This window comes from Lutra lutra, chromosome 3 (genome assembly GCF_902655055.1).
Source record: "Lutra lutra chromosome 3, mLutLut1.2, whole genome shotgun sequence".
Taxonomy (NCBI): Eukaryota; Metazoa; Chordata; class Mammalia; order Carnivora; family Mustelidae; genus Lutra; species Lutra lutra.
In genome coordinates this window covers 146,445,952-146,590,130 of record NC_062280.1, presented here as the reverse complement: position 1 = coordinate 146,590,130, position 144,179 = coordinate 146,445,952, and the positions used below count along the sequence as shown (strand labels likewise).

The 144,179-nt window shown below is 39.0% G+C and overlaps 1 protein-coding gene across 2 annotated transcripts; it reads right to left on the bottom strand.

Annotated features, from left to right (window-relative positions):
• Positions 1 to 54,689: 54,689 nt before the first annotated feature.
• On the bottom strand, positions 54,690 to 142,533 carry EPSTI1 (epithelial stromal interaction 1). Of its 2 annotated transcripts, XM_047723531.1 has the most exons (11): positions 142,230 to 142,532; positions 124,629 to 124,687; positions 122,808 to 122,891; positions 119,542 to 119,615; positions 118,346 to 118,429; positions 107,926 to 107,999; positions 92,027 to 92,117; positions 81,485 to 81,568; positions 67,762 to 67,835; positions 63,414 to 63,513; positions 54,691 to 56,625 (listed from the first exon to the last, which is right to left on the bottom strand). In XM_047723531.1, exons 1-11 carry the CDS (start codon positions 142,406 to 142,408, stop codon positions 56,617 to 56,619), a joined length of 912 nt encoding a protein of 303 aa, XP_047579487.1. In that variant the 5' UTR covers positions 142,409 to 142,532; the 3' UTR covers positions 54,691 to 56,616. The 2 variants fall into 2 exon arrangements, with proteins under 2 accessions (XP_047579489.1, XP_047579487.1); XM_047723533.1 differs by lacking the exon at positions 118,346 to 118,429 and having other exon boundaries at positions 54,690 to 56,625; positions 142,230 to 142,533.
• Positions 142,534 to 144,179: the final 1,646 nt, after the last annotated feature.

The window sequence follows — 144,179 nt, the reverse complement described above, 5'->3', positions numbered from 1 at the left end:
AGACTGAGTCCCGCATTGGGCTCCCAGCTCCACAGGGAGTCTGCTTCTCCCTCTGAACTTCTCTCTCACTGTCTCTCTTTCAAATAAACAAATAAAATCTTTAAAAAACAATCTGAAGCAATAAAAAAAATTACATAGCAAAATTCGAGGAATGCAGTTCAAAGGTAACTGAAGTTAAAACAAATAATCCTTAAACTTGTATGGAACCACATAAACCTCAAATAGTAAAGCAGTCTTGAAAAGGAAGAACAAAACTGGAATTACTGTAATCCCACATTTCAAGATAGTGATCAAAACAGTAGGGTACTGACACAAAAATAGACACGTAGATCAACATAGTAGAGAGCCCATAAATAAACCGACAATTATATAATCAATTAATCGTCAGCAAAAAGAGGCAAGAATATGCAATGGGAAAAAGATAGTCTCTTCAACAAATGATGTTGGGAAAACCGGACAGCTACATGTGAAAGAATGAAAATGGACACCCGACTTACAACATACACAAAATAAACAGTATGGAGCTTCCTCAGAAAATTAAAAATAGGAAAAAAATTAAAAATAGAATTACCATATGATCCAGTAATTCTGCTAATGGGTATTTACCCGAAGAATACAAAAACATTAATTTGAAAAGATACATCCCTGTATGTTTACAGCATCATTATTTTCAATAGCTAAATTATGGAAGCAGACTTGGTGCCCAGACAGATGAATGTATGAGGAAGAGCTGCTATAAATATACAATGAAATATTACTTAGCCATAAAAAGAATGAAGTCTTACAACAAATGGATGGGGCTAGAGAGTACAATGTTAAGTAAAATAATTCAGTCAGAGAAAGACAAATACCATATAATTTCACTCATGTGTGGACTTTAAGAAACAAAACGAGGGAATAAAGAAAAAGACAAACCAAAAAACAGACTCTTAATGATAGAGAACAAAACTGATCATTGCCAGAAAGAGGAGGGTGGGGAGATGAGTGAAATAGATAATGGGGATTAAAGAGTACACTCATCATGATGAGCACTGACTAATATATAGAATTGTTGAATCACTGTATTGTACACCTGAAACCAATATAACACTGTATGTTAATTATACTGGAATTAAACAAAACAAGAACAAAGAAAAAAAAGTAATTTAAGTAACACTTATAGCCATACATGGTTGTTTTTAAAGATTTTATTTATTTGAGAGAGAGAGCACAAACAGGGGGAGCGGCAAAGGGAGAGGGAGAAGCAGGCTCCCCACTGAGCAGGGAGGACACTCAGGACCCTGTGATCATAACCTGAGCCAAAGGCAGACTCTTAACCAACTAAGCCAGCCAAATGCCCACCATAAATGTTTTTATTAGAGAAAAGGGGTGAATATAAATAAGAGTCCAACCTAAGAATTTTTTTTTAAATCAATCTATTAAAAATGGAAAAAAATTTAATAGTAAAGATAAAATGAAAGAGGAATAAAATAGAAAATGAAGATTTTTTTTTTGAAAATGAAGATATTAATAAAGAGGATCAACTGAACAAAATAATTTCTAGTGGAGTAGTAAATTTGACCAATTTCAGCAAGGTTGATCAAGAAAAAATAGAAAAGGCATATTATTAGGAATAGAAGTGGGTCACAATTATTAAGATTATAGTTTTTTGTCAATAAATTTGAAAATTTAGGGAAAAATCAAAAAATTCCCTGAGACAGTTAAATTATCAAAACTTACCCAAGAAAAAAATCAAGAACTTGAATATACCATACCCATTAAAGAAACTGAATTCGTTTTAACTTTTTTCATAAAAAAAAAAACCCAAGACTAGAGTGCTTCATGTCCAAGTTCTACCAAATATTTAGTAAGCAACTAATTCCTAAGTCAGTTTCTTCCTGTTATGTTTTGTTGAAGATTTTCAACTAAACGTAAAAACCTATTCTGTATTTCCTCAGAAAGGAAACTTCCTTTCCAAGTCTGGCCTATCATATGTAAATGCTTATTACATTTAGAAGTTGATTTGTCTATCTTATCATGTAGGAAATCCAATTTTCTATTTTTTCATATCCACTGCCATTTCTGCCATGTATCAGATTTCCACATATATGTCTGTTTTTGAGCTGTTGCACGTTTCGTTGATAATTTCTCAATATGTACCCACTAATGTAATTACCATAGTGTTTAATGTTCGTAAATCATCTGCTCTCCTCCCCCAGTCCCCTCCAGTCCCCACCCTCTGCTTCTTCCAGAGAATCTGAGCATCTGGGCTATTTTTTACCTCTGTTCTTTCTTACAATTTTTAAAATATACTCGGGAAAGTTCCATAAAAAATCTTGTTGGGATTTTTAATGGAATTTTTTTTAAAATGTAGATCAATTTGGTGAGAACTAACATCCTTATAATATTGAACCTTCTTATGCTAAAATGTGGTATGTAATAGTTTGAATTATTTCACTCTTCAGGGGTTTTCAATAAAATGGTCATAAATTTCTCCTGAATGATCTTTATTTTCCTTATTCCTACACATTGTGTTAATTGTGTTTTTAAAGGGTATGTTGCTGGTGTTCAGAAAGGAATTTCATTTTAAAGATTTTATTTATTTATTTGACAGACAGAGATCACAAGTAGGCAGAGAGGCAGGCAGAGAGAGAAGGAAGCAGGCTCCCCACTGAGCAGAGAGCCCGATGCGGGGCTCGATCCCAGGACCCTGGGATCATGACCTGAGCCGAAGGCAGAGGCTTTAACCCACTGAGCCACCCATGCGCCCCAAAAGGAATTTCACTTTATACACTGAGCTTAATCCAACAACCTTGTTGAACTCTCACAAATTCTAATATTTGTCTCTACATTTCATGGGTTTTTCTATGATAATTTCAACCACAAGTAACAAAAATTTTGTTCCTGCTTTAATAATATTTACATCTATTATTTCTTTTTCCTTATGAGTACTATTCCTGAAATTTTTACTGCAACATTGCACCTAAATTGTCATAGTGGGTGTCCTTGTCCTACTACTCTTTTTGAAGGAAAGGCTTTGTGCTTGACATTGAATTAGCTGTTGGTTTACTGTCTGATGTTTGGTATTTTAGATATCCTTTATCAGGTTAAGGAAATTCATGCCTATTTCTACTTCCCTAACAGCATTTTACCAAATGCTTTTTATATATTTAATATTAAATCTGTTAATGTGGTAAAATAAATTTAACTATTTTTCTAATGCTGAACTTTCCTTTTCTGATACAAACCCAACTTGATCATATATTAGCTTTTTGATGGATTCTTGAATTCAATTGCTAATATTTTAGTTGCTACTTTTTCATCTTTGCTCATAAATATACTTAGCCTATAGAGTTTCTTTCTCATACTCTCCTGGTCATGTTTTCATGCCAAGACTTTGCTAGAATAACAATGAGGTTCTGCTGCAAATAAAAGAAACCACTCTAATTATTTTAAGCAGAAAGAGGATTAGGTCCTTATAAATTTGTTAGAAGAGCTGTCAAAACAGGTTTTAGGCTGAGGCTCTAAGACAGACTTCTAGAGAAAGACTTTCTAGAGAAATCTTGCACAGGTGGTAAAAGTTAATTGTTATTTCTGCTACAATAAAAATAACCCACAACAATAGATGTGATAGTTAAATTTTATGTGTCAACTTGGCAAGGGTTTGGTGCCCAGGTGATTGGTCAAAACTAGTCTAGATGTTGCTGTGAAGTTGTTTTGTAGACATAACAACTACAATCAGCTGACTTTAAGACTACCCTCAGTAATATGGGTGAGCCTGACTCAATCAGTTAAATGCCTGAAGAAGAAACTGAAGCTTTCTAGACAAGAATTCCGTCTCAACACTGTACCATACATGTCCTGCCCTAGTTTCCAACACACCAAGTCTGCCCTACAGACTTCAGACACAAGAATACAATATTAACCTCTGTCTGAGTTTCCAGCCTGCTGTCCTGATGTCCTACAAATTTTGGATTTGACAGCCCCAGATACTCACATGAGCCAATTTCTACTAAAAAAAAAAAGTATCTAATATATATGTAATAAATACTTACATATATCTTTATCATATATGTGTATAAATATTATATATCATACTTTGCACATATAATACACATATATTACCTTTTACATGTATGCATGCATACATATGTGTGTATATATGGGAATGCAAATGGTATAGTCACTTTGGAAGACATTAGGCAGTTTCTTATAAAACTAAATATACTCTTAGCATACAACACAGCAATTGCATTTCTTGGTATTTATCCAAAGGAGTTGAAAACTTATGTCCACATAAAATCCTACACACAGATGTATATGGCAGCTTTATTCATAGTTGCCCAAACTTGGAATCAACCAAGATGTTCTTCAGTGGATAAAGAAACTGTGGTACATCCAAACAATGGAATATTATTCAGCACTAAAAAGAAATGAATTATCAGTAAAAGTAAAAGATATGGAAGATTTTTGTATTCTTTGGGTAAGCATCTAGTAGTACAACTGCTGGATCATAAGGTAGTTCTATTTTTAACTTTTTGAGGAATCTCCTGCACCCCAATCTTGTAGCAGGATTATCTACAATAGCCAGATTATGGAAACAGCCCGAGTGTCTATCAATTGATGAATGGATAAAGAAGAGTTGGTAGCCTCTGGAAAACAGCATGGAGGTTCCTCAAAAAGTTGAAAATAGAGCTACCCTATGACCCAGCAATTGCACTACTGGGTATTTACCCTAAAGATGCAAATGTAGTGATCCGAAGGGGCACATGCACCTGAATGTTTATAGCAGCAATGTCCACAATAGCAAAAGTATGGAAAGAACCTAGATGTCCATCAACAGATGAATGGATAAAGAAGATGTGGTATATATATACAATGGAGTACTATGCAGCCATCCAAAGAAATGAAATCTTGCCATTTGTGACGACGTGGATGGGACTAGAGGGTATTATGCTTAGCAAAATAAGTCAATCAGAGAAAGACAATTATCATATGATCTCCCTGATATGAGGAAGTTGAGAGGCAACATGGGGGGTTTGAGGGGCAGGGAAAGAATAAATGAAACAAGATGGGATTGGGGGGAAGACAAACTATAAAAGACTCAATCTCACAAAACAAACTGAGAGTTGCTGGGGGTAGGGGGGTAGGAAGAGGGTGGTGGGGTTATGGACATTGGGGAAGGTATGTGCTATAGAGAATGCTGTGAAGTGTGTTAACCTGGCGATTCACAGACCTGTACCCCTGGGGTTTATAATACATTATATGTTAATTAAAAAATTTAAAAATTAAAAAAAAGAAGAATTGGTAGACACACACACACACACACACACTGGAGTATTACTAAGCTATAAAAAATAAAATCTTGCCATTTGCAATGACATGGATGGAGCTAGAAAGTATAATACTAAGTGAAATAAGTCAGTCAAAGAAAGACAAATACCATATGATTTTACTCATATGTGGAATTTAAGAAACAAAAACAAATAAGCAAACGGGGGGAAAAAAGAGAAAGGTAAACCGAGAAATGACACTTTACTATAAAGAATAAACTGATGATTGCCAGAGGGAGGTGGGTAGGGGGATGTATGAAAGTGTTGAATAGCTACTGAAACCAGTATCAGACTATATGTTAACTGGAATTTAAATAAAAACTTAAAGAAAGAAAAAGAAAAAGCAATTTAGCTTCCACCAGACTCTCCTTTTGGGATACTCACACTTGAAACATTCATGGAATTTAATATTATATGAACTGTATTTTGAATTGTATATGAATATTATATGATTGTATTTTTTCTCTTTTCTTTATTTAAATTGTAGTTAACATATATAGTAAAATTGGTTTCAGGTGTAGAATTTAGTGATTCATCACTTGCATACAACACCCAGTGCTCATCACAAGTGCCTTCCTTAATGCCCATCACCCACTTAGCCCATCCCCCACCCACCTCCTTCCATCAATGCCCAGTTTGTTCTCTATAGTTAAGAGTCTCTTATGGGGGAGGAGTCAAGATGGCGGAGAAGTAGCAAGCTGAGACTACTTCGGGTAGCGGGAGATCAGCTAAATAGCTTATCTAAAGATTGCAAACACCTACAAATCCAACGGGAGATTGAAGAGAAGAAGAACAGCAATTCTAGAAACAGAAAATCAACCACTATCTGAAAGGCAGGACTGGCGGAGAAGTGAATCCAAAGCGACTAGAAGATAGACCGCGGGGGGAGGGGCCGGCTCCCGGCGAGTGGTGGAGCAACAGAGCACAAAATCAGGACATTTAAAAGTCTGTTCCGCTGAGGGACATTGCTCCAGAGGCTTAACTGGGGTGAAGCCCGGGCGGGGTCAGTGCGGCCTCAGGTCCCGCAGGGTCGCAGAAGGATCGGGGGTGTCCGAGTGTCGCAGAGCTTACCGGTATTAGAACGGGGAAGCCGGCTACAGAGACAGAGCTGAGGAGTGACTCTCAGCTCGAGGTTGCCTTGAACCGGTCACAGGCTCGGTCAGCTCGGAGTGCGGCCCGAGGCCAGGGTGACGGGAGTCATTGGGCGCTATTCTCTGAGGGCGCACTGAGGAGTGGGGCCCCAGGTTCTCGGCTCCTCCGGGCCGGAGACCAGGAGGCCGCCATCTTCATTCCCGTCTTCCGGAACTCTACGGAAAGCACTCAGGGAACAAAAGCTCCCAAAGCAAACCCAGCAAACCCTAGCGGATTACTCAGCCCGCCCCTGGTAAGGGCGGTGCAACTCTGCCTGGGGCAAAGACGCTTGAGAATCACTACAACAGGCCCCTCCCCCAGAAGATCAATGGGAAACCCAGCCAGGACCAAGTTCACCTACCAAGGAGTGCAGTTTCAATACCAAGGAGAGCGGCAGAATTCCAAGGAGAAGAAAGCAAAGTACGGAACTCATGGCTTTCTCCCCATGATTTTTTAGCCTTGCAGTTAATTTAATTTTTTTTTCTTTTCAATTTTTTTTTCTTTTTCTCTTCTTCTGCTAAATTTTTTTTAACTTTTACCATTTTTTAAATAGTTTATCTAATATATATATATATATATTCCTTTTTATATTTTTTATCAGCTTTCTTTTTTTAATAGTTTTTTTTTTTCTTTCTGAACCCCTTTTTATCCCCTTTCTCCCCCCTCACGATTTGGGATCTCTTCTGATTTGGCTAAAGCATATTTTCCTGGGGTTGTTGCCACCCTTTTAGTATTTTACTTGCTCCTTCATATACTCTTATCTGGACAAAATGACAAGGCAGAAAAATTCACAACATAAAAAAGAACAAGAAGCAGTACCAAAGGCTAGGGACCTAATCAATACAGACATTGGTAATATGTCAGATATAGAGTTCAGAATGATGATTCTCAAGGTTCTAGCCGGGCTTGAAAAAGGCATGGAAGATATTAAAGCAACCCTCTCGGGAGATATAAAAGCCCTTTCTGGAGAAATAAAAGAACTAAAATCTAACCAAGTTGAAATCAAAAAAGCTATTAAGGAGGTGCAATCAAAAATGGAGGCTCTCACTGCTAGGATAAATGAGGCAGAAGAAAGAATTAGCGATATAGAAGACCAAATGACAGAGAATAAAGAAGCTGAGCAAAAGAGGGACAAACAGCTACTGGACCACGAGGGGAGAATTCGAGAGATAAGTGACACCATAAGACGAAACAACATTAGAATAATTGGGATTCCAGAAGAAGAGGAAACAGAGAGGGGAGCAGAAGGTATGTTGGAGAGAATTATTGGAGAGAATTTCCCCAATATGGCAAAGGGAACAAGCATCAAAATCCAGGAGGTTCAGAGAACCCCCCTCAAAATCAATAAGAATAGGTCCACACCCCGTCACCTAATAGTAAAATTGACAAGTCTTAGTGACAAAGAAAAGATCCTGAAAGCAGCCCGGGAAAAGAAGTCTGTAACGTACAATGGTAAAAATATTAGATTGGCAGCAGACTTATCCACAGAGACCTGGCAGTACATTAAAAGGATTATTCACCATGACCAAGTGGGATTTATTCCAGGGCTGCAAGTTTGGTTCAACATCCACAAATCAATCAATGTGATACAACACATTAATAAAAGAAAGAACAAGAACCATATGATACTCTCCATAGATGCTGAAAAAGCATTTGACAAAGTACAGCATCCCTTCCTGATCAAAACTCTTCAAAGTGTAGGGATAGAGGGCACATACCTCAATATTATCAAAGCCATCTATGAAAAAGCCACCGCAAATATCATTCTCAATGGAGAAAAACTGAAAGCTTTTCCGCTAAGGTCAGGAACACGACAGGGATGTCCGTTATCACCACTGCTATTCAACATAGTACTAGAAGTCCTAGCCTCAGCAATCAGACAACAAAAAGAAATTAAAGGCATCCAAATCGGCAAAGAAGAAGTCAAACTATCACTCTTCGCAGATGATATGATACTATATGTGGAAAACCCAAAAGACTCCACTCCAAAACTGCTAGAACTTGTACAGGAATTCAGTAAAGTGTCAGGATATAAAATCAATGCCCTGAAATCAGTTGCATTTCTCTACACCAACAACAAGACAGAAGAAAGAGAAATTAAGGAGTCCATCCCATTTACAATTGCACCCAAAACTATAAGATACCTAGGAATAAACCTAACCAAAGAGACTAAGAATCTATACACAGAAAACTATAAAGTACTCATGAAAGAAATTGAGGAAGACACCAAGAAATGGAAAAATGTTCCATGCTCCTGGATTGGAAGAATAAATATTGTGAAAATGTCTATGCTACCTAAAGCAATCTACACATTTAATGCAATTCCTATCAAAGTACCATCCATTTTTTTCAAAGAAATGGAACAAATAATCCTAAAATTCATATGGAACCAGAAAAGACCTCGAATAGCCAAAGGAATATTGAAAAAGAAAGCCAAAGTTGGTGGCATCACAATTCCGGACTTCAAGCTCTATTACAAAGCTGTCATCATCAAGACAGCATGGTACTGGCACAAAAACAGACACATAGATCAATGGAACAGAATAGAGAGCCCAGAAATAGACCCTCAACTCTATGGTCAACTAATCTTTGACAAAGCAGGAAAGAATGTCCAATGGAAAAAAGACAGCCTCTTCAATAAATGGTGTTGGGAAAATTGGACAGCCACATGCAGAAAAATGAAATTGGATCATTTCCTTACACCACACACGAAAATAGACTCAAAATGGATGAAGGATCTCAATGTGTGAAAGGAATCCATCAAAATCCTCGAGGAGAACACAGGCAGCAACCTCTTCGACCTCAGCCGCAGCAACATCTTCTTAGGAACATCACCAAAGGCAAGGGAAGCAAGGGCAAAAATGAACTTTTGGGATTTTATCAAGATCAAAAGCTTTTGCACAGCAAAGGAAACAGTTAACAAGACCAAAAGACAACTGACAGAATGGGAGAAGATATTTGCAAATGACATATCAGATAAAGGGCTAGTGTCCAAAATCTATAAAGAGCTTAGCAAACTCAACACCCAAAGAACAAATAATCCAATCAAGAAATGGGCAGAGGACATGAACAGATATTTCTGCAAAGAAGACATCCAGATGGCCAACAGACACATGAAAAAGTGCTCTATATCACTCAGCATCAGGGAAATACAAATCAAAACCACAATGAGATATCACCTCACACCAGTCAGAATGGCTAAAAATTAACAAGTCAGGAAATGACAGATGCTGGCGAGGATGCGGAGAAAGGGGAACCCTCCTACACTGTTGGTGGGAATGCAAGCTGGTGCAACCACTCTGGAAAACAGCATGGAGGTTCCTCAAAATGTTGAAAATAGAACTACCCTATGACCCAGCAATTGCATTGCTGGGTATTTACCCTAAAGATACAAACGTAGTGATCCGAAGGGGCACGTGCACCCGAATGTTTATAGCAGCAGTGTCTACAATAGCCAAACTATGGAAAGAACCTAGATGTCCATCAACAGACGAATGGATAAAGAAGATGTGGTATATATACACAATGGAATACTATGCAGCCATCAAAAGAAATGAAATCTTGCCATTTGCGACGACGTGGATGGAACTAGAGGGTATCATGTTTAGCGAAATAAGTCAATCGGAGAAAGACAACTATCATATGATCTCCCTGATATGAGGGAGAGGAGATGCAACATGGGGGGTTGAGGGGGTAGGAGAAGAATAAATGAAACAAGATGGGATTGGGAGGGAGACAAACCATAAGTGACTCTTAATCTCACAAAACAAACTGAGGGTTGATGGGGGGAGGGGGACTAGGAGAGGGGGGTGGGGTTATGGATATTGGGGAGGGTATGTGCTATGGTGAGTGCTGTGAAGTGTGTAAACCTGGCGATTCGCAGACCTGTACCCCTGGGGATAAAAATATATGTTTATAAAAGAAAAAAAAAAAAAGAGTCTCTTATGGGGTCTCCCAGGTGGTTCAGTCAGTTGGGGGTCTGCCTTTAGCTCACGTCATGATCCCAGTATCCTGGGATCCCTGCTTGTTTAACAGCCTGCTTCTCCCTCTCACTCTGCTGCTCCCCTTGCTTGGGCATGCTCACTCTCTTTCTGTCAAATAATTAAATAAAATCTTTTTTTTTTTAAAGTCTCTTGGGGCACCTGGGTGGCTCGGTGAGTTAAAGCCTCTGCCTTTGGCTCAGGTCATGATCCCAGGGTCCTGATCGAGCCCCGCATCGGGCTCTCTGCTCAGTGGGGAGCCTGCTTCCTCCTCTCTCTCTCTGCCTACTTGTGATCTCTGTCTGTCAAATAAATAAATAAAATCTTTTTTAAAAAGTCTCTTATGGTTTGCTTCCTTCTCTTTCTTTTTTTTTCTTTTTCTGATATTGCATTAATTTTTAATTAATAAATATATTTGTTCATTGCCACCCCCCCCAAAAAAAAAGAAGACACGGAGGAGTCTTAAACCCATATTACTAAGCAAATGTAGCCAGTTTGAAAAGGCTACATACTATGCAATTTCAACTATATGACATTCTGGAAAACTTTTCCACAGAGACAGTAAAAAGATCAGTGGTGCCAGGGGTGGGAGGAGACAGAGATTAATGGGCAGAGCTTAGAGGACTTTTAAGGCAATATTCTGTATGAAATATACTCTATATGATACCATAATGATGGACAAATATCATCATACATTTGTCCAAACCCACAGAATGTATACCACCAAGAGCGAACTCTAAAGTAAACTCAGAACTTTGAATGATTATGTATCAGTGTAACTGTAACAAATGTACCCTTCTGGAGGTGGGTGTTAAGAGTGGAGGAGACCATGCATGTGAGTGGGGATATACATGGGAAATCTCTGTACTTTCCTCACGGTTCTGCTGTGAACTTGAAAGTGTTCTGAAAAAATTAAGTCTTTAAAAAGAAAAAGAAGTCACAGACTCACTAATCAGGGCAAGAGACTGAATTTTTGTCATAGAAAGGAAAGCCATCTCTCTCATCAGAATGAAGATACGTGATGAGATGAACCAGTAGTATGAACTTGGATAAGACACTTATTCTCTCTAATCCTCGGTTTCTTACTATTTAAAATGAGGACAATTGTATCTAAATCATAAGAATTAATTATGTTCAAGCCTCTTGCATTGAACTAATAAAGTGAACTGAACTCAATTAAGTAAGGTGAAGCTATTCTCAGCAGATAGAGGACCACAGAATCATCCTAGTTGGCATGTTATGTTCTCCTTGTTATTCCTGTACAGGGTCATGAGGCAAGGCTGCTTATACTTCTATGGGACATGCTGCATACATACTACCTCTGGTTAGATTCATTCGATGTCAAGATCAGCCACTGTCAGATGCTTCACACAACTGCTGAATGATCAGAAAAGGTAGTTTTAAATATACACACCCTTACAGTCTTGTCATCCACTCAGTGATACTCCGTCCTCCAAAGCAGAGTGCAAACCCTACCACTTCCTCCACTGGGCCAGCTGACATCTGGAGCATCCAGACAAAATCAGATTCTAGGCTATTAAATATTTTCCAAGACAAAAAGCCTTAGGGGCTAGATAAAAACAAAACACAACAAAAAAGGGGAAAAAACAGAACCTAGAAAAAAATACATGAGAAACTGGTTTGTACACACACACACACACACACACACACACACACCCCTTTAAGCCTTTGGGATTTGGTCACCTTCTCAGCTGTACTGAATTGAGCACTTTCTCCAATGCTGATCAGAGGCAAATAGCATGCCTTATATCCTGCATATGCCAAGGGCAATGTCAGCACTCAACAAATAAGAAAAATAATGATAAAAACGAGAGGCTAAAACCCTATGCAACCTTTTGCCAACTCCTGCTTTTGAAATTCTAAATTGCATGCTGAACCATATGGTTCCACATACTAGTGGCTTCTCTGGGGAAATGACTCAAGCATACATTTGTCTTTCTGGGGATGGCTGAGTTTTCTACAAGCCCTCTGTCTTCACAAGCCTACACACTTTTTGTTGAAGGAAAATCTTGTGAAAAGCAGAACATTCAAGAGTCATTAGTAGTCACACTCATAAGCTTTCATACTTACCCACAACCCTCCAAACAGGCCTCCCCGTGGTTACTAAATTTTTCCTCTTGCTGAGATCTCCCAGCATGCCCTAGGTTTATCAAGTAAAGCCAAATATTAAGAGGAAAATCTTGAAAATCCTTCAGTGCCTGGGGTGGAATCAAATCAGACAAGCTCTCCACTCTGGCACCAGCCAGCTGAGCTACAAACACTGACCCAGCCCACGCTGAGAAGACTCATCTATGAGTAGAAACCCATAATGTTGCCAGAATACGTTGTAGACTCACAAATGGGGGAAATGAAGTATATAAAACAGTGGGAAAGTTTGCAGAAATAACAGTTAATATTTATTTCAGGCATTCATCTGTACACAGCAAGGTTGAAATGTGTTTTCCCCCCAGCATTTCTTTCTACCCTCAAGGCCCAATACTGGATAAAGATTCCGAAATCCTTAATCATGGCAGCTACACACCATGTCTCAATTTGTAACTAAATGTGCTTTTGCCAAAGTGAGCACTGGACCCAAAAAAACAGTTGACATTAAAAATGAAAAGAAAAAAAGTACTGAGCTAGAGACAAAAATATGGAAGCCCATATTCCTGGTCAAACGAATTTTATTATGCCACGTTTTAGTGTCTTCTTTATGTATTCTACTTGGTTGCTCAGATTGTGAAGATTACAAAATAAAAATTAAGTGGCTGTGTAATGTCTGACTTGTCAGTTTTTCCACCTGGCATTTCTTTCTTTTGGAGCATTAACCCTGTCTCACAGAGAGGATGCATGAAATATGGAAAGCCACCTGTCTCATTTAGCTGAATGGGAAGGGTAGAGGGCGGGAAGTTAAGGCGGCCTGATTTCTAAGCCCACACCTGCTATTTTATGCTATGTGTCAAGTAAATTGCTATATGATTCCCTGAACCTTACCTGTGTTTAGGCTTTTACAGAAAATGTCATTCTCAATTAAAAAGATTATCTCTGCGACTGTTGTCTCTGAAGGAGGATCTCTGGACATGTCTGCCGAATACCCAAGTCTGAATAAAATGAATGACCACGAGTCTGCCAAATAAAAATGGTGTTCTTGGGAAATGCTGCTAGTTCAGCTCAGAACTCAACCACACAAGTGGGGGTTCGTTTTGTTTTGGTAGTTTTGTATGTGACAGAAGGATTTATTTGCACTCCCAAGTCATCACAGTAAATGCTAAAACAAGACATGTTGTCAAGAATTAAGATTTAATAAGATAAATAAGTTGGCTTCTTCACCAAAGGTCATTCTTTTCCTTAAAAAATCAATTAGTTAGTATATAGCATATTATAGGTACAGTTTAGTGATTCATTAGTTGCATGTAATACCATCAAGTGCCCTCCTTAATGCCCATCATCCACTTACCGCATCCCCCATCCAACTCCCCTCCAGCAACCCTCAATTTGTTTCCCCATAGTTGAGCTTCTTACAGTTTGTCTCCCTCTCTGATTTTATCTTATTTTATTTTTCCCTCCCTTCCCCTATGTTCACCTGTTTTGTTCCTTAAATTCCATGATGAGTCTTTCTCTGACTGACTTACCTAACTTAGCATAATACTCTCTAGTTCCATTCACATCATTGCAAATAGCAAGATTTCATATTTTTGATGGCCGAGTAATATTCCATTATTTATATTTAAACACATGCACAACACATACAGACACACATATACCCACACGCACCACATCTTTATGCATTCATCTGTGGATGGACATCTGGGCTTTTTCCATAGTTTGGCTATTGTGGACATTGCTGCCATAAACATTGGGGTGTAGGTGCCCCTTCAGATCACTACATTTTTATCTTTGGGGTAAATACCTAGTAGTGCAATTGCTGGGTCATAGTAACTCTATTTTAAACTTCTTAAGGAACCTCCAAACTATTTTCCAGAATGCTACATGAGCTTACCAACGGTGTAAAAGGATTCCTCTTTCTCCATATCCTTGCCAAAATCTGTTCTTTCCTGACTTATAATTTTGGCCATTCTGACTGATTTGAGGTAGTATCTCATTGTGGTTTTGATTTGTATTTCCCTGATGCCAAGTGATGTGAAGCTTTTTTTATGTTTCTTGGTTATTTGTAGGGCTTCTTTGGAGAAATATCTGATCTTGTCTTCTGCCTATTTCTTGACTAAATTACTTATTTTTGGGGTGTTGAGTTTGATAAGTTCTTAAAGATCTTGGATACCAGTTCTTTATCTAATAAGCCCATTTGCAAATATCTTCTCCCATTCTGTAGGTTATCTTAGTTTTGTTGACTGTTTCCTTTGCAGTGCTGAAACTTTTTATCTCAATGAAGTCCCTATAGTTTGTTTTTGCTTTTGTTTCACTTGCCTTTGGAGGCAGATTCCTGACTCACATTTAGGTCTTTCATCCATTTGAGTTTATCTTTGTGTATGTGTAAGAAAATGGTCCAGTTTCATTCTTCTGCATGTGGCTGTCCAGTTTTCCCAGCACCATTTGTTGAAGAGACTGTCTTTTTTCCACCGGACAGTCTCTCCTGCTTTGTCCAAGATGAATTGACCATAGAGTTGGGCATCCATTTCTGGGTTCTTTGTTCTGTTCCATTGACCCACGTGTCTGTTTTTGTGCCAGTACCATACTGTCTTGATGATTACAGCTTTGTAATAGAGCTTGAAGTCCAGAACTGTCATGCCACCTGCTTTGATTTTCTTTTTTCAACATTCCTCAGGGTCTTTTCTGGTTCCATACACATTTTAGGATGATTTGTTCCAGCTCTGTAAAAAATGTCAATGGTATTTTGATGAGGATTGCTTTGAATGTGTAGATTGCTCTGGGTAGTATAGCCATTTTAACAATATTTGTTCTTCCAATTCATGAGCATGGATTTCTTTCCCTCAATTTCTTTCATAAGTGTTTTGTAGTGTTCAGAACATAGCTCCTTTACCTCCTTGGTTAGGTTTATTCTTAGGTATCTTATGGTTTTTGGTGCAATTGTAAATGGGGTCAATTCCTTGAAATCTCTTTCTTCTGTCTCATTGTTAGTGTATAGAAATGCAATGGACTTCTGTGCATTCATTTTATATCCTGCCACATTGCTGAATTCCTATATGAGTACTAGCAATTTGGGAGTAGAATTTTTTTTTAAGATTTTATTTATTTAATAGACAGAGAGAGACCACAAGTGGCAGAGCAGCAGGCAGAGGGAGAGAGAGAAGCAGGCTCTCCGCTGAGCAGGGAGCCCAATGCAGGATTCAACTCCAGGACCCTGGGATCAGAAACCGAACTGAAGGCAGATGCTCAACTAACTGAGCCACCCAGATGCCCTTGGGAGTGGAAACTTTTGGGTTTTCCACATAGAGTATCATGTCACCTGTGAAGAGTGAAAGTTTGACATCTTCTTTGCCAATCTGGATGCCTTTTATTTCTTTTTGCTGTCTGATTGCTGAGGTTAGGACTTCTAGTACTATGTTGAGCAATAGTTCAGTTCACCAAGGTCATTCTTAAATGAAATTCTTTTTTTTTTTTTTTCCTGCTAGTGCATGCGGATAAAGAATACAATTTGTCCTAGTGCATCTGATGGTACCCCCTTAATCCACCCTAAATTGTCTGCAGTTTCAACAACCACCACTGCTTCTGTAGTATCACTGCAAATGTCAACACAGTGAAAGAAGCAAAACTGAAAGTAGTCTGATCTCAGAGATCCCCTGGGAGTGTCTCCAGATTACGAAGCATCCATGGATAATACTTCGATGTACACTGTGGTCACATATTAATATAAAGACATGACAACAGCATACTTGGTTTCAGGACAGAGCAGAGAGAAACAAGGAAAGAACAAAAGGGTAGGGATCCATTTTTTAAAACACAAAGTTTCATTCCAGGCCCTAGCATTCAGACATCTGGTTCTATAATATATATACCTGTATTTTTCCCTTGTTCTTAACAACTTTTTAAAAAAATTAGAGTATACTAACTAATGAAAACATATTACTATATGTCAGTTTCCAAGGGCTGATGTAACAAATAACACTACTGGTATTTCAAAACAACAGACTTTTATTCTCTAACAGTTCTACAGATCAGACCTCTGAAGTCAAGGTGTCAGCAAGACCTTGTACCCTCTGAAAGCTCTCGGGAAGAATCCTTTCTTGCCTCTTTCTAGCTTCTGGTAGCTCCCCCAAATCCTTGGTGGTACTTGGCTTGTAACTATATCACTCTAAGCTCTGCCTCCATCTACACATGGCATTCTCTTCTGTGTATTGGTCTGTGCATCCTTTCTTATAAAAACACAATCATTATATTTAAAACCTACCCTAATCCAGTAGGGCCTCATCTGAACTCAGTCACATCTGCAAAGTCCCTATTTCCAAATAACATCACATTCACAGGTACTGGGGGGTTAGGACTGAATATATTTTTTAGGGGGGCAAAATGAGCTGTGTGAATCACTATGTGGTATAATACGTTTGTGTCCCTTAAACCCACTATACTGCATAATAATAATAATGAATAATAATAATAATAATAATGAATTAACAGTAATTAATGCTTCTCATTTGCTTTTGATCTTCAAAAAGAAATATTGGGCAACAGGGCGCCTGGGTGGCTCAGTGGGTTAAAGCCTCTGCCTTTGGCTCAGGTCATGATCTCAGTGTCCTGGGATCGAGTCCCGCATCGGGCTCTCTGCTCAGCAGCAAGCCTGCTTCCTCCTCTCTCTCTCTGCCTGCTGCTCTGCCTACTTGTGATCTCTGCCTGTCAGGTAAATAAATAAAATCTTTTAAAAAATATATTGGGCAAGAAATTTTACCTTTTGAAACCATTTAACTGAGGTATAACTGATATGCAATAAACCACATTTTACAGCGTATAAATTTAGTAAGTTTTGACATATGTATATCCCCAGGAAACTATAACCAGTCAAGATAGTATACATATCCTCACCCTCAAAAGTTCCTATGTGCTCCTCTGTAATTCTTCCTTCTTATCCCTCCCCACCCCTCATGTCCCCAGGCAACAACTGATCCACTTTTTGTCACTATTGCTACTTTGCATTTGTAGAGTTTATATAACAGGAACATGGAGTATGTACTCTTTTTTATCTGGCTTCTTTCACTTAGCATAATTATTTTGTGATTTGTCCATGTTGCCACATGTATCAGTGGTTCCTTCCTTTTAAAGGCTAAATGGTATTCCATTGTTGGATGTACCACAATTTATTTGTCTGTTGACCTACTAATAAAAATCTGGGTTGCTTCTTGATTTTGCTATTACAAATAAAACTAAGAAAAGAACTTTCAAATCTCTGAAATTCAGGATTTTTTTTTTACAATATGCTATGTTTTTTATTTATTATGGGTCTAACAAAATATTTGTTGCTCTAAGTAAAACTAAGCCTGTGTGGTTTCCAAGAAGCTTGGGTTTTCCTCTGGTATGGACTGGTAAGGCTTCTGTAAAGGAAGAGCATGATAAATTAAGAGCCAAAAAAAGCTAATTTTCTCTTTAATAATCCTACTGTTAAGAACTTAGGCTAAAGAATCTATTTAAAGAAGAGAGAAAAAGAAAAGGTAAGCTGGTGAAGATATGTTCTTCAGACCTCTCTAGAACAATAAAACTCAGCAATGATCTAAACATATAATAAGGAAATATTGAAAAAACATGAGAGAGTGCTTCAAATATAACAGCTATTCAAAAAAGCATAATATAAAATTATGTCTGGATTATGATTATAACCATATAAAATTCATATATGTTTGTGGATGAAGGAACTTAAATTATTAACATGTTATAGTTACATAATTGTGAATAATTTTTTACAGTATTTTTGTTATAAAACTTGTATAATAATAAACATCAGGAGGAAACAGTTGGCTGCTCTTAAATCACTAAACCTATAAGCTTCTTCTCCTTGGTGGTATGCAAAGCTGGGTGTATCCATCTGACCCATTCTCTATCATCAGTGAAATAAAGCAGGATATTGTCAGAGACCCAGTCTAATCTACCTCATATGTATCGCTACACTCAGACAGAACCAGGAGGCTTGTGTTAGAAAGTCTTCTCTAGGGGCGCCTGGGTGGCTCAGTCCTTAAGCATCTGCCTTCAGCTCAGATCATGATCCCAGGGTCCTGGGATCGAGCCCCACGTCAAGCCCCATGTTGGGCTCCCTGCTCGGCGGGAGGCCTGCTTCTCCCTCTCCCACTCCTCCTGCTTGTGTTCTCTCTCGCACTGTGTCTCTCTCTGTCAAATAAATAAATAAATTCTTTAAAAAAAAGAAAAAAAGAAAGTCTACTCTGGCAATCTTCTTTCAACTGAAAAGCATATACATATAAATGAAAAAGATGGAAAATACCAAGTTGTGATGAGGTCTCACCTACCTGCTGGTGAGTGTATGATTTGGTTCAACTGCTTTGGAAAATTGTTTTGCATTTTCTAATAAAGAACCTACTGCATACATTATGGCCATAAATCCCCCTTCTAGGTCTATACCCAACAGAAGTGCATATATATGTTCAGCAAAGATATGTACTAGTATGTTGACAGCAACATTATTTGTAATAGCACCAAACTGGAAATTATTCCAGTGCTCATCAACAGAGAGTAGATGAAAAAAATTATGGTAGAGACACACATAAGACACATAAGAATCCCTAATGACAATGAGAATGAACAATTTACAATTACATATATTCATATAACTGAATGTCACAAATGTTGAGAAATAAGCCAGATGCAAAAGTATAAATACTATACAATTCCGTTTAATAAGTACAAAGCCAGGCAAAATTAATTTATGCTTTTAGGAATTAGGATAATAGTTGTCCTTAGAGGTAGAAGGGGAGATACTGATAGGAGCATAAAGAGACTTCTGGGGTGCTTAGCAAGTATTATTCATTGATCCAAATGCTGGTGACATCAAGTGTGTTCAGTTTGTAGAAATTCATCAGCTATATACTTATATGTACTTCTCTGCAATGTATATTATACTATAATAAAAGTTCTTCTGTAAAGTCAATAAGTATTATCAAAAGCTTTGAGAGTGTTACCAGGAGCTTTCTTTCTTATGTAGATACTGAAAAGAGGCCAATTGGCAGAGTTAGGATAGTGTTGTGAATTTACAATGAACTAGAATATCAGGGTTATATAGCACAGTGCATCTGGGGAACTTTGTAACCAGCCAGGAATGGTTATTGCTAGTCACAGAGCTGAAAGCTCTCAATAAATTTTGTTTCCTCTATTGTACACTGTCTGATGATTGGCAAAGAAATAAAATATAGAATCAAGGAGGCCAGAATGCCCTCTGTGAGAATAAAATCTATTGCCAATATGGCACACAGCTGCACCTCCATCTAAAGTTGTACGGAGCTGATGAGAGGTCCAAGCTGCTATATGACTTGGAAAGCTAGTGTACTTCCCTTTGCCAGAAGCACAGTTAGAAAAAGCAAACAGAAAACATGCTTTCACTAAGATTCCCAAAAGAAGGAAGGAAAACTCTTCTCCAACCAAGAGAGGAGAGGAGGGAGGAAGGGTATCAGCTTCTCATCTGGCTAAAGATCAGCTCCAGGAAGCACAGGAGAAATTGTCTATCTGCTTGAAGAAGTGTTATTTTTCCTTAGTCCTCACTGAATGTCCAAGAACTACTGGGACTTGGAAGTTTATATAGGGGAAGTAATGTTGACCACACCTTAAGTTACTGATCAATTTCAGCATCACTTAAAGTAAGCTGACCAACGTTCTATTCTTCTTAATGTGCTGCAGCAAGAAGCAGCCCACCACCAGCTGTTTGGTATCCTTACTCCAAGAAATGAACCTGAATCTAGTCAATTCTTTATATTCAAGCAACTGAAGGAAACACAGGGTAGAAAAAGGATGTTAAATGACATTATAAGAATACAGTAAGCCAAATCTAGAAGGTGGGAAATTCTACAAGGAAATCAATCTGGTTTTTTCAGTAAATAGAGGCATTAAAGGGGAAGGGAAAACTTGCAAATTTAAAAGAGATTTATAAGCCATATCAGGAAAATGCAAGGCTTGGCATTTGAATCCTCATTCAAACAAGTCAACCATAAAAAAGACATCTTTGAGGAAATCATGGGGATTGACCATAAGCTGAATATAAGGTGAATTTCATGAACTATTATAAATTTTAAGTGATAATTATTATAATGGTTATGTTTTTTAAACATCTCTATTAGTGACTCATACTAAAGTGTTTATGTGATAAAAATAACACAAAGTGTAACTTTCCTTAAAAATATTCCAGCAAGGGGCACCTGGGTGACTCAGTGGGTTAAAGCCTCTGCCTTCGGCTCAGGTCATGATCCCAGGATCCTGGGATTGAACTCCACATTGGGCTCTCTGCTCAGTGGGGAGCCTGCTTTCTCCTCTCTCTCTCTGCCTACTTGTGATCTCTGTCAAATACAAAGAAAAAATTTTTTAAAATATTTCAGCAAAAAATAAATGAAACTACTTTAAAGTCAGGCAGAATATATGAAATAAAATAAAGTGGCAATAATTGTTGAAGCCAGGTGATGGGCAGTGGAGAGTCATTATATTATTTTCTCCATCTTTGTGTATGTCTTAAATTTCCCATTTTTAATTTAAAAAACAATAAAGGAATAAATTAGAGTTCTGACAATTGGCCTGGAGCAATTTTCATGATTTCTTATTGAGTGAAAAGAGCACTGCATTTAGCAATATAATAAACAACCCATTTCTGGAAGATGATGACTTGTTTTGTAATATATACACATATGTATTTTACATACATGTTATATAAATACACACATAAACACATATGTATATATAAACATATATGTATATATGAAAACACATATATGTATGTTTACATGTGACTTTATAAGATGAGCACTGAGAATTACTTGCAAGGGCACAAGCTAGATTATAAACATGGAGTAGCTGGGGGTAGAGGCTATTATGGGTTGGGAAAGACTAGAGAAAGCCAGATGAAGAAAAATACTTCACTTTTTAAAAAAGGCATTATGGGGGCACCTGAGTGGCTCAGTCATTACGTGTCTGCCTTCGGCTCAGGTCATGATTCCAGCATCCTGGAACTGAGCCCCATATTGGGCTCCGTGCTCAGCAGGGAGCCTGTTTCTCCCCTGTAGCTCCCTCATGCTTGTGTTCCCACTCTCGTTATCTCTATCACAAATAAATAAAATCTTAAAAAAAAAGTCATTATGCAGCATTGCCTTGATCCCCAAACCAGACAAAGACCCCACCCAAAAGGAGAATTACAAACCCATATCCCTGATGAACATGGACGCAAAAATTCTCACCAAGATACTAGCCAATAGGATCCAACAGTCATTCAAAGGGATTATTCACCACAATCACCTGGGATTTATTCCTGGGCTTCAAGGGTGGTTCAATATCTGCAGATCAATCAATATGACACATCACATTCATAAAAGAAAGGACAAGAACCATATGATCCTCTCAATTGATGCAGAAAACCATTTGATAAAATGGTTTTTATATAACAATTATAACATCCTTTCTTGATTAAAACTCTCTATAGTGTAGGGAGAGAGGGCATATACCTCAATATCATAAAAGCCATCTATGAAAAGCCCATAGTGAATATCATTCCCAATGGGGAAAAACTGAGAGCTTTTCCCCTAAGGTCAGGAGCATGACAGGGATGTCCACTCTCACTGCTGTTTGTTCAACATAGTACTAGAAGTCCTAGCCTCAGCAATCAGACAGCAGAAAGAAATAAAGGCATCCAAACTAGCAAAGAAGAAGTCAACTCTGGCTCTTCACAGATGACATGACACTCTATGTGCAAAACCCAAAGGATTCCACCCCTAAATTGCTAGAACTCATACAGGAATTCAGCAATGTGACAGGATATAAAATCAATGCCCAGAAGTCAGTTGCATTTCTCTACACTAACAATGAGACAGAGGAAAGAGAATTCAAAGAATTGACCCCATTTATAATTGCACCAAAAACCTTAAGATACCTAAGAATAAACCTAACCAAGGAGGTAAAGGATCTATGCTCTGAAAACTACAAAACACTTATGAAAGAAATTGAGGAAGACACAAAGAAATGGAAAAACATTCCATGCTCATGGATTGGAAGAACAAATATTGTTAAAATGGCTATGCTACCCAGAGCAATCTACACATTCAAAGCAATCCCCATCAAAATATCATTGACATTTTTTACAGAGCTGGAACAAATTATCCTAAAATGTGTATGGAACCAGAAAAGACCCTGAGGAATGTTGAAAAAAGAAAATCAAAGCAGGTGGCATGACAGTTCTGGACTTCAAGCCCTATTACAAAGCTGTAATCATCAAGACAGTATGGTACTGGCACAAAAACAGACATGTGGGTCAATGGAACAGAACAAAGAACCCAGAAATGGATGCCCAACTCTATGGTCAACTCATCTTGGACAAAGCAGGAAAGAATATCCAGTGAAAAAAAGACAGTCTCTTCAACAAATGGTGCTGGGAAAACTGGACAGCCACATGTAGAAGAATGAAACTGGACCATATTTTCTTACACATACACAAAGATAAACTCAAATGGATGAAAGACTTAAATATGAAACTGGAATCCATCAAAATCCTAGAGGAGAACACAGACAACAACGTCTTTGACTTCAGCTGCAGCAACTTCTGGCTAGACACGTATCCAAAGGCAAGCAAAACAATAGCAAAAAAAGACTTCGTCAAGATAAAAACCTTCTGCAGAGCAAAGGAAACAGTCAACAAAACTAAAAGACAACCTGCAGAATAGGAGAAGATATATGCAAATGGGCTTATCAGATAAAGGGCTAGTATCCAAGATCTAAAAAGAACATATCAAACTCAACACCCGAAAAATAAATAATCCAGTCAAGAACTGGAGAGAAGAAAGGAAAAGACTTTTTCTCCAAAGAACACATGCAAATGGCCAATAGATACTTGAAAAGAATGCTCCACATCACTTGGCATCAAGGAACTACAAATCAAATCCAGAATGAGATACAACCTCACACCAGGTCAGAATGGCTAAAATGAACAAGTCAGGGAACAACAGATGTTTGTTTGTGTGTGTGTGTGTGTCTGTGTGTGCGTCTCTGTGTGTATATGTATAAAAACACAATGGAGTACTGCTCAACCATTAAAAAGGATGAAATCTTACCATTTACAACAATGTGGATGGAACTGGAGGGCATTATACTGAGCGAAATAATCAGAGAAAGACAATTACCACATGGTTTCACTCATATGTGGAATATGAGAAACAGCACAGGGATCATAGGGGAAGGGAGGGAAAACAGAATGGGAAGAAATCAGGGAGGGAGACAAACCATGAAAGACTCTTAACTACAGGAAACAAACTGAGGGCTTCTGGAGGGGAGGGGTGAGGGGCGCTGGGGTAACTGGGTGATGGGCATTAAGGAGGGCATGTGATATAATGAGCACTGGGTGTTTTATGCAACTGATGATTAACTGAACTCTACAGCTGAAACTAACAATGTACTATATGTTGGCTAACTGAATTTAAATTTTAAAAAGGCATTATGCTATGACTCAATGCATGGATTTATATGAACTAATATAAATGAATGTACTTCTACATGTACAAAGAAAGTTTTTAACTTAAAAAAATAGCAAAATCTGCTCACATTTCTGGAATTCAGTTCTGGCACTGGAGCCTAGTGGCTCTAGTGAAACTCTGCAAGTCTGCATGTAAACTAGGCGAGAACAAACCACGAGCTCTCACGGCGATGTGCAGTGAGCTGAAGAGAAGCAAATAGAAATGGGTGTGTGGTAGGGTGCTTGGGATGAGGGCTGACTGGAAATCAATACTTCAAAAATACACCGAAACACTCACCACTGTGGTGTAGTCATGGATGGCAAGGAAACAAAATGAAATGTCAGTTGAGCATACAAGAGAGAAGGAATATCTTTTTCAGAGCTCAAGTGTCAGGCAAAATGGGCACTAGCATGAGGCAGTATTAGGGCAGAGGGAAAGCACTGCCCTAGGAATCAGAGGCCCATTATTTACACTTCATCTTGGTTCATACACATACCAACTACATGACCTTGGAAAAGAAACTTGACTTATTGGCCTCAATTTCTACACATGTAAAAATAAGAATAAAAAGAACACCTCACCTGTGATGATCAGATGACAGAATATGCATCTAATTTACTTTAAAAAGGGCTGTACATTTGGAAGTGCCAAAAAGATTACTTGCTGCCCCCACACACATATGTACACACCTCACCATTCATACATACATTCCCATAAATATACACAACTGACATATATAAATGCTGTATATACATAAGTGTGACAGCAACAAAATGTTCCTCCCCACTTACAGATGGGAAGGCCATGGCTTAAAGGCCTCAAAAAGCTAAAGGTCATATAGTAACTAATTATAATGCTATTGGGATCTAACATGAGATAATCATACTTTTTAAGTAGTCTCTTTCATAGTTGTTAAATATTATTTCTGATCTGGAGAGGGGTCTGTAATCCTTGACCTAAAAAACTTCTAAACCCAGCTGCTGTGGACTAAATTATGTCCACCCCTAAAATTCCTATGTTGAAGCCCTAACCGACAACATGATGGTATCTGGAGATAAAGCCTTTGGGAGGTAACTAGGTTCAGATGAGGTCATGAGGAGGGGGCCCTCATGAGGACTAGTGTCCCCATAAGAAGACAGCCCAGGGAGCTTGCTCTTTCACTCTCTGCTATGTGAGGACACAATGAGAAGGCAGCCATTTGCAAGCCAGAAAGAAAGCCCTCATGGGGAATGGGAACCCAAAAACCTTGATCTTGGACTTGCCAGCCTCCAGAACTCTGAGAAAATAGGGGTCTGTTGTTTAAGCCACGCAGGCTGTGCCATTTTGTTACAGCAGCCCAAGAAGTCTAAGACACCAGGTCAGGGGTCTCTAAATGAGCCTTTTGCAATATTCTGAACGTCCCACATCACGACTCTGTCACATTGTATGGTTAGTGCCACTTCTAGCTGTGTGGCCTTGGGCAAGTGACTTAAAGCTTCCTTGTGCATCTGTTTCCTTTTCCATGGGATAATAACGGAAGCGAGCTCAGAGGACCTTCCCTCGTTGTGTTGTCATGATTCTGTGATATAATACATGACCTCACCTAGAAAAGTATCTGGCAAATAGTCAACCCTGAGAAAACATGAGAAGCTGTCATTGTTACTGTTATTTTTTATTGTTGCCTGTCTACTTGGCTGAATTAGAAACTTCATAAGGGTCTAGGGACCTTAATTATCTTGCTCTCAATTGTCACCCTAAGAACAAAGATGGTAACTCAGCCATAAATAAAAATTTGCTAAATGAACAACTAAAGGATGAGAAAGAAGAGAATGAGTCAGTGCGAGGGAAAATACTTCCAGGAAGTACATACTGCACCTATAAATAGAAACAAAAGCTATTTTCTCAGAGATTTTAAGCAGAAATTTATAAGTTGCAATTTAATTGATTCAACGCACAGCCAAAAAGATGAGGAAAGAACAGTATAATATTCTTATGCATAACAAAATACCCACCACAGAATGGTTGGGGGTGTGCTCCATCCCAAAGTCCATTAAAGCTGCTTGAACAACTGCCGTGTGGATTTTGGTTTTTCATTTAATTTTAATAAAATATTTTACTGGAGGAAGTTTGGGGTATAAGAGCAATGAAGTGTGTCTACTGCTTTAGGTGACATTTCATTTCATTTCTGGACACCTGTGGAGATGAATGTACTAATCTTAATGCCTGGGAATTTGGGCTGCTGGTTATCCAAAAGTGAAATGTCATGTACAAAAACTTATTTTTTATTGTTTAATATCCAACCGTCTGCCCAGCAAATCAGAATGACAAAAACAATAGCGATTTCAGGACAGAGCCCCCACATGCATTATACAAAATGCATCTCATTTGGAACTTCGGTCCTATTCTTGATGAAAGATCAATGAACCTGTGAACTTTAAAATATTCCTCATTGCTTCCTGAACAAGGGTGATTATGAGCCTTTAATTTTGTTTTGACTGAAATCATAAAGCAAAGGCAGGAATATACTGCAGAGCTGAAGCCACACCATCTGCATAAACAAGCCATATCTCTAGGCAAACCTTTTATAGCCTAAATAAGTCTAGAAGACAATGAGAGCAGTAAGTAAGTTAGATTTAAAAGCAAGATGGTGATCTGTGGCTCAAGGAAGTCGGAGCAGACAGAGAGCCTGTTCGTTCTATTACCAGGACCATAGTTGACAATTTTTCAACCTTATCACATATCTCAAAACCTCAGAGCATAATTCCCACCCTGGACTAAATTGCTTAAAGAAATTTAGCAACATCACTCTGCTCCTTTGAAGGACAAATAAGTTGCTCAAATGCATAACTTAGTCTCCTCAAAATAAGGAGGGAAGAAAATGCTCTTCTGGCCCATTTTCGATAGCCTTCGAGGAGACAGCCAAGATGAAGCTCCCCAGAGATTTCTAACAAGACTGTTTATTTTGGACAATACCCACCTGTCATCTCTGTCAGACCCCCCCCACCCTGCCCACACCAATCCTTATGGAAAAGGATAAAAGAACACATTCATGAAATCTTCATGCACATGTGCTTGGGGAGGTCAAGTCACGTTGGAGGGACTCCTCCTCTGAAAATCCACAGTGGCTATTCCCTGGTGGTTCCAGTATCAAACTTCTGAGCTAAGCTAATTAGATAACATTTTGATCATTCTGCTTAATTTCCTTATGAAAAGGCACTCCTGCATTTTGCATATATTTGTTCAACAGTATTACCCTGAAGCTCTGGCCATGCCACATTGGGGATCATTTCAAAAGATATATTACCTTCTCTCTTCTAGTGACACTTCAGGTCTCCCCTTGGTACCACCATTTAGACACATGGCTTTAAATAATATCTATATGCTGATGACACCCAAATGCATATCTCTCCCCATCCCTGACTTCTGCTTCAGTTCCAGACTTTTATACCAAATTTCCCATTTGATGTCTCCATTAGGATGAAGACCAGGAATTGCAAACATAAGGAATCACAAACATAAAAACAGCACTCTTGATTTCCATCCTACACTTGTTTCTCTTACAGAAGTCTGCTCACTTGCATTTAGGATTCATCCTTGATTATGCCTTTCTTTCTCCATTAGCAATCCCTGATAGCTGGTCTCTCCAAAATAAATAGTAAACAAGCAAAACATAAATCAATGTGAATTAACCAAGTGGTAAGTGTCATGAAAGACTAAGAAATAGACTGATATGAGCGGAAGGAGTGAGGTCCTACTTTTGGTAGGCAGCAAGGAATACCTTTTAAGGAAGGTGACAATTCTGTCATCTGGATTTCTGGTTGCAGATGTGCATGGAAAGATCTCAGGACCAGCCATTCCAGCAGAAGGAAGAGTGATACTAAGGCAAGAAGGAAGGCTGGTTTGACTAAGGGGAGATGGGGAAAGTACCATGAGCTCTGGCTGCAAAGGGAGATAGGAATCAATTTATATAGGTATTTTAAGCCAAAATCAGAAGTCTGGAGTTATCTAAATCTGGTATCAAGTCATCAGCAGGCTTTAACTTGGAAGGTGACTTGATTTATTTCATTTTTAAAAGATCACCCATGATCCTTGGGCAACATGAACTGAGTTCTTCCTCACCCCTCCACTTCCATTTCCACCACACTCAGGCACTATTGATCCTGTTGAAAACATAAGAATGCCAAGTAAAGGACAGAGCAATAGTACAGAATACATACTCAACTCAGAAGAAGGAAGGAAGGAAGGGAAGTGGGGGAAAGAAGGAAGGAAGAGAGCAAAGATGAGAGGAAAACCTTAAGAAAGCAGGATGAAAAGAAAACCCAAAAGCAGAGTAGTAATTGTGACCACTGATGAGAGAAGAGTCCACAGGAGGCTGGGTCTGCAGAGCCCGCCAAGAAGCTATGGGTAGAGGCTTTACCTTGCACGGGGAAAAGGAGATAATGTGTCCTAGGGCAGGGAGAGGCAGGAAGTTAAAGAAAATAAGAATTCTGCATAAAGCAAAGTCCTAGGAAGGACTTCCTTCTCTGGAGAGAGAGGACTAGAAAAATTCTACCCATCAGCTCAGTAAAGGGAAAAAAAGCTTACAAATTGCTGGGAATCTGGGTGGAAAACAAACAAAATCTTCCATGAAATTGAAACCCAACACCAGATATGGTATCAGAAGTTATAATGCCCAAGGAATAGAATAAATTCAAAAAGGAGAATATTATAAAAACCACTCTAGTACTAGGGATCCCCTGAAGCCCAAGCAAAAGTAAATGCAAAATTGAGCCACAAGGGAGTACGTGACTTACATGGGAAAAGCAATCCCAGTTTAAAAGGAGCTTGCAGTAAAAATTTACAAAACCCCCAAGAAACGAAATTATTTGAAGGAGAACAGCAGACACAACCATTAGTAGATTTAACACCACATGTTCTACAGTAGCTGACAAAATACTCTGAAAGAGATCAAAAGAACCAAAACTAAACTGGAAGAGCTGAGAACTAGGAAAAAAGAGACTAGTCAAAAACAAACAAAACACATATTACCTTTAAACTTAAAAAAAAAAAAAATAGCTTTCCCAAAACAATCCACAAAACAATGCTAGAGGCCTCAGACTTCCTGACTTCAAAAACATCTTACAAAGCCAGTAATTGAAATAGTGTGGTAGTGGCACAGAGATGACATACAGACCAACGGAACAGAACGGTCCCTAAACAAACCCACACACACAAAATGCCAACTGATCTTTGACAAGGGTGCCATGACTGTATGATGGAGAATGGACAGTCTCTTCAACAAATGGTGCTAGGAAAACTGGATATCCACAAGCAAAAGAATAAAACTGGATTCTTATCCTATACCATACACAATAATCAACTCAAAATGGATTAAAGATTTACATGTAAGGGCCTGAAACTATAAATAAAATTCCTAGAATAAAATATAGGGGAAAGCTTTGTAACATTGGTCTTGCCGATGATTTCTTGGATATGACAACAAAAGAACAAATAAACAAGTGGGACTACACAAAGGAAATCACCAACAAAGTAAAAAGGCAACAGCCCACAGAATGGAAGAAAATATGTGTAAACCACATATATGATAAGGCGCTAATATTAAAAATATATAAGGGACTCCTACAACTCTAGCAAAAAAGACATTAACTCGATTATAAAAATGGACAAAGGACCTGAATAGGCATTTTTCAAAGATGGCCAACAGGTATATGAAAAGATTTTCAACATCACTAACCATCAGGAAAAGGCATTCAGAAATCACAATGAGAGTACCTCACATCTGTTAAGATGGCCATTCTCAAAAATCAAAACAGAATAACAAAAAATAACAAGCATTGGTGAGATTATGGAGAAATTGGAACTTCTGTGTGCTATTAGAAGAAATGTAAAACAGTACAGCTGCTGTAGAAAACAGTATGGAGGGTCCCCCAAACATTAAAGACAGACCTACTATATGCCCCAGCAATCCTATTCCAGGGTATTTATCCAAAGAATTGAAATCAGGATCTCAAAGAGATTATCTGCACTCCCATGTTCATAGCAGCATTATTCACGACATACAAGAGGTGGAAACAACCTAGTGGCTGGGAACAGACGAATGGATAAAGAAAATGTGGTATATACAAAAAAAAAAAAAAGGAGAATTATTCAGCTTTTCAAGAGAAAGAAATCCTGTCATATGCTTCAAACGGATGAACTCTGAGGACAAAATGCTCAGTGAGATAAGCCAGGCACAGAAGGACAAATACTGCATAGTTCTACTTCTAGGAGGTACCTAAAACAGTCAAACTCACAGAAGCAGAGAATAGAATGGTGGTTGCCAGTGGCTGGGGGAGGGAGGAATGGGGAGTTACCGTTCAGTGGTTAGAGCGTTTCAATCATGCAAGATGACAAAGTTCTTGGACGTTTTCCATACAACACTGTGCCCATAACAGACAATACAGTGCTAGGCACTTAAAATTTTGCTAGGAGGGTAGATTTCATGTTACATGTTTTTTAACCACAATAAAAGGTATCAGAGACAAGTTTATATTTTAATAAGCTGTTGTATTTCAAAAAAATTATTTGTTACAATTAAAAAACTCTATGAACAGATTATAGCAGATGAGAACCAGCTCAAGAGAAAATCAGGAAACCCCAAATATATGAGGAAATGACACAAACTGCAGTACAAATACATAGGAATATAAAATATGCAGGAGGGATTAAGAAACATAGAACATGGATATATATCTAGTAAAATAACAAGAGAAAAAGCAGTATTTCGATCTGACTAATCACAGAATTCTATTCTCCTGGACATAAAGTGTGCTCCAAGGGTGAGCATACACTGACAATTCCAAATATTGATAGCGTAGATAGATGAGGTTGAGAGACATCTTTTCAGTGGGCTGCAAGATACAATGTCAGGAGCAGGTACTGTGTGCCGTGGGTGGGGGTAGAAGAATGTGCAGCAAAAGATGGCAATCTTTTATTAACTCCTTAGCTTTTTTCCACACCTATCTTTCTTTATTCAAGCAATATGCAGGGGTGGGGAGCTCTAAAACCAAAAGCACACACATAGGAGCACCCACCGTGACTGTGAGGCTTTCCTAGGCAGTGGGAATAGAGTAAGACCCAATTCATAGAGAATCAGAATGTCAGCGCCTGAGAAGGGCTGGGACCCACGCCTCCTGATGTCTAGTCCAGACCTCCTTCTGCTCTGTCTTGCTCCCTCATATTTCTACAGCACTGTGTGCCAGCCATGACAATGATTGAGAGCTAAATAAAGGTATTTTAACCTCCTCTCGACCCTGGTTTGAGTTCCTAATGAAACGAAATACACCAGCCTCCCTCCGGTAGGGAGGGCTGCGCTCACCGCATTCTTTTGGCAGGAGCTTCTTGTTTGGAAAGGCTTGGGGGTCCCTGGACTCTTTGAAAGGATTGGTGGGGATGAGTGTCTGTGTTTTATGATTGTTGTGAAAAATCCTCTGCTCACAGCCTAAGGGGAAGTAAGACTGTGTGCAGAGTGGGGGCCAAACAGTGCAGGCACCTGGGCGTGCTGGACCCTGCTGTCAGGCAGCCCTGGACGGTGGCAAGGCAGCAGATGCAAAGATCACAAAGGGGGCAGCAGAAAATGGAAGGAAACACTGCAAAATAATACCCTCCATCCTCGACAAAAGGCAGAAATAATCTATTTAAACCCTTCTGCATTTAAGGGAAACGTGAATGAAAATTCAAGCAAATCAGCTCAAAAGATTTCTGATCAGGCAGCTCCCCTTCCAAGGCTGTGAAAAGGAAGTCCTCCTTTCTCCTGGCAGCCATGCCTTGAGCTCCACTAGAGCCAGGGTAGGTGACTCCCCATGGGCGGAGGGACAGCCTTCATTTAGAGCTGCGGTCTGGGATGCTCCCTCTTGCAGCATTTGTGCAGCATCTTGCAAGTGAGTGGTAGTGCTGGTAGCAACAGCAAGAATCGTGGTGGCATAAGCTAGCCAGAACAGGCTCGGTACACTTCCAGGGGGATGACCCACAGAGGGGGGTACCCCTCAGAGGCCTTGTCAGGACTGCAGGACTATCCCTGCAGCTGCCCCAGCTGTCAGCCCAAATCAGAATTGCTTCAGATGAAAAGTGGCATCTCAACATGACCACATCCTCTTCCCAGGGCACCCATGTCCAGTGACTTGTTTTTGTGGAGAAGCAGAAAGGCCTGGGCCAGCTTCAGAGCTCCCCATGGGGTTGGTCTGCGTCGAGGCTGCCTTCTCCTTCCACCTGCCGCCTCCCCTCCTTGCTCTCCCAGAGCTCGTGGTCTCAAGAGCACTCCCTACAAAGTCTTGCACATCAATCTCCATCTCAGATATGGCTTTCCGAGCAGCTCACGGCCTCCATCCGGTGCCATTTGGTGCTTTCACTTTTGACATTAATACATCTAGTGATCCAAGAGACACATAGGTAGTGAATGACGTTCTTACTCTCTGGTTAGATCAGAGGGTGCCCAGAGGTAATCTAACTTGCTTCGCCCAGTCTCATCTAGACACCATGTGTGCCAGACTCTGTGATGCTCCGATGTCTCTTTGAGGGAGGACTTGCTGCCCACATGTGGGCAGCACAAGGAACAGCCAGCCTCTACCTGTCAGCTCCTTCAGGGTCTGCTCAGCTGCAGAGAACGGCCCCCACTGAAGGTCATGCACCTTCCAGGACAGCCCACACTGAATAAGAAGTGGGTGTGAAAGCCCAGCTACTTGGCCCAACACAAGACACCTCTGAGGGGCCATCCTTGTTCCCGAACTCCCAGCCAGGTTAGCCAAGGTTTTGTCAAACCTGAATCACAGTTGGGCATCTTCTTCTTCCCAGTCCTGCTCTTGCCCCTTCTTTTCCTCTTGATCCCCCAAAAAACCATCACAGACCCCAAACTTCTTCTCAGTGTCTTCTTCTGGATAATTCGACCTGCAGTACCACATAACACCTCCCTTTTGAGGACAGCTTGTGAGGTGCTCACTTGACAAAGAAAGTACCAGAACACGAGCAGCTGGGCAGAGCTCTCATCCATCTGGGATGATGATGAGAGAAGATTTGGTGCTGCTGCCTCTGCTGGCCTCTTGATATACCAGCCAGTTGTAGGGTGACCCTTGTCTTAATTTGAGAGATGCCTAAAGTCAGCAGGCCATCATTTCAGGGAAGTCAGTGGAAAACCAGGGAAATTTTAGTCTAGATGTACATGAAATACGGGTAACAGACACAGAGCAGTCCTATCCCATAGTGTATGGAAACAAATCTAAATGCTCTTGCTACAGTGGTTTTAACATTAATGGTATGTTGTATGCATCTACAATATTAAATTTTGTTATTATTTGGTAACACTTTAAAAAATGGCAACAAATATTTTGGCATTAATTTGCTCAAAAAATCAAAGGGATTGTATAATGGAAATTTAAATACTCTATTTGTGAGAAAGTCGATGACAAACCTATCAATTCCAAATGCTGATTGACACTTTTCATCTACTATGGGGGCCATATATCACTGATCCCACAAAAACCAGAAGATGAAAATCTGCTTAAGTATCTGTATTAGCTCCCAAGACTATGCTGGAACACAGTGCAGTTGTGGAAAATAAGAGGGAAAGAGAGATTTTCATTTAGATCAAATAACTGCTGTTCTAAATCAACTTTATTCTATTAATTACTATCATTAATTTATTGGTTTCTATTTACTCTATTTATTAATCAATTTAATAAATTAATTTCATTCTATTTTTCTTGTGCACACACAAAAAGTATAGACAGATATTAACGTGCTGGCTCCACTGGCAGAAAATCATTTTAAGTAATTAAATGATGCCATTTTTATATAAATGTAATCAAATGCCACCAACTGAAAAACAGTTATTTTCAATAATTATTCCTTTTTTCCCATTTTAATTCATGGTACCAAAGTAAAGTGCTTGGGATTTTATTCTGTTGAAGGTAAACAGCTGACATTACTAAAAGTGAGATGCCCTTATAAATTCAGTTAAATGGGGTGTCTGGGTGGCTCAGTTGGTTAAGTGTCTGACTTCGGCTCACATCATGACCCCAGAACCTGGTATCAAGCCCCACGTCAGGCTCCCCACTTAGAGGGAGCCTGCTTCTCCCTCTGTACTGTCCCCTGCTCATGCTCTCTCTCTCAAATAATAAAATCCTTAATATAAGTAAAATAAACTCAGTTAAATGAATCCCTGCTACTGTAAATTTAGTTCTTAGTCCAAACTAAAGATAATCTCCCCTTGCATAATAATTCAAGCACATTTTTTCTTTTAAGAGAGAGCATACACGCATGCATACACAGGGGTAGGAGCAGAAGGAGAGGGAGAGAGAGAATGCTCAAGCAGACTCCCTCTTGCAGAGCATGGAGCCCATCATGGGGCTGGACCCCACATCCCATGAGATCATGACCTGAGCCTAAACCAAGAGCCTGATGCTTAACCAAAAGAGCCACCCAGGCACCTGATGGAACACAGGAAAACTACATGGTTAAACTACATTTTCTCTTAAAAAAAAAAACAAAAAACAAAAAACAAAAAACAAAAAAAACCTTATGGAGTAGAAATGTGCTCGGAATTGGGTATAATACAATGTAATCTACACTTGCACTCATTTCAAAAGAGTAGCACTGGCTACAAGAGTCTATAAATATTAGTGTGTGTGTCTACTTAGAATAACTTAACTATACTTTTTTTTGTGAAAAGTCTGCTTCTGAATACAAAGCAGTATGTATTTTCTCTTTTTGCTGGCTGCCATAGTAGGATTTTTGAAAAATTTGAGGCTTTGTGTATCTGATGATTGTGTTGAACTCTTATAACTCTCATAACTGATGATGGTATTGAACTCTTTATAAACGAGCCTTCTAAATTTGGGCTACGTTTATCCAAATCAGTTTTGGAAAATTTGTTATCAACATTTTCAGTGAATGGAAGATCGAACTTCAGTTTCTCAGAATCTCAGCAAACTGGCATTATTGGTAACAAGGTTTAATAACAGCAAGACACTAAAATTAGTTCCCACAAAAGCAAGAAAAGAGTTGAACAAATTAAATAATGACAACTCAAATGATGTGTAAGATTCAATTATTAAATTCCATAATTACATTTGGAATATCCCAATTTGTAGAAAGAATTTTTTTTATTGAGTTCCTATCTTTCATTGTACCAGACTAGGATAAAATCAAGAATTAAATTTTTGCAAAATATAAACTTGGCAAAATAGCGACAGCTAACTTGACAAGCTCTGCCTTGCAAAAATACTTTTTGAAGAAAGGTACTCTTAATGAAAGCAAAAGTACCCTTGAAACTACAATAGAATTGAGAATATCACCCACGTAAAATTTATTTTGATCTTATTAAGTATGCTAGAGAAAGTAGTCTCCAACATAATATAGTCTACAGAAAGGTTAATTGAAAGTTCACCTCAAATTTGTTAGCCATAAAATGCAAATTTAAAGAAAAATTCAGGTAATTTTTTTTTGTAGTTTGAATAGCAAGATCATATGGGAGGACAAAAGCCCACATCTTCAGAAAAATACAGTGCCATGGTATGTGAGATAAATGTGTTTTAAGGAACTAATTTAAAGGGGTGAATAATGATTCTTATTTTTTTATGTTTACTTTTCAATATAAAGCAGTTTTAAAGTTTATTCTAATGTACATACATAGAGGTTATATATTTCAGGAAAAATTAGGTTTAAGTAGTTCTCGAATATAACTTTTACGGTTCCATCAACATAATGAAACCACTTTATCAGTCATTAAATAAACATTTCAAAAATATGCAGTTATTTTTAGTACCTCCTTTCACCCTCAAGAGAGTGTTCTGGTTTGAATGGTAAGTTCTACCATCACCCTAATTACGGAGACATCAGCCCCTTCACACTTCAAAGAAAATGAGTGTTCTCTGGCTCCCCTTTCTAAGGTCTTCTTCTAAGATCAAAGGTTCCCAAGATGTGAAGTCCTCTCAAAGAAAAGATTAACTCTCTTCCCTAAAGTCTTCAATGTACATAAGGATTTCTTTGGAAACCTATTATAAAGCAGATGCCTGCCCCTGCTCACAAAGTCCAGGATGGGACCCTGGAGTATTTTACCCAAGACCTCCCCATCTCCCCAACAGATTCCTGGAGATCCAAACCACACTTTGAAAAATGTACCTGGCCAGTTCTCAAATCAACTTCTAGAAGCTTTTCTTGGCTTGGAGTTTAAATCTACATCTCTGAAGCCCCCCCCCCCCCCAATAGTAAAAATAGCCACAAAGAAGAAAAATGGAGCTCTCTTCCCTGTGATGGACCTTCAGATATGGGGAGACAACTGTCATGCATTTCTGGACATATCTCTTCTCCAGCCTAATTACTTTAGTTATTTCAACTCTTCTTCAAAACATAAAACCCACACAACATAAACTCATATAATGTCATTGAGAATACAAGCTATTCCAACAAATAAAGATAAGGGTGATATGGCTCAAAAATAAAGTGAGTGGACACAAAGATTTTAGCTAATGATAAACTCAACAGGAGGCCACTGTATTAATCATTACAAGAAGAAGAAAGAGTTGAAAATTAAATAGGGCGGAAGAAGGAGAAGGAGAAAGAGGAAAAGGAAAAAAAATATCCCTCCCTCTAGCTGTTGGTATCAAATGAAATGATGCTGATTACTCAGACATTCCCCTAACACATTCCACTGTTTCTATTTATACTTCTTTGATCAAGTATCTCCCACTTCCTGGAATATGAGCTGTATTCCTCCCCCAAAGCAACTATTTTCAAAACCATTCATCTTTCAAGATTCAGCTCATGGATTAGCTCCTCAAGCACCCAAGGAGAATTTACTCCTCCTCCCTCTACGCACCCACTGTCCCCAAAGAGGGGACATCACCATACCCATCTGTTGACACATCTCTTATGGCATGTATACCTTCGAGTATGCTATATAACTAAGATATTATGTTCATTGCTAGTCATCTGTCTATACTCTACTATAAGCTTCTACTATAAGCTTCATGAGGGCATGGCTTTGGTTTTATTTAAAACCCTATTTCCAGTACCTGAAAGAGTGCCAAGCAGACATCAGGCCACCTAATATTTGTTGAATAAACAAAGAACTAAATTCATGTTTTTCCCTCTACCTGTAAGAACTATAGGGCAAGAACTATGTCATGTTTATCTCCCTAAATAATATAACATAGTATGCACTCAACACATTTTTATGGAAAGAGAAAAGAAAGGAAAAAAAGAATAGATTATTTGACAAATGTAAAATAATGTCCACATTAAGGACTTGTGGTGCTAAAGAAGGGGATCACATACTAGACAGATAAGCTGGGTCTATCAAAGGCATCCTTGAATGTTCATAAAATACCTACTTGTACATGTAATAATGCATTGGATATGGATTAAACTAGGTATCTAGGCCCTTTCTAAATCTGGATTCCATAGTTCCCAGGTGTTAGAATTAATCTATCTCCAGCCAGCCTGCTTTTCTCCCTTTTTACACCCTCAAAGCTCCCCCTCCTTAGGTGGGTAAACTCACTAGCATGTTTTCTCCAAGCTCTGCACTGTAATTCATTCAGAGCCAGAAACCTGGGCTCATTTACACCCAATGCATGCTTTTGCAGAATCTCGTCACCCATCTTGGGTTTTAATTCTTCTCTTAACACTGTTCATTCTACCCTGTTTAGTCCAAAGACAGCTCTCCTTAACAGAGAAGACAAGAGAAATGGGAGGAAAGGAGTTCTGCTTTCTTCACATTATCCATCAACATCACACTATTGGCCTGAAGCAACCAGCCTCTTCCTTCTTGTTCTTACTCCAAAGTTAAAAGCCCTCCATTATCTGCCCTTCACCTTTTTTTCCTCAAAGGCCTCAGAATACTCTGGCCTTTGTTCCTTCTGTTCTCTGTTACTGGTTCTTGCCTTTCTTTCACATAATCTTTGGCAACAGGCCTCTCTTTCCACTTTTTTCACGCATGCCCTTTCTAAATGTGAGTTTCTCAGAAGAGAGTGCTACCATGTTAGCTCTAGATGACTTCTCTTTTCATCCTCAATATGAACAACATGTGTAATTGCAAGGATAGACTATAATTCTGACAGCTTACTCACCCCTTTGAATCCCCCCTTCAATAGAATTATAATAATCTTTTCCCGAATTCATTGAAATCTGCTTTCTCTAAGAGGTGAGTACTTGTCTTAGCATTCCAAGCCTTCTTTCTGCTCGGCTAGCAGAAATCCTAAAATGACAGATACTTCCTCACAAGATTCCCATCGCTTCCATACTACGACGGGAGGGAGGTACAGGGGGCCAGAAAACCAGGTACTTCTATCTAAAAGTGGTCTCTTTACAATATACCAAGGGACCAAAGTAGATGGCAGTAAATAAAGTGGACTGCGGTAAACTGAAAGAAAGAGGACAACTGCTAAGATACTGTGAAAATTTGACAAGTCCTACCAGTAAGTTCTGTGTGGACGAGCAAAGACTATTGAGTCATGCAAGAGCTGATGGTATTCTATAGTCAGAGGTGTTCTATAAAATGATGATAAAGTAGGGAGGAGGAAGAGTCAACGTTTTCAAGGAAAGAAGACCAAGAGCTAAGAGAGCATTCCAACTGTTTTAGTGAATGGTAGAGCCCAGTAACCTAGTGGTTCTCCTTTCTTTACAAGATGCTACAGCTGAAGGCATTGTTGGTGATCAGCAGGCATTAAAAGACAGGTTTGACAACATCCTTTTTTTTTTTTTTAAGATTTTTTATTTATTTATTTGTCAGAGAGAGAGAGAGGGAGAGAGAGCAAGCACAAGCAGACAGAATGGCAGGCAGAGGCAGAGGGAGAAGCAGGCTCCCTGATGAGCAAGGAGCCCGATGTGGGACTTGATCCCAGAACGCCGGGATCATGACCTGAGCTGAAGGCAGCTGCTCAACCAACTGAGCCACCCAGGCGTCCCTGACAACATCCTTTTTGCCAGCCATTTGGTTTGTGCCAGCAGCAAGTTTACCTGGTCTATCCTGACTGCTCCATTCCCTGAGGACAGAAACTATACCACTTATCTTTATGTCTCCACAGACTAGAATATAAATACTGTATCTAAATTGATTTCTGATTTTTCCTAATTCATAATGACTAATTTCAAATATTCCTCTTCTCTGTCTCTGCTGTCTCAACACTAAAGTACAATTTCTGCTCCATTTTGGCACCATTATGGTTTCTAAAGTATAAAAATTAAAATGTCTAATCAGTTCATAATACAGTGTTGATCACTCATGTAGCATTTTATAGAAAATGAAACAGTCCTCTCACAATTTCAAATATTCCTCTTCTCTGTCTCTGCTGTCTCAATACTAAAGCACAATTTCTGCTCCATTTTGGCACCATTATGGTTTCTAAAATATAAAAATTAAAATGTCTAACCAGTTCATAATACAGCGTTGACCACTCGTGTAGCATTTTGTAGAGAACAAAACAGTCCTCCCTCTGAGGACTGACTGAAAAATTCCTACAGGTTGGCTGTAGCAGTGTTCTTTGGGGAACAAAAGAAGGGCAGCCCTGAGCACATGCACACAATTCTGAGTGGCAAAGCAAAGGGGTGGTAAGCAGCTTGCTGGGGGATGTGAGCGTTGCAGCACCAGTACCTCTGTATCCTCTGCTCCAGAAATTGGCACAATGACTTGGCAATCAATGTAATGAAAATGGTCCTCCATTTGCCCTTATTCGCCTTTAAAAACCCTCACTGTGGAGCATATAATTCCGTGAGGAAAAAAAATACCTTTTTTTTTTTTAGTCCCTTTTAAGCTCCACTGTTAAAGGGTGGACTATTCAAAAAGGAAAGGATTCCAACACAGAGCTTCCCCTGAAAGAAATGCCTAACATGTACTTATTCTCCCTGTAATCCTTCTGGTAACTTGAAAGACATAATTTTTCTTCCTTATGTCAATGTACCAGACAGCATCCCAATCTTATTTCATGCACATCTGTACAAAGCTAGCTTCTATATGCACTAGTTCACAGGGTTAAAAACAAAAAATCCATAACCTCTTTCTGATTTCCTTCTACCTGTTACGGTTCTAACACAAGGCCTGCTACCGCCTTTGGCAACCTCTTCCGTAGGTCCAGCTAATCATCTGTTTAATATCCTGAAAGTTAAAATTAAGCCTCTAGGTGCTATCAATATGATTATGGGTTTAACTAAAATCAATACAAATTTTCAGTTAGTTCCCAAAACTTTGAATTTTAACTTAAGGTCTTCGTTGTCTTATAAATGCCAAGAATTTTACTTTGGAGGAATGTTATGTCCACATTTATTATACATACAATGTAATTTCCCCCAAGATGTTTTCTGAAAGACAACCAAACCTTCAAGTTAAAAATAAGCTGACCGAAAAAAAATAAAAATAAAAATAAAAAATAAAAATAAGCTGACCCAATTTTGATAACTTCTAACAAAATCAACGTGAAGAAAAAAGTGTTGTTTGGTTTTCTACTTAAAGTGTTCAGGGAACATAGGAAAATTTCTCTACTGGGAAAGTCCATAAAACAAATGTGGGTGTTCGGGTCTATGCTAGGAATGTAATAAATCACCTGCCCCATACCGTCGGTAACCACTCCCAGCAGTTTTCCATTTTCTTAGGATGAGTCACCGGGTGGGCTGCAGCTTTGCGCGTTTTCAAATTTATCCTCACAAAACCTGCTTCTCGGTTCCGGTTCAAGATGGCGGCGAGGAAGAGTCGGCACTCGCCTCCTCCGCGGAACACACCACACTACACCCGCGCAGAGAACAACCGGTCCTGAAGTGGAACTGAGAGCACACGGAACGCTATGGAACAACCGCAGAGAGAACAGCCTGAGAGATGGAGACAAGGTAAGGAAGGGAACCTCCATTCCCACTCTGCCAGCGGCAGTGGGGAGGGAAAGTACGGGGGGTGCGCAGAGAATCGGGAAAAGAAAAAGCTGGGGTTTAAAAGAACTAGCAGAGAAAAGAGAAAAGCCACATCTCTGCCAAGCGGTGGAGGAGCAATAGGAAAGCTCACCGGGTCAGAGGGACCGGAGAAGGACACCATTTACATTGCCAACCTACCTTACAAGCCCAGGCTGGAGCAGGTCGGGGACATAGCGAGCAGCCGGTCGGACTTCCCTGCACCCAGTGTAGGAAGCCCACCCCGGCCTGGTCATGCCGCAGCACAGATGAAGAAGGCGGGGTTTAAAAGGGCTCAGAAGCTGTTGGAAAGTTCCCTCGCCCTCCACTTTAAAAGCCCGCACCCAAGCAGCATCTGGGTGCTGTAAGGGGTGCTCTCAGACACCATAATTAATGGGTCTCCGTGCCATAACTGGCGGGTCAGATCTCTAAAAAAGCTTGCAGCCTTTGGCAAGCCCAGGGTGTGCAGGCCCACACCTGCCCCGGTTGCCCTGTGGCACAGAAAAAAGGCCAGTGTTTAAAAGGGCCAAGGAGGGGCGCCTGGGTGGCTCAGTGGGTTAAGCTGCTGCCTTCGGCTCAGGTCATGATCTCAGGGTCCTGGGATCGAGCCCCGCATCGGGCTCTCTGCTCAGCAGGGAGCCTGCTTCCTCCTCTCTCTCTGCAGGCCTCTCTGCCTGCTTGTGATCTCTCTCTGTCAAATAAATAAATAAAATTTTTAAAAAATAAATAAATAAATAAAAGGGCCAAGGAAGTATGGCAGTGCTCCCCTCTCCCCACCAGAAGAGCTCAGACTGGAGCTGGGTGTTGACCACCATAAAGGGTGGGCCATTATTAGAGGGTCTAGTAGTCCCAGGGACCTTGGCAACTTCAGCAAGTTCAGGGCCCTCAAGCCCATACCAGCTCCCTTGCACTGGAACTTGGGAAAAAAGGCTACAGTTTAAAAGGGCTGAAGAACTGTGAAAATATCCTCTCTCCTTCCAACTTAGAGGCCCAGAGCAGAGCAGGATTCAGCTCATTGTGAGCTTGGGACCTCAGTGTGCCCAGGGCCCACAAGCCCACACCAGCTTCCCTATGATGCTAGGGCACAAAAAAGCAAGCAGTGATTTTGGGGCCGGGGGGGGGGGGGTAAATTTTACCTTATTTTATTTTACTTTTTAAAGTTTGTCTTATTGTTTGGGTATGGGGGGTTTGGTTTGTTCTGGTTTTCTTTTTCTTCTTTTTTTTTCTGTTACTATTTTTTCTTTATTCTTTCTGTTAAAAAGCCACAGTTTAAAGGAGTAAGTAGTGTATACAGCCACAGGTGCAGCCAGGCAGCAAAAATCACAAAGCACACACAGTCTATAGGGGGACATCATACACAACACCATTTCTTCACCCGTAGAAGAAGTAGCCATTTTGCCTAGTCCATAGAACGAAATACAGAAAGTGGAGCAAAATAAGAGGCAGGGTAATATACTCCAGATGGAAGAATAAGGGGGGGGGGAAACCTCAGAAAAGGAACTAAATGAAACAGATAGGCAATATGCCTGATAAAAAATTTAAAATGATAATCATAAAGATACTCATTGGGTTGGAGAAAAGAGTGGAAGAACTCCATGAGGCCTTCAGTAAAGAGGTAAAAAATATTTAAAATAACCAATCAGAATCGAATAAAAATTAAGAAACAAACAAAAAACACTAGAAAGAACCAGCAGTAGATTAGAGAATGCAGAATGTGTCAGTGATCTGGAAGATAGGGAATTGTAAAGCACACAAGCTGAACAGCAAAAAGAGGAACACTAAAATTTGAGGACCGATTTAAAAATCTCTTGGACACCATGAAGTGAACAAACATTCACATTACAGGGGTCCCAGAAAAAGAAGAGAGAGAATGGTGTAGAAAAGTCATCTGAAGAAATAATAGCTGAAAACTTCCCAACCTAGGGAAGGAAATAGACACCCAAGTCCAAAAATCACATAGTTCCAAACAAGATGTACCCAAGGAAGTCTGCACCATGGCACATCATAATTAAAATGTCAAAGGTTAAAGATAAAAAGAAAATCTCAAAAGCAGCAAGAGAAAAAAAGTTACCTACAGGGAAAAATCTATAAGACTATTAGCTGTTTTTTCAGCAGAAACTTTGCAAACCAGAACACAGTGGTGTGATATCACACCATATATTCAAAGTGCTAAAGGAAAAAAACCTACAACCAAGAATACCTGGCAAGATTATCATTCTGATTTGAGGGAGAGAAGAGTTTCCCAGACAAACAAAAGATATAGGAGTTTATCACCACTAAACCAGCCTTACAAGAAACGTTAAAGGGACTTCTTTAAGTGGAAAAAGAATTGGCCATAATTATAAGAAAAAAAGGATGTAAAATATGATAACATATGCATAAAATGTGGAGAAGGGAGTAAAAAGGGAAGAGAAGGGAAAAAAATTTTTTAACTTTATTTTCTTTTTTTAATGTGTTTGAATTTAAATGACCATCAAACTAATATGGACTGCTATTTTCTTAGGCTGTTATATATAAATCTCATGGTAACCACAAACCCAAAACCTGTGATAGATACACACACACACACATATAAGAAAGCAAAACAAAACACTGTAGATACTCATCTGTCACAAAGACAGAAAGAAAATAAGAAAGGGACAAAGAAGAATCATAGAAATAGAAAACAAATTTTTTAAATGGCAATAAGTATATACCTATCAGTAATTACTTTAAATGTATATGGACTAAAAGCACCAATCAAAAGACACAGAGTGGCAGAATTGGTTAAAAAAAAAAAAAAGACCCATCTAAATGGTGCCTGCAAGAGACTTACCTCAGACCTAAAAATGCATATATCCTGATAGTGAAGGGATAGAAAAACATTTACCATGTAAGCAGATGTGAGGGGGGAAAAGGCAGGGTAGCAATACTTATGTTAGACAAAATAGACTTTAAAACAAAGACTGTAATAAAAGTCAAAGGGATTACAATGATAAAGAGATCAATCCAACAAGAAATTCTGGAGCACCTAAATACAAACCACATAAAGCAAATATTAACAAACATAGAGAAATTGATGATAATACAATAATGGTAGGGAACTTTAACACTCCTCTTACATCAATAAATAGATCATCCAGACAGAAAATCAGTAAGGAAACAATGTCTTTGACACAATAGCCCAGATGGACATAACAGATATATGTAGAACTTTCCATCCAAAAATGATCAAATATAGATTCAAGTGCACATGAAACATTTTCCAGAATAGATCACATATTATGCCATAAAACACACCTCAATAAATTTTTTTTTACACCTCAATAAATTTAAGACTGAGATCATACCATGCATCTTTTCCAAAAACAACAGTATGAAACTAGAAATAAATCACAAGGAAAAAAAAAAACTAGAAAAAACACAAACGTGGAGACAAAACAACATGATACTAAACAACCAGTGGGTCATTGAAACAATCAAAGAAGAAAAAAAATACATGGAGACAAATGAGAATGAAAATACAATGGTTCAGAATCTCTGGAATAGAGCAAAAGCCATCCTAAGATATATTACTATATACCTCCCATCCTAAGAGGAAGGTATATAGTAATACAGACCTCCCCCAAGAAACAAGAAAAACTTAATCTAATCTTACTCCTAAAGGAACTACAAAAAGAAGAACAAATCCCAAGATAAGTAGAAGAAATAATAAAAATCAGAGCAGATATAAATGATGTAGAGACTAAAAACACAATAGGAAAAAAAAAATCAATGAAACCAAGAACTGGTTTTTTGAAAAGATAAAAATGACAAAGCCTGAGCCAGACAAATCAAGAAAAAAAAAAGGATCCAAGTAAATAAAATCTGAAATGAGAGAGGAGAAGTAACAACTGCTACCACAGAAATACGAAGACTTATGATAATACTACAAAAAATTATATGCCAACCAACTGGACAACCTAGAAGAAATGAGTAAATTCCTAGAAACATACCATCTTCTTCCAAAACTGAACCAAGAAGAAATATAAAATCTGAACAGACTGATTACATGTAACAAAATTGAACTGGTAATTAACTACCAAAAAATAAAAGTCCAGGAGTAGAGGGATTTACAAGTGAATTCTACCAGGCATTTAAACAAAAATTAATACCTGTTCTTCCTGGACTATTCTAGAAAGAAGGAATTCTTCCAAATACATTCTGTGAGGCTAGCTTTACACTGATACCAAAATCAAAGACACCACATACACAAACAAAAACCACAGACTAATATCCTTTATGAACATAGATGAAAAATCCTCAACAAAATATTAGTAAACCTCATACAACAATACACTAAAAAGATCATTGACCATGATCAGGTGGAATTTATTCCTAGGGTGCAAGGATGGTTCCATGTTCACATATCAACATGATATATCACATTAACAAAACAAATTATAAAAAGTATATGATCATCTCAATAGATGCAGAAAAAGCATTTGACAAAATTCAACATCCATTCATGATAAATACTGTCAACAAAATGGGGTTAGAGGGAACATACCTCAACATAGTGAAGGCCATATATAAAAACTACGAGTTGGGACTCCTGGGTGGCTCAGTGGGTTAAAGCCTCTGCCTTCAGCTCAGGTCATGATCTCAGGGTCCTGGGATCAAGCCCTGCATCGGGCTCTCTGCTCAGCAGGGAGCCTGCTTCCCTTCCTCTCTCTCTGCCTGCCTCTCTGCCTACTTGTGATCTCTGTCAAATGAATAAATTAAAAAATCTTTAAAAAAAAAAAAAACCACAACTAATGTCATCCTAAATGGTGAAAAACTGATAGCTTTCCCTCTAAGATCAGGAACAAGGCAAAAATAAACACTCTTCCCACTTTTATTCAACACAGTACTAGAAGTCCTAACCACAGCAATCAGACAAGAAAAAGAAGAGGCACCCATATTGCTAAAGAAGTTAAATTCTTACCATTTGCAGACAACATAATACTATACATAGAATCCTAAAGATTCCACCAAAAAACTACTAGAGTAATAAATTCAGTAGAATGACAGGATACAAAATTAATAACTCGAATTCATAGCATGTCTATACATTAACAACAAAGTTGCAGAAAGAGAAATTTTTTTAAAAACTACTTACAATTGCACCAAAAAGAATAAAATACCTAGGAATAAACTTAACCAAAGAGGTGAAAGAGCTGTTCTCTGAAAACTATAAAACACTGATGAAAGAAATTGAAGGTGACAAAAGTGGGAAGATATTCCATGCTCAGACTAGAATTAATATTATCAAAATATCCATATTACTCAAATCAACCTCTGTACTCAGTGCAATCCCTATCAAATACCAATAGCATTTCTTCACAAAACTAGAATAATACATTTTAGTATTAAATTTTATTGTATGAAACCACAGAAGACCTTGAATAGCCAAAACAATCTTGCAAAACAAGAACAAAGCTGGAGGTATCATAATTCCACATTTCAAGATATACTACAAAGCTATAGTAATCAAAACAGCATGATACTGGCACAAAAATAAACATAGGATTAATAGAACAGAATGGAGAGCCCAGAAATAAACCCATATTTATATGGCCAATTAATCTCTGACAAAGGAGGCAAGAATACATAATGGGGAAGAGACAGTCTTTATTTTTTTTTAATATGGCAGAAGATTTAATTTATTTTTTTATTTTTTATAAACATATAATGTATTTTTATCCCCAGGGGTACAGGTCTGTGAATCGCCAGGTTTACACACTTCACAGCACTCACCATAGCACATACCCTCCCCAATGTCCATAACCCCACCCCACTCTCCCAATCCCCCTCCCTCCAGCAACCCTCAGTTTGTTTTGTGAGATTAAGAGTCACTTATGGTTTGTCTCCCTCCCAATCCCATCTTGTTTCATTTACTCTTCTCCTACCCTCCTAACCCCCCCCATGCTGCATCTCCACTTCCTCATATCAGGGAGATCATATGATAGTTGTCTTTCTCTGATTGACTTATTTCGCGAAGCATGATACCCTCCAGTTCCATCCACGTCTTCGCAAATGGCAAGATTTCATTTCTTTTGATGGCTGCATAGTATTTCATTGTGTATATATACCACATCTTCTTTATCCATTCGTCTGTTGATGGACATCTAGGTTCTTTCCATAGTTTGGCTATTGTAGACATTGCTGCTATAAACATTCGGGTGCATGTGCCCCTTTGGATCACTATTTTGTATCTTTAGGGTAAATACCCAGTAGTGCAATTGCTGGGTCATAGGGTAGTTCTATTTTCAACATTTTGAGGAACCTCCATGCTGTTTTCCAGAGTGGTTGCACCAGCCTGCATTCCCACCAACAGTGTAGGAGGGTTCCCCTTTCTCCGCATCCTCGCCAGCATCTGTCATTTCCTGACTTGTTAATTTTAGCCATTCTGACTGGTGTGAGGTGGTATCTCATTGTGGTTTTGATTTGTATTTCCCTGATGCCGAGTGATATGGAGCATTTTTTCATGTGCCTGTTGGCCATCTGGATGTCTTCTTTGCAGAAATGTCTGTTCATGTCTTCTGCCCATTTCCTGATTAGATTATTTGTTCTTTGGGTGTTGAGTTTGCTAAGTTCTTTATAGATTTTGGACACTAGCCCTTTATCTGATATGTCGTTTGCAAATATCTTCTCCCATTCAATCAGTTGTCTTTTGGTTTTGTTAATTGTTTCCTTTGCTGTGCAAAAGCTTTTGATCTTGACGAAATCCCAATAGTTCATCTTTGCCCTTGCTTCCTTTGTCTTTGGTGATGTTCCTAGGAAGAAGTTGCTGCAGCTGAGGTCGAAGAGGTTGCTGCCTGTGTTCTCCTCAAAGATTTTGATGGATTCCTTTCTCAGATTGAGGTCCTTCATCCATTTTGAATCTATTTTTGTGTGTGGTGTAAGGAAATGGTCCAATTTCATTTTTCTGCATGTGGCTGTCCAATTTTCCCAACAGTCTTTTTAAGAAATGATGCTGCAAAAACTGGACTACCTTTTAATACCATACACAAAAATACACTCAAAATGGATTAAAGACCTAACCATGAGACCTGAAACCATAAGAATTCTAGAAGAAAACACAGACAATAATTTCTCTGACATTAGCCATAGCAACATTTTTCTAGATTTTTCTCCCAAGGCAAGGGAAACAAAAGCAAAAATAAACTATTGGGACTACATCAAAATAAAAAGCTTTTGCATAGTAAGGGAAATTACCAGCAAAAGAAAAAGACACCTTACTGAATGAGAGAAGATATGTACAGATGACATATCTACTAAGAGGTTAGTATCCAAAACATAAAAAGAGCTTATACAATTCAACACCAAAAAAGCAAAACCAGACCAAAACAAAACCAAGCAATCCAATTTAAGAAATGGGCAGAGGACCTGAGGAGATATTTTTCCAAAGCAGATATATAGATGGCCAACAGATACATGAAAAGATGCTAAACATTACTCATTATCCAGGAAATGCAAATCAAAAACTAGTCAGATACCACCTCACACTTGTTAGAGTGGCTAAAATCAAAACATGGGGCACCTGGGTGGCTCAGTCAGTTAAGCATCTGCCTTCAGCTCAGGTCATGATCCTGGGGCTCTGAGATCGAGCCCTGTGTCAGTCTCCCTGCTTGGGGGGAAGCCTGCTTCTCCCTCTCCCGCTCCCCCTGCTTGTGTTCCCCCTCTCACGTTCTCTCAGTCTCTGTCACATACATACATACATACATACATGTTCCCCCTCTCACGCTTTCTCAGTCTCTGTCACATACATACATACATACATAAATTCTTAAATAAAATAAAAATATAAGAAACAACAAGTCTTGACGAGGATGTAGAGAGAAAGAAATCCTCAAGCAGTGTTGGTGAGAATGTAAATGCAGCAGTCACTGTGGAAAACAGTATCAAGTTTCTTAAGAAAATTAAAAATAGAAATACCATATAATCCAATAATTCCATTATTGGGTATTTACCCAGGGAAAACAGAAACACTAACTTTGAAAGGTATATGTATGTCTATGTTCACTGCAGCATTATTTACAATAGCCAAGACACTGAAGCTAACTAAGTATCCATCAATAGACAAATGGATGAGGAAAATGTGATGTGTGTGTGTGTACACACACTATACACATATATGTACATATACATACACATACTATACAAGACACATGTACACATACTGTGGGATGTTACACAGCTATAAAAAAGGATGAGATTATGCCATTTGAGAGCAATGATAGACCTAGAGGGTATTATGTTAAGTGAAGGAAGTCAGACTGAGAAAGACAAATACCATATAATTCTACTCATAAATGGAATCTTAAAAAGTGAGGGGGGTGCCTAGGTAGCTTGGTTGGTTGGGTGTCTGGCTCTTGATTTCAGCTCAGGTCATGACCTCGGGGTCATGGGATCAGACCCCTTGTATGGCTTCATGCTCAGTGGGGAGTCTGCTTCCCTCTGCCTCTGCCCCTTCCCCTTCTCACTCTCTCTCTTTCTCACTCAATAAATAAATAAAATCTTGTTTAAAAAGTGAATAAACAAAAAGCAGCATCAGAACTATAAATACAGAGAACTGATGGTTGCCAAAGGATAGGGGTATGGAGTTGGGCAAATGGGTGAAGAGGAGAAGGAGATGCAGGCCTCCAGGAAGGAAACTGAGTAAATCACTTAAGTTACATTTTTAAAAATAAAAAAATCTGTCAACATAATACCAAAAGGAGACCACAAAGGACAAAGATTGTTAGATCCAAATACATAAATATTTAAAACTCAATACTAAGTTAAATAATGCTGTATTAAAAGGTATATAAAAATTAGAGTATTTACAACATAATATCTTTACATAGACCTTTTACAAATCAACTGTACACACACAAGAAGATAAAGGATGACCAATAAATCTATGAAAAAAAAGGATTAAGCTCAAATGACATTTTTCACTTAGCATATAAGCAGTGATTTACAAAGCATGGACAGTATTAAGTATAGGGAATGCTTTTGGTGGTAATATTTGTGCCACCTTTTGGGAAAGTAATTCAACTATATATATATTAAAACCTCTATAAATTCTAATTCAAGGTGTTTGTCCTTATCCAATCATTAGACAAGTAACTATAAGGATTTTTATTACAGGGATTTTGATATACATACAGATAGAAAAATATCTAGAATGGGTGCCTGGGTGGCTCAGTGGGTTAAATCCTCTGCCTTCAGCTTGGGTCCTGGTCCCAGGGTCCTGGGATCGAGCCCCATGTCGGGCGCTCTGCTCAGCGGAGAGCCTGCTTCCTCCTCTCTCTCTCTCTGCCTGCCTCTGCCTCCTTGTGATCTCTGTCTATCAAATAAATAAAATCTTTTAAATATCTGGAAGGGTGCATACCAAAGTAATAACTGTGGTTGTCTATAAATAACACCTGAAAAATCGCTGGTTTTGCCTTTTTATTACTCATCTGTATGTCTAAAGTTTCTATAACACCTATTTTGTAAGAATTTGTCTCATGTATATTCTCTTTTTCAGAAGAAGAAAGCACTTCAAAAGCATAGAAATTGTGATGGAAACTTTGAGATTCCTATCCAAAGTTATCTACAAGTCAAAATTTTATTACAGTTGATTCAACAGGACAGATTAAATGTGAAAAGCAAACAGTAGGTTCCCTTACACAGCAACTCTTGCTTCTTTTCTGCTTCCTTTCACCTACATAGAGAATTGTTCAAGAAAGAAGTTTACAACACCATACATATTCTAGATAATTTTGATAAAATCACAATTTTCCATACCTGTACAATGATTTTTTCCTTTTTTAAAGAGACCAGACACCTAAACAAAATCTTTGGGGGCACGTGGGTGGCTCAGTGGGTTAAACCTCTGCCTTCGGCTCAGGTCATGATCTCAGGGTCCTGGGATCGAGTACCACATCGGGCTCTCTGCTCAGCAGGGAGTCTGCTTCCCCCTCTCTGCTTGCCTCTCTTCCTACTTGTGATCTCTCTCTCTCTCTCTCTCTCTCTGTCAAATCTTTTTAAAAAATCTCTTTTGAGGGGAAGCAGGATACAGTAGGCAGTGGAAGGGAAATTAATGCCAATTGTCCTGAGATCCACCAATGTAAAAAGACATCCCTTTACCCTGTATCAGCTCCTGATTACACACTGGGAAATAGCAGCAAGTGAGGAATGCTGGGCCTAAACACAAAAAAACAGAACATGACTGGCCTCTGAGGTAGCCAGGCTGGCAGGTGTAAGGCTGAAATGGCTGCATGCCACAGCAGTAAAATGCCCACAACATTCACACATTTATGATCATTTTGGTGATGCTTCCAATCCAGGCTGAGGGTTTGGAACGAAGATTTCAACAACAAAGATTTCAAATGGACCAAACATATTAGTGTCAACAGTGCTAACGCAGCTTCAGCTGGCAGGAGAGAGGAAAACCAAGCGTATCTGCATTATTTACTCCAGAGAAGCTAGCTGAGTGCCATCTGTTCTCAGCCACCCACCCCCACCCAGTGCAGCCCTATCTGTCCTACACTTTTGTCCTGCTTCTGTGAGACCCCTCAGTCTCGGCCCCAGAACCTAAAGTCCCAAGGCTTCCCTGAATACACATTTGGGAAGTTCACTTTCAACAATGACTGGTAACACAGAAGATCCCTTAATGCTGCAAAGTATTGAGTTTGGAGGAGAGTTCCACAAGATGGTGGCATAGCAAGGTCCTGAGCCCACTTCCTCCCAAGGGCCCACCAAATATACAGCTACATATGGATTGTTTTTCTCAAAAAGATGAGAACTAGATGAACTGCCTCGCTACAACAAGAGATTAGAAGACCAACACTGAGATGGGTAGAAGTAGAGGCACAATCTCACTGAAAACTCCACCCCCAGCCTGAAACACAACATGGATCTCATCAGTCTGGCACTTCTGCTGGAAAAAGGTTGGTGCTCATGTCAGTCACCCCAACCCCTGGGACCTGCACCAGAGTGATGAGCTCCCCACCCCGCCCCCCCCCGCCAACATCTGACTTAGAAAGTCAACAGGGCTGACATCCAAGGGACCCAAAGTGCTGTAGGAAATGGAGACTCTCCTTTCAAAGGACTTGATATGGTCTCATCTGTCCCAAGACCCAGCAGAAAAGCAGCAGTTTGATAAGCACCTAAACTATATGTAAAGGAGATTCATTTACTAATCTAAAAGCATCCGCTAGAGGGGTAGGGGACAGCTGAAACTACCCCCTGGAGATGGAGGTACTAGCAGATGCCATTTTTGCACACTTCATCTATCCTGCTAGCAGAGTGGGTGAGCCTGGACACAGAGCCCTCCCACCACTTTGCTGTGACAGGGGCCAGGGTAGCAGCACTATTTTGCAGCCTTGCTGAAGCCAGCAGCACAGGTGGCTGTAGCATTCCCCTACTCCCTGAATGAGGCAGGCAAACTTGAACAGTGGCACCTTCCTGCTCCCTAGCTTAAGCCTGTGAAGTGTGGAAAGTTGCAACACTTTCCCCATTCCCTGGCTAGGGCTAGCAAGTGTAGCAGTCATGGCATTCTCCATCTCCCAAAATAAAGCTGGTACACTCTGTTGCTGCATTTCTGAAGCTCCTGGGCACTTCCAGTTAAGATATTTTCCTGCTGCTTTACTGAAGCCAGAGAGTATGCCCCACCCCCTATACTTTCTGCCTAGCTAAAGCCAATGGGGCACCCCAGAATGCCCCTCAATGACCTGGCCTTGGTGTCCAAGGAGGCTAGCATTTGTGAGCTTCACAGGAATGTAACAGTCAGTTCTTGGAAGGCCACCAAGCCCAGGGCACTGTATGGACAGAAGACTAAAACACGACTATAATCTTCCTGTGAAAAGGTTTATTTACTTAACCTGGTGCTTCAGCCTGAGGGACAGGCTTCCAAAATAATTTGAGAGAATGCTTCTAAACTCATTTTATGAGGTCAGTATTACCCTGATACCCAAACCAGACAAGGACACCACAAAAAAGCAAAATTACAGACCAACATCCCTGATAAACACAGATGCAAAACTTATCAACAAAGTATTAACAAACCAAATCCAATGATACATTAAAAGGATCATACGTCATGATTAACTGGGATTTATTGCAGCATGCAAGGATGGCACAACATCCACAAATAAATTGCAATATACCACATTAATATAAGATTAAAATATGACCATTTCAGTAGATGCAGAAAAAACATTTGATGTAAATCAACATCCATTCATGATAAAAACTGATTAAAGTGGGGACAGAGGGAATATATATAACTGATAGCTAATATCAGAGGACAGAGGGAATATATATAACCCATAAACTCAATGGGGAAATACTTAAAAGCTTTTCCTCTAAGACCCAAGACAGGAAAAGGATGTGCACTCTCCCAACTTTCAGTACTAAAATAGTAACTAAAGTCCTGTCCAGAGCAACTAGGCAAGAAAAAGAAAAGGCATCCAAATTGCAAAGGAAAAAGTAAAACTGTTACTATTTACAGATGATTTAATACTATAAATGGAAAACCCTAAAGATGTTACCAAAAAAACCTCTAATAAATGAATTCAGTAAAGTTGCAGGATACAAAATTAATACATAAAAATATGTTGCATTTCTGTACACTAATGATGAACTATAAGAGTAATCAAAAAAGCAGTTCTGTTTACAATCACATCAAAAAGAATAAAATGCCTAAAAATAAATTTAACCGAGGTGAAAGACCTATACATCGAAAACTATAAGATACTAATGAAAGAAATTGAAGGTAATACAAATAATTGGAAAGATACTCTGTGCTCTCAGCTGAGAAGAATTAATATTATTAAAATGTCATACTACCCAAAGCAATCTACAGATTCAGTGCAATCCCTGTAAAAATCCCAATGGCATTTTTTCACAGAAAATAAATAATTCTAAAATTTATATGGAGCCACAAAAGACTCCAAATAGTTGAAACAATCTTGAGAAAGAACAAGCCAAGAATATCATGCTCCCTGATTTCAATTTATATTACAAAGCTATACTAATCAAAACAGTATGGTATCAGCATTAAAAACAGACACATAGGTCAATGGAACAGAATAGAGAACCCAGAAATAAACCCACATGTATGTGACCAATTAATTTATGACAGAGGAGGTAAAAATACACAATGGGTAAAAGACTGTCTGTTCAATAAATGGTTCTGGGAAAACTGGGGAGCTACATGCAAAAAAAAAAAAAAAAAAAGTGAAACCACTATCTTATAGCATACACAAAAATTAACCCAAAATCAATTAAAGGCTTGAATATAAAACCTGAAACCACAAAACTCTGAGAAGAAACTTCTTTACAGTAAACTCCTTAACATCAGTCTTAGGGATTTTTTTTTTTTTTAATCTGACTCCAAAGATAAGGGAAACAAAAGCAAAAATAAACAAATGGGACTGCATCACACTAAAAATCTTCTGAACAGTAAAGGAAACTAATGGAATAAAAATGCAATCTAGTGAATAGAAGATATTTGCAAATCATGTATCCAATAAGGGGTTAATATCAATATATATGTAAAGAACTACAAGTCAAAAAAATAGTCAAGTTAAGAAACTAGCAAAAGGGGGCACCTGGGTGGCTCAGTTGGGTAAGCGACTGCTTCAGCTCAGATCATGATCCCAGAGTCCCAGGATCAAGTCCCTCACTGGGTTCCCAGCTCAGCCAGGAGTCTGCTTCTCCCTCTGACCCTCTCCCCTCTCATGCTGTCTCTTACACTTTCTCTCTTTCAAATAAATAAATAAAATCTTTAACAGAAAAAAAAAGGAAAAAGCGGGCAAAAGATCTGAAGAGACATTTTTTTTCAATGAAGACATACAGATGGCTGACAGGCACATGAAAAGATGCTCAATATCACTAATCATCAGGGACATGCTAATCAAAACAGCAGGAGATAATCACATTACACCCATCAGGCCATTACCAAAAGAACAGAAATTAGTGTTGGCAAGGATGTGAGGAAAAGGGAACCTTCGTTGGTGGTAGTGATGTAAATTAGCTTATGCACTATGGAGAACAATATGGAGTTTCCTCAAAATTTTAAAAATAAAACCACCATATGACCAATTACACTACTGGGTATCTAACTGAAGAAAACAAAAACACTAATTTGGAAAGATATAGGTACCCCTCTGTTCATTGCAATGTTATTCACCATTGTCAAGATACGAAAACAATGCCTAAATGTCCATCAGTGAATGAATGGCTAAAGACAATGTGGTAGATATGTATAATGGAATAGTATTCAGCCATAAAAAGAATGAAACCTTGCCATTTGTGATAACATGAATGGAACTTGATGGTAGTATTCTAAGAGGAATAAGTCAGACAGAGGAAGACAAATACTGCATGGTTTCACTTATATGTGGAATCTAAAAACAAACAAAACCCAAGCACACAGATACAGAAAACAGAATAGTAGTTGCCAGAGAGGTTTTAGAGAAGTAGGGGGGTGAAGGGGATGAAGAAACACAAACTTTCAATTATAAAATGAGTAAGTTATGGGGATATAATGCACAGCATGGGGAATATACCAAATATTATTATTTTAACTTGCAAGGTAATAGATGGTAACTAGGCTTACATTGTGATCTGTTTGCAATGTATACAAATGTCGAATCACTATGTTATACACCTGAAACTAATATAACATTGCATGTCAGTTAAATGCCATTTAAAAAAATAGTATTAGTTTCTCAGCTGCAAAACTATTTGCTCTTCCCACCTTCATTCTAAGACTAAATGTAATGCTCTTCTATATAACATGGAGTTGGGACTAGAACATAAAGCATGGAAAACCAACACTCTTGCACTCTCAGGTCTATAACCAGGTAAGGGCATAAAAGTAGAACAGAAAGCCTGCTGAATTAGCTATAGGACATAGGGTGCATAGAGAAAAGACAAATTTCCAGAACACCTAAAAACCACATTGTATCTATATTTCCATTTAGTTGATTTTTATATAAACCATGTCCTTTCAGGCGATTAGCTGGCCCACTATGAAAAACCAGAGGAATAGTATTAGTAAGTAAATCAATACCAAAGGCAGATCCAATAGTGATTGCAGTCTTACATTTGATCTACATAGACTATAAAGAATATAAAAATGAGACCCATCAAAAGAGAACAACTCAAGAGCTTTTCATTAAAAATAAAAACCATTTATACAGAAGTATTTCAAAATTTATTTATGAATGTGTTTAAAAGAGTATAAAAGATTTATTTTTTTCTTTTGCTCAAGTTTGTACCCTGGATTAAGTAGAGGTTAATCTAAAAAATGCCAAAGCTTCCCCCAGCATTATCTGAGAATTACATAAGAATTAGCTGCTTTGAGAGATAAGCATGTAGCACCCATAACTCTTGCAAACCCAAAAGTATCGAATTATTCCCTCCTTTTTTTATCTTACTAACATTGCTGTAATTAGGTTTCCAATAAGATGTGAAACCAGTGAGAGAGTGTAACATTTCACTGGCAGTAGAAATTAAATCTGAGCTCAGCAATCAGATTCTACAAACATGCATCAATAATAACAGGGGAAAACTGGTCATCCCCAATGTTCATTCAGCTGAGTGGATGGGCAACTGAAGTCAAGGTAAAAACAGTGAAGATAAATAAAGGAGTTTTAAGGAAAATCATCAAGTGAGGTTCTTCAAGGTCAGGTGACAAAGGACAGATGAAGTAAATATTTCTCATACATCCTGGAAAAAAAAAGAACAAAAATGAGTATAAGCAGCAAAACAAATTCAGAGCCTCTCTAAGTACAAAATGAAGTTTCCTCAGAGAACACCCTTTACTACACTGGGCTTAAATGTCTATTTCGTATTTAATGATTTGTCCCAGTGACATGATTTAATTTTCAAGTCCCATTGCATTTGATTCACAAAATAGTCTCTGTCAACAATGTAATGGCTTGTTGAGTGACAGCTCATCAGCTGTGTTCTTAGAGGTTAACGTAGGTTACAAACAATAGTATTCACAAATACTGTCACCTACCTCCATAGTTACAGCAAGGACAGGACAACACAGTGTGAAGCAGTGCAATTTAAATGGAAATGTGTGGCGTAGAATGGCACTGTATTATGCAGCAGAATGGTGACTTTTAAGGGGACCTCCAGGAAGGGAACTAGACTAAATGAGTCCCCTCCACCCCCCACCCTGTGCAAAGGGTCAAGAAGTCTCCATCAAACCTCCCAGAATGCTGTGCAACATTACACTTGGGATTCAGACTATTGCTGCTCTAATATTCCAGGACACTAAAATCTCAGGTTGCCTCATAGGTCATGTTCAAAGTGCAAATGCCCTTGAAGACACAGGATTTAGAGTTTCCACAGCATTTAAGGAGTCTCACCTACCGGTATCAGAGAAAACAGAACTTCAAGTGATTCTTTCAAAGTCCTACCCTAGTTATATCATAAAGAGTAGCAGAGGAGGCTAGAAAACCAAAAAAATTTTAATGTAAAAATAATTTTTAATTATATATAAAGGAATATGCAATTAATGATTTAATTTTTAAAAGATTGAAAGATAAAGAATAGTCTGTCTATCCAAATACACTTATCAAAGACCTACTACTTAAGTGTTCATATGATGTTCCAAGAAACAAGTTTTTTTTTCTCTTTGTTTTTCATCATTGTTGTATTTTCTGCCTTCCTCCTTTTCTGCTTCCTCAGCTTTTTACTGATTTCTAGTAGTTCCTCCAAGCCGCATCTGTGAACTCTCTCATTCCTGGAGAAGCTCAGGTGTCATCTGTCAACTTCTAAATAAATGACACAGTCTAAATACATTCTGTGTATTAAACTTTCATCTACTTGTTCTTTACAAAACATGTCCAGGGTAAAAATCTTCATATATGGCTTCTCTTCTTTCTTTTGTATGGTGTCCTTCAATGAATAGATATTTCATTTTAATGTATATTTATCATTTCCTTTTGGTTTATACTTTGGATCTTACAAAATCCGCCCTAGCTCAATTTTATAAATAGTCTATTTTCTTCTAAAGTTTGAGAAGTCTTCTTTTCTACTTATAAGGCTTAATCCACCTGGAGTTGATTGGTTATGATTTCATGTGGGTATTCAACTGTCCCAGTAATATTTGTTGAAGAGTATACTTTCCCCACTGATGTGCTTTGCCTTCTGTCATATGTCAGAATTCCAAAAATGGTTGGGTCTGCTTGTGCCAGTTCCAGACTATATTAAATGTTTAAACAAGTCTCTATACATACTTCTTTATTTTTAGTAGTGAATTGGTTATTCTTGGTTCTTTGATCATAATTTAATGAAATCTATAGATTATTTGAGAGCTCATTCCTATTCCTATCCATTAATAAGGTATAACTTCATTCATTTATTCCTTAAGATCTTTCTATAAAACTTTATTTTTTAAAGGGCATGGCATTTTTGGTTTTATCTTTTTATTAATTTTTTGTTTATTTGCAATTTATAGAAGTTTTTATATATTGATCCTAAATCTACCAAATTTGTAGTCTTCTTATTTATTCTGATAACTTAAATATCAATTCTTTTTGATTTTCTGAGTAGGTAATTGTATCATCTGTGATTTATAAATGTTTCTTTTCCTTTCAACCTTCACATATGATTTAAAGGAAATGCCTTTAATATATTTCTATTATAAATTTTTGCTCCCTTTATTAGCTAAAGAAATGTCCTATTTCTCCTTTCCAAGGAGCTTTTATCACAAATGAGTACTGAAATTTTTCAAATGTTTTCTCTGTATCTACCGAGATGATCATATGGTATTTCTCCTATAATTTAGGAGGTAAATCATCTCAGTTTTTTGGTCTTGTTTTGTTTATTCATTTGTGATCAATCAAGCTTCCATCTGAGATAAATCCAATTTGACAAGGATATATTATGCATTTTAAAGAAATTTATTATTGAATCTGTCAAAATTTTGTGATTTTTCTTAAGTCTGTATTTATGAATGAGCCTATATTCATAAATTTTTTTTCTGTGATCGTGATTCAGGTTATAGTCACTTGTTTAATTCTTTGGAAATTATTTTCTCTTTTTTCATTTATCTGGAGAACTTTCTAGACTTCTAGAATAATCTGTTTTTCAAATATTTAGTAGAGCTTTTCTCCAATACGTCTAGACCCGGTTTTATTTTATGCAAGGAAGATGACAAATTAAATTAGATAGTTTTTGTATCCTTTTGAATTCCCACCAATAATACGTGAATGAACTCTTCTCCCCACAGCCTTCCCAAAAGAGTATATTGCCAATCTTTTCTTCTTTTGCCAAAATAATAGATGAGAAATGGTATTTTGATTTAGTTCTTAATTTATGTTCCTTTTATTGTGATGAATTCATTGAGTGCTTTAATTCCAGAGATTATGTTTTTTTCTGCTTTGAAGTTCGATTTTGTTCTTTTTCAAATCTTCTTGGTTGTCTTTGTCACTTGTTTTTGCTCATTGTTTCAAATCCAAAATTTATTACATCATGGGGCATCTGGGTGGCTCAGTGGGTTAAAGCCTCTGCTTTCAGCTCAGGTCGTGATCCCAGGGTCCTGGGATAGGGCCCCACATCGGGCTCTCTGCTCAACAGGGAGCCTGCTTCCACCTCTCTCTCTATCTGCCTGCCTCTCTGCCTACTTGTGATCTCTGTCAAATAAATAAATAAAATCTTTTTTAAAAAAAAGAAAGAAAGAAAATTTATTACATCATATGTTTTATACATAGCTATTTTAAATTTAGTATCAAAGCATTTCAGTATATCAAATCATTTGGTTCTAAATCTTTGTTGTTTTGCCATCCCTCAGTCATAGCCACCTGTTTCCTTGTGCCTGTGCTAAGTTCCAACCACTATCGTATGCTTGGGATAGATCAATGAATAAAACAATCAAAGGGCCCTGACTGATGCAATATGGAATGTGTATTACACCTTAGGGAGAGATTAAGAGTAAACAGAAAATAATATATATAAGCAAATAATGTTAGAAAGCTATGTTAGAAGTTGTGGAATGCCACAGAAAAAAGAAGTGAAGCCCAGAAAAAAGACTGCTAGAGCCAGGGATAAGGGCACAAGTGGCAGCATTAAATAGATTGCCAGGGAAACCTCACTGAGGTGAGATTCAAGAAAAATCTTCTAGAAAAAATCATATGGAGAAGTATAGAGGGAGCAACCAGTGCAAAGGCCATAAGGTGAAAGTAGCCAGTTCCTTAAGTTTTCAAAGAGCAGCAAGAAAGCTGATGTGGCTGGGAGGAATGAGGAAGAAGGAAGGGCAGTGTGGTAAGAGAACACCAAAGGGATAAAGTGGCATCTAGATCAAGGAAGCACCTGGTAGGCTACAGTATGGACTTTGGTTTTTACTCCATGTGATTTGAGAGTCACGGGAGTCACTGGAAGACTTTAAGCAAGGAAGTGACAGGATCTGGCTTCTGTTTCAAAGGGATCATTCATATTGAGAATAGGCTGTAGGTGGGTAAGTGTAGAAGCAAGGAAACCATCTAGAAGACTATTTCAAGAATCTAGATGAGCACTAACGGAGATTGGAAGTAGAATAATAGTGGTGGAGGTAGTGAGAAGCTGCTAGTTTGTACATATTTGGAGGAGAAGTCAAGTAGATTTGCTGATGGATGGGTGCCTGGGTGGCTCAGTTGGTTAAGTGACTGTCTTCAGCTCAGATCATGATCCTGGAGTCCCAGGATCGAGTCCCACATTAGGCTCCCTGCTTAGCAGGGAGCCTGCTTCTCCCTCTGACCCTCCCTCCTCTCATGCTGTCTGTCTCTCTTTCCCTCTCTCTCAAATAAATAAATGGATACATAAATTTTAAAAAAGAAGAAGATTTGCGGGACGCCTGGGTGGCTCAGTTGGTTAAGCAGCTGCCTTCGGCTCAGGTCATGATCCCAGCGTCCTGGGATCGAGTCCCACATCGGGCTCCTTGCTCGGCGGGGAGCCTGCTTCTCCCTCTGCCTCTGCCTGCCATTCTGTCTGCCTGTGCTCGCTCGCTCTCCTCTCTCTCTCTCTGACAAATAAATAAAATCTTTAAAAAAAAAAAAAAAAGAAGATTTGCTGATGGATCAATTGTGAGTGATATGGGCTGTACCAATATATAAAAGGATAAAGTGCAGATGGAGCACTCAGGTAGAAGGAATCAAAGGTCAACTTTTAGACATGTTAAGATTGAGATGTCCATTAGACATGCAAGTAGAGCTGTTGAGTGGATAAATGGATATGCAAGTCTAGAGTCAAGGAAGAGGTCAAGGTTGGAATTAGAAATGTATGAGTAATAAACATATAAGTGGAATTTAAATTCATGAGAATGAATGAGGCCATCAAGGTGTTAAGTGAACATAAAGTTCAGAAGGTGATCCAAGGTGGATCTCTGAGGTGCTCCAATGCTGAGAGGACAGCAAGATGCAGGGGATTCAGCAAAGGAGAATGAAAAGGAGTAGCCACTGGGATTGGTGGAAACCCAAGAAAGTATAATGCCCCAGAAGCCAAGTAAACAGTTTCAGAGAGGAGGAAGTGATTCACCATGACAAATGATGCCGATGGATCAAAAGAGGAAGACTGAAAAATAACCACTGGACTTTGTAATATGGACATCATTAGTGACCATGACAAGAGCATTATGGTTGGACTGATAAAATCTAGATCACGATTTAAATGAGTTTAAGAGAAATGGGAAGAAAGAAATTACAGAACAGCCAAAGGATAGAAACTTCTTAAGTTTTGCTTGAAAGGGGAACAAAGAAACAGGACAGTAGCAAGAGGGAAGGGGTATCAATATAATTTATATTTATATATTATGCTGATGGGAATTTTCTAGTTCAGGTGAACATTTGACAATTCAGGAGAGAGAAGACTATCATTAGAACAAAGTCCCCCAGTAGGTGGATAAGAGAGAATCTGGTCCCCAAGGAGAAGCAGACATAGAAGTAAGGATGTCCATAGGGATGTAGAGGTGGGGGCCTGAGGACCTTTATGTCACTGCTTCTTTCAAATAAGGGAAGAGCTGATAACCACTTTGGACTTGGCCAAGACTCTCCTACTAAGGCAACTTTAGTAACCTTCACTCATATCCACAAGAAAATGATACTCCTTTCTTTTTATCCATGAAGAGTCTAAGCAGAGATTTACAGCTCACTCCCATAAGGCCTATCAATAGTCAGGGGTGAACCAGATTTCCAAACCCTCATTCCCTTAACAGCAGCCCATGTGGTATTCATTTACTCTCTCCCATCATCTTCCCCTCAATCCCAGGTATTTTTCTAAGTACTTTCTAAATTTTGAGAGTTGGTAAGTAGAGGAGAAAATGTGCAGTTTCTAAGTCCTGCCCAAAATCCAAGTTTCAATCATGTCTCACAACTTATAAATTCCATGAACATGAATAATGTCTTCAAGTCATAATGCCCCATTTTCCACAGGACTCCTACTCATATATTCTTATGAATAAGTCAATAATTTATAAATTGTAACTCCTGATACAAAATCCTGTGTTTTGATTCTTTTCTCTCTCTTCCATGTTGTCCCTATTCTGAATGTCATAGTGATACACAAGAGCATACATTATGGATACACATCCAGTAAAATTCTTTGCAAACTTGCCTACATTCAATTATCTTCAGTATATATACATTTGTGAGATCTATTCATCAATTTTAACTACTAAATGCCTTTCAAGAAAACATGCATAAGATTTCCAACAGACTTTCTCAAAATTTATCTTTTGCCCATGAAGTATTTATTAAAGGGTGATCTCTAGAGTTTCCAGCAAGCACTTGATTATTTTGTTGTATTTTACCAGTTTAAAGATTTCTATCTGCTCCATTTTTTTAGTAGGTACGTATGCACTTGGGTCTCAATTAAATTATGAAACCCAGTGTAGTTTTGAGTCTGTACACATTGCAAAGCCTGCAATTATATACATTCCGAAGATTCAGTGCTGGTTCAATGATATATTGTGCACACAAAACACATTAAACACATATTACGACACAGTTGCAAGGTTTTCCTCACAGAAATCCATAAGGACATTTCATTTCCAAAAAGTGCCTTTTGCTGTAGGGTTTTTTAAAAATCATTTTGTAGTGAAAAATTAAATACTGGTTTCTTTGATGTGCTAGTTTCACTGAAAGAATATATTACTAGAGAATGCTTACTATTTTTATAACCGTATTGCACTTAAAATCCTCTTGAAAAAATTTTTTTCATTTGTTTTTGTTGTAGTTCTGGGCAAGGGGTGATAAAAAATCTTTACAGTCCAGGCAATCATATTGAGAACAAAGGGCAGGTGTCATTTTTTATTGTGATTGGCCAGCGCTGAAACCAGGACTTTTTCCCTCTCTCTAGAAACTATCGTGGAATTTACAGTAATCACCCTGGCTGACTGCCCATCATAGAGCTGAACAGCACAACAAAAAAATAATACCTTGGGAGAAAGCCATGACATATTTTTAAAATTCTCATTGTTTTTACTGTTCAACTTTGAAAGATCTTTTTTTAAGAGAAAAGAAAAAACTCACCCAGCTGTTACCACTATTCGTATTCCAATGGCCTCCAAAGTGCTCAAAGCCACCTGGTTGACTTTTGCCTTGGAGCCGGTCCAAGAAAACATTATTTACCCTTTAAACAATGAAAAATATGTGTAAGTGGAAAGCTTGCTACAGGGTTGAGAGATTTTTGAGAACCTAACATGCTGTATGAACTGTGAGGATTGCTTCCCCCACCCCCACTCAGCTTAGAAGTAATCTGTAGAGACTTCTTTTCACATTAGCCATATGAAATGCTGTTAACAGCCCTTCGCCAGTTGTGACTCCAGCAAGAGGGGACACAATTCTGAACTCAGAACTTCATTCCTTCATCTTCTACCAGTTCTGCAAGAGCCTTATTCCCTAGCTACCATACCCCTCCAAGACCAGCCAGGTGCAAAATCTAGAGGCTGAGAAGAGATGGAAGCTTTGGAAAGACCTGAAACATGAAGGGGAACTAAAAATAGCTCTGTGGTACTATTGTTGCAATGGAGATGTCCCTCCCAAATGACCTGTACCCCACTTCCAGTCTTGCTAAAGTAAATCCCATAAGTGCAAATTAGAAGGAAAATGGGAAGAAATTCATATTAGAAATGGGAAATATCAAAAGAGGGAAACTCAAGTTTTCAAAAGAAAGAATGGGTATATCCTTCCCTGATGTTTGGTTATACTTCCAGTAACCAATTTCAGAAATTAAGGTTAACACGTAGAAGGTAAAACCTTAAGGAAAGGCAAGAAAATGATTATCATAGAGGTCAGAATAAGGGTTAACAGTAGAGTGGTGGTTATATTCTATATCTGGAGCTGGCTACTTGAATGTTCACTCTCTAATTATTCTAAATATTTATTTCATGGACTTCCCTGTGTATTATAAAATATAAAAAAATTAAAACTTTCCATGGCCACCATTCTAGTCCAAATCACTATCCTCTCTCATCTTGCTTTGGCTTCCACTCCCACCCTCTGTAATTCATTCTCCACACAACTACCTTACTAAATTATAAAAGGGATCATGCCTTCCTTTTGCTTAAAACCCTCCTATGATCTTCCATTGGTCTTTTTAATTTTTTATTTTAAATTCACTTTAATTAACATATAGCATATTATTAATTTCAGAGCAGAATTTAGTGATTCATCAGTTGTATATAACCACAAGTGCTCATTCTATAAAGTGCCCTCCTTAAATCCCATCATCCAGTTCTCCCATCCCCCCAAACACCTCCCCTCCAACAACTGTCAGTTTATTTCCTATAGTTAAGAGTCTCTTATGATTTCCCATTAGTCTTAGAACAAAATACTGGCTTGTAAAATCTTGTATTTTCTGGTTCCTGCCAATCTCATTTTATCTTATTCTCTTCCTCACCATCTATAATCCAGCCACTTGAGACTCAAGTCCAAACTCATTCCCACTTGAGGGCCTTTGCATTTTTTCCTATACCTAATAATAGGGGATATCTACAATGTGACTGGCTCTTGTCCTTTGATGTTAACTCTTCATGGAGGAACTACCATCTTCAATCTCTCTCCTCACAGTACATATCATTGTCTGAAATACTCTTGCTGTTAACTTGTTGACTTCTATTTCTTTTCTCCAGATTGTAATTTCCATGCAGTTAGGGATGTTCTCTGCTATTTTATGCCTATTACCAATGCCTAGAACAAAACCTTCACAGAGCCTTGTCCTGATAGGTAAGAAGAGAATGAATGAATCATCCAGGTGTGTGGTCCCCATATCTGCTTGCTTCTGTGACTACAGCTGCATCAAGAAACCACCAATGGTGGTGAGTATAGGCTGCAAAATGGCCCAATATCCACAGCTCTCAGTTCGTTCACACACTGTCAAAACTGATGTCTTATCATGGATGCAGGTGGTACAATTCACTTTTGGCCATCAGTTACTAGGAGGACAGCACAGTGGGTCAACAAGAGCCCATAGGTGGTAAAGAGATTGTGTTTTTTCTCAATTCCTATTGAGAATTCAAAGAGAAGGAAAAAGTACCAACTTACAGATTTGTTTACTAGTGTTAGAAAGAACATACATTTTATTGCTGTCAAACCACTGCTCTGGCTTTTCTTCTAAGGGTTAATATGGATAAAAACTACTATTTAAGGCTGGTTCAAGTTTCAGTAAATCAGTTCAGTTCATTCCACTTTTCAACTCATAGCTCAGATCTTTTCAAGTCCTTGACCCCCATGCTTTGTCTTTTCTCTCTGAGGTTTCAACTTTCTTCTCTCACTTAGAAAGTTACCATGGGTCAGGTTCCAGTGCAGCCAGGCTCAATCAATATAGGATGCATTGAAAAGCTTGTGAGGAATTCCACAAGCTTTCTGTTATAAAACTCAGAGTTGAGTTTTCTGCTATGTCAACTTCTAAATGGTAGAAAGCATGTTGTCTTTTTGACTCTAATAAAATTATATCCCTGGAGAAAATCTAACTTATGGCCCTTACACACACACACATGTGCACACACACACATGTGCATGTGTGCATACATACACATCCACACAGAGCTAGTGCTGTTGCCCTCAGCAGGAATAGTCAGGGATTTTATTCGTTCAGAGGCTATTGAATGAGTATTTTCATTTAACATGCAAGAGCTTACTTTAAACTCTAAAGGGCAATATAAACATATGCTCTCCTCAAAAACTGACTGAGAACATAAAATATGTGTTCAAAAACTTGATCAGTTACCTCAAAACTGGTTACTGAGGTTATTACCCGGAGAGATTTCCTCTTAGATTAAATTTGCATCTATATTTAACTAGAATCAATAAAAAGAAAAAATAATGTGTAGAAAATAAATAACCCCACCAAAATTTAGGTATCCAGTATTATGGAAATAAAGAATGAGGGTCAAGTTTCCCACAACAAGAAATTAATCCTTTCTACCTCTTACTAAATAACTTGCGTTTTTATTGGATGCCCACTGAACATGAATTTCTTAGCCAAGAGGGCCTATTAATGTAACATATCACACTATCTTTAAGATGCTTAAAGCTTTACAATCTAATCAATCCTCAGAAATCCAGAGAAATAACTGGCTACTACTAACAACCAGTGTTAAAAAAAATGCACTATAGGTTTTTTAGTAAAAAGAATTTTAAAGAGAAAATGAGAAGAACCAGGGGCACTTGAGTGGCTCAGTTGGTTAAATGTCTGCCTTTGGCTCAGGTCATGATCCCAGGATCCTGGGATCAAGTCTCACATTGGGCTCCCTGCTCAGTGAGGAGCCTGCTTCTCCCTTTCCCTCTGCCTGCTGTCCCCCTGCTTCTGCTCTGTCAAATAAATAAAATCTTAAAAAAAAAAAAAGTTTTTAGAAAATGAGAAAAACCATAAGGAAAAAAAATAGGTAGCAGTAATTGCTACCCCTCACCCCCCAAAATAGCCTAACCAATGCATCAGAATTCTGACGTTTTCTTTTAGTCAGAGAAAACCACCTAAATTCACAGTTGACATTTTAAAACTATTTTGATAGACTATGTAAGTAAAATAATCAGGTCAAAAAAATATGAGTACCCATCCATAGTTCACAGCTCCAGCAGAATTGGGAGCTTCCATTAACACTCTGTAAATTCTCAATTAAAAAATGAAACCACCACAACTAAAAAATGCAAATTAGCAACAGTGGGAAGGTTAAACATATAAGTGACACCACTCAGTTTCAAAAGAACTTGCTCTCTTATATCATGAAACCCTTTAAATTCTTCTGAGATTCTCAAGCACATTGCAATAAACTCAGATAAACCAAGCGCCCCCCAGGAAAATCCTAGAATAATGATAGATATGGAGGTTATTAGCAATGGCCCAACATCAACATGATATTTTACTGGGTGCTCTTAATGTCTGATATTAGGAATAAGAGAGTACTTACAATGTTAAAAATTGTTTAATGGTTTCTATTTTAAGATATTTTTCCTAATATGTTAATGAATATAAAATAGTTCTTGTCTGACCTTTCATATTCAAGTATGAGTATCTCACCCTCTAGACAAGTTCAGTTATTCTAAAGTTGTGGGAGACAAATTAAGTATCACCTAAATAAACAAATAGCTTGACAGCATGATTCGGTTTTCTAGTATGAATTTTTGCCACCTCCCCAGAAAAGCTGGATATTTTCTGTCTATGTATGAAAAATCAGATCGTGTATGTGTATGTATATGTATACATATGTAGCAGTTGACATCCTCACATACATAACATGCCCCAATAATATAAAGTTAAAAAGGTAATATAGATTCCAAAACCATATTCAATATGATTATAGTACTTTCTTAAAACATTGCAAAAACTTTATAGGTAGTTATTTTAATCAAGGATGCTTATTTTATTAGCCATTTATACCTCCTGTGTTCAGCTTGGTGAGTTTTGGTCCTTTCTTCCTCCTGTTGTTGTCGCTTAAATTCCAGTAATTCACTCTAAGAACAATAAAAATTTTAAAATATGTCTTTCAATTAACGTTGTACAGAAGATACCCAAATCAATTACATATTTAACCTGAGCTGGTATACTATTTCATTTTTGAAACTTTTACTTAAGTACCATTTCCATGTGAAATTATGTTCTTATGTAATTAGGTAGCAAAAATAATTGTACCTTAGTCAAACAATAGCTTTGAGAGTATAAAATTGTAAGATTAAAACGCCAATGTGCATGCTCAAGATATTAGACTAATAGGTACAACATACACAGAAGAAAATACAACATGAGTCAAACTCACCTATGTCTTACAAAGAAAAATCAAATCAGTTCTTCAAGAAATGTCACACAATACTATTTCCTGGTATTTCTCTAGCATTTCTTTCCCAACAAATTTATAGCAGCTTACAAATAAATGGTGAACTCAATTCTGTAGTGCAATTCCATTAGTAAAATATCCTCCCTCCTGGAGAATAATCAACTTACCTATTATTGACTAGTTACTTCTAATATCAGCAGAACTTTGGACTCCCTAGAGGGGATACTTTGTTTCAGGTAGGAGATCATGTTACTACAACTAAATCTCTGCTTCTGACATTCTGATTATCTTCCTAGAAGACGCAATCTTCAACTTACTCTGTTTATGGTGTTAAGCCAAAGAACTAGGTGCCAGCATTTCTCTAGTATTCAATTGCCTTCCTTGAAGCAGACTGGTTTTTTAACCTCTTTTCAAAGACAGGAAAAGGCAGAGGGATGAGAATTACCAGAACCATGTCATAAATTAGGGCCTGAGTCAGAGAATTTTCTAGTAGAGAAAATACTGACACATCTTGATAAACACATGCCAACACATGTATTTTTTAAGCACAAAATGTCCTTGATAAAAAGTATAAAATAGGGGTTCCTGGGTGGCTCAGTGGGTTAGGCCTCTGCCTTTGGCTCAGGTCATGGTCTCGGGGTCCTCGGATCAAGCCCTGCATCAGGCTCTCTGGTTGGCAGGGAGCCTGCTTCCTTCTCTCCCTCTGCCTGTCTCTCTGCCTACTTGTGATCTCTCTCTCTGTCAAATAAATAAATAAAATATTTTTAAAAAATAAAATAAAATTATAAAATAAATTCAAAGTTCAGATTGACATTTTATTTTTTAACTTTATTTAAAGGCCTTCTAACATTCCACCATCCCCAAAACAAAGAGACTGGTTTCATATACTGTGATATTCCAAATATATTACTCATCAATCCCTAAAGCACATATTTAATTCCAGTTACTATCTAGCACCACCACCAAAGGAAAAAAAATCAGGTTTTCTAAATAAATAATATTCACTCAACCATTGTATGGGCATTTATGCAGTAGATGCCAAGCCTTGTGCTAGAGACTCAAACTTTCCTACAATGGCATAAAATCATTTTATTTTATTTTTTGCCACTATAATATATGAACATAGTTTTTAAAAGGCTACCAAGTAAGAGAGCTACTTATTAGTACTACCAAACCTTACACAAAAATAAAAGAAGTTCCTATCCTCCCCCATTGACACCAAAATCACTTTTAGTTCCTGTGTGTGGTTTCATCTATCAATTACCTCTTTCTTAATAGTATGTATATTCTATTTCTTAACTTTGAAAAAAGATACTATCTTTTGCCTTCCTACTGTGGAAGATTTTGGGCTCTATTACACCCCCCATCCCAACCTCAACCTCCCTTCTCACTATATCACCATCCTCAGCCCTTATCCTTACAGTGTTTTCCAAAGTTCAGTGGCAAGGGAGGTGCTCCAGGGGTCCTACGGCTTCTCTTTAGACTTCCAAGTCATCCTTATCTCTTCAACCAGCCCTCAAAGTAGCTGGCACCCCAGTTACAGAACTGCATTGGGACTGCTTCAACTCACACCTTACCACTTCTTGCAAATAAGTTTGGGCTTTCCTTAGCTCTGTGGTTTAGCTTCTGAAATTTTGCTGGTTCCTTTTCTTTGCTGTAGTCTCCAACCTGTTATTTTGCTCTTGCTGGGTTATGGCTTTAAAAGAATTTTGGTGTGTGTGGGGTGGGGGGGTGGTGTTGCTCCTGGGTGGTGCAGTCTGTTAAGCATCCAGCACTTGGTTTTAGTTCAGGTTGTGATCTCAGGGTTCTGAAATCGAGCCCTATTTGGGAGTCCAGGCTTAGTGTGGAGTCTGCCTGAGATTCTGTCTCCCTCTCCCTTCCCGCTCCTGCTCGTGTGCTCTCTCTCTCTCCCTCTAAAATAAATAAATAAATCTTAAAAAAAATTTAATATAAAAATAAATTTTATAGCGATCTGAGTTTTTTCTAAGATTTTATTTATTTATTTGACAGAAAGAGAGACAGCAAGAGAGGGAATACAAGCAGGGGTAGAGGGAGAAGCAGGCTTCCCACTGAGCAGGGAGTCCCATGCAGGGCTCGATCCCAAGACCCTGAGATCATGGCATGAGCTGAAGGCAGATGTTTAACGACTAAACCACCCAGGTGCTCCAAGGTCTAAGATTTTAACTTAAAAGATGGAGCCACAGGAGTTTTCAAAGGAGGCATGAGTATATTTATTTATAGGTGTAGAGCAAGAAAAGTTCAGAAATCATAAAGGAAAATGATTGATAAATTTGGCTGCATGAAAATTCAAAGCTTCCATTGGGAAAAATAGCTTAATAGCTTAAACAAAATTAGAAAACAAATTTAAAACTTTTTTTTAACACATATAGATGAATTCAATTATTATTTCACTCATTCAACAACTTCTGACTGCTTATTATGAGCCAGGCTTGGATCTATATGACAGGGATATAATAATGAACAAGATAGAGGAGAACCTTTCTCCTTAAGAGTTTCTACTCTAGAAAAGAGGAAACCCAAAAACAAGTGAAAAATATATCCAGTTGTAATCCTATGTGGAGGATTAAACACACTGATGTGAGACTCAGTTACTATTTTAGATCAAGATTCTGGGGAGGCCTGAGGAGGTGGTTAAGACCTCATATAAACTAGTGAGAAAAAAACAGCAACCAAACAGAAAGGACCAAAGAAGAGGAAGGAAAAATTCACAAAGTACAGATTGCTTATAACTTCAAAATGGTCATGATATATTCACACACAATCAAAGAAATAAAAACCAGAACAATGAGATAAAATTTTTCAGTCATAGTGGAAAAAAACTAGAAAAGATCAACAGAAAAACAAGTATAGTCAAGCACTTTTGTGGCATACCTAAATTAGTGAAAACTGATTTAGTTTTTGGAGGACAATTTGGCAACAACCAGCAACATGTAAAACGTACACTTCTTTTGTAGAACTGTTCAGAGATACACATATAGGGATAGTTACAGTTGGATCTATTATTATTATTGAATTATGTAAGTTCATTATTGAACTTACATAATTTTTGAAAAATGTAAGTTCAAGAGTAAGTTTTAGTATCCATTAATAAGGAACTGTACCAGTAAGTTAAAGCATTTACACAATGGAATACTATGCAAGAGATACAAAGAATAAGGCAGATGAGAGAGAAGGGGAGGCACCAGTAGAGGGATCACTAAGATACATTAAGTAATAAAAGGTTCAGAGAACAAACTGAGCATTTACCAGAGGGGAGGAGGGTGGTGGGTTGGGCAAAATGGGAGAAAGCTTCCAGTAATGGAATAATAAGTCACGGGAATAAAAAACAAAGCATAAGGAATTCAGTCAATGATATTGTGATAGTGATGTATCAGGACAGATGGTAGCCATGCCTATGGTGAACCTAGCATGGGTATAAATTTGTTAATTCACTAAGTTGTACACTTGAGACTGATGTAACATTTTGTGTCAAATACACAAAAAACTTCTCGTGAGACAAATAGAGGAGGAAAAAGATAGTTTCAGAGCAGTTTTCTTGGGACTATTCCATATAAATAGAAAAGATACATGCACATTGATTTCAACTTTTATATACAGATGTGTATCATATTTAAAATAATTTTATAAAAAACATACACCAAAATGTTAACTGTAATTATCACTGGGGCAAGAAGCATGGAAGGTGGATAGGCAGGGCAAGCAGCTTTAACACCGCATGTATTTCTTGCTTTCTAACTTTGGATCCTTGTGCTCACATTACTTCCTCATACCATCAACAGAGGTTTCTCCACATGGGAGACCATTTCTCGTTCTTTATATTTTCCTCTTTTTAAAAATCTTAATGAATACATAGTTTTTCATATGTAAAGATGTTAAAAAGCAAAACACTCCATCAGGAAGCCAAGAACTGCCCAGGGGGAAGAAAAGAGGACAGGGAGAGAATGACACACATTATCCTATGACAGAGCAAGGACAGGGAGAGGAGAAAACCCAGAGCAGGAGGGAAACCGGGACAGAGCTGATGAGGCATCACCATGCAGGAACATCGCTCCAGATGGCAGAGGGGAGGCTCTGGCAATGCCGCACTCAGGATTATTATTCTATATCTAGCAAAGCATATTTACTAGAGAGAGGCTGGTTTTCCTTTGGTAGCACGAAGGATAATTTCGACTAATTAATTTGTTCTGCTGAATTGACAGCCATTGCAGATGTGTCCGCATGCCTTATAAGCATATCCTTGGTTCATTTACTGGTTTTTCATCCAGAAGTGCAATATTTAGTTGGACAGATACAAATAAGTTGTTCTGGTTCCAAGGACTGAGCTTTGGACATTAAGGAAATCAAAACACTTTAAGCAGGAAGAACAGGACGCACAGCGTCTGAGAAACCATCAAGCCTGTCCCACTCAACACTCATTTGTTAAGCACCGACTGTTTTCTAGACACCTGGATTCATGCTGAAGGTACAGATGGAAATAGACATAGCTCCACTCTGACGGAAACCATAGTGTAATGAGGGAGACTGACCCAGGCACAACTGCAAGACACAGCACAAAGAAATGTACTGCTGAACACCAGTTCAAGCAACAGGACCTGGGGCTACGGTAGAAAGGGTGCAGAGAACCCGGGAGCAAATTGTTGTGCAACAGTATGCCTGGGTCGTGAAGGCTCTCAGGGGACAGAGAGCATGTCTTCTCGCTGCTTTCCACATCTCGCTCCGTTAAGACAGAGCTGCCTTCAAAGAGGGCACTGGGTAATAGGATAAATAAGATAACATCCTGGAGATGCTAAGAGCAGAATCTGCTGTAAATACTGCCCAAAATGGGATCAGTAAATGCAGACAACACCGCAAACCGTGCCTCTGCCTTGGCTCACCCCTCTGGTGGAGTTGCTCTCACTAGGGGACAAGCTGCTTGGCCGGGGAGCTACAGGAGGTACCAAAGATCAGCGCTGGGGCCCAAGATAACAGCAACAAGTAAAGAGCTCACCATTTCCTGCCCGAGGTTGTAGAAGTCACTTCTCTGTGGTACAGTGTGCCAAAGGGTCAACCACATGACAGCCAGGTCTGTGCAAGCAGGACACTGGAGAAACCTGATGCCCCAGAGCAAGGCTGTCGTGCAGTCATTGAAGAGTAAGAGAGGGTCATTTTGAAATCATGTCTGAATCCCAGCGAGAGGTGTTCCCACATGGTTCAGCTTGACCGCTTCACGTAAACATTAAAGTGTCATCGCCTGGCCAGGATAAGCTTCTCCCAGGGGAGGATGGTCTCCCAACTCAAGAGGAAAAGCATAGTGGAAGGAGAGTTGATGCCACAGATGTTAAATGACCCCTTTCTTTGAATGCTTTTTAATACAAGAGGGCAGCTTTATGGGAGGGGACAGTTTAGAGAAGTCCTGATTTGGGGGCTCCTCACAGCAATATCTTTGCCCAGAAGGACAAAGATGGATTCACTAACGAAAAAAGTGGAAACCACTTCAAAAAATTAAGAGGAGACAACCAAATCAAAAGAAGGAAATATTAATGGGTGAAGTAGGGGAGTAAAAAATAGCATTATTAATGTGTGTTCTCCTTTCATTAATTATTGTTAGTTCTACCATTTTAATATAGAGAGAAATGGACTTCCAGCTATAATAATCATTGAATCCCCAACTCTCTAGCTCCCAACCCAGAAATACATCCTATCAACTTTCTTCTTTTATCTTTTAAAGATTTTATTTATTTATTTGACAGAGAGAGATCACAAGTAGGCAGAGAGGCAGGCAGAGAGAGAGAGAGAGGGGGAAGAAGGCTCCCCGCTGAGCAGAGAGCCCAATGCAGGGCTTGATCCCAGGACCCTGAGATTATGACCTGAGCCAAAGACAGAGTATTAACCCACTGAGCCACTCAGGCACCCCAACTCTATTCTTTTAAAAAAGATTTCTCCTAAAAGTTACTTATTCATTGTGGGAAGTGTAAAAAGTACAGAAACTATAAAGGAAGACATGGAGGCACCTGGGTGGCTCAGTTGGTTAAGCATCTACCTTTGGCTCAGGTCATGACCCAAGGGTCCTGGGATTGAGCCGCAAGGCAGAATCCCTGCTTCTCCATCTCCTTCTCCCTCTCTGCCCTTTCCTCTGCTCATGCTCTCATTTTCTCTCTCTCAAATAAATAAAATCTCTTTAAAAAATAAAAAAGTAAAGGAAGACATAATAATCACACATAAAATCTCTCTACCCAGGAATAACATGTCAATTTCTTCATTTCTTGATTTTATACACACAGATTATAACTTCTTATCAGCAGCTCAGGTCACATTTGTAGGCTTACCACATGCCAGGCATTAAGATAGACTTTCCAGAAGCTTTTCTCTCATTTGGTCCTAGAATCAGTATCATGAGGTAAATAACTATCATACACAATACGGCTTAGAGGGATGAAGTAATTTCCACAGAGCACAATAAGAAGGGGCATGTTTCAAAACTTGCCTGGAGTCTATTTTATAAATTTTTTCATTGTTATATAGGTGATCATATGCCCGTATCATTCAGACACAGTAGCAGTTGCTGCATGGTATTCCAAACTTCAAAATCCTCAATCCTCTATCCTTGAACAAACTGTTTCAAACCTTCCAGTAATATTTTTTAAAAACCACAATGTTATATGTACATCTTGTGTAACATTTCTGATTTCTGATTATTTCTGCAGAACAAACTTAGACCTTTTATATCTAATACTTTCACATTTTGGAAACTCTAATTTGATGTTGTCAAAGAGCCCTTTTCAGTTCACTTCTTACAAACGGCAGTATGAGGGAGTTTGAGGTATTTTTTAATAGCTAATTCTGTATACTCTCCTTGCCCCAGCAAACACACAAATTATTATCCATATTTTTGTAAAGCTTCTTATTTAATTTTGTGATTATTCTCATGGTTGAAATGTAGAAATAGTTTTTCAAACCACCTCATTCCCCTGAAAATCTTATTGGAATTGCACACATCTCACAAATTAATATGGATAGAACTACAGTTATTACAATATCGAATTTTACCACTCAGGAGCAACATCCATCTCTACATTATTCAAACTGACACTTACAGATAATAGGAGAGTTTGGGAGTTTTTTGGCTTGTTTACTTTTTTTAAAATTGAACAGTGTGTTTACATAGTTGCAAGTTATATATGCAAGTTACATATCTTTTTGATAAGGCCTTTTTATTCCATTTTATTTTTTAATTGATATTTGCTAATATTTGAGAAAGCTCTTGATTCCTGCTGTATTTTGTAACTTTTAAATTTAATTCCATTTGTTCTAATCATTTTTCAGTTGATTCCCTCAGGTTGTGTAGGCAAATTGTTCTCACCCAAAAATAATTTTACTTATTTTCAGTAATTAGAAAAGCTCCGTTTTTTTGTCTTACCAAGTTGGTTAAGATAATTCCCAAACCTTGTTCCAAACTGTATTAAGAGTTTTAAGTTAAAAAAAAAAAAGTCTTCCATCAAATAACTTTACAAACGAGGTTAGAATTTCCAGGTCCAGATACTGGTTGGTAGTAGGAGTTGAAGATGTTCTAATATCGTTCACTGCTATAGTATTTCACCATTGAGTTAATGTCGGTTATTGGTTTGGAAGACTGCATGTATGTTAACACAACCTTTTAAATTTCTAGTTCACCATATTTGTTTTTGTTATTTTTAAATTAGTAATAGAGATTAAAATTTATCAATGCCTTTTTTTTTAATAGCTAAAGAGGTGGTCCATTGGATTTTCTTTCATGACCTATCCTGTTGTGAAAATATATAAAAAGTTATAATATATAGTCAGTCACATTCACATTCCTAGAATAAATCTTACATTGCCTTGGTAAATTAGTTAAGAGGAAAAAATACCATTAACTAGAATTTTCTTTCAAATTTAACCTCAATAAGTTTCTACATGTGTGTATTCTCTTTATTAGGCAGTGACATCTTGGAGAGTACAGTTCAATATTAATTCTAAATTACTTCATCTTTTCCTTGTTCTGAAACAACCTTAAAGCAAGTTGTTCCTAAAGCACAGGAAAAAATATTGTTCCTTGGAAATTCCAATGAATTTTCTGTAAAATTTCCCAAGTTTAGCTTGTTAAGGGAGAATAATTCTCAGAAAACTTTAGAAATCACTTGCATTTTCATTTGTCTTTATTTGTTTTAACTCTGAATCATTTTAGAGTTTTATATTTCCCTGTAAAATCATTCACTTAATCCCCATATTTGATTTATTAGCATAGCACTATCTACAATAATATAAGCTTAATCTTTTCCAAATCTATGGTTCTGGCTCCTCATTTCTAATGTTGTGTATTTGCATTTTTACTGATCTCTTCTTGATTAGACTTGCCATAGATTTGTTCATTTTGTTGACCTTATCAAAAAACAAGCTGTTGGATTTTTATAACAGCTGTTTTTTGGAGTTATTATTAATTTCTGTTCTTATCTTAATTACTACCTTCAGTATCCTTTATAGTTCATGTTCTAAGTTCTTAGATTGGATGCTTAATTCATTTCTTTTTTAGTACTGATTGGATTTAAAAGTTATGATTCTTCTTTTCTGAGTACAATGTCTCAGAATACAATTTTGCATGCATTCCCCATAAAATGCTCTCATAATTTTTTATGTATTCTATAATAATTTTCTTTGTCACCCAATTATTTCAGTATTTTCTTATTTTTTGGCTTGTCTTTACTTTCCAAATGACTATAAAGAGTGAATAAACATGCAAAAAGTGCAACTGGCCTATTGGAAATCTATTTAAGTTTCTGAATGATAGAAAGGAAACAGGATAAATTATACAGGGAAACAAATGTGCAGGATAAGCTGAGCTGAGTTAGCTGTGCCTCTGAAAGAGCTCTGAGAGGTAATACTGAGGCAGTCATTAAGAGGGTGAGTTGGAGATATTCATTGAGAGCAGCTTGGACGTGGACCCTTTTCCCTCCCACACTTGCACTACACAGCAGACAGCACAGACATGGGCCACTGGGTAACCAGTGAATGGAGGAGGGGTATCTGGGCTCAGAGAAACAGGACGGTGTCCCAGGTACCGACTGACTAGAGGAGAAAAAGAGGCTACTACTCCCAGATGACAAGCTCCTAAATACCACATTTGCCAGCATGCCCAAAGAAACAAGATGACCAAGAATCATACAGTTGAGAAAGAAAATCACAGGAGATAAAACTTTAAATGGAAAGGAAAAAAACAGTTACAATGGTAAACAGAAAACTTTAACATTTGTGTAATTACCATCAATGAAGAGATCAGAAAGAATATGGTGCTTATAAAGCATAATATTGCTGTGAAAAAGTCAGCAGTCTTGGTATATAAATTCAATACAAGTGCCAAATAAGCAGAATGGAAACTTATGAAATAAATTAGTAAGCAGGGTAATCTAATTAGAGATTTCTCCCAGAATGCAACGAAAAAGGCCAAACAGATAGAAGTATAAGGAAAACAATATAAGAGATTTAAACAGTTCTCAGGCTCCAAAATCCGTTTGAAACATATCCAGAAATAAAGAACAGAGACAATATAGGAGAAGAAATAGAAAAGAATTAGAAATTTCCCTAAAGTGAAACACATATTTTGAGATTAAATAGACCAAAGGTCATACAAGGTCAAAAACAAAACACTTAAATTTCTTACCACTAGGGAGGGGAGGAGAGAGGGAAAGACAGGAGAGAAAAGAAGGGAGGAAAGGAAAAAAAAAAAATTGAACAGAAAAAATTCAGAGAATCAAAAAAAAAAACAGAGAACAGAAAACAAGAAAGAAAATACAGCTAAAAAGCAAATTAAGCAGTGAGAATTTGTGCAAATGCACTAGTCATCACAATAAGTGAGAATATATTAAATTAAAAGGAACCATGAAACTGGGTAAAAGGTAAAACAGCTACTTTTGTCACTAGAAATATAATTTAAACCAAATGACACAGAGAGGTTAAAATTAAATGATGGAAAAAGAAATTGCTGTATAAATTCAGACAAAAAAGCTAAGAGAAAATATTAGAATCAGACAAAATAAAAAGGCAAAAGAAAAAAAAACGAAATCAAGCTGAAAATCATTAAATGGGAAGACTAGTATATTTCATATTGGCAAAAATCTGTACTGAAAGACAGACTTCCCATAAGTCTCATTGGTTGGAACAATTTCCCATGTCCATAGCTAAGTCAGCCACAGTTGAGGAGAATGGAATGCCCATGAGCAGTTAGACCCTTTGGGATTAGATCCCTGGGACTTGGATATGCCTACCTTCTCTGAAACATGGGCTATGCTAAGTAGGATGTATACATGAGGGAAAAAAAAAAATCAGGGTTTTAGGAGAAAGGTAGGTAATCAACAGTATTCAATAAGCCACCCTGAAGTTATCACAATGCACAATTTCCTTCTTTGCAGCATTAATTACTACAAAGTGATTGATTGCCATAAATTAAAAATGCAGTTGTTTATTTCTTTGTCTCCTTTTAATTGTCTGTCTCCTCCATTAAGAAGCATACTTTGGGAAGATCCCTGACTCCTGTTCTTCATTGAACCTCTAGCATCTTGCAAAAGGCTGCAAATATAATAGGAGTTCAATACATGTTTGTTGATAGGATGAATGGATGGATACTGGGACGGGACAGATTACTCTGAGATAGATCTGCCAGGGGGAAAAAAAAAAAGCTAGAAAAGGAAAACTTCAAAGTGATATTAAATATTGTTACAGAGTTACAGGGAGATCAGGATTGCAAAATGACCACTGAATTGAATGATCAGAAGGAATTTACCTTTGGAGAGGTTTCAGTACGAGCACTTCTAAATATAAATCAGAACATAAGGAACAAAAGGCAAAATTAATAATAAAGATGTGATTATAGTAAAATTACCTTTGTCTTTTTTTTTTTTCCAGTAGAAACAGAAAAGATAGTATCTCTAAGGATAGCAGAATCAAGGAGGGGGTTATTTTAGAAAAGCAAGAGTGAGTATATTTGTTTGCCCCCGCAAAAAAGTAGTCAAATAAGAAGAACATATTGAGTATATAGGAGAAAAGGGGAATTATAAATAAATTTCTGTAAGAAGAGAAAACTGAATTAAATGTAAAATATATATAGGCTAACCTTAAGGAAGAACCTACTGTGTCCAGAGATCAGAGTAATGAAAGAATGTGAAAGAGATACACAAAGCAAAATAAATGTGCTATCACCTCAACTTAACCTGGATTATCTGCTTATGAATTACTTCATCGTGGGTATTCATTAAGTATTTGTTGAATGAATGAAATAAATAAACACATGAATAGATGTGATGTTATACGTCTGGGTTTGTTTGTTTTTTTCTGAATCTTCTTAGCATAAACCTGATGCTTGTTTTCTTAAGCTAAATCTTCAAAGTGATACAGAATGAGAGACTCTACCAATCAGGAAATGCCTTCAGGGACATGTAAACAACAGACTGAACAAAAAGGAAGAGAAATAAAAATAAGGTAACTACATTTCTCTATTCTACTGTTATTGAAAACTCTAATGATGGGATTATGTATATGCCAAAATTATTCATTTTACTGAAAGCTACAGTAAGTAAAGGGAAATAATTTATGCAAAAAAATATGCTCAATCAATAACCAGAAAATATGTATCAATATTTGTCTAACTCTAGAAGAAAAACAAGATTAAGAAATAAAAAGCTTAATTTTCACTGTTTAAAATAACTGCTCAACCTGAAAATTAAATCCCAGATCTGATTTTCTAATCTGTTGAGCGTTCTCTTTGTGAAATGTTCTACTTTTAATGGTTTTCACGTTGTAAATATTCCACCAAACTTTATAAAGTACTATTTAAAATTCACTACAAGTTATTTTTATATAAGTATATCTTATACCAACTTTACAACATTCTCCTCAGTATCTAAGTACCTCAGGACTTGATATTAAGTTAAAAGGTCATAAAAATAGACTAACATTTACATGTCACTTCACACTTCTTGAAAATACAACATGAGTGTTTATTGCACTTAGCTTCTACATGCTAATTACTTTAGAATCTTACTATATTAATTATTAAATTGTGGATTTCAATATGAGGCCTTTGGCAAAACAAAAAGATGTTTTAAAAAAACCACAAAGGAATAAAAATGTTTCTTGGTTTCTTCATTGTTTACATAGTTGCTCAGTAACTAAATGAACAACTTAAATTATTTCTTCCAGTGATTTAATTATTATTTACTATGCACAAAGCAGTTGAGTGACACAAGTCCTCTATACGATATACTGATGGAAACAATGAGTAAGGGCTTGACCATCGCTGGAAGGAGGATAGCACTCAAAAGGGTCAAATTATAGCATCGCCAATTAGTACATACAGTCTATTTCATAAAGTGATTTTACACACAATTGCTATAATAAGTTATGTTGTACAGCAAAGACATAAGGAAAAAATTTAAATCAAAAGGAAATCAAATGAGAGTTAGAATTCAAGTTAATTGTATAATAAAGAAATAAATTGAGAGATATTCTAGAAGAAATGACAGGATTTATCAACCATCAATATGGCAAGAGAAGAAGTTGGAAAATGAGAATGATGGGGAAGATAATGGTGTCCAACTAGCTAAATAATTTATTTTGTTCTTCAAAAGATCTGGAATGAAGTGGAACCGTAGAGCTAAGCACTGGTCTTCATTCTCATCCCATGCTGAGGAGCTTCTGGCCCCATCTGAGCAATGTATAAAAGGCAGGTGTGACCATCAAGTCACAACATTGAATGTTTTCAGTTCTCACGCCAGAAATTTTATATTCTAATGAGAATTACCCTTTAAGCACTGTTCTTTGGAGGTTCTGCATTCATTTCACTCAATTCTATTCTTAAAACATTTAGAATACCTCATCTATTTGTAATACATGTATAGAGTATCCTTGTTTTATGGGTATTTTTAGGTGAATATTTAAGCTGGTTTCATCACTTTTTATGGCTATTTGTTATGCATTATAGTATTCTCTGAACACTATAGTTTCATATGTCTTTGGGTTGAAAAATGACAGCAACATTGATATATTCTGTAGATCAGAAGTTCATGAGTGTTCGGTTATCTCCTGAATTACTGGCCCACCTATAGCAGATACACTCCAGCCCCCTTAGGAAGCTAAGTACCATGAGAGTTTTGACCACACCCCATCATACTTTAAAACACACCCAAATCTCACTTTTTATTTTTTAATGCTTTTTTTTTCATAATTTTCATGTATGTAAATTTTTTTGTTCAGAAATACCTTCAAAATTATCTGGTACTACAAGCAGATAATTAGCAATGACTAAAAGGGTCTTGTGAATACCTTCTGATGTTGTTCCTCCTTCATCTTTTGCAATTTTTTGTTTTCTTCTTCCTTTAGAGAATCCTTATAAGCCCGGCTTCTGGCCTGTAAATGTATAGGAAAAAAAAATAATAATCACAGGGAAAAGCATTGCCACAATATACTAGTCTGCCTACCACAGGACTGGTTCTAATAACTCAACCTCTACACCAAGCATACAGTAAGCTCTCCATACACACTTGCTTATGGAGTGATTTATGCATATGTCTGAAGATGTCCCTGGGATATATAAAAACAAGGCTAGTATATGCATAATCATCCAGCACATTTTAAAGGATGATCTAAATGTTTGTTTAATTAAGCTTAGAAAATACCCCTCAGAGATAATCAACATAGTTTATTCTTCTAGTGATAAGGATTTGAAAAACATATTTAACTTTCCTCTATTTCAAGTATATTCCAACTAACAGCAATTCTAACTAGACTCTGGTAAGCAGAGAGCATGGGGATGAAACTGACTTAGAATAAACCCATCAAGGAGGAGGAAAATCTATAGTTTTTACCTCATTTACAACAGCGCCAATGCATTAAATCGCCAGGCATTTATTTCTATTACTTTATTTAACCCTTAAATTCTATGAAGTAGATTTTATCCTCATTTTGTGAATAAGGAAATGGACTTGGGTATGTGAAATAATTTGACTGGACCACAAGGCCACAGTGGAGTTCCAGTTGCAGCTTGTCAGACTCAGAAGCCCTGAATCTGCCATTCTCCTCCTTGCCTGGAATGTCCCTCCGTCAGCCTTTCCTACTCCTTTGCTGCTCAGCTAAAATGCTGTTGTATTCAACATATAGGGAACTCAACTAATGCCTTACACATGTAAATTCTGGAAAGTGGGCCCTGCCTAGGAAAAATATTGCTCTCAAATAAAGCTATATTCTTCTGTAAATTATATAGAGTCCAAGTAGCTGATCAGTTAATCTCAGAGACAAGCAATAAAGACAGCGACTTTTGAAGCACTGACATACCTACTGCTCATTAATGGTAGCCTATTAAATAGCCTGTCAGCTGGTGATTGATACCATAGCATTCCAGAGATGCATTTCTTTCTAAGTCTTTGCATCCTTCATCGGTACCTGAAGCTCATTTTTATTTCTGAGAAAGAAAACAAAGGCTGTTCAGGAGCACAAGGGTCATTACTTCTGGCTGAATTAGAGCCTCAAGGGGCAGTGTTAGGAGAAGCAGCACACACAGTAGGATGCCCTCTAGTCCCACTGACCCAGCACAACAGGGTTTCACACACTGGCATAGTGACCATGCCTTCTGGAATTTATGAGATTTCAAGTATATTGTCTGTTCATTTGTCGTATACTTTCTCAGCTCACAGTGATTTGTAGCCCACCCTCTGTAAGGCAGAGAGGGCAGCCTGATAAGCTAATATGTAGGAAATGCCATTGTTCCCATAAAACTACCAGCAGCATCATGGCAGCACACTACGTATTTCAGGCCTTGTTCTTTGGACTAATAACCCATAAAGCTTATGAAGGCTGCCCCCACTTCCTTACTATAATTTTTCTCAAGCACTTCTTAATTTATTCCCCCATTTTCTGTCACTATAAAAACCTACATTCCATCAAATAATAAGCACTTGCCAGGAAGGGAGAGAGGCCTTCTACAGCAGTACTACTACATCTGGAGTGGAACTCCAGATGTGTTCAGGAAGCCCTCACACATTCAAACCCTGCTTCATTAGACAAGAAAAAATATCCTAGGATTTTCTCTTATCTAAATCCTAAGCACAAGAGAACTGTGATAAGACACTGAAGGTGGAGAGTTGTTCTCTAATGAGTGGTTCTCTTCTTTTTACTTAGAGAAAGCTAGCCTTTATCACAGATATTCCATATAAGACCGGAAAGAGGAAAATGGACCAGGGACACACATCTTCTACTCAAGAGATTAAAAGGAGTAATAAAATATTTAGTTAAAGCAGATATGATGGTTGAGTGAGAAACCTAAATTCTATTTGTATAATTTCCTTTTAACATAACCACTTTATTGGTCTTTTATCAGAATAGGGGTCCTAGTTTTTCACTCAGAAAAAAAAAGGGATTAGACACAAAGTGTCATTTAAAAGGCCACAGAAACTGGCAAGTCACATGGCTCCTCAACTATGAAGAGTTCAAAGTTACTTGCAATCCTAATTCTTGCTTACCCAGCTATGATTCCCAGGCAGGACAGGAAGTTTCTGTTCAAAAATAATGGGGGGGGGGACTTGTGATCACAATTTTTCTTAGTTCTAAATCCTGCAACTTCTGTCATTGTATTCACATGATTTTTCTATCACTAAGTATTAATATAATATTAATACTAAATTTTTGTTATTCACCAAAATATACATTTTTAACTCACCCTGCCCCAAAAGCTATGCTTATAATACATATGTTCAATAAATAATATGTAAGCCACTATGTGTAATCACTTCATAAGACATGATATCAGACCTTAAGTGCCTCAGAGCCTGGTGTGGAAGTCAGACAAGATAACTGATGATTACAGTACAGCATGATGGGTATTATGACAGAAGAAGCTAAAAGGACATTTAATTAAACTGGATCAGAACATCTTCTTGGGGCATCTGGGTGGTGTTCAGTAGCTTAAGTGTCTGCCTTCAGCTCAGGTCATGATTCCAGGGTTCTGGGATGGAGCTCCAAATAAGGCTTCCTGCTCAGCAGGGAGCCTGCTTCACTCCCTGCCTCCTGCTCCCCCTGCTGGTGCTTTTTCTCTGTCAAATAAATCAATAAATGAAATCTTAAAAGAAAAGAAAGAAAGAAAGAAAGAACAAACACCTTCTCAAAATGGGTTGACACTAAGTTGTGTTTTAAAGAGTGAGTAGGGGAGCACCTGGGTGGCTCAGTCAGTTAAGCGTCTGCCTTTGGCTCAGGTCATGACCCCAGGGTCCTGGGATTGAGCCCCACCTCAGGCTCCCTTCTCAGCATGGGAGTCTGCTTCTCCCTCTCCCTGCTTGTGTTCTCTTTCTCTCTCTCAAATAAATAAATAAAATCTTAAAAAAAAAAAAAAGCGAGTAGGAATCAGACTAAGCAGGGGGAAGTTTACCATGTGAACAAATGAAAAATAGCATGGTATTAGTTTGTTAGGGCTGCCATAACAAGTACACAGTCTGGGTGGCTTAAATACACAGAAATTTATTGTCTCACAGTTCTAGAGACTGGAAGTTCAAAAATTAAGATATCTTTAATGTTGGTTCCTTCTGAAGTCTGGGAGGGAAGGAACTAGGCCTCCCTCCTTGGCTTGTAGATAGCCATCTTCTCCCTGTCTTGTCACATCATCTTCCTGGAATACATATTTGTCTCTGTGTCCAGATTTCCCCTTTTATAAGGACACATCTCCTGTTAGATTACAGCCCACCCTAATGACCTCATTTTATTTTGATTATTTCTATAAAGACTCAATCTCAAATACAGTCACATTGTGAGGTACAGAGGGTCAGGGCTTTAACAAATGAATTCTGGGGTGGGCAAGAAGACCACAGTTCAACCTGTGACAAGCATTGGGTTCCCATTTCAAGATGGTGGAATAAAAATGTTTCTGCACCATCCTTCTCTCAAAAATTACCCCAAACAGAGGAAAAGATGAGTCAAACTCTACATTCAGAAACCAAGATACATCTGTATTCCCAGACAAAAATCTAGGAAGATGAAGAAACAATAAGCAAAAAGAGGAAAAGAGCGAAACAAAGGACATGCTGGCTGGGATGGAGGATACCCACAAGAAGCTGCTTTTCTCCACGGAGCAACACGAGGGCCCAAAAAGGATGCAACAGCTGGTGAGGACGACGGATGAAAGATAGGAAAGTGCCTATGTCTGCTCCCACCCTGGAAATTCAGCCAGTAATTCTCCCAATTCTGACAGTAAATCAGAAGGGTATTCTCTGGATAAACTAAACCAGGCACACCTAGCATGGAAGCTCATGGTGGTCAAACCCCAGGTGCAGAGTGAAAGGACTGTATAAAGTCCGGCATACTGAGTAGTGAGCTTCCAGACCCCCTTCTTCGAAGTTTTCCTCTGCTCCCTGCTCTGGGTCCTCTGAGAGCCAGAAGGTGATATTTTGTCCATGAATCAAGAACAGGCTGCTATTTTTAAAAAGCAACAAAGAAGAGAGAAGCTCCTGGAAAATAAAAATATCTTCCCTCTCCCCACAAAAGGCGGCCAGTAAACTATTTAGAAGATAATTAAGAAAATGTGTGAGATAACAGAAAAAATAAATGTGTACACACACACACACACATGCACGCATACATCTCTGCCCCCGTTCCTGGCACAGATATCAACAAAGGCTTTAACCTTTGTAACTTCCTAAGTGGTAAGAGCATTAGGAGCATCTCTTGGGTTCATATTTGTCTTTGACCCCAACCCTTACAGAGGGCTCCTAAACCCATATAAATTCCTAAGTGTTAAGAGCATTACAGTATCTTTTTTTTTTTTTTAAAGATTTTATTTATTTGTCAGAGAGAGAGAGAGGAGAGCGAGCGAGCACAGGCAGACAGAATGGCAGGCAGAGGCAGAGGGAGAAGCAGGCTCCCCGCCGAGCAAGGAGCCCAATGTGGGACTCGATCCCAGGACGCTGGGATCATGACCTGAGCCGAAGGCAGCTGCTTAACCAACTGAGCCACCCAGGCGTCCTGCATTACAGCATCTTTTGTTCCAGTGAGGCTTGCTGGATGACTCCTGGATGGGAAATGGTCACTAGAAAGACCAAGCCATGATTAGACACTTGGAATTTCCAGACCTGCCCCCTCCAAACCTCCAGAGAGGGAAGAGGGGGTGAATATGGAGTTAATTATTGATCATGCCTATGTGACAAAGCCGTCACAAAATCCCAAAAATATGAGGGTTCTGGGAATTTCCAGGTAGATGAACACATCCACACTGGGAGGGTGACCATATCCCAACCCACAGGGACAAAAGCACCTGCAACTCAGAACACTCCCAGACCTCACTCTATACATCTCTTCATCTGGCTGTTCATCTGTATCCTTTATCATATCCTTTAATAAACTGGTAAATGTATGTAAGTGTTTCCCTTAGTTCTGTGAGCCATTCTACAAAATTAAGAGAACCCAGGAAGGGGGCCATGGGAACCCCCAATTTGTAGCCATGCTGGACAGAAGTTATGGGTAACCTGGGACCTACTACTTGCAGTTTGGCATCTGAAGGAGAGGGCAGTGTTGTGGGACTGAGCCCTTAACCTGTGGGAACCTCCAGGTAGATAGTGTCCGAACTGAGTTAAACTATAGGACCCCCGACTGTTGTCACAGAATTGGTTGGTGTGAGGTGTGTGGTCTGTTGTCAGGTGTGTGTGTGTGTGGCAGTCATATGACAGGAAAGGAGACACTCAGGAGGGAAAGGACTGGGGATTTGTCTAACCCAATATGCCAAGGAGGAGAAAAAAAAAGTCAAATTAAAGGAAAAAAATTTTTTTTTTCCACAAAGAAGAAAATAAATCCAAGAGGCCTAGGATTTCAATAATAAGAATTCCTTAAAGAAAATGAAGGGAAATGAATCAAAGAAATAACACAAGAAAATCACCTAGAACTAGAAATGAGTTTCCAGAAAAATGAATATAAATGACCCTCATACTAGGACACATCATTACAAAATTACAGAATACCAGGGGGGAAAAAAAGGAGATATTAAAATATTTCCAGGAGAAGCAGGGTAGAGCCCTTATATATAAGGATTGAAATTCAAATGTCCTTGGATTTCTCAGGAACCAATACTCAAACGTAGAATAGCAATGCCTTCAGAATTCTGAAGGAAAATTATTTCTAATTTGGAATACTTACCAGAAAATTACAAGCTAAGTGTGAGGGCTGAATAAAGATAGTTTCAGAAATGCAATGACCTGAGCATGCTTCTTCTCTTGGGAGGCCACTAAATAATATGCTCCATCAAAACAAAGAAATAAAACAGGAAAATAGAAGATAGGAGACCCAGAAATCAGGGGACCCAACATAGGAAAGCAAATAAGAGCAATTCCCCGGATGACCTTAAAACAACAAGCCTTATCCTAGGCTGCATGTTAGAATTACCTGGAGAGCTTTAAATGCCCTGAAGCCCAGGCCATAATACAAGAGGATCTCTGAGGTTATGACCCAGGCATCAGTGAATTTTAAAGCCCCCTAAGTGATTCCCATGTATAGATGAGGTTGAGGACCATTCTGTGAAAGGAAAGTCCCAGAACAACAGCTGTGTAGGAGGCCAAATGAACAACCGGTCCAGGTTAAGGCAGAAGAGTGCTGCAAAAGGGCTGGTTCCAGGAGGGAAAGAAACCCGAAATTGACAGGTTATCTCACAGGAACAAATGGAAAATTGTGTGGAAATTTGCATCAGAGACACTTGTTGGAACAGTCAAAAAAATCTGAAGGAGGGCAGTCAAATGTTCAGAGGAAACTAAGCAAATGTTAAAAACACAATTTTTGAGAAGTCGTAAAAGAAAGAAAATGCAAAGTATACTAACTGGTTTAGCAGTGAGAAAATAATTATGTAGCCATAGCAAGAGAAAGCATGAAGTACTGAATTTTAGGAGAATGGAGGGGAAGGAATAAATTAACAAAATCTAAACTTAATTAGTCAAGCAATAGCAATCTATACATTACGAGATACCTAAATCCAAATAACAAACAGCTAGGAGAGTGTGGTAGAATGAATAATGGCGCCCCAAAGATGTCCACATCCCAATGCCTAGAAGCTGTGAATGTCACCTTATAGCAAAAGGGACTTTGCAGAAATGGAGGATTCTGAGATAGAAGAGGATCCTGGATGATACGGGTGAGCCCAGTGTAATCACAAGGGTCCTTACAGGAGGAAGACAAGAAAGTCAAAGGGAACTGACATAAGATGAAAGCAGAGAGTAGATGCAGCCACATGCTGAGCAGCCAGAGTGTCAGTAGCCAAAGGGAAGCTAGAAGAAGCAAGGAACGGATTCCTTGAGCCTGCCTCGAGCCTCCAGGAAAAGCTATATTAGCCCCTTCATACTCATTGCTGACTTCTGATGTCCAGATCTGTAATGGAATAAATCTGTGCTGCCTTAAGCCACTAAGTTTGCAGTCATTTATTACAGGAGCAATGGGAAAAAAATTTTTTGAGCCACAACTGACATTACATTATATTAGTTTCAGGTGTATAACATAATGATTCAATGTTTGTGTATACTGCAAAATGATCACAATAAGTCTAGTTAATATCTGTCACCATACATAGTTACAAAGTGTTTTCCTTGTGACACAAACTTTTAAGATCTACTCTCTTAGCAACTTTCAAATACACACTCCAGTGTTGTTAACTAGAATTACATACATGGAGTTTAAAATATTGGGAGTGGGCATGCGATGGAAAAGGTGGAAGGGACACATGTCGTTCTTTAACTGTTGACTTTTTAAAAACATGTGGCACATGGATAAAGGTTTAACCAAACTGCACTAGGACTTCCAAGGAGCGGAAGTGAGAGGAAATGGCTGGAAAGGCATGAGCTATGTAGCAGTGCCCCCAAACATTAATGTGTACACAAGCCACCACAGACTGTTAAAATGCAGCTTCCTATTCAGGTCTGGAGTGGGGCCTGAGATTCAAGGCCTCCATAGGCTCCCAGGTAATGCCCATGCTCCTGGTCCACACCCCACACTTGGGAGTAGCAGAGACCTAGATTCTGTGCAGACAAAGGTATCAGGCAGGGAGGGAGGGGAGCAGAGGGCAGAAAAGGCTTTGTGTTTAAGCTAAAGAATTTTGACTTTATCTTTAAAGATACAGGGAGCCACTGGGTAGTGGAACAACAAAATGAGACTTTTTACATTATTATTCTCTGTGGAGGAGGAGGCATGAGACAACAAAGTGGACTGGAAACCATTTCTGGTATAAATGGAAATATTCAATGTTAATGTTTAGGGAAGGCATGATGATGCTGGGACTTCTGACTACACAAACACACACACACACACACACACACACACAGAATAGAGAGAACTGTATCAATCCATGTGTAAGTAAACACTGCATCTTTTGTCTGAAGTTCTCTTGTGTATCAAAGGAATTTTCTTGTGTGTTGATGGAATTATATAGTATTTATTAGATTCCTACCTGCCCATGGAAGATCCACATTTAAGGAAGTGTGATAAGAAAAATTTCCTCAGGAAAGCTGCATTATGTTAAAAAAATTTTTTTTTAACTTGAAACCTTGCCGCTCATCACACCCCACATAAATGGGTACACACAGTGCTCACATTCCATACACTGACCATAGGTGAGGCAAACTGCTGGTGTCTTCTCCCCATGTCACAAAAGTGCCCTGTGTACGTGCGGCATTCCTAAGGTGTTAGAAAAGGTTCTGCAGAGCGTTCTCAGAGGCATTCTATGCATATGGATTAGACAGAATGAGAAGAGTACAATATGGGTAAAAATAAAATCACTTAAAAATAAATTGAACACCAACAAATTATTAATAGTTTGGTGTTGAAAGGGGAGCAGTTATTGAATGCAGCTCATAAAGAACCATCCCGGGTCCAGTGCTGCCCTGTATTGTCTATTAATAGCTCTGAGGATCGTGTGACTAAGGCACTAATCAATCCACAGAAAACACAGCTCTGGGAGACATGAGTCATGTTTTGGACAACAATATTAAAATTCAGGATGATCTTGTTAAATTGAAGAAACAAGCCAAAAAGCAATTGAGCAGGCACACACAGTTTTGCCAGGTGTTTCAAACCATAGGATTCAGGAAGCCCTCAAACAAAATCAAGACCATCCTGGCAGCCAAGCACCTAGTTGATAAAGCTATCCAGTTCCTGACTTCCCTTCCCTCCCTCACAGCCACAGGGTATCTGGATAGACATCAAGGACTGTCCCTACACAGGATTTAACTCTACTACCTACAGCTACTCGAGTCTCTCCTCTAGGGCCCTGCAGTGAGGGAAGGAATGACAGGATCCGTGGCAAGTCTAGATTTGGAACACCATATTAGAAGTGGACCAAAAAAATAAGGAACATTTAAACTTTTGTAAGAGCATAATGAATTTTCCCAACAAGTGTCATAATGTGTTCTTGACATTTTTTTTTAAAGTTTTTTTTTTTAATTTATTTGTCAGAGAGAGAGGGAGAGAGAGCGAGCACAGGCGGACAGAATGGCAGGCAGAGGCAGAGGGAGAAGCAGGCTCCCCGCCAAGCAAGGAGCCTGATGTGGGACTCGATCCCAGGACGCTGGGATCATGACCTGAGCCGAAGGCAGCTGCTTAACCAACTGAGCCACCCAGGCATCCCTGTTCTTGACATTTTAAAACATGATCACTAAAGGAGGATGGAGAAGATGAAGATCAGGTTTCTCTAACACCTTATTTACGTATCCAAACCCTGGAAAAGTGAACACTCTAGAAAACTTAAATCCATCTTTTCTTTCAACTATAACCCTTTCCCAGAGGCATCCTTAATTACATTTACTTTCTTGTCCCCAGTTAGCTAGTCAATAACCAAGGCCCTGCCAACTTGACCTTATAAGTGGTTTTCTGACCTATGCTCTATTATCTCCATCCTCCCACCCACTGACCTACTTCATGTCTTCATTATTCCTCACCTAGACTAATACAGAGCCTCTTAGAGGTCTCTCTGCCTCTCTATTCCTTTAGAGCCATCCTTCACATGGTTACCAGTGTGATTCTGCCAAAATACAAATCTGACCTTGAACCTTCCCTGAAAATTTTTAGTACCTTCAGCACTCAAAGAATGAGATCCAAGTTTTCCAAAGCATCATACAAACGTTTCACTGGGAGCACCACAAGATTCCCATGTGAGGCATTTCTGTATGGTCTTGATGTCTGGAGGATGCTACTAGCATTTTGTGCACAGGGGTAAGGGATGCCACACATCCTGCAGTACCCAAGACACCCTACAGAATGAACTACCCCCACCCAAACTGCCACCTGACTCCTCTCATTATTCCTGCATCCTTCTTCAGCCTTCTCTAGAAGAGTGAGCTACACAACTCTTGTTCCCTAACACAAGCTGTGCATTTTCTTGCCATTATACCTTAATTCTTGCTTTTATGTTCTACTTCCTGACACCCAGAATGACTCTTCATGTTACTGACTCATCCTTTAAGCTCTAACTTTCTAACTGTTATATGCTCTACACTCACCTGTCCACTTTATAACTATGGTTTTCTCCTTCAATTAACTAAAGTCCTTCCAGGCAGAAACTGTATGCACTTGGTAGACCCTATGTAAACATAAAAATCTGAAGGACAGAAAAATAGATGGATGACTAGGTGAGCTCAAAGGCTTTTCAGAGGCTGAAAGGTGCCCATAATGTAGATAACAAGTACGGCATTGTTTTATAGTTTGAAGGAAGCAACAGTTGAAGTCAAAGTTTTAGATCAGGTCATCTGCCTTTAGTCCCAACAATCTATGATATAAGGATACTCTATGCCCTTAGTCTTCATTCACTAAATGCCTCTTTACAAAGTACCAGATGGCAACCCTGCATGGCATCCCACTTACCCAAGTTGAAGACTGTGGGTCATGAGCAATTTGATGGGTACTTCTGTCTGGCAACTCTGCAGCCAGTCTGCTCAGGAACTCAGCAGTTTTGCTAGAAGGAACACAAATAGGTGTTAGTGCTTTCATGAAAATAGAAGTGTTATTTACTGTGCCTTTGGATACTAGCATAGACTTTTATTGGGTGATGACTGAAAATCTCCTGAGTAGAACAAAAGGTGAGTTTGAGTACAAGGTAGTACAGAAAACCAAAACAAAATGCTATTGCAAGACTACATTATTGAACAACATTAGTCTGAAAAAATATAAAATTAGGTTTGTGGAATATGAACCCATGATTTCATATTTTCTATTTCAAGTACCCTCACGGAGATAAATGCTCTCTCAGATTCCACAGTGTGGGGTTCTAATTTCCCTTCTGAGCATTAAAGCTTGACCCTCAGACTTCACAATAGAGCTGTGGTACAATGGGTCCCCTGTGACTCTCATTCCACACTGGTTTTACATGGCCCTTGATTCACTGTCTCCTCTCATTTCCCTCATGGCTTTGACTGCTCTCAGGACATATAGTCCCTCCAATTCAGTAACTCTTAACCACATATGGATCATGGACCACCTCCCTTTGGGATTCTGAAAGCAACAATGAATGCTCTCTCTTCATACACACACATACACACGCGTGCGTGTGCGTGCATGCACACACACATACACACACCCCTCACATTGATTTGTACCTCCCGTGGAACTTAAGAAGTGCTGCTGGTCTGGCCTGCATTTATGATATCTCTTTTTAGCTCAGCAAGATTGGCCTAGAAATAATATCATCAGTTTTAATAAGAAGTTCCTTGATTTTCCCCGAAAAATCCCAAACCATTGGAGGCACCTGGGTGGCTCAGTCAGTTAAGCATCTGACTCTTGCTTTGGCTCAGGTCATGATCTCAAGGTCATGAGATCGAGCCCCAGCTCAGGCTCTACACTCAGCGGGGAGTCTGCTTGAGATTCTCCCTCCCTCTCCTGCTCTTTTTTTCTCTCTCTCAAAAAATAAATAAATCTTTTAAAAAAGAAAAAACCCATCACCCCAATTTCTCTACTCCCCTATGTCAAGCAAAGCACACTAGAATTATTTCCTAGCCCTTACTTCAATGACTTCCCTATGCTGCCTACCATTGATCTCTATTCCTTTGTCCTTTCCTCTTGTAATTTGTGGGATTTTTGCCACCATATTTCACATTCACATCCAGATACCTCATAGAGGCCTAATTTATATTGCACCAGCCCCTTGCAGCCTGCTCTCTGCCTTCCTCCTTCTCTCAGTTATCCCTCTTCTTCCCCCTAATATTTTAGTCCTACTGCTAAGATCCAGTTCATCAAGCCCTTAAAATGTGGTCATCAAAGGAAACACAACTGGTCTGGTAAAAATAAATGGCATCCAGTGGAGGGAAAAATCAAAACAAGGAATTCAAAAGTAAACAGAAATGCCCACCTCACTTCAAATAATTACTTAGATAGAACATGGCATTTGAACAAGGTCAGAGGCTTAAGCTAGGAAAGGAAAAGCATAAAGTTAAGTGACGTACATAACCCTGAGGAACATAAGGCTTCGGCAGTTGAGACAAACAGCCTCTCCATTTGTCTAGGATTGCTTATCTTGCCCAGAATAGACAAGGAGACTAATGAAGTCGCAGAATCTGGAAGCTGCCCCACTGTCTGGGGCTTTATGAAGTCATCAGTCAAAAGTGTTAAAAGAAGAGAGTTGCCAGAAGTTTGGATGAGATTTCTGAATATCCTTAGCTGAATTCAGACATAGGAAAAGCAGTAAAAAAGAAACACCGTGATAAACAACGAAGGAACTTCAGGCCAACTTGACCGGCAGCCCTGCATTGTGTACTAATGGTTGCCTCTTAACTGCTAGTGCCAAGTACTTAACTGCAGAGCCAATCACTAGCCATGGCCTTTCTGCCAATTATGACTGCCCCACTTATGCCACAGGATTAAATCATAATGACAGGGCCACAGGACTGTCACAGGAATGCAAGTTGGGGTCTGTGCAGAATGCAGATTATTCCCAAAGATTAACTGTATAAACAAGCCAAGTTCCAAGCTACTAAAATAACTGGTATTTCTCTACTATTAGTACCATGCCTACATATATAATCTAATTTCCATATATTGGCCAAAACTGAATTGGGATCCTTGTAGGCAATCGTGGTCATATTTAATAAAAATAAAATATACAACCTCCTTGAAGGCAAAAGTAGGAGACTCTCCTGGTGGGAAGTCTAACAAGACTAAGAACCCCGGACTGCAGCACTGAGTTACATTTCCCTTGGTGTTTCTTGCCCTTTGTCATCCGTGTGACTCTGCTACCTATCAAGGGCAATGACCCTCTTTTGCTTTATTACTCTAACCCAAGCATAAATAGATCACTCCTTTCCTTTATTCTCTACAGAACTGATGAAAGGATTACCAATAACTCAGACTTGACTTAGAAGATTTTGTCCACTCATTTCCAACTTAAGATCTTCAAGGGTCGTTTCTGCTTATTTTTCGGGTGATTCCTATGGCTTATCCTAAAAGGTATCTTCAGGATAACCTCACTTCAACATAACCCAGTTGCAGTAGAGATTGCTAAATGTCCAAACTCATGTTCTCCTCTTCTAGTCACTCCACTTGACTACATTTCCTGGTCTCCCTTGCAGTTAAGTTTGGGCACAGGGTTGAGTCTTAACCAATAGAACATGAAAGGGAGTGATGCATACCCATTCTAGGGCTAACTAATTATAAACTTCCCACACATGCCCCTCCACACATTTCTCTCCTTCTGGCTGGCTGGAGTAAACATAAACCCCAGCACAAACTTGAAAATTGTATGTTGAAGGCAGGAAAGCCTATATTGGCTTAGTGCCTGACTATATGAGTAAAGAGGGCCTCCACTCAAACTTGTTCACCCATGCCTTAAATGAGCAAGAAAAAAACTCTATATTACTCAATCTATATATATTTTAAAGTCTATTACAGCCCCAGCATACCCTTATAACACAACATAAAAAAATGTATACAAGAGAATCATTTCTTAATTCAGGTGATCAATTCCAAAAGTTAGTATAAGAGCTGAGGAAAAAGAGGGAAAAAAAAGATTTTGAAGGATTCAGCTAGGCAGCTTAGGTATTTCAGAACCTTAGTCGGGAGAGGGGAAGGTGGAAAAGGGGAAGACTCTATTCATCCTTGAGCTTTGTCTTCTTGTCAGTTCTAGAAGCTACCTAGGCCCAGAATATATAAAAGTATGATAACCTTCCAGATGCTGGGGAGGGTGTCTTGCAAAACTCATCCCTTTATAAATTGTTAATGGAAGGGAAAATCAGTGTTACCACTTCAGAGAGTAATTTGACAATACTTAGTAGAGTTGAGTATATGTGTCATGTCTAAATGCTTACTCTAGAGAAACTCTTATATAGGTATTTAAAGACACCTGAACAGCATCATTTGTAAAAGTCTGAGAGAGAGAAGGAAGATAGATTGAGCCAGGTGTGGGATGGGGTGGGAGAGATGAGAATGGAAAGGAAAAGGGAAATGAACTAGATCTACATCAAGAATCAATATGGTTCAGTTCCAAAAAACAGTATCCAGTGGGGGAGATGGGGAATTGTGAAAGTATGATACAGTGATCAAAATATCTGAAGGATGAAAAACAAGATTCTGAATATATGAGTGGAGGGGGCTCTGTGTTTTCATATATATGTAATAAAATTGGAAAAATACACATGATGAGAAAAAGAAAAGCAGCTCAAAACATCTGGGAACTGTTCTAACACATCTACAACTCAATGTTATTACAAACTAATCTGACTAAATTATGTTGTTCTACTAATGGACAAAAATGGCCCCACAGAGCATCCACTTCACAAATTACCAAATATATCTGTATATATTTGTATATCTCACAAATTACCAAATATCCCCCATCTTGCTAAATGAATGGCAACTTCCTCACCAGTTACAGCTTTATACTCATCTAGGCTGTCCTTCCTATAGGTAAGATTTACTGAAACACCCAATCATAGAATCGTCCCCACGTGCTGACAACACATAACCCAGAGCAATCCCCTGCTTCTTTTTTTTTTTTTTTTAAGATTTATTTGTTTGACAAAGAGAGACACAGTGAAGAAGGAACACAAGCAGGAGGAGTGGGAGAGGAAGAAGCATGCTTCCCCCTGAGCATGGAGCCCAATGTGGGGCTCGATCCCCAGACCGAGGCAAATCTTAATGACTGAGCCAAAGGCAGATCTTAATGACTAAGCCATCCAGGCGCCTCTATCCCATGCTTCTTTAGACCCTTCCCAAAATTACCCAACCAAAACCTAAATCCTAATCAGTTATTCCTAGCAGCCTTACTGAGATATCTCACCATTTCTTATGGTGTGTGTTTTCTTTATCTGCAACAAGTAATAAGCCCAGCATGTTCAACTACAGGTGTATCCCTGGTGGTCTTTGGCTGAAGGGCACTGAAAAATGTTACATACCAGAACAGCTGTTAATGCTACCAGAATGATGGAGGGATGGGTGGAACAGTGAAAGGGTTCATCAATCTCTATGCCATTTAAATTTCTTTTTTAAAACGAACCACATGGGGCACCTGGGTGGCTCAGTGGGTTAAGCCTCTGCCTTTGGCTCGGGTCATGGTCTCGGGGTCCTGGGATTGAGCCCTTCATCAGCTCTCTGCTCAGCAGGAAGCCTGGTTCCCTGCCCCCCCACCTGCCTGCCTGCCTGTCTGTGATCTCTGTCAAATATATAAATAAAATCTCTGTCAAATATATAAATAAAATCTTTTTAAAAAAATGAACCACATGTAAGCAAAATCTTAGGTATGACTTTAGTGGTTAATACTTATTCTCTGTGATTTTGAAATGTTTCTCAAAAAGAGAAAAAGCATACATACCATTGTGGTGCTTATTGGGGAGAAGCTTTACACGTGCCATTCTAGGTTCCTCAGAACAATAATTTCCAAAATGCCAATAGGAAGACCTGTGTGAGACTAGCATCGTGAGAATCACCTGTGGTGCTTCTTGGAATTTACTGGATGCAAGACTTGGACTTTCTAATTCAGCATGCCTGGAGCAGGATCTGAGTGTGTTTCTCAAAAGCACCCCTGGTGATCTTGAGAACTACTATAGCCATACAGATGGATATTTAATATGCATAATTCTGTTAGGTCCATGTGACTCTGACTTAAAATTAAATCATGCTATAACACTCATTTGAAAACAAAAAAACCTCAGTGTGTCTTAGAAGCCATTCTATAGGAGTACTATCTAATAATACATTCTTCCTATCTTTCACAATAGCTTCACAAACCTGAACTTCCCCACCATGAGGTTTAGGTGAGCAAGTAATCATTGTTACATTCACATTGCCTGCATTTGTGCAGGCAACAGATATTTCTTTAGTCCCTGCTTTGTGCTTAGTAATATGGGTTATCAGATAAACTAAACAGATACTGTTTTGCCTAAGTCAGTTTCATGTAAGTGGGTGTGAACAAAAAGCATTCATATAAGCACTCAGAGCTAAATCAGTGGGGAAAAATTTGAGGATAACAGGATATTAGAATAGTCCTAAAGTATCTCCCCCAGTTACAAAGGGAAAAAATAACTTTACAGTGGAGATTACCACAACCAAGTAATGAGAGTTAATATCACCAATAATGAGGACATCAACAGCACATACCCTCTGGTATGATGCTCTGAGGACACGGCATCACTTCTTAGTTTTCTGAAAATTAAAACCTCAATCTGATCATTAAAAAAATTAGATAAGCCCAAATTTGAGGTACATTCTACAAAGTATCTAACCAATACTGACTGAAAGTGTCAAGGTCTTGAAACGTAAGGCAAAAATGAGGCACTGTCACAGATTGGAGGAAACTAAATAGTCATGACCGATAATTATATTATGTGATCCTGAATCAGATCCTAAAATAGAAAAAGAACACTGGAGAGAAATTGGTGAAATTCTGATAAAGCCTGGAGTTTGTAGTGCTATATCAATGTTAATTTCCTAGTTTGATCATTGTACTATGGTTTTATAAGATATTAACATTAGGGGAAGCTAGAAGAAGATCTTACTCAAAACGCCATATTATTTTTGTAACTTTCTCTACACTGAAAATTATTTCTTTTTAAAGATTTCATTTATTTATTTGACAGATAGAGATCACAAATAGGCAGAGAGGCAGGCAGAGAGAGAGAGGAGGAGGCAGGCTCCCTGCTGAGCAGAGAGCCCGACGGGGCTGGATCCCAGGACCCTTTCCTTTACAAATGCCTTTAATTCTCTCCCTCCTCTTTCTCAAATAAAGTCAACCATCTGCTTTCTCTGCATGTGTACCAGAGCAAGTGAATCAAACTTGAGGAAAAATAACATATCAGGTGTTTGGGGATGGTAGGCATGGAGGAGGATGGAAGAGCGGTGGGACAGATTGGCTTCACTTGAAATTCACAAACACTGACGTCACTCTAAACTGAGCCCACACCAGCTCCTGCCTAGACTCCAGCAGTAATGTTGTCTCTAGCTTCTCCATCTCTATTCTTGCCTCCTCACATCTATTCTGGACACAGCAAATGATAATCACCTCTTAAAAAGAATAAAAAAGCTTCTGAAGGTTTGACCCCAATAGCTTAAATAAAACCCAGACTGTATGCCATGATGTGCATGATCTGTCTGGCTCCTGCCATCTTGGCAACTTCAGGATCTGTTGTTCCCTATTTCAACCCCAATATACCTGCTTCCTTTCAGGTTATGGTATACACTGTGTGCTTTTCCCTCAGCCTTGGGCCTTCTTCCCTGGCTTTCAGCAGAGCTCATTCTTTCTCATGCTTCCATCTTCAATTCAAATGTCATTTTCTCAGAGATTCAGGCCTTCCTGATCATGCTAAGGAGACTCTCCCCTCCCAGTCCCAGTATTCTTGATCACTTCACCACTGTGTTCTGTCATAGGAATTTTAGTCTGTTATCCTGTATATTTCTTGGCCAGCTTGTTTATCATCTGAATTTCCACATTTGATCATGAGGCTTTATTTGTTTTTTTCATAATACATACCTAAAACCTAGTAACCTGGTATAGAGCTTTGCCAATTTTTCTAGAGTTGTCCTTTTCTTATTACTTTGTAGAGTTCTTTGTGAAATTAATCCTTTGTCCATTACTCTTGAGGCAAATATTTTCTCCTAGACTCACTTGTAATGTTCTTCACTATGTCTCCTACCATAAATACTTTCTGTAGTTAAATCTGTACTTTTCCTTATAGCTTCTGAGTTATGTGCTTGACTTAAAATTTCTAAAAACATTCTTCATTACATTCTAATTTTGTTGGTTCAATACAATTTGTCAAAAATTGTCTTTTTGACACTGATTTGAAAGAATACTTTTATCAATCGCTGAAGTCCTAAATAATAAATGCCCACATATTCATGGGCCTACTTGTAAATTCTTTCATTGAATAGATTTATTTATTACAATGCCAATAACACTATTACTACCATACTTTTTTATTACATATATGATACCTGGTACAATAAGCCTCCCAAGTCCCTTCAATTTTTCATTTTTAAGTTTATCTACTTTTTTAGTATTTTCTCTTTATTTTTTTTTAAAGATTTTATTTATTTATTTGACAGAGAGAGATCACAAGTAGACAGAGAGGCAGGCAGAGAGAGAGAGAGAGAGAGGGAAGCAGGCTCCCTGCTGAGCAGAGAGCCCGATGTGGGCCTCGATCCCAGGACCCTGAGATCATGACCTGAGCTGAAGGCAGCGGCTTAACCCACTGAGCCACCCAGGCGCCCAGTATTTTCTCTTTAAACTTGGTCTATCAAATTCCATAAAAGCCCTGTTCAGGAGAAATATTATCTTTATAATATTGATTTTTTTCCTTTTATCGTAAATGGTCTATATTTATTTTCATCTTCCTTTAGGTATTTCATTTATATAGGGTCTATTTATTAGACTTATAACTACCTGTTTTACAGTGTAGATGATTATTTTAAGTGGGGCTTTTCTTTCAATTATATTTTATAATGAGCTTTTGATGGTGTATAAGAAGACAAATACTGGGGCACCTGGGTGGCTCAGTGGGTTAAGCTGCTGCCTTCAGCTCAGGTCGTGATCTCAGGGTCCTGGGATCGAGCCCCACATTGGGCTCTCTCCTCAGCCTGCTTCCCTCTCTCTGTCTCTCTCTGCCTGCCTCTCTGCCTACTTGTGATCTTTGTCTGTCAAATAAATAAATAAAATCTTAAAAAAAAAAAAAGACAAATACTTGCCTATTGGCTTTAGAGCCATTCGTGTTAGTTGAACTATTTGTACCAGTTCTAGTAATTTTTTAGTTGATCCGTCTGGGATGTTTTAGACAATCAGAGACACCCCTTTCTAAAGAGCCAACATTTAGGCTCTTTATTTCTTTGTTAGAAATAGAAAAGGTCTCTACTTGCAGGTCAGTAATAAACAAGGACTCTCATCATCCTGTTCCAGACTTCACTAGGGGAAGCTGGCTTTCTTCCTAGAATTTCAAACGAAATCTAACAACTTCTTTGAAGGTTTAGTAGAACTCACTGGAAAAAACCCAACTGGGTCTAGGGTCTTTTGTAGGTGAAAGTCAAACTACCTTTCCTCTTCCATTTATAGTTTTTATTCTATTCAGGCTTTAAGCCTAGTTGTACATATTTGCCCAGGAAAGACTTTTTTTCACCCAGATTTCCTCATTTAACAATTAGAAGTAGGACATAGTATTTTGCTCTTCCAGAATTTTGGTTATACTTCCTTTCTTTTCCTTGTAGTTCTTTTTTTTCTTTTAAAATCAGACAAGTTCAAAATTTGTATGAAATTTTAAAAACCCTAGTGTTTGAGTTAATTTAATAAATTAACCCAACCCAGATGATAAATTCCTCTTCTACCTTATTAAAAATCTTTTTCCATATTATCCTTCCATCTCTTCTATCACTTTGTATTTATTTATTTTATGGTTATAATACTATCTTAATAAAATGCTTTGGATTTTTTTACTTCGATTTTTACTAAGTGCTTTTAAAACTACATTTTCTAAATAATTTTGTTGCCATATTCTATAGATTTTAACACAGGATACTTTAGAATGTGTATTCCTTTATCCCTAAGTAATTTATAATTTCAGTTTGGGTTTCAATTTGTAGGTCATTTAGATAAATGATAAGAAAAAAAGTTAAAGCTTCTTGTTGCTTAATTTCTAACTTCATTAGATTTTTCTTAGGAATGGTGCTTTCTAGGATTTGGGAGTATTTGGGGGGCCTGAGAAACTTTGAAACCTTAGTCATAGCCAATTGTAGTTACAAATGTCAGTATTTCTAAAGAATATGTTTTGTTTTGTTTTGTTTTGTTTTGTTTCAAGTAGGCTCCAGTGTGGAGCCCAACATGGGGCTTGAACTCATGACTCTGAGATCAATACCTGAGCTGAAATCAAGAGTCAGACAACTAACTGAGCCACCAAGGCACCCCAAGAATATATATTTTCATAAACTATGTACATCACTTTATAACTGTCTATATAATCATACTGAGCCACTGTTATTCAAATCTTCTATTCCTTTATTTTCAACTCTTGTTTTGCAGCATCTCTTGTGGTAGCATATAGCCAGAGTTTCATCTTTTTATGCAATCCAAGAGCATTTCTTTTAATAAGGAGATTTGGCCTATATGCCTTTTCTGTGATTGCTGACATATTTATAAAACTTCTGCTGTCTTTTCTGCCTTCTGTCGTAATGATCAAATTTTCATTGTATTTCATTGTTGTATTTTTTTCTCCTAATGTTTTTATGTTATATAGCCTATATATCCTGTTATATATCCCATAATCCAGTTATATATCCTATATCCTATCCTATTTGTACATCTAATTAAACACATAAAACACGTATTACTTAGTCTTCCATCAGTATGTAGAATTCATAAGCCTTTCCTCATGCAAAGAAAAAAATACATTACTTCCTGTTTCCCTCTCTTCCTTGTGCCTTTTCTAGCACTAAAATGCTCTTGATATTAATTTGATCACGCTGATTCTTAATTTAAAAAGATAACAATCCATCATATTCTTGACTATAAGTGTCACTATCTTCTTTGTTCACAATTATTCTGATATCTTCTCTCTTCCTTTTTCTTGGATTCATTATTTGTTTGACAGGAGTTGGTTTTGTGGTAATTTTTTTTCAGGAAGGATCTTAGAACTGACAGGAAAGTGATAAAGTTGGCTCTGCAGGTAGCTTGTCTCCAAGATGGAGGCGGGGCACATATACCCCCAGGTACAGTATAATTTCCAGAAGCACTTCCTGGACCCCACAGCCTTAGTAAATCTCCTATGTCAAAAAGAAGTTCTTAGGCTCTATTCTGGGGAACAAAGACCAGAATCAGCTGGTCCCTCTCTTACTTCTTCCTGTGCTGTCTTTATTTCAGTTCCATTAGACTTTGTCTAGTTTCTCCCTCCAAGCACAATACTAGATGTCTTATATGGTTATATTGATTAATCTTCTTTTGAATTAGCAACTTTTACTAGTCCCACCCCATGCTCTTCCTGAGGAAACAGAGGCTGAAGGAGTTAAATAATGCTCAAGCTAGTGAGTAGATGGGTTATAGTTTGAGCCCAAGTAGACTCACCCCAAATCTGCCCTCACAAGAAGAAAACCTTTGAGAGTACTAGCTTTCAATGACAAGATGATTTAGTGAAACTAGTTTATAAATAAGACAGTAGTCAACTTTCATCTTTTACCAAGCATTAATTACATATTGAGAAGGCTAGAAGCTGTTCCTGACATCCAGGAGCTGGCCTGGCACTCAGAGTTAGGCCTTGGTATTCTCCTTTTGGAAGTAGCTTCACTAGCATCAACATCTAGAAAGGTCACTCTGCAACTGTGATGGATCCTGACCAAAAGAAGAGCACTTCTTAACATGTCTGAGCAGACACAAGAACCTACTCTAAACCAGGGTGACCAGATACCCCCAATTCCTAGCAAATTTGTGTGACTGCCACTTCTTTATTAATTACTTACCATTACAATTAATTGCTCACATCTTGCTCCTTTTAGATAAGATTAAGATACCTGCCTCCTGATAACATTGAACCCAGAACAGAGCCCTATTTCCTCAAAGCCTCATCCTGTCACCTGATACAGACCCAAATCCTAGCATGGTCTTGTATCTTCTTATCAATGGGACCCAAAGTTTTTCCCACAGTGTGGCCAGGCAGTTTGGAATTCATCTAATAAGAAAGGGGAAATAATTGAGGCTTTTAGAATAGGGTAGAGACATGATTAAAGTTGTGTTTTAGGAAACAAAATCTGATAAAACATGTAAGGCAACCAAAAGAAAAAGACAGTGGGCAAAGACAGTAATGAAACCATTCCAGTAGTCCAGGGGACCACAAGGAGACAGAAGCCATAATGCAGGTGGCATGTGATAAATACCTATATGAAGGTGGTAGCAGCGGGAATGAAAATGAATTAACGTGCACCAGGACATCTATAGGAAGAATCAATAGTGGGTAGAGATTTTGACACGGTATTAACCATCAGCACGATTTAACATTCACTAGGCGGGGATTCTCTCAGATCAGATTTTCCATAAAATATTCAGTCTTATTCTGAACAAAATAGATAGGGGCTTTTTGTATCTATAAGTTTCACTTCATTAGCATAAGATAGAAAGTTATGAATAGGATGACTTTGGATTCACCTTACTTGGATTATAAAATGTGAAGTTGGATTTAAGCCTACCATATGGATAAGGGATCGATTTAGCCCTTAAGTGTCTTTTGGAAGCTCCCATGAAGGGCATTAGAAGTTTTGTGAGCATATTAGAAGGCAAACTTAGGGCCTAAGTGTGCATATTCAGCAGACCTGCCTGGATCCTCCACTCTAGGAAACTAAAATAGACGAAGATGTGCCTCCTAGGAGTCAATCATACTATTATTCAAATGGAAATAAAAGAGATGCATGGTTTTAGTGGTGGAAATGAAGTAAACTTCCCAACATTACAACAGACAGGCTAAGCTCAGGGTGGTGCTTGACACTTTAGGAACAGGAACGTCCTGTTTTGGAATGAACTTGGTTCCAAGAGCTTTTACAACTGGGGTTTTAAGAACTGAGTCCCTTCTCCCCTACAAATATTAGAAATAGTATCTAGGAATAGAGTACAGCCCAGAGAGGTCATGAAAGCCCACAGACCCTATAGTAAGTTTAACTGTGGTACTAAACCCACCGTTGGACCTGGAAGAGGATGGCATTCATATATGATGAAAATCAGAGGAAGCTAACATACTTCCTCAGTTTTTTGTTGTTGTTGGGTTTTTTTTATTTTCATCTACTGTAGGCAAAATTTAGATCTTGGTGGGAAGAAACATATTCATTTACTCCCATCCTACGTGAGCCCCCATCACTGATTAAATAGGCTCATAATTCAAACCTATCTCTACATCTATCCAAAAGACATTATTAGAAAGATGACTACCACCCTCAAAATAAGCTACCATTCAAAATTCTAAATGCTGAGATTTTACTCAAGTGTTTTAAATCACTTAAATCCCAACATCCTCCCTTTGATATTTTTTTTAAAGCACAGCCAAAGGCTTATTAACTATTACTTCAAATGCTCAAATCCACCAGTAATATTGATTAATAGAAAAGGCCATCCTGAAAAGTGCCACATTTGACTTTTTATAAGTACGTAATTAGAGAGAATAAAAATAATGGTGAAAACTACACCAGGGTTAGACGCCTATTTCTACCCTCTGCTTTCATGCTCAAGAATCCTAGAACTAATTCTAAATTGTGAAATGAATCTGTCCCCAGCCAGTGTAGCAGACTTAATGCACCATTAATCTGGTCTGCTCTCAGCTGCCAATTGAAATAGTCACAGTCATTCGATTTTTAAGGAAAAGACAGTACTCCAGAAGTAGATTCCAGAGGTCTTCTCATAAAAGCCGTCCTGTGTGCTCCATCTGCACATGCAATCTGCTTGTGTATTTCCAGCCAGCTTGCATGCGCAGATTAATGCGTACAATTAGAAAGCAACCTCACAGGCATTCAATAAACTGCCTTCATTATTACACTCAGGAGAGTCCCTTTGGATGTCAATAAAAGCGTAGTTTTCTGCCTGTTAGCTAAATAATTGACAACACTAAAAATAATCAGAAGCAAATGAATGAAGTCAGGAATAAGGTGTTAAGAAAGAGCACATTAAGATTCTCATGGTGGTGCCCCAGGATGCTATCATGAGCTTTTTCTCCAGCAGCCTGGATTTACAGTCTGCTCAAGTCCATGGATGCACTTCTGTACAAAAAAAAAACAACAACAACACCCACTGTTCCTGGTCTGCTATTTGGACCACATATCACAGCATGCTGAAACTAGCAAGGACATGAGATATTGACTAGTTTGAAAGAATTTCTTACTTGTGTTTCTATTTTGTGTTGCTTGGTTTGACAGCTTCAGGAAAATCTAATTCTTTTGGTGGGGGAAGGGGGCATTGGGGAATGGGGAATAGCCTGGTTGGTCTGGTGAAATCTTTGTGTTATTAGAATTCAAACAGCTCCCCTAGACAATTTTTGAACCATTAAACCGATTATAAGAAGGTATGATAGAGGCTTGTGATACAGAGAGTAACCATGTTTTCCAAGAAGTCCCTTTCATATTCCTAGCTATGTAATGATTATTCATATCATGAGCTATTAGTCTTTTAATTTCAAAAATAGTTCAATACAAAATACTCTTAAACATTTCACAAATTATTTTTTTTTTTATGTTTCTCAGTAGGCTTTAAAAATCAATTTGAGATACTTCTCACTTTTAGTTAACTCCTTTTTCCTGGTTAACTGGGACTTCATGATAAGCAAAAGAAAGAGCATGAGTGAAATGTGCGTGTAATTGAATTCAGCTCCACTGATGGTATAAGAGGTGGTTGAGGGTAAAACTCTTTTTTTTCCCTTCAGAAAAAAAGAGTGATTGATCTCTAGTATTTAGTAAAACACAACTCAAGAAGCTGGAGACTATGAAAGAAAGGTGATTGGGCGACATAACATCCCATTTCCTTTAGAGTATAACAATCTCTCATCCTTCAACTTACCATGTTTAAAACTCTCCAGAGAATGGGCTTGTTTAAATTCCTGGTCCTGTACTACAACCCCCTCATTGGTAAGCAGCTCTTCCCTTCTCCAGTGAAACTTGGATGATGTAGGATAAATACATTTGTCTTTATTGTCTCTCTAGTCTACAGCTACCCTCATGGCATCCCCTTATCTCTTTCAACTCCTCTGGTTGGCCTAGAAATACTCTCATTCACCCTCTACCAATGAATGGAAAGGTAATAATATATTAACAGCCTTGATCTACTACCTCCCTCCTGCCATCTCTCTCCAAGACAATTTCTCCTGGTGGGTAGATTCCCACCAGCTCCCTCACCCCCATACAAGTTTTAGAAGAACAGTGGGGAAAAACAAGCTATGGATTCTATGACTCAAATGAGGGCAATGCCTATTTTAACTTAAAAAAGATAATGTAAAAAAAAAAAAAAAGATAATGTCACTCATTGGCATTTCTACCCAACCCATTCCGTCTCCCATTTTCTGGCCTGCGTAGCAGAGGCCCAAGTACCTTTGTGCTAAGACACAAAGTAAAGCATTGAGAAACTTCTTCCCACTCCTCCCTTGGAGATTTAAAGCAAGAAAGAGCTGCTTAGGATAGAGACAGAATAATTACAGTGGAAAACCAGAGGATGCAACATACTTTAGGTTGTCATATATGCTCACCCCAACATTAGAATGATCTTAAATTCTGAAAATGAGGTACAACAATGGGAAGAGAGAACAGGAGACAGTCAGATAATCCATCTGAAAGTGGAGGCCAACTGCCAGTTCTGGGTGGGACCAGAATGGTCTCTACATAACAGTCACTACAAAATAGAAATTGTCTGATCCACTCAACAAGGATCTCTGCACAAAGTTTCATTTCTGTCTCCATAAAATTCAGGCACTTGTATGCCATTTATGTAAAATATTTTATTTAATCCTTATAAATGGCCTATGGGAGAGATACTGTCATCCCTATTTTAAAAAAAAAAAAAAAAAAATGAGGTTCCATACACTGTCCAGGGTCACAGCTGGGGAATGGAGCTAGGACTTTGAATCCAGATATGCTTGGTTTTAATGCTACCACATTTGGAATTAACCTATGTTAATTTCTAGGGGGTGTATGTATATAGTCTTAAGTTATAATAAAAAATATGGGTTTTGGCTTTTTCTGTTCTTTTAAGCAGCTTACAGGTCATCTAGCTACTTAGAGTTAGGACAGGAGCTTATCTTTAGATTACCTACATCATATAGCACATTTTGCCCTATACATAGTAGCTGTTGATATTCACAAGTCTTACTAGAAAAAGTACCTTGGTGGATGACCACCGATTGGGAATTTTGCCAATAATTGCTAAATTATTCCTCAATTTTTGTCTATAAAAATACAAGTGTGACTAGTCCTCAGTACATTAGATAAACCCCTGGTTAGTTTCAATTCTGCTTGAGTACTTCTTCTCAAGTATCATCTTCCTTATATGAGTGTTTTGAAAGTCAGCATTATCAGAAGTACCTTGGATCACCAAAGAATAAGCCATCCTAGTTATTTACAGTGGGGAATTTCTCAAATTTAGCAGTAGTATTTCAAATCGACTGACTACTAAAGAATACTCTGTGAACCTCAGAACCTCACTTACATAATGACAGAGTTTAATTACATAATTAATATAATAGCCAATAATCCAATATCAGAGGTCCTAAAAATCAGCTAGAATTTAAAAGCAGAATAAGCATTATGCCTATAAAGGTACAAAGTTCTGAAAGACACAAACTTACTATTGCCGGTGCTCTCTAAATGTTTCTCTTCTGAGGTTTTCTTGAAGCCTTTTTTTCTCCTCTAGTTTATTGCTCTGAAATTGCAAATATCAAAATGCCGCCTATTAGGGAAGCTTTAAGCAGAATCATGGTGTTAAAGTTACCCAAGGTCCAAAGTCCTAAGGTTCAAGTGGCTCCAGCAGTCCAAGATGGTACCTACCAGGGCTTCCAAGATGTGACCTCTCAACCCATGGGCACTGTTTACTGGAAGCCAGGAGCCCCAGATTCCTGCCATGGCTCCCTCTCCCAACTTGACTGGATAATCACAGATCATTATTCACATTTTTATTCTGTAGCTCAAATGATGGCAATGTTTATATTTTAAGAAGTGTTTTCAAGATGGTTTAAGGGAAACATGAAATTTCCACAGCAAGTATGTTAAATGAAAATTATAAGAAATCATAAGAAATGGCTAAGTAGTTCATAAAAAACACATTCCCCTAAAGCATTCAGAAAAATATTTTCAATAAGCCAACTCAACTCCCTCCTGACTTAGAATCAGATATTTAAACCTATTGAGAGACTGAACAGCAAATGTCATAAAAAATGGAATGGAAAGAGGTTTTTTTTTTTTTTAAGATTTTATTTATTTATTTGACAGAGAGAGATCACAAGCAGACGGAGAGGCAGGCAGAGAGAGAGAGAGAGAGAGGGAAGCAGGCACCCTGCTGAGCAGAGAGCCCGATGCGGGACTCGATTCCAGGACCCTGAGATCATGACCTGAGCCGAAGGCAGCGGCTTAACCCACTGAGCCACCCAGGCGCCCCAAGAGTTTTTTTTTTTAATTCGTTGTTTAGTGAATCTAGAAACAAAGGGCTTCGTATTTGATATTACTGTCACCAAGGATCTGGCATATTTTAATCTAACGTAAATAACCCTGGAGCTTTTCGTTCACTGTGACATAACTGTCATTTAAAAAAAAAAAAAAAAACTTGCCTATGGAAAACAAGTGAAGTTCCTAGAAAGCAAGTTTAATGTGGAGCTGAAACAGGTTCTACCACACAGGGGAGACGGAGTTTTAAATGAATCCGAGGGAGACAGCAAGCGGCTGGGTTCGCTTTAATAACAAGAGTTGGATTTGCCTAGCAGGAAGACTGTGAAAAGGGAATAATGGAAATCATCACTTCTAAACCCTGACGTAAGTTTGGCTCCATCTTTTAAAGAAAGGGAAACACTGTTCATGTTGTTCATTTAAAAGTCTCCATTCACACAGAACCTCTTACTAGTCCCATTTTGAAAAGTAAAATGGAGGTTTCAGTTTCAGAAAAAAAAAAAAAAACACAAAGGAAATTTACTACAAAAGGAATCAATTATAATACAAAGCAATTGGATTTTAAATGAAACAAGTTCTAGGAAGCAAACTAACAGAGAATTGTAAAACCAAATCAACTGGCTCTCAACCTAGAAAAAAAATTCCTGATTCATGAGGCCAAAATGATCAATTGTTATGAGCCCCTACATCTCTGGAAAAAAGCGGGGGGCAATAAAATGCAGCAAGCAAACAGGAGGGATTCCTTAAACCACTATTAGGAATGCTACTTTGAAAATGGTGAGAAAACCACACAAGCATCTGGAGACCAGGGCTGGGTTCCTTTAGCAAGGTCCAAATTTGGAAACCCAGTTTTGATCTCTTCACTAATAGATTATCATTGAATTCAACTCAGTAGCTAAATTCTGTCCAGAAAGCTTTGTTTATCCCTTAGAAGTTCATGGAGAAGTATTTTGCAAAATACCAGCATAGTTAAAAAATTATATTCAATACTATCAATGTAGGAGCTATTTATTATACTAATCTGAATATTTACATTTAGTCATACTGTTTCTTTCCATTTAATAGAGAATTAAGGAGTCATCCAACCACACACACACACACACACACACACATGCAAAATGTAAAATATCTAGGGGCACCTGAGTGGCTCAGTTGGTTGAGTGTTCAACTCTTGGTTTCGGCTCAGGGCATGATCTCAGGGTCATGAGACTAAACCCCACATGGGGCTCCGTGCTGGGCATGGAGCCTGCTGAAGATTCTTTCTCTCCCTCTGCCTGTCCCCACGGTACATATGTGCACGTATGCTCTAATTAAAATATTTAAGAGCATGGGGTCTAAAAGTAAAAATTATGTAACCAGCTCCAGATCCACCATCACTTGAATAACCTTAAGCAAATCATTTAATATTACTAAATCTCATTTGTTCAAACATTTATCAAATGCCTGCTTGGTACTATGGTAAATGCTGAGAATACAGATATGGACAGAGCAGTGCCTCCTCTGGAAAATTTCAGAGGCTAGTTGGGAACACAGACAAGAAAGCAATGATGGCAGTATATAAAATATGTTGGAGGGTAGAGGTTTGCAAATAATATGAACAGAGAAAAAGTACAGAAGTAGGTCGTCGGGAAATGCTTTCAACATTTCCACAAACATTAATTTAGTGTCCACTAAGTGGCAGACCCCATCCTGGGCACAGGAGCCAAGTTGATTAATATTCAGAATGTGGTTTCTAACCTTGGGTTCATGAGTGAACTCTATGTTAAAAGTAGGCTCATTTTGGGGTACCTGGGTGGCTCAGTGGGTTAAGCCTCTGCCTTTAGCTCAGGTCACGATCTCAGAGTCCTGGGATAGAGCCCCACATCGGCCTCTCTGCTCAGCAGGGAGCCTCCTTCCCCCTCTCACTCTGCCTACTTGTGATCTCTCTCTCTCTGTCAAATAAATAAACAAAATCGTAAAAAAAGTATGCTCATTTTTACAGAATGGGTTCATCCACAGCTTTCTTCAGATTCACCAAGTGGCTGGTGACCAAACTGAAGGATAAGAACCATGGTCTAATGAGAGGTAGAAATTCAAGACAGAGAATAATCTTAGCAAGTTTTCCAGGAAGAGGAGCTAATGGGAGCAGGGCTACTCCACTCCATTACACAGGTTGCTCACTACTCGGGGTGGGGGGGCCAGCAAAGGAGTTGCGGAGGCTAAAAGAGGGCTGGCATTCAGCTCACCAAGCCCTAAATCCCACACAGCGTGCTTCAGCACAGTGTGGGCCTTTTTCTGTGAACCACGAAAGTACTATCAGACACCAACCTGAGCACCCACAAAACTGACTGGATGAAAAATCCACTTCTAATTTGCACAAAGGCAGTGGTGGGCAAGTAGGGGCCCTGGGTAGGAAAGGGACGTTCCCAAAACTTGCAATATTTTCAGTAAACAAAGACATGAGAGAATAAAGCTGTTTAGGGAACCCTAAGAAGCTCATGAATAAATTGAAAGGTGTTCGTAGTGACATGATGGCAGATAAGGCCGAGAAAATGGGAAGGGGTGGTTACAGAGGAATTTATATGCCAAGTAAAGGGAGATTGGACTTCATTAAAGGCCATGATGAGCCATTATGTTATTCTAAGCAGGAGAGTAAGCAGCTCACTCTAAAAGCAATGTGGAGAATAAACTGCAGGAAGGACCACAAATATAAAAACCAATGGAGTGGCTCTCGCAGTAATCCAGGCCATAAATTATGAGTCCCAGATTAAGGCAACAGGGACAGAGAAGGATCAGCAAACTCTCAAAAAAATGCAGGGAACAGAAATAATAGGAGAGAGGAAAAAAGAAATAATAGGAGATAGACTATATCAATGAAGGATGAGTGAGGAGGCAAGGAGGACTAGGACAGGAGGATGGCCATTAAGAGCAACAGAATGAACAGAAGTTTAGTTTTAAACCTACTGGATTTGGGATCTATTTGTGGTACATCTAGAGAGAAGTATCAAGCATACAGTAGAATGCATGGTTCTGGGATTCAGGAATATAGGCTAGAGATACAGATTTCAGAAATCACCAGCACAAGCAATAACTAACCCTTAAATGTGGAAATGTGAGGACTTTCACCTAAGACTATGGTGATAGTCTAAGATTATGGTTGGATAGGTACAGGGATAAGAGAAGACAACAGATAGGCCTGGGATAGAACATCCATAGTAAAAAACATGTGGGATGGGGGAGGATCTGGAAATCCAGAGGGGTGGACTTTGAAGGACAGAGTACTTAACAGCTACAATATTACAAAAGAGTTTAAGTAAGTTAGAAATTAGAGTCTCCATTAAGGTTTTTTCTTTTAAGATTTTATTTATTTATTTGACAGACAGAGATCACAAGTAGGCAGAGAGGCAGGCAGATTGAGAGGAGGAAGCAGGCTCCCTGCTGAGCAGAGGCCCAATGTGGGCTCGATCCCAGGACCCTGAGATCATGACCTGAGCCGAAGGCAGAGGCTTAACCCACTGAGCCACCCAGGTGCCCCCCCATTAGGTTTTTTAAATTAAATCAGTACCTGTGGAGTACTAGAGACAGAAATCAAACTCAGCCCACCAAGGAACAAATAGAGGTGAGAACTCAAAGGCTGGGCAGGTCCCTAAGCCAGCTGCACCCAGCATCACCCAAGGGACATTTTTTTTTAAAGATTTTATTTATTTATTTGACAGACAGAGAACACAAGTAGGCAGGCAGGCAGAGAGAGAGAGAGAGAAGCAAGCTCTGCACTGAGCAGAGAGCCCAATGCAGGGCTCGATCCCAGGACCCTGGGATCATGACCTGAGCAGAAGGCAGAGGCTTTAACCCACTGCCTTTGTTTAACTACTTTCTTTCACCCAGGCGCCCCTAAGGGACATTTTTAAATACAAGAGATTCTTTGGTTCAGGTGACTGCTACCAGTTGGTTCATAGACTGGCATTTGGGAACCAAATGTGGTAGAGAGGCTTTTGAGCAGTTAAGCCAGGATACTTGGCAGGGAGGAGTTGAAAGCAAACCAGAACAGAGGGAGACATTTTGTTTTTAAGAGAACTGAGTAGGATTATATCCCAAGAGACAGAACGGTTGGGGGGCAGGAAAGTAACAAGAAAAAAGGGAGCTTAACGGATGGAGCAGGAAGGTTGCTGAGGAGATGGAAGGGAAGAAGAGATAATAAACACAAGTAGAAGAATCCATCGTAGCAATGAACACAAGCACTTTCGTATTCCTCCTGAGATGGGGTGGGGGGTAGAAAGAGCAAAGGAACAGTACAGAAACAGAAAAATAAAGGTCCTTATGGCCTGACGGACTTTTTTCCCCAGAAGGTGAGAGAGGAGATCATGAGCTGAAAAATGAAAGAAGAGGGTAAGAGGGGAGGGGAGGAAGATCTCCGTAATTAGAGGTGGGCCAGGCCTACAGAGTGAAGCACTACACTGAGGGCATTGTTAGAGACCCAGCGGAGAGGGATGCCCACAATCTGCTGGGGCGATAAAAGAAAACCCACAAAAGCACGTGTGTTTGCTTTCTCCAGCAATCTCGTTCAGAAGCGTTTAGTAAAAATGAAATAATTGAACTAATTCGTGTGTAAAATAATTCTTTGCCTTCCACGCACCAGCTTGATACAATAAAGTCAAATGAGATAGTGTTAAAGCACTTCTCTACATCTATAATTAATTAGGTTAGGACACCCCAAGTCAGTGATTACTACGTGCTGGGCATTGTAGGAAGGCCTTTGCACATATTGTATCCTTTAAGCTTTCTGTTCCATTACATTATTATTATTACACCCTTTCTACAGATAAGGAGATGGACATTTTTCCTAGTTTATAAAAACAATATTGCAATAAATAATAATAATAATGCAATAAATAATGCAATAAATGTGGTTTTACCCTGTAATCTTTCTTAAACTGTTAGCCCTGGCTGCTACTTGCTTCCTAGAAGCAACAAATGTGATTCCTTAAAAAATATGTATATGTATGCATCTCTGCATATGCGTACATTCTTTTCTACTGGTTAGTTCCTACTTCACTACATTGCATTAAAACTAACTAACAGGGCCGCCTGTGTGGCTCAGTTGGTTAAGCGTCTGCCTTCAGCTCAGGTCATGATTCCAAGGCTCTGAGATTGAGCCCCATGTGGGGCTTCTTGCTCAGCAGGGAGCCTGTTTCTCCCTCTACCTGCCACTCCCCCTATTTCTGCCCTCTATTCTCTCTCAAATAAATAAATAAAATGTTAAAAAAAAAAAGGACTTTAACAGTGCTTCTCAATGTCTGCATAAAATACCGTGACCTCCAGTGTTCCGAATAACTATCAGCTTTATGACTTTATAGTTTACTACAAAAAAGAAGGAAAGATCCCTGGCTGGTTTCCTGCCCTTTCTGAGGTCAAAAGGTTCTGAGTATTAAATGAAAGTATTTATAAACTATATACCACTATATAATATTATTTCAAGCATAAGTAGATCAAAAACAGAATAAGAGGAATCCAAGAGGTTGGGAGGGTCTCTAACATGGAATCGGAAGATTTTCAGGTTTCAAGTGTGTAGGTATTATGAAAGCCTGGGGAGGGATATCGAATTATTACCTAATCCACCCATGTGATTATGAGGGAAATCATGGTGGAGGTTTACTCCCACAACACAAAATTCAGATAAAAAGCTTGTTGTGAGGATTTGTGGAAACCTGTGTACTTATCCTGCAAGATCCAGCCAGCAAAGAAAGTGCTTGTAGCTGGTATGCTGCCTTTGTTTAACTACTTTCTTTCACTCTGATGTTCTAATATTTTAGAGATATTTTCTCTGTTTTATAGATTTCCAGAAAGAGAAGCTAATACACGATCATAAAACCGCATGAGTTGTATTAGTTTTCTATCGTTGCTGTAACAAATAACTACAACTTAGTGGCTTCAAATGATATAAGTTTACTCTAGTCATCTTACAGCTCTGGAAGTCAGAAGTGCAAGACAGTTTCCCTGGGTTAAAATCAAGGTGTCAGGAGAATGACTTTTCTTCTGGAGACTCCAGGGGAGACGCTTTCTTTGCCTTTTCTAGCTTCTAGAGGCCACCTACATTCCTTGGCTCATGGTCCCTTCCTCCATCTTAAAGCCAGCACTGGCAGGCCGGATCTTTCTCCTGCTGCCATCTCTTCAGTGCTCCATCTCCCGCCTCCCTCTTTCATTGTGATTACAATGGAGCCACCTGGATAACTAGGGGTTCTCTAGTTGAAGGTAAGTTGATTGGCAACCTTAATTCCACCTGCAAGTGTAATCCCCCGCCTTTGCCAGGTAACATAATATATTCCTCAGTTCCAGGGATTAGAATGTGGAGGGGCAGGAAGGGTCATGACTCTGCCTACTACATGGATTATAATCTAGATTTAAATCAATAAGGATCAGACATAGTATATGCCAGATACTTCATGAAATCTTTGCCTCTCTTAGCCCTCAGAGGCTTGGCTTTAGAATGTGTGTTGTAGGGGAAGGTGAGGGAGGCCCTCTTTCACTTAGGATTGAAGCAGCAGTTTGCTGATAAACTTAGAGGTGGGGAGGTTGACTTGTAGCATTTACTGATTTCTGTGGTGAAAATACTCTCACAATGGTCGGTTTGAAGTTGAAGTCCAGGAGCACACATAAATAACGTCCAGGAGCACACATAAATAACGTCAACATATCCTAGTACAGGAAATAAAAGTTTGGTGGAGTATCCAAGCACCCTTTCCAAATTTCCCCTTGACTTATAGGACTGACTCATCCTGAACCCATCAACGTGACCAGATGCTAAAGAGCCAGCTGCCTTTCACACCCTTGTGCTTATTAAAAATCAAAGACCACTCACACATGCTAGGAGGGAATACAGTTTACTCTCCCCTCACTCACATACAGGTTGTGACTAATTAAAGACCCGTGTTCCGTGGTGACTATCCCTGGGAGAGGGAAAACTGAAGGACAAGGGGGGTTAAGACCACAGACCAAGCTAGGGACTCTTGGGTGGCAGTAGGCTGCTTGGTTTCTACTTGACCCAGAGTTCCTGGACAGTAGCCATTTACCTGGGGAGGAGGGTGGTACTTTGCAGGCTGCTGTCCACATGTGTGTCTGCTGTGCACTTTAAGGAATCAGTGCTCCATAAGTACTGCCATTATTGCTTCCCTTGGCCATTTCCACACTGGCAATGTGAAGGATGCCATTTCTAGATGGCTAATGTCCATTTTTCTTTTATCTGACACAAGCTACTAGATAGGCTTACATTCAGTAGGAAAAGCCACAGATTTATATTCAACAGGAAGAACTAGGTCCTGGTGGCAGCACAGGGCAATTAACCAGAGAAATCAAGTCTGTGGAAGGACCAGGGTAGGCTGCTCCTTACCTTGTTAGGAAGCTTATATTAATGCTCCTCAACTTTTCTGTGCACAAGAATCAACTGGGGAGCTTATTAAAATGCAGGTTCTGGTTCAAAAGGTCTCAGGTGGGGTCTCAAAATTCTGCATTTTTGACAAGTGATGCCAATGCTGCTGGTTTAAGGAACACATTTTGAACAGGAACGACCAACATATCCATGTTCTCTCCCCATCTTTCACTTTTGGATAAAATTATGCCAATAATCATTACAGTTATCACATTAGAAAAGCCAACCCAATTAAGATTTCTGTAGTTAATGATTGCAATACATCTAGTGTTATGGTACAACTTGGAAAGAGGAAAATGTTGCTTTTACTCAATGTGAAAGAAAGCCATGTTGGCCACGAACATTTCTGAATAGTGTACATTATTTGACCCTGGGAAGAAATGAGCTATTAATAACCCACAAGCCAGCCAATTATGGTATTAAATGACCACTAATACATGGCTCTTAGAAGAAGAAGTTGCAACATAATAATTCTTCAGGATCTGCAAGCCTCTTAATTCAATTCCTGGTGATGACTGGATGATTTTCTTAGTTCCATCTAAAATGCAGACAAACTATGTAAAAATAGGACACCTTCTGCAATCACAAGACCAAAGTATGAGGCTTCCTTTGAATAAAAAGAAACGAGAGGGGGGAATTGGATGAAAAAGGATGGGGAATAGGGAAGTAGAAAGACCAATAAAAAATACATTAAAGGTTAAAAACAAATTATTGTAATAAAAATCTTTTCAGGGAAGGTATAGTAGCTGATCAATTGGAAACAGATTGCCAAATCAAATTTTGTAAGCAGAAGTTCTTATACTCTTTTGTCTTACACCTCCAGCATTACATTAGAGTTCCTCCAATAGAAGTCCAGTCTAATCTCCACACCAGCGCCCACATCTCCCTCTACAGATGCTCCCATCCATGAGAGAATGGGATGAGGCAGGGCTTAGTTTAGGGGCATGGCAGGGAGCTGCCCAAGATCATACAAGATAACTGAATACCTTATAAGAAAGGTGTCTGCTTATCAGCGAAGTGGACACCAGAAAAGACTCATACACTCGCATGTGTTTTATAAGCCATCACCTTCTAGCTTCATTAACTCCAACTGGTAAAAACATCTATTGCTTGGTAACCAGGCTTAAATTTTGACCAACACTCGGTCTTTAAATTTTTTTTTAAAGATTTTACCTATTTATTTGACAGAGAGAGAGCGAGAGAGTGAACATGGGGGCAGGGGGAGCAGGAGGCAGAGGAAGAGAAAGAAGCAGATTCCTTGCCCTGCTGAGCAGGGAGCCCGACATGGGACTTGACCCCAGGACCCTGGGATCATGACCCAAGCCAAAGGCAGATGCTTAATGGCTGAGCCACCCATGTGCCCCCAACACTCAGTCTTTAAAAGAGAAAAAGAAAGGGAAGGAGGGAGAGAGAAAGAGATAGGCAGACAGACAGGCAGGCAGACAGACAGCAAGAATAGGAATGGTGTTTCCGTGACTTAAACTTGCAGCAGATGCCACTCTCAGTGGGAAGTATCATGAACCAATGTCCATGCCTCCCATACTCAAAACCTACTATAGCTCAGGACTTTGCAGGGAATGGGAAAAGGAAGAGAGGTGAGGGTAGAACAACACGACATTCTTGTTCTTCTGCAGCAGAAAAGCATTTTTAAGAGATTTTTTCACCAAACCCCAGAAAGAGTATCAGAACTAAAAACATCACTTTCACTCTGAGGTTTAGCATAGATCCTATTAGTAATACTGAAATACAAATGCACACCTTTTTCTTTTAACAGGAAGAGAGGTATGCTCACCTATTGAATTCTTACCCCAGAAAATTCCAAATTTAGATATAAAAATGGCAGTGCACTGACTGCTGTTGTTACTAACTGCTTTGTCTTCTGGTCAAATACACAGCCCCTACCTGGATCGCTTGCTTGGAAGGTGAGAGCATGTGGTCACTAAGAACTCTAGCTCTTAAGGCCAGTCAGGCCAGTCTGCCAGATTTGAATCCTACTTGTTCTGTTTACTGGCCATGAGCCCTTGGGCAAGTTATCCATCCTCTCTGCCAGTTTCCTCATTTGTAAACTTAGGTAATAGGAATAACATATACGCATAAAGTTATTGTGAGAATTAAATGAATTTGTATATGGGCAGTGTGGAGAAGAGAACCTGGCGAGCAAGAAGCCTTCCATAAATGGCAGCTCATCATCCTTTCTACCATCTTACCTTCTCTCTCTGAATTGCCTTCATTTTTTGCATTTTGGCTTCTTCTGCTTCCTTCTTGATTCTTACAGATTCTTCTCTTTTTAGCTAAATTGTATTGAAATTACAGAGGACAAAACACAGTTACTATTTTTCAGTCTGAACCTCTGGAACACAAAATTATGATGAAAGGCAAATTACAGTATTGTTTGGGCTATACCTCGCCATGATTATAGGCTGGTGCTTCCAACTACTTAGATCACAGAGAATGGTCAGGCTGCATCCCCTGCCCATGAAATTAATCTCTTGTGTTTCTTCCTTGGTCTCTGTCTGTCGTCCCACCCCTCACACAGGTTGTGGGGAGGAAAGATCAGATAATATCTCCTTATTATAAAACTCATAGAGTTCATTATTTAAAAAAAAAAGTCACTGGCATCTTAAATCTTTCTACACTACTTTCATGACTGGTATTGGGTAAACAAATCCATATTCTTGGAATAAAACATAAAAAAACAGGGGTGCCTGGGTGGCTCAGTTGGTTAAACAACTGCCTTCGGCTCAGGTCCTGATTCTGGAGTCCTGGGATCGAGTCCTGCATTGGATTCCCTGCTCAGCAGGGAGTCTGCTTCTCCCTCTGACCCTCTCCCCTCTCATGCTCTCTCTCTCTGTGTCTCTCAAATCTTTAAATCTTTAAAAATAAAACAAATAAATAAATAATAAATCTTAAAATCTTTTTAAAAAATATTCAAAACATGGTAGAGTTAAGCTATAAACAACAAATCCCTTTATCAAGGGTCCTGCTGGCTGATACCTATGGCTTGGATAAGAATTCTAGATATTGGGCGCCTGGGTGGCTCAGTGGATTAAGCCGCTGCCTTCGGCTCAGGTCATGATCTCAGGGTCCTGGGATCGAGTCCCGCATCGGGCTCTCTGCTCAGCAGGGTGCCTGCTTCCCTCTCTCTCTCTCTCTGCCTGCCTCTCCGTCTACTTGTGATCTCTCTCTGTCAAATAAATAAATAAAATCTTTAAAAAAAAAAAAGAATTCTAGATATTTTTCTCTTCACTTCTCACTTCTTGATTTCTTTGATTATGAGAGTTTCCTCCTGCAATCGACTTTAAGGTTTTGTTTTTGGTAAAGGTACTGTATTGTTCCATGGTTATCAAAAGTGCTGGTACTCAAATTCCTTACCAAAATTAAACTAAAAGAGATGGAATCTGACCTTTTGCTGGTATTTAGATTGCATCAGTTGGAGTTGTTGTTTCTGTCTGACTTCAGCCTCTGATTGGCTTCCACCTATGGGGAAAAAAGTCACAAAGGTGAAACACGAATATTAAGCTAAAATGTCAGCCTTCAAAGACTAATTAATACATGATAAGTCTACAGCGTGAATTTCTTTAACATTTCCATGTCCCTGGAAATAAGGACATAACCAGTTTTCTTACTAAGACATTAGAGAACGGTAATTTCTTAAAAGAGAAACAGAGCTGCTCAGCCTATGGTGCCAAATTCCTGAAAGAAGAGGACATTCCCACCAAGGTTTTAAGTCATACATGTATTCAAGTCTTCACTTACACTAAAATTACACCTGAAGGCCCATGCTAAATAATAAGAAATAGTGCCTACCTTAGAAATTCTAGAACATTCGTCCTGCTTGAGTACGACCATTCCTTAACCTACTAAGTAAGGATGATGATCAGTGATGCTTTGTTTTTCTTTTTTGGACTCTACTGCCCCATATTCTAGTAGCAAAGTACAGGAAATCCTCAGGGGTCTTGCCACTAGGCAAATACATAGTCTTTATAATCCAGTTCTTAAAACTATAATGGGAATATTTTAGTTAGTAATTGATTATCAATCCATACTATTTATTATTGTTTCTTTAGCTCTTCAAGAGAAAAATATAGATATTAGATTATCTGCCTGTTCTCTCCTAAACCTCAAATAATTTAGGGACAGAAATCCTTGCAGCTTGACAATCATTTAAGAATTGCTGCTAAGGGATTTTTTAGTGTTTATGCAAGCTTGGCATGTGCATTATAAAGATTCCTTTGAAATAATTCTCTGGTGCTTTGGTCACTAAAAGTGTCAGTTCTCTGCAAGATTCATTCACACAGAAGAAGCATTAAAACAATTTGCATTCACTGTAGTTTTTGTAATTGAACTGATAAAAACACCATAGAGACATTTCTTCTGAGTCCCAAAAGTTATATAAGGTCTATTTGGTTTGGGCCCTTCAGTCTCTGTTGTGGGGGACTGGGGAATGGGAAAGAAACAGCAAGGGCTATTGAAGCTTTTATCTAACGTTACAACCACTCCCAGAGCTATTCCAATATTCTAAACAGTAGAGGAATAGGGGAGGAGTTGATGCCCAAGTCAGATGCCTAAGAATTTGAAGGTTTTGTTCAAAACTCGTCTCAAAGTTTAATACATTCTAGACTTTTTTTTTTTAAAAAACCCAGCCTCCTTCCATGCATATAGCCTTGATCATTCCTAGATATATCATTAACAGAAAGCTGCAGTGAGACTCACATTGCCTAAGGCCCCAAGATAAGAGACACCAACTGCTACAGATTCTAAAGTGAGGGACCTGGCTCTCTGCAGGGGGGTAACTGAAAAACAGTTTGGAGAAACTTAACTAGCAACTGCCTTCAGCCTATAAAAGAGGTTCATAGGTCAAAGGGAGGTAGAAATCAGAGGAAAGAGGTTTTTCTGAGTTTCACTTTGTGTGTGTATTTGGGGAAGAAGGAATATTCACACCAAGACAAGCAAGAAAGGTTTAATGGAAATCACTTGGGGAACTCAATCTGCATCTCCAAGAGATTGAAGTACCTAGTTGCCCTATACCTAGAAAAGTCAAAGCCTACATGCACCTGGCTGCTGTTAGGTGGCTCCTTAGGTCATCAAGAAGAGGTGGCTACATTGCAATTGGTCTGCAGTCCCAGAGTTTGGGGGAAGAAAGGATGCACAAGTGTTTCCTAGAGACCACCAATCTAAAACCTTCTTAAAGGACTTGCCCACGTGGGCCACCTGGAGGAATAATGGAGCCCTACAAAGACAGTCTCCCTACTAAGAGCCAATGGTGAAGCCAAGCACACCAGCAGGAAAGCATGCCATGTCTATCAGGGAAATCCAGGTGAGAGATAGATGGCAGGCAAAGGGGCTCTGAAGAACCCCAAGAACCCCAGGGGTGAGAATCCCAGTAAGGATTCACCAAGACATTCAGAAACCAGGATCTGTGAAGTACACATACTACCTCTCATCTCTCTCTCTCCTCCTTTGACCCAGGAGGGGTCAGAATCTGGGAACACAGGAGTCAATAGAGGAAAATTCAGCCATGTCCTGTTTCCTTTGCTAGTTTTCTACCCAGAATAATCCTAGGCTGGATCAGGGAAGAAGCTTTAATCTCCATTAGTAACAATTTTAACTACTACCTAAGACTGAACATTAATTACTAAATGACACTGTTTAATGCCTAGAATTAGCTGGACAGCTTTCATTTGAGAAAGACCAATAAGATCTAATTTCATCCAAACAGCATGGGAAAAACTAGTCCCATGCCAGGTTGAGGGGACCCATTAGTAAGGACAAAGTTGTTTCTTGTGGTGCCCCTCAAATGTGGCTTACTCAGCATAAAGGTGACACTTGAAATTAAACATTTCATGAAATACAGTGGGATGATGGTAATAAGACCACTATATTCACCCATTAAACAATTTCCAAATTGGCTTATTTTAACCTACATCCTGGAAAAACTACTTTTCTAAAACTCTTGCAACAAGTAGCCCCTGACTTTAAGGCATTTGTATTCACTAAATCTCTGGGATTGGTGTATCCAGCCCCTTTCAGTTCTCAGATGCTGCCAGAAGAGAAAAGAGAAGAAAGCACGTGAGTGATTCCCCTTAGGTGGCATCCCTGTCGAATGATTCAAACACCAGGCAAAGGCAGCCCACACAGTTCATCACACTGGCATACACTCCGGAGACCCAAAGGTCTCTCTGCCTGTACAATGAAAAAACAGCTGGTCTCTTTATACCCACCACCGGGTCCCCAGCTCATTCTCATCTTCCTTTTAGAATTGAATCGCCATTCATTTTTTTTCCCATTAGCATTCAATACTGCCAGGATTAATATGCATGTGCTAGCTTTTACTCCCATCCTGACCAGTGCTATGACAAGGCATATGCAGCGCCCAGGTAAGCTTCCTTCAGAGTTGATCATCTAAGAGGCTCTAAATTATTCAGCAATTAAGCCATCACTTTATTCCCACGTAACTGTGGCATCATAGGTTTGCTTCTTGCAGAAAATCAGAAACAATAACATACCAGCCTACCTAAGAGTTTCAGTTTTAAATGTATTTCCATTCCAAGCAGCATAGTGACCCCAAAACCTGTAACGTGCATCCAAAGACAGGTGTAGGCAAGGCGCTAACAGGATCCCTGGGTGGCCCCCTCCCACCCGACTCAGGCACCTGGTTCGCTAGCTTACCCAACTGCCGTGGTGCCAGGTTAACGGGCTTCGCTCTATGTTGCTCCTTCCACTTCTCAAGACTCTCCAGCTCTTTCTCAGCAACTAAGCCAGGTGAGAAATATCAAATCATCAATTTTTAGAATGTGAAAAGGAAACAGGTCTCTTGAAAGCCCAAGGAACAAACAGCAGAGGGCAATTAACTACATGCAAGCACAAGTGGACAAAATATCCAGAAAAGGAAGCCACCCCTTGGAGTCACCCTGCCCCCACACCCCCTCACACCCCCCTGCCGGCACTTTCTCTCCAAGAAAATAAACTGAAGGTTCAAATTTGAAAAAGAAAAAAAAAAACCCGAACTCCTACTAAAATAAAGGAGTTTAGTTTTTCCTCTCATCTGGCATTTTAAAAACCATATATCAAATTAAATTTAATTTCCTCTAGAGAATGTGTGCAAAATGAGAACCTCCTTATGTCGATAAGAACTCTTCACACCTAGTAAACATATCTCCAGAGAATCCGATGCCCATACTACCTTTATTTTAAATGTCCCCCATGCTTACTGCAACTAGGAGGAGTGAGGGTTCATGGGTTCCTTGTGCTGGATACCACCAGGCAGAAAGCCGCCTCTCTTGGTGGATCGGTGCTATTTCCCCAAATATACCCGCTGTGTGACAGCAGGGGGCACCAGAGATACTAACTCTGTTCTTCAGTGCCTGTCTGACTCTACCCCTTAGACCTGATTGTCTCAAATGTCCATATATGGTAATTTTTAAACATTGGAGGGGAAAAAAAAAAAAAAACTTCTGAAACATCCCTAAATTCCAGACCACACTAAGGCTTAAATTCCTGGAAAGTATTTAAATCAAAAGCTTGTAAAATGCCAAAACCTTTAAAGAATCCATTCGTCACCTGCCGGCAGTACCCACAATTACTCTGCATAGTTGTGATTACTGTATTTGGCACTGATGCAGGTGTACCACCTAGGGTACTACCTGTCTGGCGGAGACCCAAGTCTCTAATTTAGAGACCTGCTTTCTTGTTTTGCCTGTAGACACATTCTCAGCCAAAATATTAAATTTCTTACCAAGATCTAATGAAAGAGAGCACAGAACATCAAGGCTAGCCCCACAGCTTGACTTGAACAAGCCTCCTAACTTCTTTGTGAATTAGTGGAACTTTAGCTCTCTATTTACCTCTAAGGCATGATGCTGTAACTTTTAATGACAGCATTTATTTTACCGTAAAACTTCAATCAAATATGTTACACACCCAGTAGGTACAAGGAGCACAAAAATGAGTACGGTGTAGCCCCTTCCCTCAAAGAGATTGTAATCTAGACAAGAAAACTAAGGTTCACCAATAAAAACAGCTGAGGGTACACAGTGGTTAAAGAAAAATTCCATTAAGAAGGGATGGAACAAGACAGATCAAGACAGGGACAAATTAGGTCATGGTCCATTTTATATATAATTCCTCTGCTCCGCAGGGTTCATAGTCCTGTAAGAGTATCTGTAGTCAGCCCAATTTCCTGGGAACTAGATAGATTTATTGGCAAAAGATGTGGGAAAGTTTAAGCCCAATGGAAATCTGAGATTTATGATTGTACTATGAGTTCTGCTATTAACATTGAGAAACAAATTTAGAAACACTAACAATAGAATAATTTTAAAAGGCATAATTAAAGCGGTTAAGTTAAAAAAGAAAAAAACTTGATAAGATCTAGTGAGTCTGTGTCTATACAAATGAGAAAATAAAAATACTACAAACCTAAGTAAACCAATCCTACTCTATTCAGAAGATGGGAAGCATTCTGAATGTTGACTGAATAAATATACATACTCCTTTTTATCTGATTTCTTCGGTTTTCGTTTGGTACTATCATGGTATATGCACCTGGGCTGGAACGAAGAGAAAAAACATTGATTACCACAAGAAAATACTAATGCACATAAACCTCTAGACATTCTTCCTGCTCATATATTTATGATCCTCACCACCAAATGGGTACCGTGGAAGATAATCTTCTTAAGGCCCAGCTCTGTTCTCTGGGAGCTTAGGATCTAGTTGTCAAAGTAAAACGAACGCATACGACCAAATACGGCAGCCCGTGAAGACGGGCAAGTGACTGCCTCACAGCTGGCTCTTGGTAAACTGTCTTTGTAGGGATCCATTGTTCTTCCAGGTGGCACTTGTGGGCAAGTCCCTTTGAAAGGGGTTGAGATGGACATTCTCTGCCACTGTGACCCACACTGGGGGTACAGAAAACATTCCCACATCCTTTCACCAACTGGAAACACAGGCCGTTTGTAATGTAGCCACCTTCTCTTCATGAACCTTCTGACTGGCTCTCTGGCCACAATCTTGTGCTTTGGAGCTTTGACTCTTCCAGGCATGGGTCCCTTAGGTCCCTGGTTCTCCTGGGGACACAGGTAGAACATAATCAAAGAATCCCTGAAGCATTTTAATTCATGGGGTGGGGGTCGGGGAAGACTTCACTTAAGGAAAAATAACGCAGCACTGAGATACCAGGAAGCTTTTGAGGACAGAAACTTGACTGATCTGTACACACCCAGCCTCTGGCACAATGCCTGGCACGAAGTAGCTGCTTGATGAATGTGGGCTGAACTAAAATGAAATGATGCCACAGACTCAGTCTGTGCATCTGTGGAGGTTGGGTGGCGGGGGGGACCTCTTCTTTGAGATAATGCCTGGGGTCCCACAAGAGCACGAATACTTCACAGAGCAGAAATCCAGTGTGGCAACAGACTGCAGCATACGTGTGGATCCAGTTTTAGGGGAAATGCTACAGATAAACCCAGTCAGCTTATAAATGTAGGGTTTTGTTTGTTTGTTTTTTAAAACGGACACTTAGAATCCTCTCTCTTCAACACAGAATGTACAATTTCAAAGGACAAATTAGCAAAAATTGAACAGCAGTGACCGAAGTGCTGATTAACAGAAGTCATTTCTTCCTTATCTCATTATTTTCCTAGCTGCAAGACTTCAGCCTGCTTCAAACTGGGCTTTAATTTTAGACTTGTAAATGGGGACGTGTAAAACCACCTTTGCATGCAAATGGGGCTGCAAGATGCCCAATTACTTAATGTATATCAGCAGACTTTGCATTTGTAGCCTCACATGCATACGACGTTATGAATACAAAATTAGGAGGTTGCTACTGGAAATGAATCCCTTGTCCACTGCAAATTCTTTGTTCACCCTAAGAAAGATTTTTCACTTCTCAATTGCTAGCACTTCATAGGAGCTTGGAAGCTGCAATTCTGTGGGTAATAGCTGCACACTTGAATATGATGCAGGGGTGAACCGTTGTACAGAGTCTTAAAGATGAAACACAAGATACTGGATTTAAACGTCAGCCATGACATGACTACACAGTCCTCAGTGTCTACTAACATTATGGTATAGAGCTTCTCGCCATTCCAGGGATTCGACTCTACAAAGATCAGTCGTTCTCAAACTTTAGCATCCCTCAGAATCACCTGGGGGGTCTTGCTGAAGGGCAGAGTTCCTGATTCAGGAAGTCTGGGGTGGGGTTTGAGAACTTGCATTAACAGTTCCCAGGTGATGTCCATGTTCTTATTGATCTAGGGACCACACTATGAGAACCATTGATCTAGATCAAGTTATCCTTGAACATTTGGATTTAAGGGAACATAGGGATTAAATCCCTGTTAAAGACATAGACATTAAATCATCTACCAAAGGTCATGGGGTCAATTAAGTGATGATGCTTAGACTCAAACCCCGGACTTTTGTCTTAGACGTGTTGGGCATCTGCAGCTAACTCTTCGGCTCAACACAGAAAGCATACAGTAATGATTGTCATTTAACTCCACCCTCTTGATAGACTTCCAAAGTAATCTATTTAACTGAGCACCTATTTATGGACTTGTGTTAAGGGGCTTTCAAAGAGTGAGGGGAAATACGAAAAAACAGACAGCAACCACTTTAACAGAGCTTAGACCTTAATTTGGAACAATTTATGAAGCCACAGGAGCACAGCACAAGAATGCCCAAAGAAGTGTCAAAGTAGGATGATGTTAAGTAGAGATCCAAGGTCAGGGAGAGTCACAGAGGCCCCAGAGGAGTAGAAATTTTCAGAGAAGGATAGCAAGCTGAAGTTTAAAAAACAGGATCCAAAATGGCAAAAGAAGTGTTTCTTCGGAGGGACTTTACTAACAGCTGCTTCAAAGAGAATTTTCCAAATTCCATAGGCCTCCTGTATGCAAATTTTGTGAAAGATTTGGAAAGAAAAATCAATCCGTTTGTAAAAGATCTTACTCTACAATATCTAATCTGGATAAGTTTCAGTCTGATAACATCATACTAGGATCTTTCGTTTTAGGACGAGAACTGCAGTCAATCTATTGCAATACGCATAGTCTATAAGGACCCAGACGCAGGGCAAGACCATGAAAAGAGGGATAGAATTACCCAACCCTAAATTCAGAGCCTTTTAATTGAAAGCATTTTAACATAACCCCAGGCTCAATGACAGAGGTCCCAGTAATAAGTGTTTCATGTTAGAGAATTCCTTAGCAACCATCTCAGCAACACTTTCTGGGCTGAACATGCCAAATCTGAAACAATAGTCGGAAGAAAGCATGGCAAGTAATGGAGATTCTATTCCTTTTACTTGCTATAAAAGGAGGAGTCTACATCTGAGGATCTACTTTTTTTTTTCTTTAATCATGTGTCAGAATGTAATGCACTGGTAGATCCAACTATTCGTCCCTTCTCTCCTTGCTTTTTCTTGACATGAATAACAAGTATAATTTATTCATGTTTTCAGCCAATTAGTTTCCACCCACAGCAAGGGCCTCTGCTGTTTTAACCTGCATGTCTTCTCTTTCAACAATCTGACTCTCAAAGATGCTGATCTAGACAAGCCCAACCTATCTATATTTAGTATTCTCGGCATTTTCTGATAAAGCAACATTCAAGTCACTGAAATAAATGTATATCTTTGAAAATTAGTTTCCTTAATTACCTCATTGAAATTTAATGAAATACCACAATTTGTAAGATTATTTTCATTTTCCAACAGCACACATCCATGAGAAATACTGAGAGAGAACATATAAAGAATAGCACAAGACAAAGAGGAAAATGTGTTCCTGCACCATAATATATATATATGAAAACAAAATATATATATATATATGTATATATTTTTTATGTGAAAAATACATTTAAGGAATGTTTTTCCTGTGAAGTCTCTCCTGAGCTACACAACTGCTTCTCTCGTGTCCATTCTTGCACAATTTTTATAATGTCTCATCAATAAGCACTCTATGAAAAAATGTTATGCTGAAGTTATGAAAAATATCTTGGCTGGCTAGAAGTATTACATAAATATATCCCCTGGTGTGTACAAACTACAGCAGATGTAATTTAAATTTCTAATTAGGAACAACACTGGTTTGACTGAAAAAGAAACATAGTCAAGAGCAAAAATTCAGAAAGAGGTAGAAGATTAAGTAACAAACGGATCTTTCCAGGCAGAATTATAGACATGTAGTCTACCATCCTACAAAAAAAATTAGTTTCAGATTTTCATAGTTCAAGAAAATCTTAACCTTGCGTGAACTTGAAAAAACAAGGATTTTTTTGGTTAATCAAAAGCACTGGATAGAGAATTATTTTCTAGCTATGTCTTTCCACACTGGTTTTTGTCTTATGACCTTAATATGAGCATCTGAAGTTTACTGTTTTTAGCCAAAAGGAGTCAAAACTTTTGAGCCATTCAGGTTGCCAAAAGTTCTTTTTTAAATAGACCACATTTCGGGGCGCCTGGGTGGCTCAGTGGGTTAAGCGGCTGCCTTCGGCTCAGGTCATGATCCCAGGTCCTGGGTTCGAGCCCCACATCGGGCTTTCTGCTCAGCGGGGAGCCTGCTTCCTCCTCTCTCTCTGCCTGCCTCTCTGCTTACTTGTGATTTCTCTCTGTCAAATAAATAAATAAAATCTTAAATAAATAAATAAATAAATAAATAAATAAATAAATAGACCACATTTCCTAGAAAAACAAAAACAGACAAGATCAGGCTGAGCAAATCATCCTTAACCACTAAACCTGTTCCACCAACCCTGATCCAGCACTCCACAACTCCAGTGTAGAAGGGCTCACGAATTCTTTGGTCTCAGAACCTGCAGAGCCCAAAACTTTGTGTACACATCCAAGAGGCTGATGTGAAGCAGGGCAGTTTTTAATTCACAGCTTCTGTTGGACAGTTCAGTAGATCCCCAGAGGGCTGAACAGACACCCAGTGGAAAAGATAAACAAGAGATCACAGGTCATCAGCACCTTTGTTCATAGGATAACTTCATGGAAAGTCAAAAGAGGTATATACATGCACACATCTATCCATCCCAGCACTCCTATGTAGGCTCATGACTTAATGAGATGTGGTAAATTTATGCAAATTAGAAAAGTGTGTCCCTTCTTTCAGGTGGAGGTAACCATACACTAGGCCACACAGTTTGGTATATATTTCAGCTCCAAATTATTACCTTAGCCAGGCAAGTTTGTATGGTTACCAACCTGCATGACCATACAGGGTAGACCTTAAAGATGTCACACTTCATCACGTAAAACACTTCCTATACACATAAATGATAAAAGCTGTGAGGATAGCAAGAAGGAGTCACTCTAAGGATACAAAGAATATATATGAAACATAGTATTATGGAGACCATCTTTAAAAGGCCAAAAACCAATGATGGGAGTAGAGATGAGTGGGAACCAATTGTTAGGTATACAAGCAAAAATGCATAAAGTTGCTTCCTTGGTAAAAATAACCTCAAGGATTACCTATTTTCAGAACATAGAGATATCACATCTGGGGTTTCTTTTGAGCCTACTTCCAAACTAACCTTAACCTAACAAGCTAACCTTAGCCTACTAGTGAGCTATTACTCACTAGTATCACTATTAGTGTATATCACTATATTACTCTTAGTATTACTATTCACAGATGCTGGCAAAAAACATGAGATTCCTGGGTCAGAGACTAGTAAGATTTTATTACTCATGCCACAGCACAGAGCCTGAGCATCAGCATATTTATGTCTATTCTCTCTGGCTCCAAGTCTTTTGCGGGCAACACGACAGATGCTGCACATGCAGCGTGTTTGCATGGCAGGTGAGGAACACAGCAGAGCAATCCACCATTTTTACAACAGACGGTAAGCAAGACTGGTTTCTGTTCTGGGGAAAGCTTACCTCATCTCTCAACATTCCCAGCTACATAGCAACCTTGAGGAATAGTCCAGATGAAAAAATGGTCTGGTGTGGTGCCTTGGCACACCCCTCAAGACATATAAGGGTGGAAAAGGCCCAAGCAGGGCTGCCTTTTCCAACAAGAGAATGTTCAGGATAAATGCTCTTTTAAGAATGGCTTTGTGATAAGGAAATTTGCATTTGCATGAAAACCACGTATTTACCAAATGGTTGTACATTTTCTATTATTATTATTATTATTAATAGACTAAGATCCGGTTATGTCCCCGTGTTTTAAGCATTGCTCCTCAAGATTATCTATAACTTAAAAGACAAAACCAGAAATGCAAGACATGAGGGATTTAGATCTAAACTTCTGCATAGAACATTTTAAAAAATTCATTTTTTATTTGATCCTGAAAGAAACATGCTTATAGATGAAAATGTACAAAAATATATTTTTAAATATTGAAAAGTCACTCATAATCCTACCCCTCAGAAATCACAATTGCTGTTTTTTGGTGTGTGGTTTGTTTTTTTTTTTAAGATTTTATTTATTTATTTGACAGAGAGAAAGCCAAGCAGAGGGAGCAGCAGGCAGAGGGAGAGGGAGAAGCAGGCTCCCTGCAGAGCAGGGATCCTGAGGCAGGCTTGATCCCAGGACCCTGGGATCATGACCTGAGCTGAAGGCAGATACTTAACCAACTGAGGCACCCCCAATTACTTTTATTTGAGTGAATTTCAGTCCAATCTATATTCTGTACCTATTACTACACAGCTGCAATCATATCTTAAGTCTAATTTTATGTCTTCAGTTATAAATGGTTTTCCCAACTATTCATGTAACAAGCTTAATTTTAAATGGCTACCTAATACATCACAACATGGATGCAGCATAATACAACCTCTCACTTAACTATTTCAGTTGTTTCAGTTGTTCACTATTACAAATAATCCTGCAGGATATAGAAAGCATAAAAATAAAGCTTTGCACACAATATTATCCAGAAGATAACTCTAATAGTCCTCTAAAATCAATACTCTGAACAGTAATGTGGACTATATTTAAATTTTTCTTCCTTACATATCCCATTTGCATTTCTGAAATCCCAGAAATAGTTTGATGAATGACTAATGTCTGCTCTTATTTTTGACTCTCCTCAATTCTCAAACTAGGAAAGATGCTGGCTCTATCCAACCATTTATTTTCACCTTCTCCTCCTAATGGCACCTTTATACTGTTCAGATTGACAGTGCACCCAATCAAAAGACTATCATCCACAACCTTTTTTATAGCTAGGTATGACCCTGTTATTAAGTTTGGCAAATTGAAATGTAAGTGGAAGCTATTGAGAAGGATTTCTAGGAAATCTCCCTCAAATGGAGACAAACAAGAAATGGCTTTTCTGTTGCATTCCACTTCTGGAAGACTGAAGTGGTAGCTGGTGCTGAAGCAGCTATCTTGGTCAATGAGGCATTGAATGCAGAAGACATGCATCAGAAATGGCAGAACAGAAGGACAAAAGCTATCTGGTGCCCTGTGACTGTAAAACCACTGTATTAGTGGTAATCTGTTACCAAGCTGCCTGGTTTTTTGTTTTTTTTTTTAAGATTTTATTTATTTATTACGGGACGCCTGGGTGGCTCAGTTGGTTAAGCAGCTGCCTTCAGCTCAGGTCATGATCCCAGCGTCCTGGGATCGAGTCCCACATCGGGCTCCTTGCTTGTCAGCGAGCCTGCTTCTCCCTCTGCCTCTGCCTGCCACTCTGTCTGCCTGTGCTCACTCTCGCTTCTCTCTCTATGACAAATAAAGAAATAAAATCTTTAAAAAAAAGATTTTATTTCTTTATTTGACAGAGAATGAGATCACAAGTAAGCAGAGAGGCAGGCAGAGAGAGAGTGGGAAGCAGGCTCCCTGTTGAGCAGAGAGCCCGATGCAGGGCTCAATCCCAGGATGCCAAGATCATGACTGGAGCCAAAGGCAGAGGCTTAACACACTGAGCCACCCAGGCACCCCACCAAGTTGCCTGGTTTTAAACCTTTATTCTGTTACTTTCTAACTATAATTTTGAGCAACTTACTAAGTTTTTCTATTTTTTCACCTGTGAAATGGGGATAACAGCTATGTATGTCTTAGAGTACAGATATAAAGTCCTTAGAAGAATGCTAGATGATAAATGTTCTATTATGGTTGCCTGCTATTTTTATCAACCCTAGACTAACTATCCTCACACTTATTTCATAGGTGAGAAACAAAGCCATCTATGCTTAACATACCTATTATATGTAATTGTAATATAAGAATTATGTATAACATATATATGATCCCTCTTTCACCATATGTAATATAACCTAACCCTAAATCACAGTACATCTCCTTTTTCATGCTGTGACTGAATTTCTTCTTTGCTCCATCTTCCACAGTGTACGCGGTTTAGTTTTTCTAATTGTCTTTTTACAACCCTATTTCTCACATTTGTCTCTAACATCTGTATCCTAGTTCCTGATCCTTTTCTTTGATCTGTGTCTTAGGAGTAATAAGAACCACTGCATGAAACAAAGTGTTGTTGATAAATAGCTCATTAAAGATTAGCAAATAGTCTTCTATAAAAGATAGCATGGTTCTGAGCCCAGGTTTTTTCCCTAAATTATTTATTGAGCTATAATATACTTAGGACAAACTGTACATATCTTAAGCACACAGCTCCATGACAAACTTCCTTTTAATTTTTCCGGATTCCAAAAGAATAAAGGAAAAAAAGAGAGAGGCATAATGAACTTTAGAATATAATCTGAAATTACTTTTTCCCCAATTTTTTATCTTAAATTTTAAGCCTACAAGTAAAATTCAAATATTAATAAAATGAAAACTCATATACTATTTATCTATATTTACCAATTGTTCATGGTTGGCCACATTTCTTTCACTTTCCTTGTCTTTATTTTTTTCCAAATCATATGAAAGTAAGCTGCAGAGTCAGTAACATAACCCTGAATACCTCAGCATGTATCTCCTAAAAACAAAAACATTCCCCTACTTACAGGTTGGAAAAAAAAAAAAAACAAAAAAAAAAACAACTATCACACCCAAGGGAATTACTATTAATATAATATTTACTCTATATTCAAATTTCTAAGTTGTTCCAATGTTTAGAATATTTTTCCCTACCCCCCACCACATCCAATTACAGATCACAATGCCTGTTGTTTGATACGTCTCTATAGTGGATCCAGGATCATCTCCTTGACTTTTTCCTGCCTTTCATGACTAACATTTCTAAAGAGTCCAGGTGTGGTGGTTGATTTTCTGTGTCAGCTTGCCCTACCAACAGGATACACTGGTATCTAGCTAAAGGTGATTTCTGGGTGCATCTGTGGGAATGTTTCAGAAAAAGGGAAGCATTGGAATCCATGGTCTGAGTAAAGCAAGTGGCCCTTCCTGTTGTGGTTGGGATCATGCAATCCACTGAGGGCCTCAACAGAACAAGGAAGGCAGAGAAAGGTTGAAACCAGTCTTGAACTGATTGGCTGAGCCAAGACATCAATCTTCTCTGCCCTTGGTACTCCTGGTCCTTGGGCCTTCACACTTAGAAGGGAATGTACACCATAGGCTCTCCTGCTTTCAGGATTTGGAGCTACACACTGGCTTTCCTAGGCCTCCAGCTTGCAGATGAGAGATGATGGGACTTCTCAGCCTTCACAATTATGGGACTCAATACCTTATAGCCTTATAATAAATTTCTTTATATATATATATATATATATATATATATATATATATGAAATAATCTTATATATAAAAATATGTATAATATACATTATATATTTATATAATTCTTAAATGTTTTATAACACATATTATAAAATATATATAATGTTTATTGTAATAATCTCTTTATAATATGAACATATCTTCTTCTTCCTGTCACCTTCTATTGGCAATAGAAATCAAAAAGCATAATGGCCCTAAGACTTTCTAGTTGGCATAAAGAATCAAAGATCACAACTTAACACTTTAAATATAAAGATGTCTTCATATCAAACTATTTGAAGTGTTCATTTCTAAGGATTATAATTGCAGGGGACTTTTACTGTCTATATTATTTTTGTAATGTTTCAGTTTTTATAACAAGCGGATATAACTTTACTTTTACAATCAGGGGGAAATATTCCAAAGATTTCTTTTAATGAGGAAATATTTAATATAAAGACTTTAAGCAGGGGCTCAGATTTTCTTACAAGAGATTAGGTAGCTCAGGATTTCCATTCTCTGATGCCACAGTAAAACAAACACGGGGCCATACTAGCCCTTGAGGTTTTGTTTTTGTTTTTGTTTTAAGATTTTATTTATTTATTTGACAGAGAGAGATCACAAGTAGGCAGAGAAGCAGGCAGAGAGAGAGGGGGAAGCAGGCTCCCCACCAAGCAGAGAGTCCAATGGGGGGCTTGATCCCAGGACCCTGGAATCATGACCTGAGCCTGAGAGGAAGGCAGAGGCTTAACCCACTGAGCCAGGAAGGCACCCCAAAACAAACACTGGGCCATACTAGCCCTTGAGTTTTAATGATGATAAATGCCTTTAATTTTTCTATAGGACTTTAATGGATTGCCTTTTAAGTGTTCATATTTGGGGGGGAAATTACAAACATTACAGAACAAAGGAAGATCATCATTAGCTGATTCTCTGATACAGAACACCCTTCAAATGCAGTCTTCTCCCTTTGATGATTTTTTTCCTGTTAAGCTTTTGTTTCAGATTCAAATAGACTCTGAATAGATGCAATTAACCTTAACAATATGTATAACCTTATAGCACTCTACTGACTTTGAATTAAATAACCTTACTGTGTAATTGAACTAAGTTTCTTTTTTCTCATTTCTGCTATGCTTCTACTGATTATTATAGGTATTATGTGTTTTCATGCTTTCATCATCCCGTTGATTTATTGTTTCACTGTTTCAGCTGTCAAAGACTTTTTCAGAAATGCCCACTCGTTTTTGATACTGTATTTGAGCAAAAATGATTGCTCCCTAAGACTTGGCAGACTGCAAATGTATTCCATACGGAGGAGTGAACTCTACTGCAGAAAAGTTGGAAATTCATTCTAAACAGAACCATAATTTCTATCCTCCTGTATAAACAGGTAGGTAAATTGGATCTAAGCAAACCAAAATGTCTTTTCTTTCCATCCACTTCAGCAATCTCTTCCGCCATGCACAGAACTATATTTTCACACCACACAGGTAATCCACTAACAGGTCATGAAACCAATATATTGGGTTTATTTTTAATGAACGAGAGTAGAAAATGTCAGCATGCATCACATACAGTAAGGGTGAGAGTTGTGAATTTTTTTTCACCTGTATATAAGCTCATATAGACCCACACATGTCCTAGATCATGAATATCAAATGAATTGCTTACTCTGGCCTATGTTCAGAAGTCTGAAAGACCACCAGAAGGCAGGATTTGTTTAGGTTGCTCATAACCAGGGATGATGAGAGAATTGTCTAAATGCAAGCCCGCCAAACTGTCGTTTAAGAAAAGCAGCCCAGGGACGCCTGGGTGGCTCAGTCATTAAGCCGCTGCCTTTGTCTCAGGTCCTGATCCCAGGATCCTGGGATCGAGTCCTGCATTGGGATCCTTGCTCAGCGGGAAGCCTGCTTCTCCCTCTCCCACTCCCCCTGCTTGTGTTCCCTGTCTTGCTGTGTCTCTCTCTGTCAAATAAATAAATAAAATCTTCAAAAGAAAAGAAAAGCAGCAGAGACAAGAGAGTCCCCACAGAAACTAGACTCTTACAAATGACTTCTCTATCCAAAGACTTTTAAAGGTATAATGTCACATTACTGTTTCTATAGTTTTGCTCCCTTTAGCCTATGGAATTTCTATTTTCTTGATGTGAAAATATGACGATTGATGGGAACTTAGCCAGATGTACACCACTTCCTCCTCCAACTCCATCTCATGTTCAGAATCTAGACTTTGCTGGATAGACTCAGGTTGGAGTGCTGGTTCTATCATTTAAAAAAAAAAAAGCCATGAGACCTTAGGAAATCATTTACTCTATCAAGACTCAGTTTCTTCATCTGTAAAGTGGCAAAGTGTTTATTGTGACGAGAAAAAGGAATTATATGACATGTGCGGTATGAGGTCTAGCGCATGGTTAAGAGTCCAAGATGTAGGAGTTCGAGCTATTGATTGTTATTTTGGTTTTATTCTCTCTGGGTACCCAGTTTGATTATTCTAGGTCACAAGTAATTTACTTTAAGATAACTATAGTATTCACGTGCTCTGCCACATTTTTCATTCAAAAATAAGTCAAATAGGCAGAGTTCTACCGATCAGGTTGCTAGGAGAATACAGTAATCATTGAGACGCCTAACAAGCTTTTCGAGCCATATAATTATCATTAAGAGTTAAACACTATCTGTTGTTTTACAAACTTTCTGAATGCTTGTGAACCTTGTCTGAAGATTGAGTTATAGTCATCTAACAAATAGCCATGTATATTAAGCTGTCAAGATTATCCATCAGAATCAATCATAGATTTTCTCTTCCTGTGTACTATTATTTCATAGCACTAAAAGGAATTTCATTATTATTTAGCTCTCCATCCCCAGGGAGAAGTAATAGCCTAATGCTTTCATGCCATTTAACATCTTCAGGCAAAAACATTTTCTCACACTCATGTGAGGATTCAGCAGAGAAATCTGGGGCACTGCAGTGAAGAAGTAGTAGTGAAAGCAGTTCTTTTTTTTTTTTTTTTTTTTAAAGATTATTTATTTATTTATTTGACAGAGAGAAATCACAAGTAGGCAGAGAGGCAGGCAGAGAGAGAGGAGGAAGCAGGCTCCCTGCTGAGCAGAAAGCCCGATGCGGGGCTCGAACCCAGGACCTGGGATCATGACCTGAGCCGAAGGCAGCGGCTTAACCCACTGAGCCACCCAGGCGCCCCTAGTGAAAGCAGTTCTTAGAGGCTCTCATAAGTTTGTAAAAACTTGCACTTAATTTAAGACTATTTTTATGTGGCTAGTTCGGATTGAAATGAGGTGAGTCAAGAATGACGTAAGAAGTTTTGATGATCTGTCTTGGACAGAAGATATTTTTCAGGATTCAGGATTCAGAATATACTCAACAATTATTAGATAGTGATGTTCATGAAAACTGATCCCTATAACTTAATGGTTGTGTCATCATATATTCCACTTTATATCCCACCTTCTATTTACAAACTACTTAATACTAATGTAACATGTGCTCTTAAAGAGGAAGAGAGAGCGAAACCCGGAATTGGCCATTAATAATGGGTCTTACCAAGCCATCCTTTATTCTCCCTTCACTGTCCTGTGAGACTTCAAGGATGAAGGGAAAGAAAAGTATCAGTTACCCGGGTTATTCCCTTCCTTGGAGTACAGCGAACTGGGAAAAGTTTCGAAGTTTGAGTAAAGAAATGAGGAAACTGGAGCCCCAAAAGGAGGAAATAAGAAGAAAGAGTGGGTTTCCCCAGTACAATTATACAGCACTTCAACAGACGTAGTATCTAAGCTATTGTAATCGGGGATATGGTGTATCTAAGAGGCTGTGTTGGTTTAGGTCCTCCGAAATGAAGACATCAAGACAGGATTAGATATGTAAGAGGTTTATGGGAAGAATGCTTGTGAAGGACCAAAGGGGAATGAGCAGGGGTAGGCTGTGAAAGCCTTAAGAACAAGAGTAGATTTGATACCTATGAAAGCAGAGAGGGGAGGGAGGTTGAGTGGGAAAAGCCTCAGACCACCGTACAGCTCTGAGAAAATCCTAAGATAGTTCAGTGGGGAGCCTTCTGGTGAAAGTTGACCAATAGAGAAGTTTCACCCAGGCCAGGAATGGGCTGACACTAGGACCCTGGAATGTTCAGACATTGGCTGGAAGAATGCAGAATCAGTGTGCTCTCAGAACAAAGGGTATAATGGGACTGTCAGTGGACTGGGCTTCCCACAGTAAGTTCTTTTGAAGGAGATCTGGGATAGCAAGTTTCCCTGGGCGCCACAGAGGCTATATAAACTTCTATGGTATAATAAAATATAAAAACTTAGTCTTTGTTGCTGGTTCCAGGCACAGAAATCCAAAAATCCTTGGGATTCCAAGTGATAAGAGTGTTGATTATATGTTAATGAGATAACCCCAGAATATTTCAGGATCCAAGCTACTTGCCAGAAAAACCAACCCTATGATTAAAGGGTTAGAACTTTCAGGTCTGCCCTTCTAACATCTCTGGGGAATGGGGAGAGGAGCTAGAGACCAAGTTCAATGAAGAACTCAGTGGCCAGTGCTTTAATCAATTATGCCTGTGTAATTGGGCTAGAATAAATATTCTTCAATAAGGACTGAGTATTGGTGAGCACATCAAAGTGCTGAGAGGGTGGCCCACCCAGACAGGGTATGGCAGTTCTGTGCAACACCCCACCCCAATATCTTGCCCTGTGCATCTCTTCCACTTGGCTGTTCCTAAGCTGTACTCTTTATAATAAAGCTGTAATCATAAGTAGAGCGGTTTCCATGATTTCTGTGATTCATTCTAGTGAATTATCAAACTGGGGGAGGAGAGGTCATGGAAACACCCACATCTGCAGTCAGCCGGGCAGAAGTGCGGGTAGTCTGGGGACCCCCATTTGTGGCTGGTGTCTGAAACAGGGGCAGTCTTATGAGACTGGGCCCTAACCCACGGGGTCTGTGCTAACTCTGAGTAGTGTCAGAACTGCACTGAAGTCGGTTGGTGTTGGAACAATGTATGACCATCAGCAAAAAACCCACACAGCTCCTAACTATCCTGTAGACTGCAGCTCCAGCATCACTTCTTGGCAAGACTTCTGCTCCCAGGGCTAGCTCCGACCCTGGCTTCTCCTTGTAGGGCAGATGAAGAGTCACTCCCGTAATTACCTAATCACTGTCTGCCCCATCAATTAGACTCTAAGCTACATTAGGGCTTATCTTCTGTTGAGTAGTTACTTGATCCTCAATTTTTAATTAAATATCCAGGGCTGGAGATCCTCTTACAGGGTTGCTGTGAGGTCTGAAAGAGAATATATAGAACGCACTTCCACATACTAAGCATTACATGTGTTTGCTATTATTGTTGCTCATCTTTTCAGTTCTTAGTATAAAGTAGGCTACAAATTTGTTCCTTTATATATGAATTCAGTTCATCTGATGTAAATTTAACTGTATAGCAGAATTCCACATTATAGGCTCATTTTCAGAGTATCTTTTTATTGCCTGTAAACAGCATCAAGCGAAAGGGCCACTTTCCGGCATGATTATAGACTGGCCTCTGAATGAAGTGAACCCTGTGTTGCTCTCACAAACAAGAGCCTATTGCCCAGAATTGAGTAAAGTCAGGTGAAATCCCCCTTCCAGAAAAACCCACGCTTTAATCTTTTATTTATCTGGATATCATAGAAGTCAGTTTTGAGATAACTTACCAAAAAAAGCAAAATATTGAAAGGGAAAGTGTTACTTTGGATTTGAAGTATATATGAGCTTCTTTCTCTTTAAATCTGTGTAGATGGTTTAGGATATTGAGGGCCAAGAGAAAATCACCAACTAAAAATAACTGGGAGAGCTGATATGAATTAGCACTTATAATTACTTAAATCCAAATATAGTCAAGAACACAGCCTTTGCCTTAAAGTCTATTAGAGATTCTCATAAATCATTTAAAATTTTAAAAGATTGCCTTAAAAATCTCTATTTATATTTATATGTAAGTAGGTGTTTTAAATCAGTGTATTTTTTTCAAGGTACAAACACTCCCCTTCAGGATGACAGCATGGTAGTTGATCAATAAACATTTGTTAAATGAATTCAAGGCTATCAGCACCCAAGGACATTTCCTTTCCACCAGGCATAACCTTATTTTTTATTCATACACACACAAAAATACAAAGAAACCCTCAGAGGTTGGTATTACCTCATTTTAAATAATGAGGAAACTGAGGCATAAAGTAGTTAAGCACCCTGTTGATGTTCAGAGACAAGTAATGGCAGAATCAGAATGTGGACCCAATATTATGCTTAGCGAAATAAGTCAATCAGAGAAAGACAACTATCATATGATCTCCCTGATATGAGGAAGTGGAGATGCAACATGGGGGGTTTGGGGGGTAGGAAAAGAATAAATGAAACAAGATGGGATCGGGAGGGAGATAAACCATAAGAGACTCTTAATGTCACAAAACAAACTGAGGGTGGCGCGGGGAGGGAGAGGGTGGTGGGGTTATGGACATTGGGGAGGGTATGTGATATGGTGAGTGCTGTGAGGTGTGTAAACCTGGCGATTTACAGACCTGTACCCCTGGGGCTAATAATACATTATATGTTTATAAAATAAATTTTAAAATAAAAAATAAATAAAAAAAAAGAATGTGGACCCAAGTGCCTTGGTCCTCAAAGCTGAAGCCAAAGCCGGTACTCCCACACCTACACTGGTGCTTCCCTAATGAATGAATGGAGGGATGCATACAATAGAATGTTAAATCTCAATGCTTTAGCATCTAAATAAACTCATACTGAAAGTGAGTAAATGAAGATTAAGCACTTTTTACTTCCTTTTTCCCATCAGAAAAATGCTGTAATTCCTCTCCAAAAATTAAAAAAATGAATAAATCGAGAGACCTGGGTGGCTCAGTTGGTTAAGCCCCTGCCTTCGGCTCAGGTCATGATCCCAGGATTCTGGGATGGAGTCCCACATCAGGCTCCTTGCTCAGTGGGGAGCCTGCTTCTCTCTCTGCCTCTGCCACTCTGCCTGCTTGTGCTCCCGCTCGCTCGCTCTCTCTGACAAATAAATAAATAAAATCTTTAAAAAAATGAATAAATTAAACTCCTTTAAAAAAAAAAGATTTTATTTATTTGAGAGAGAAACAGATAGAGAGAACACAAGCAGAGAGGAGAGGAAGAAGCAGGCTCCCCTCTGGGCTGGAAGCCAGACTGGGTACTTGATCCCAGGACTCTGGGATCATGACCCAAGCCGAAGGCACCCTTAACCAACTGAGCCACCCAGGTGCCCCAAATTAAACCCCCTTCTTAATGGCTTTTAGTGTGTGTGTGAATTTTACTAAAATGTTATTCACCAGGCAAACGTTTTCCTTGGTTTTCCAGTTCCATTAAAGGAGACAAGTGGAAATAAACAGTAGGTAGAAATGATTGATGGAGACAAGAATTCAGAGTGGTCCAAACAGGATCTTAACTATTAAACATGTAAAAGGGGATGTCTCTGATAAAGCTCTACTTATTGCAACTGGTTCACATCTTTTTTAAATTTTTTAATTTTTTTTTAAAGATTTTATTTATTTATTTGACAGACAGAGAACACAAGTAGGCAGAGAGGCAGGCAGAGAGAGAGGAGGAAGCAGGCTCCCTGCCGAGCAGAGAGCTAGACTCGGGGCTCGATCCCAGGATCCTGGGATCATGACCTGAGCCAAAGACAGAGGCTTTAACCCACTGAGCCACCCAGGGGCCCCCGCATTTTAAAAAATAAATAAATAGGGGCCCCTGGGTGGCTTAATAGGTTAAGCGTTTGACTCGGGGCTTCCGCTCAGGTCATGATCTCCGGGTCTGGGATCAAGCCCCACAACCCGCTCCACACTGTAAGTAATGGTTCTTGCACACAGCACCTACCCACGTCAGGACGCCAAACCCTGCAGTCACTCTGGACCTCACCAGGTCTCACTCCTACCAAGTTCTATAAAGTTTATCTGGGAATTTTATAGAGATGCAAAAGTGCTCCCAGAGGCAGCATTTGGACCTCTATACCCCAACACATTCCCTCTCCGCTCCTATCCTGGCATCATTTAGAGCCCTGATTTTTTAAACCAGGAGGGCGAAAAATTCTCATACTAAAGAGTCTGAGTTCTGAAAAGTTAGCAGGAAGCGCAGGCGATTTCTACAGACCTGTCATTTCAATCCTGTAGCCATCCACAAGAATCAGAAAAGCAGAGTTCTTGAAAGGAATTGGAGCTCAGGCATTTAGTAAAGACCCGCAGACTGGCACACTCAATTTATAAGACAATTTCTGAGTGCTTTTTGTGTAGGCAAATAAGGCTGCCTTCTCCCAAAAACACTGCTACTGGGCCCCTGTGGTTTCAAACTCCAGTGATTCAGAAAGTGCTTGTATGTTTGAGGTCTGGGCTCCCGCCCCCAAAACCGGTTATTAAGTACTTACACCCGCTGGCTCTGGAGCCCCCGGCTTTCCCGCGCAGGGCTCTGGGGCGCCACCTCCAAACCGGGTCTGGGACCTTGCAGCCGACCTGGCTCCGGGGGCCGCCCGGGGAGGTCCCGGGTCAGGCCGGGGGCGGGAGAGGCGCCGAGCCCGGAGCCCACCACCCGAGTGCGGGTGAACATAGCTCTGAGTCCGCGGCTCCCGGGCGCCCACAGCGGAGGGACGCTTAGAGAGTCTCGAGATGCGATTCCGAAGGGCAAGGCAGCGGTTTTAACAGCTTGAGTTTCGATTTCCCGCTACCAGCTGCAGCTGCGCCCGCCCCTAGGGACTTCCCCACTGAAGCTCTATCTGGCGCCCTCCGACCTTACCGCAGGGCACAGCTCCCGTGGCGCCACCCTCACCGGGTGGCGAGTAACCCTGGCTGGGACGCTCTCAGGTTTAAGGTCCCAGGACCACCTTAGAGCATAGTAAAGAGAACTGTCAGCCACCGAAACCTCGTGAGCAAGTGGCCACAAGAGAATGAGAATCCTGAAAGATTTAGGGGCTGTTTGACAGGTAACCCTAATTTGTGGTTACTGCTGGATATCTGAGACCGTGAACAATATATTAAACTTCGAACTCCAGAGATCAGGTGAATAAATAAAATCAAACAAAATTTTGCCTTTTATCAGTAATGACTGCTGTTTGGTTAGTGTGCAAATACTTTCAAGTTAAAGGAATCTGTAAAGTGAAGTCAAAAGTCAGAGGAAACCCACAAGAGGAGAAGCAAGTCCTTGTTACTTCTCCTGTTACCATGGCATCATTAGCATTTGTTTACATATCTCCAGCAATACAGGTCAAGGGAGGCAAGAGATGTCTCTCATTTTTGTAAGCAGGCATTAAGACAGTCAGGATCAACCCAATACACATTGGAATCATGGGAGAGATTTTTACAAATATGGATGCTTACCCTCAGACCTACAGATACAGAGTCTTGCAAATCCATATTTGAGAAAGTGCCCATACCCTAGTTGAATGTCTTGCACAGACCAGGTATGTAATCAATATTTCTTGAATGTCTGATCAATTACTTAGCAAGGCTGCCTGGAGAATCTTTCCTGCCTATCCCTTAGCTTGCCCAAGGATTTGCATATCTAACAGGTTGCCTGGAGATAACCAATGCTGCTGGTCTTGGGACCATCCTTTGAGACTTTGAGAGGGACCCTGTGGGCAATGTGGAAGGCACAGAAGGTTTTTCAATAGGGCAGTTATGTAATAAGATATTTGAGAATGTTCTGCCAGCAGTGGAAAAGGAGACTGAAAATGAAGAGACTGAAATCCCAGGGAGAAATTAAGAGCCTGGTTGTTATAATCTAGGTAGGAAATACAGATCTGAACAAAGGGGATAGCAAGTGAAACAGGAAGCAGGGAGCAAAATCAAGGCATTCCGAATGAAAGGTTAACGTGGTTAGATAAAACACTAGGGGGGCGCCTGGGTGGCTCAGTGGGTTAAGCCGCTGCCTTCGGCTCAGGTCATGATCTCGGAGTCCTGGGATCGAGTCCCGCATCGGGCTCTCTGCTCAGCAGGAGCCTGCTTCCTCCTGTCTCTCTGCCTGCCTCTCTGCCTGCTTGTGATCTCTCTCTGTCAAATAAATAAATAAAATCTTTAAAAAAAAAAAAAAAACACTAGGTACACGGGTGCTTGGCTGGCTCACTCAGAGGAGCAGGCGATTCTTGATTTTGGGGTTGTGAGTTCGAGCCTCACATTGGGTGTAGAGATTACTTTAAAAAAAAAATAATAATAATCTTGGGGCTCCTGGGTGGCTCAGTGGGTTAAGCCTCTGCCTCATGATCTCAGGGTCCTGGGATAGAGTCCCGCATCTGGCTCTCTGCTAAGCAGAGAGCCTGCTTCCCTCTCTCTCTCTCTGCCTGCCTCTCTGCCTACTTGTGATCTCTCTCTGTCAAATAAATAAA

Excerpts from the sequence above, each read along its gene's own strand:
- EPSTI1 (XM_047723531.1), bottom strand. The coding sequence starts at position 142,408 with ATGTTCACCCGCACTCGGGTGGTGGGCTCCGGGCTCGGCGCCTCTCCC. Across the intron at positions 108,000-118,345 it reads AGGCAATTCAGAGAGAGAAG|AGCAATAAACTAGAGGAGAA; the intron begins GTAAGATGGTAG and ends TTGCAATTTCAG. Across the intron at positions 92,118-107,925 it reads TTTAGAGAGCACCGGCAATA|CAAAACTGCTGAGTTCCTGA; the intron begins GTAAGTTTGTGT and ends TGTTCCTTCTAG.